This window comes from Primulina eburnea, chromosome 8 (assembly GCF_022965805.1).
Source record: "Primulina eburnea isolate SZY01 chromosome 8, ASM2296580v1, whole genome shotgun sequence".
Lineage (NCBI taxonomy): Eukaryota > Viridiplantae > Streptophyta > Magnoliopsida > Lamiales > Gesneriaceae > Primulina > Primulina eburnea.
Genome location: NC_133108.1, coordinates 43,803,474 through 43,919,067, shown reverse-complemented (window position 1 = coordinate 43,919,067; position 115,594 = coordinate 43,803,474). Strand labels below are relative to the sequence as shown.

At 33.5% G+C, this 115,594-nt stretch overlaps 16 protein-coding genes and 1 pseudogene across 28 annotated transcripts; 6 read left to right on the top strand and 11 right to left on the bottom strand.

Annotated features, from left to right (window-relative positions):
• Window positions 1-10,464: 10,464 nt before the first annotated feature.
• LOC140840133 (protein TRANSPORT INHIBITOR RESPONSE 1-like) lies at window positions 10,465-13,820 on the top strand. Its single transcript, XM_073207272.1, has 3 exons — window positions 10,465-11,007; window positions 11,983-12,483; window positions 12,760-13,820. The coding sequence occupies exons 1-3, from the start codon at window positions 10,561-10,563 to the stop codon at window positions 13,546-13,548; spliced, it is 1,737 nt and encodes a 578-aa protein (XP_073063373.1). The 5' UTR covers window positions 10,465-10,560; the 3' UTR covers window positions 13,549-13,820.
• A 3,154-nt stretch (window positions 13,821-16,974) lies between these two features.
• LOC140840132 (uncharacterized) lies at window positions 16,975-19,258 on the bottom strand. Of its 2 annotated transcripts, XM_073207271.1 has the most exons (4): window positions 18,924-19,064; window positions 18,462-18,546; window positions 17,667-17,776; window positions 16,975-17,426 (listed from the first exon to the last, which is right to left on the bottom strand). In XM_073207271.1, the coding sequence occupies exons 2-4, from the start codon at window positions 18,478-18,480 to the stop codon at window positions 17,142-17,144; spliced, it is 414 nt and encodes a 137-aa protein (XP_073063372.1). In that variant the 5' UTR covers window positions 18,481-18,546; window positions 18,924-19,064; the 3' UTR covers window positions 16,975-17,141. The 2 variants fall into 2 exon arrangements, with proteins under 2 accessions (XP_073063372.1, XP_073063371.1); XM_073207270.1 differs by lacking the exon at window positions 18,462-18,546 and having other exon boundaries at window positions 18,924-19,258.
• Window positions 19,259-22,052: 2,794 nt separating this feature from the next.
• LOC140839317 (uncharacterized) lies at window positions 22,053-22,664 on the bottom strand. Its single transcript, XM_073205954.1, has one exon. It carries the CDS (start codon window positions 22,662-22,664, stop codon window positions 22,053-22,055), a length of 612 nt encoding a protein of 203 aa, XP_073062055.1.
• Window positions 22,665-23,591: 927 nt separating this feature from the next.
• LOC140838062 (bidirectional sugar transporter NEC1-like) lies at window positions 23,592-25,102 on the bottom strand. The gene is made up of 6 exons (XM_073204152.1): window positions 24,972-25,102; window positions 24,830-24,866; window positions 24,514-24,724; window positions 24,256-24,417; window positions 24,035-24,154; window positions 23,592-23,917 (listed from the first exon to the last, which is right to left on the bottom strand). The coding sequence occupies exons 1-6, from the start codon at window positions 25,018-25,020 to the stop codon at window positions 23,657-23,659; spliced, it is 840 nt and encodes a 279-aa protein (XP_073060253.1). The 5' UTR covers window positions 25,021-25,102; the 3' UTR covers window positions 23,592-23,656.
• Window positions 25,103-30,330: 5,228 nt separating this feature from the next.
• On the bottom strand, window positions 30,331-33,511 carry LOC140840130 (BTB/POZ domain-containing protein At1g03010-like). Its single transcript, XM_073207269.1, has 4 exons — window positions 33,213-33,511; window positions 32,490-32,556; window positions 31,197-32,387; window positions 30,331-31,095 (listed from the first exon to the last, which is right to left on the bottom strand). The coding sequence occupies exons 1-4, from the start codon at window positions 33,302-33,304 to the stop codon at window positions 30,559-30,561; spliced, it is 1,887 nt and encodes a 628-aa protein (XP_073063370.1). The 5' UTR covers window positions 33,305-33,511; the 3' UTR covers window positions 30,331-30,558.
• Window positions 33,512-38,016: 4,505 nt separating this feature from the next.
• On the top strand, window positions 38,017-46,297 carry LOC140840129 (cysteine-tryptophan domain-containing zinc finger protein 3-like). 9 transcript variants are annotated; one of them, XM_073207265.1, is made up of 15 exons: window positions 38,017-38,592; window positions 39,043-39,115; window positions 39,218-39,348; window positions 39,477-39,845; window positions 39,929-41,061; window positions 41,356-41,771; window positions 41,861-43,329; window positions 43,408-43,565; window positions 43,772-43,932; window positions 44,265-44,425; window positions 44,604-44,793; window positions 44,974-45,090; window positions 45,173-45,251; window positions 45,488-45,640; window positions 46,074-46,297. In XM_073207265.1, the coding sequence occupies exons 1-11, from the start codon at window positions 38,497-38,499 to the stop codon at window positions 44,784-44,786; spliced, it is 4,350 nt and encodes a 1,449-aa protein (XP_073063366.1). In that variant the 5' UTR covers window positions 38,017-38,496; the 3' UTR covers window positions 44,787-44,793; window positions 44,974-45,090; window positions 45,173-45,251; window positions 45,488-45,640; window positions 46,074-46,297. The 9 variants fall into 9 exon arrangements, with proteins under 9 accessions (XP_073063366.1, XP_073063364.1, XP_073063362.1 ...); XM_073207263.1 differs by having other exon boundaries at window positions 45,350-45,640; XM_073207261.1 differs by having other exon boundaries at window positions 45,344-45,640.
• Window positions 46,298-47,105: 808 nt separating this feature from the next.
• Window positions 47,106-53,213, bottom strand: LOC140840125 (cullin-1-like). 2 transcript variants are annotated; one of them, XM_073207256.1, is made up of 20 exons: window positions 53,066-53,210; window positions 52,534-52,696; window positions 52,142-52,241; window positions 51,600-51,785; window positions 51,405-51,452; window positions 51,125-51,328; window positions 50,965-51,042; window positions 50,238-50,327; window positions 50,058-50,138; window positions 49,908-49,967; window positions 49,547-49,576; window positions 49,384-49,470; window positions 49,135-49,284; window positions 48,999-49,054; window positions 48,779-48,899; window positions 48,545-48,706; window positions 48,291-48,434; window positions 47,932-48,150; window positions 47,672-47,839; window positions 47,106-47,479 (listed from the first exon to the last, which is right to left on the bottom strand). In XM_073207256.1, exons 2-20 carry the CDS (start codon window positions 52,665-52,667, stop codon window positions 47,378-47,380), a joined length of 2,220 nt encoding a protein of 739 aa, XP_073063357.1. In that variant the 5' UTR covers window positions 52,668-52,696; window positions 53,066-53,210; the 3' UTR covers window positions 47,106-47,377. The 2 variants fall into 2 exon arrangements, 1 of the variants encoding a protein (XP_073063357.1); XR_012119862.1 differs by lacking the exon at window positions 47,106-47,479 and having other exon boundaries at window positions 48,334-48,434; window positions 53,066-53,213.
• Window positions 53,214-55,922: 2,709 nt separating this feature from the next.
• On the bottom strand, window positions 55,923-61,175 carry LOC140840128 (zinc finger protein GAI-ASSOCIATED FACTOR 1-like). The gene is made up of 3 exons (XM_073207258.1): window positions 60,793-61,175; window positions 57,563-57,959; window positions 55,923-57,142 (listed from the first exon to the last, which is right to left on the bottom strand). Exons 1-3 carry the CDS (start codon window positions 60,959-60,961, stop codon window positions 56,107-56,109), a joined length of 1,602 nt encoding a protein of 533 aa, XP_073063359.1. The 5' UTR covers window positions 60,962-61,175; the 3' UTR covers window positions 55,923-56,106.
• Window positions 61,176-66,099: 4,924 nt separating this feature from the next.
• Window positions 66,100-70,064, bottom strand: LOC140840127 (wee1-like protein kinase). The gene is made up of 10 exons (XM_073207257.1): window positions 69,736-70,064; window positions 69,457-69,517; window positions 69,296-69,362; window positions 68,218-68,478; window positions 67,991-68,058; window positions 67,758-67,867; window positions 67,647-67,687; window positions 67,415-67,563; window positions 66,859-67,212; window positions 66,100-66,531 (listed from the first exon to the last, which is right to left on the bottom strand). Exons 1-10 carry the CDS (start codon window positions 70,002-70,004, stop codon window positions 66,433-66,435), a joined length of 1,479 nt encoding a protein of 492 aa, XP_073063358.1. The 5' UTR covers window positions 70,005-70,064; the 3' UTR covers window positions 66,100-66,432.
• Window positions 70,065-72,691: 2,627 nt separating this feature from the next.
• Window positions 72,692-74,239, top strand: LOC140840124 (glutathione S-transferase-like). Its single transcript, XM_073207255.1, has 3 exons — window positions 72,692-72,949; window positions 73,046-73,094; window positions 73,615-74,239. The coding sequence occupies exons 1-3, from the start codon at window positions 72,803-72,805 to the stop codon at window positions 74,058-74,060; spliced, it is 642 nt and encodes a 213-aa protein (XP_073063356.1). The 5' UTR covers window positions 72,692-72,802; the 3' UTR covers window positions 74,061-74,239.
• A 2,287-nt stretch (window positions 74,240-76,526) lies between these two features.
• On the top strand, window positions 76,527-77,935 carry LOC140838061 (uncharacterized). Of its 2 annotated transcripts, none has more exons than XM_073204151.1 (3): window positions 76,527-76,715; window positions 76,809-76,886; window positions 76,999-77,935. In XM_073204151.1, exons 1-3 carry the CDS (start codon window positions 76,658-76,660, stop codon window positions 77,514-77,516), a joined length of 654 nt encoding a protein of 217 aa, XP_073060252.1. In that variant the 5' UTR covers window positions 76,527-76,657; the 3' UTR covers window positions 77,517-77,935. The 2 variants fall into 2 exon arrangements, with proteins under 2 accessions (XP_073060252.1, XP_073060251.1); XM_073204150.1 differs by having other exon boundaries at window positions 76,527-76,720; window positions 76,811-76,886.
• Window positions 77,936-81,643: 3,708 nt separating this feature from the next.
• On the top strand, window positions 81,644-82,268 carry LOC140838060 (rapid alkalinization factor-like). The gene has a single exon (XM_073204148.1). The coding sequence runs from the start codon at window positions 81,685-81,687 to the stop codon at window positions 82,030-82,032; it is 348 nt and encodes a 115-aa protein (XP_073060249.1). The 5' UTR covers window positions 81,644-81,684; the 3' UTR covers window positions 82,033-82,268.
• Window positions 82,269-83,296: 1,028 nt separating this feature from the next.
• LOC140840122 (dol-P-Man:Man(5)GlcNAc(2)-PP-Dol alpha-1,3-mannosyltransferase) lies at window positions 83,297-87,936 on the bottom strand. Its single transcript, XM_073207253.1, has 13 exons — window positions 87,618-87,936; window positions 87,501-87,535; window positions 87,237-87,374; window positions 86,821-86,889; window positions 86,162-86,319; window positions 85,955-86,021; window positions 85,802-85,855; window positions 85,442-85,530; window positions 84,823-84,939; window positions 84,353-84,483; window positions 84,178-84,256; window positions 83,696-83,752; window positions 83,297-83,614 (listed from the first exon to the last, which is right to left on the bottom strand). The coding sequence occupies exons 1-13, from the start codon at window positions 87,784-87,786 to the stop codon at window positions 83,431-83,433; spliced, it is 1,347 nt and encodes a 448-aa protein (XP_073063354.1). The 5' UTR covers window positions 87,787-87,936; the 3' UTR covers window positions 83,297-83,430.
• A 194-nt stretch (window positions 87,937-88,130) lies between these two features.
• Window positions 88,131-90,470, bottom strand: LOC140840123 (alkylated DNA repair protein ALKBH8 homolog). The gene is made up of 4 exons (XM_073207254.1): window positions 90,147-90,470; window positions 90,026-90,057; window positions 88,901-89,107; window positions 88,131-88,765 (listed from the first exon to the last, which is right to left on the bottom strand). Exons 1-4 carry the CDS (start codon window positions 90,397-90,399, stop codon window positions 88,445-88,447), a joined length of 813 nt encoding a protein of 270 aa, XP_073063355.1. The 5' UTR covers window positions 90,400-90,470; the 3' UTR covers window positions 88,131-88,444.
• A 686-nt stretch (window positions 90,471-91,156) lies between these two features.
• Window positions 91,157-94,239, bottom strand: LOC140840121 (WD repeat-containing protein GTS1). The gene is made up of 8 exons (XM_073207252.1): window positions 94,028-94,239; window positions 93,728-93,935; window positions 93,345-93,440; window positions 92,959-93,033; window positions 92,594-92,704; window positions 92,041-92,132; window positions 91,859-91,943; window positions 91,157-91,727 (listed from the first exon to the last, which is right to left on the bottom strand). Exons 1-8 carry the CDS (start codon window positions 94,165-94,167, stop codon window positions 91,362-91,364), a joined length of 1,173 nt encoding a protein of 390 aa, XP_073063353.1. The 5' UTR covers window positions 94,168-94,239; the 3' UTR covers window positions 91,157-91,361.
• Window positions 94,240-94,807: 568 nt separating this feature from the next.
• LOC140839316 (uncharacterized protein OsI_027940-like) lies at window positions 94,808-96,550 on the bottom strand (annotated as a pseudogene).
• A 10,223-nt stretch (window positions 96,551-106,773) lies between these two features.
• On the top strand, window positions 106,774-114,136 carry LOC140840120 (ABC transporter C family member 14). 2 transcript variants are annotated; one of them, XM_073207250.1, is made up of 12 exons: window positions 106,774-106,970; window positions 107,759-109,948; window positions 110,487-110,807; window positions 110,891-110,977; window positions 111,077-111,691; window positions 111,792-111,956; window positions 112,050-112,344; window positions 112,427-112,641; window positions 112,749-113,054; window positions 113,372-113,435; window positions 113,532-113,771; window positions 113,859-114,136. In XM_073207250.1, exons 2-12 carry the CDS (start codon window positions 107,849-107,851, stop codon window positions 113,957-113,959), a joined length of 4,509 nt encoding a protein of 1,502 aa, XP_073063351.1. In that variant the 5' UTR covers window positions 106,774-106,970; window positions 107,759-107,848; the 3' UTR covers window positions 113,960-114,136. The 2 variants fall into 2 exon arrangements, with proteins under 2 accessions (XP_073063351.1, XP_073063352.1); XM_073207251.1 differs by lacking the exon at window positions 106,774-106,970 and adding an exon at window positions 107,585-107,608.
• The last annotated feature ends 1,458 nt before the right edge of the window (window positions 114,137-115,594 follow it).

Sequence of the window (115,594 nt, the reverse complement as noted above, 5' to 3'; positions counted from 1 at the left end):
AGGTAAAGACACCACCAATTTATTTTCATGATACAGGAGCTGACATATTGTTAGGAAATAATTTCCTACAAATGTTCAAGTCCTATACACAAGAAAATGAGACTAGAAGATTAGTGTTCACAACACCATGTGCTCACAAAATCATAGTCCAGAGACTTAGGGAGGCATTTTACAGAAAATTGCCAATCCAGTTTCGCAGCAAGCGTGGTGATTCAGGAAAACTTCTGAACCCAAAAATGAAGGATTCAAGACGGTTTGGAGAAACAATGCTCCAGTTAAGAGCAGATAAGGAACTCCAACCAGAAGATATAGAATGCCTTAAGATAACTCTACATACAAATGAAGTAGAGTTTGAATCTAAGGTATCACTGGAAGATGTCAAGAAAAGGATCAAAGAAAATTACAATGAAGATCCCTTGGCATGGTGGGACAGAAATCAACTCAGAGCTTGTCTTAAGATTAAGGAAGGCAAAGAGTATGAATTTGTCCGTTGTAAACCCATCCCAATGAACATCATTGATCAGAGGGATATGCAGATTATAATCAAGGAATATTTGGACCTTGGATTAATCAAAGCAGGTATGTCACCATATAGCAGTCCAGGTTTTCTGGTAAGAAATCATGGTGAGATTAAACGAGGAAAACCCAGATTGGTTATTAATTATCAAGAAATTAATAAGATTCTGGAGTTTGATGGGTATTTTATACCTAGTAGAGAACACTTGATTAGTTGCATTCGCAATGCCAAGATATTCTCTAAATTTGATTGCAAGTCTGGATTCTATCAAATACGGATGCAGGAAGAAAGCAAGAAATTCACAGCTTTCTCCACACCTCAAGGACATTATATTTGGGAAGTATTACCAATGGGTTTGGCTAACTCACCCCAAATATTTCAAAGAAAGATGGATAATCTTTTCAAAGATTATTTCAAGTTTATGTTCGTTTACATCAACGATGTTTTAATAGCATCCAAAGATATGAATGAACATGTTAAACATTTGGAGATTTTCTCTAATGTTTGCAAGAAAGAAGGACTGGTTTTATCTGAAAAGAAAGCAGTCATTGCTACAAGAAAGATTGAATTCCTCGGAATTGAAATCGATGAGTCAGGAATAATTCTGCAAGAACACATAGTAGAAAAGGTGCAGAATTTTCCAGAAAATCTCAAAGACAAGAAGCAACTTCAAAGTTTTTTAGGGGTTGTTAATTTTGCTGGGATGTTTATTAAAAACCTAGCAAAACACAGGAGGGTGTTCAGTCCATTATTGAAAAAGGATGCTAGATTTATATGGACAGACGAACACACAAAAGGACTTATCCATTTAAAGAAGGTTTGCAAAAATCTTCCAAAGATGGTTATTCCTCACGACGAGGATGATCTGGTATTATATACCGATGCCAGTGATCATTGGTGGGCTGCAGTACTAACAAAGCTCACACCAGATGGAGAACAACCATGCAGATATTGTAGTGGGTTATTCTCAGATGCAGAAGCCATAAGATGGCATATCAACGAAAAGGAATTTTATGCAGTAAAGAGGGCTTTTGAAAAATGGCCGTTATTTTTACTTGCAAAGAAATTCACTTTGAAAGTTGATAACACTCAAGTTAAAGCTTTTTTGAGGAATAGAATTGAATCTAAACCGGAGAAGGCTAGATTATTACAATGGCAAGCTTTATGTCAAAATTATATTTTTGATATTACGATAATAAAATCTCATGAAAATATTCTTGCAGATTTTTCAACAAGAGATGGACAGCATTGACATTGATGCTATTATCAAGATGCAGAGGCATTTGAGGGAACACCTTGAAATGCTTCAAACCGAGTTCAACAAGTTAGCTGTTAACGCAGAAGTTGCGGGAAGGCTACAACAAGCTGATAAGAGAATTGTCTCTGATCGAATTACAGGATGTTTACAGGCATATACTCAGTTATGGTCTGTAACGCAAAGGCCTATCCTCCAGGGCATTGAGAGACCACTGGTTTCTCAAATGGAGAGTTTTCGAGTACAGGGCTCTATACCTGTAGCGGGGGATTCAAATACCCCTTGCACAAGTGTTAAGTCGGGATCATCACGAGATGAGTCGGCTGAAACAAAAATTGAGACTCCCGATCCTTATCTTGAGTCCTCAAGTCAACCCTTCACCTCGGGGATTGAAGAGGGAGAGATCAACCTTAGGCCTCGTATTGACAAAGGCAAAGCTAAGGTTGGTACTAATGAAGGTGTAATTTCTCCAATTCAGGATTATCAACAGAATTGGGAGAAATTAAAAACACGAATTGGCATTAACCCAGCTACAAATAGGGTTGATGTTTCAGGAAAATATCCAAGGGTATGGATGAAACCTAATTCATATCCCAAGGAGGTTAAAGCTTGGTATGAATTTGGGGCTCTTGCCTCAGTTTATACTACATCACCCAGCTTTCCGGAGATTTCATGTTTACCAAAATGGATCAAGGAAGCTGTTTACGAAACTTGGGCGAATAATGATTATTTGTCCAGAGGAGATATTCTGGAGTTGTATTTTTTCAGTGCAGCACCAGAACCAGCAGGGAAAGGCACACATGAAGCCTTTCATTTCATCAAGCTAAGGAGGCCAGATTTAAACGTCCAGAAATTCATCAAGGACCCTCCGACAGAAGAAACACCCCTGGTGTCTTCAATTAACGAAGATGATATTTCTACCAGAAGAGCTTGGGGTATTTGGGTCTGTCTCACTGAGATGGACAAAGTTAAGTTTCCGTTCAAATTCTACAATCATTCAGTGAACGGATCATTCCTGTTAAATACCATGACAGGAAAGACAACAAGTTTTGCAGAAGATCTATTTGAGAAGAAAAGAAATCTTTTGTGGAACAGCAAGCTACCGGCAAGCAAAGAGACTCGCCGAAAGTTCTGCAATATGGCACACATAGGAAGATGGTCGGAGAACATCTGTCCTGAATGCCAAATTCAGAAAGAGCCAGAGTTCGGTAAAGGTTTCAAACCGAGATCTGATCGGAAACATTTTACCGAAGCAAGAACAAGTGGGGAAAAACCATATGCACATTTTCCTCGGGGAAACAAAAAGCCTAAGATTCCTCGACAAAATTGATAGAGGACATGTGACTCACCCACTAACCAAAAGCAGGACCACTACCATGTGAGTGGCAGAAACAAGACAACCACTAATTAGTGGAAAAGGACAAATGAACCACCAATAACAAATGGTGGATGACTCAGAAAGCATTGGATACCAATCTAAAAGGAATCCAATGAATAAAAAGTAAATTAACTGGTCCCGAAAATTCATCTATAAATAAGGACAAGATGAAAACCAGTTAAACACACCAGAATCAAAACTTAAAAATGTATCGAGTATATTTAAAAGTTTTGAAAAGGAGGATAACATACAAGAGGAAAGAGGCAGAAGCTCTTAAATGGTTAGTAAATCATTTCAAAGAGTATAAAAAAGATGAAATTACTGCCGATATCCTGGAAACTCATCGTCATTGGTATCTAAAAGAGATAAAGGAGGATGAGAAGTTGATGTCCAGATTAATAATCTAGACAGGGACCCTTCAACCACTACATGGTCCCCTAGCAAGCTGTAAAGGCTAATGAAGATTTGAAATCCGAGTTTCAAATCCGAAGAAGCCTTCTATAAATAAAGACGGAAGAAGGAAGTGAAGATCATCAAATATTTTCTCCATTTCTTTCATATAAGGTTGTAATATTTTCTTTCAAGTTTTATGTGTGTTAAGAGTTCAGCTACGATAAGTAGCTAAACAAGTTTCTCCTCCTCTACAGGAGGTTACTATGTAATAAATAAATGTTTGTGTTTGAATAAAAGAGATCTTTGCTCTTAGTCCCTCTCATGTATTATTTTCAAAATTTGATCTTTTGCTGTACGCTCTAAGGTAGGAAACGAATTAGAGCTGTGCCAAGTATTGCTGAAGGAATCTGCTTAGTAACCATCGGTTGCGATCGTGTGGTTGGACTGTGAGGAGCAGTTCGTAAAATACGGCGGATATAACCCGGTGATACGCTGGTCAAAAAGGTTAAAGATTTAATTTATTTTACGGAAACATGATGGACCGTTATATTCAAAAAGAAAAGTCAATTATTTTAAATAATGATTTAAGGGTATTGTGGGAAATGGGGAGTTAAAAGAAAGATGGTGGGGCTCTAGGTACTGATTTACAATTTCCCCTTATGATATTCTCACTTGAGTATGTTTTTTGTGAGTCTGTCTCACGGATCTTTATCTGTGAAACGGGCTAATCTTACCGAAATTCACAATAAAAAGTAATACTTTTTCATTTATGACTCAAACAAGAAATTCGACTCACGATATTGATCCGTGAGACCGATTTACAAGAGTTTTTGTGTTAACATATATTTTATTAAATGATTTCGAATAATAAACACATAGATTTCATATTTATTTATCACATCGAATGATCTTAATGAGTTGATTTATGAAATAATTATTATTATATTCTAATATCATCATATCACGTATATTTCTCACATTTTAATAGAAATAGACACCATGTATCCACGATCAAAATGTTAAAATTTCGTCACGTTATAAGGAGTACATAAGTCATAACCACTCCAAATAAAGACAAAGAAGATCGTGTCTATCATGTATGAAAAAATCGAACTATCTTATTTGTCCGATGTTTTTATCGATAAATCTGGTCTATTCATTGTGAGATCTGTTTACTAAAGTTGAATTTAGGTTTTTTAGGTTGATGAAAAGTGTGAAAAGACAACGGCCCAGGAATCTCTCAAGTTAAAGCAAATTTTTTTTTGGTAAAAATTTGTGTGATATGGTCTCACAGATCATATTTTGTGAAACGTTATGTTTAATGTGTAAAAGAGATATATCCGAGTCATTGGAGATTAATATTAAGTTATTGTTTCAAATATGGGATTCAATTATATTTTATTATTTCGACAAATTTAATTAGAAATATATAATCTAATTACGATATATAAATATACTAGATATTGATATCATCTTAAATCCATATTTCGAAATAAACGGTATTGAAAATAATTAGCAACTGATAGAATATTTACATTACGGTATTTTTTTCTTACAAATTTTATATATTTTCCTATATACTTTGAGAAAAATTACAATAAAATAATGTGAAGATGTAATAAAAAACACCATCAATTTGATAAATAAATCTTTTTCAATATCAAATCAAGACCAGCCAATTAGACGGTCGAGAGAGGCAAGCTTTTGAAAAGTTGGGCACTATAAATGTGAAAACTGCAGGATTAAGTGAGAAAAATAGGGATGGTTAGGCAAAAAGTTTTCGGGTCCAAGGCCGGCAGTGAGCGGATTCAAGGCCAGGGCCCATTTCTCTTTCCATTTCTACTATTGGGCCCCCACTGAATTTTGAATTTTTGACTTTCGTATGCATATTTATATCTTCCACCTTTTTTGCAGAAGCACTTATTGGATTTATTATGTGCATGCTATAGTGTGTACTTCCCTTTTTTACTCTTGCAAACTTTTTCCTTTTATTATTATTTTTAAATTTTTTTAATTGAATTGGATTTCTAATGATAATTAGGCTGATAATGAAATTGATCATATAATAGTTTTGTTCTAACTGCTTATTGGTATGAAGATTTACTATTCATATAACCTAAATGTTCATCAAGTGAACTTTAATTAAATACAGAGTTTCTCGGGATTTTAATCCTCATTAACTTCAACTTTACTAATTTTTACATCGGTTTAGACCTACATGATTCGAGAGTTTTTGAGAAGATGGAAAACTCATCACTTCATATGTACGAATAGTTGATATTCTGTGAACCAGTCTTCGTATCAGAGGAAGAACCCACATAAAGAACCAGCTTTCTTTTTTGATGGTGGACTCAAACGTAACTAACATGTTCACCAACTCCTCAAGGGTAGGCTCTAGCTTGTTCTTGTTGAAATTCACCACAAAAGGATCAAATGAGCTAGGAAGTGACAAGAGCAACATGTAGAACCCGATAAATCAGACTACGTATAAGCCATGCATAATTGTTATTATTTAAAATAAAAACTAATTTTATGGAGTGTTTAAATTCATTTCTTAAAATTGTTGAGTCATGCTTATTTATTTTACGCAGAAGTTTAGTTTTATCTTTTTTGATAAATAAGCGAGGCCGGACTGGAGTTGGAGTATTGAGATAAAATTTAATAACAAGAAAGCATTCTTAAATTAAATTTAAGTCAAAGAATAATTTATTTTAAGGTAAAAGTATGTTTAAGGATTTATTTAATTAATTAGAGTTAAGTAGTAAATAAGTTCTTCATCTGGTACGAAGACTGGTACGAGACAACTCGATCATGTTCATATAAATAATATTTTTTATAGATCGGGTTGGATATAAGATTCGTCTCATAAAATTGATCTGTCAGACGATTTTTTTTGGCATAAAAATTAATATTTTGTATAGATTGGGTTGGATATAAGATTCATATAATAAAATTAATATGTTAAATGATCCCATAAGATTTTAAGTAGATCTCTTGTGAGACAGTCTCACGAATCTTTATCGGTAAGACGGATCATTTCTACCGATATTCACACTAAAAAGTAAGGCAAAAACTTGTGTGAGACGGTCTTACGGGTGATATTTGTGAGACGGATATCTTATTTGGGTCATCCATGAAAAAGTATTACTTTTTATGCTAAGAGTATTACTTTATATTGTGAATATGAGTAGGGTTGACCCGTCTCACGGATTAAGATCCGTGAGACGGTCTCACATGAGACCTACACAAAAAGTAATACTTTTAACATAAAAAACAATAATTTTTAATGGATGTCCCAAATAAGAGATCCGTCTCACAAAATATGATCCGTGAGATCGTCTCACACAAAGTTTTGCCTAAGATTTTTTTGTAAAATGTGATAATTGACATGGCATAGTATATTACTAAAGAGATAAAATGTATAATTAAACGTTTGTGGTATACATGTTAACAATTGACTCAACAAAATCATAGAAAATGTTATGACAAATTTAAACTTGCCACAAGCTATTGTTGCATAAAATATTGGTATATATGAATATAAAAAAAAGGTTATTTGGAAAAATTCTCACATTTAATTTTTCATCGTAATTTACATATTTTAATTCCTTGCAAAATCCCCCAAAGCAAGCAAAATTACTACTATTATTAAAAGAAGAAGCCTTTCAAAATTATTGAAGGCTAAAATTAGAGTGGGTCTAATGTGAGACCGTCTCACGGATCTTAATCTGTCAAACAGGTCAACCCTACCCATATTTACAATAACAAGTAATACTCTTAGCATAAAAAGTAATATTTTTCATGGATGACCCAAATAAGAGATCCGTCTCACAAATACGACCTGTGAGACCGTCTCACACAAGTTTTTGCCCTAAAATTAATTGCCAAGTAGTTTATGCAGGGATTGTTTGATAATATTATTTAATTAATAAACATATATCTACATTATCGAGTCATCGACTCTTCTACACAAGTAGTTACCATGGATGTTGTTTTTACTTAACCAAAAAAAATTATTTAAAAAAAAATCATAAAAATAACCTTTGTTTAATGTACGTGCAATATTATTTTCATATGTAAATCGAAAATTAATTTTAAATAAATATATTTATAACGAGGACCCCATCATTAAGGTTGAGCAAGTTTAGTCGAAGTCCACTTTTTGAGCAGTTATTACGAGGTAATTAATTAACGTTAATAATTAATATAATTACATTTAACTTTTCAATCACGTGTTCGGGTTTTCTTTTTCCTATCAAAATGAGTGGCTGGGATTAATAGTCGCATAATTGGGACTATAATGTTAATTAAGTGATGATTATACATTTCAGTTTAAAGTGAGCCACCACCTTTTATTTGTCGTTTACTGGAATATCACGTACAATAAAATAAAATAAAGAAATGCACTTATTTGCATGTAAAATTAAATATTTTTTTTTATAATCTCAGTAAATAATTATATATCATGGTTGAAATTGGTAATTATCCTAATAATTTCAATATAATAAATATATTAATATTAAGGATCTCAAGAGAGATTCCCGGAGAGCCATGCGTGGGCAGATCAATCAAATCTAATTATTTTATTAATGATGATTCTCAAATAATTATCGGAAAAAAAATTTGTGAGATGGTTTCACGGGTCGTATTTTGTGAAACAAATATCTTATTTAGGTCATTCATGAAAAATATTACTTTTTATTGTGAATATCGGTATGTTTGACTTGTCTCACAAATAAAGATTCGTGAGATCGTTTTACGAATAAAGATTCGTGAGACCGTTTCACAAGAAAGATACTCATATTTCTCATTGTTAAAATAAAATAATAAATTCTAAATTTTTTTGAATCCTCAATTTCATAAACAATCAACTATCGTGCAATACAACTCTGCGTGGTGTAACATAAACTCTAGCTGCTGTTGGTTGGTTGAGTCACCATAATTTACCTCCTCTCACAATCTTGTCGAGACGGGGATGAGAGACGTATAAAGTGAGCGATCTCATTTTTTGGAGCAATATATATACGTGTGTGTATAAATTGATTATTTAAATAATTTTAATATATTTTGTAAAACATTCGAAGATTTTTCTTTCAGAGAAATGTAAAAGGGACAGGTCCATGCTGTGACTGTGCCAACCCATGATACCATGTCCCTTTCATTGTTCTGACAATACTAACCTTGCTTTACTTCGATGAGACCTTATTAGGTTAAGGGTGATTTCGTCATTAAGAACTCTGTACTTAATTATACAACTCCAGTGGTTGCATCTGCTGCAGTGTCGATCTGTTCCAGTTCAACCCGAGTACGTAGGGACACGCCTTTTATTTTATTTATATATATATATTTAAAAAACAAATTTTAATTAAAAAATATCTATATTATATTATAATATTTTATTTTACGTGTGACATCCTACAATAACTATTTGCGGTAAATCATCTCATATAAGTACATATATATATATATATATATATATATATATATATATATTATAACTCACATAAGAAATCAGTAGTTTTGCTTAAATTTGAACTAGTCGAATAATCAATATAAAGATATGTCTTTTTTGGGTGACACAAAATATTTTAAAGTATTTCGCTCGGAATCTATAATTGTATCTATGAGTGAAGTGATTGATATGTGGTGTTTGATATATTCTACTATTTTAAAAATTAAAATTGTATTGTTATCACTAATTATAAATTTTGATAATATGACAAATATTCGATAATGTATATTTGGCTCGAGATAAAAAACTGATGCTACCCTAACACATAAGTTAGAATTGAAAAACATATTTAAAATAGAGGATGTTTTTGTAAGACGGTCTCACGAATATTTATATGTGAAATGGGTCAATCCTATCGATATTCACCATAAAAATAATACTTTTTTAATACAAAAATTAAATTTTTTATGAGTTGAGTTTTTAATACAGTATTAAAAGAGTTTGTTGTGTTTTAATAAATAGTAAAAAAATGTATATTCTTCATATTTCAATAAACTTATTATTCACGAGTTCTAGCTATCATTTTTAGATATATATTTTAATTTAAAAATAATTAAAGTTTTTTAGATATAATATAAATTATTTATTCATATCATACATATTAAATATTACATCAACTCATTCTTCTTAGCCACAAGTAGTAGTTTATAATTTTGTATTGCCTGAGGGACCTCCATCCCAACACCCTCCTTGTTAAATCGCTTCTCGACTTTCATATTTTACCAACTAAATTTGGACTATATAAAATCTAATGTCCTATTGATTAAAATTTTGTAACAGGGTATAATCGAAAACTTATAATAAGATTTTAAATAAAAAGTGAGTATACGGTTTCACGAATCTTTATACATGTCAATCATACTTATATTCACAATAAAAAACAATACTCTTAAAATAAATAGTAATACTTTTTCATTGATTACTCAAATAAGAGATCCGTCATACAAAATACGACACTTAAGATCGTCTCACACAAGTTTTTACCATAAAAAATAAATTTTTTTTAATTTTTTATAAGTTATTTTTATTTTTGAATTAACAAATACTTTTTCAAATACTCTAAATATGTAAAAAATGCAATCAATCAACCTCTTACTTTTTTTTACCTTCAAAAAGACAATTTAATTATAAAGAAGAATATACAAATATCTGAATCTAAATCAAATTATTTTCTAAAAGGAAATTAATTTTAATTAAATAAGTGGAAGTTATAATTGAAAATATAATTATCAGTACATAAAATAAAATCCAGGTAATAACAAAATTTATGGGGCAAGCTCCCAGTAAATCCAACGGTTAAAAAACGATTCAGCACACACATGTGAACTCCCACGCCTCAAATGAACCCTAGTTAAATGCAAACCTCACCCGCAGGTTAAGTACTTTTTTAACGAAATCCTTATCTTCTACAATTGGCCTCCCAATCCATTTCCACCTCACAGTAGACCCTCTCGTCTCTCTCTCTAGCTTTCCAGACACGGAAAAATTACCATTGTACCCCTCCCATGGCGTACTCTTTCCCGGAGGAGGTCCTGGAGCACGTCTTCTCGTTCCTCAACACGGACAGAGATCGGAACGCGGTTTCGCTGGTGTGCAAGTCTTGGTACGAGATCGAGCGGTGGTGCCGCAGCCGTATCTTCTTAGGAAATTGCTACGCCGTCTCGCCGGAGGTGGTGATCCGGAGGTTTCCGGAGGTGAAAGCTCTGGAGATGAAGGGGAAGCCGCATTTTGCGGATTTCAACCTCGTTCCGGACGGTTGGGGTGCGTACTTCTATCCGTGGGTGGCGGCGATGTCCGTGGCTTACCCGTTACTCGAGGAGATCAAGCTGAAGCGTATGGTGGTGACGGATGAGTGTTTGGAGCTGATTTCCAAATCGTTTAAGAATTTCAAAGTCTTGGTGCTCTCGTCGTGTGAGGGGTTTTCGACCGAAGGTCTCGCTTCGATTGCATGCTAGTTGCAGGTGAATATTTGGGAAATGAAGTGCTATTTTTTTTTTTGTTTTGTTGTACTTTGTTTTTTTTCTTTCCTGATGGAACAGCGAGTTATTTGTTGTTTTTGAGCTGAAATGGAGACTGAAGTTTGGATTTTGATCTCCGTTGAACTTAAGATTATGATTTTCTGCTGTGTCGTTGAGTTGAATCTGAGATTTGTGTACTTTTCACTGAGTTCAGAGTGCATTTTTTGCCCCTTCTTTTGCTAAGCATGGTTGTGGACTTACTGTTGATTTTACTGTTCGCTCTACTTTATTTTAGACCGTGGTATTGATTTTGGAATTTTTTTCCCCTTTTTTACTCGGTGAATGTGTCAGAAATAACTGAATCTCTCTGTATGGTTTTGTTCTCTGGCTTTACATTAGCAGTTTTTTGATAGGATCCCATCTTGATCGGTGTTCTCTGCTGGAAGTCCACCGCTCTGTTATAAGAAACTTGTTACACTTGTGGATCTTGCAACCATTTTTGTGTTTCGTGTTTGATTTTCTACTCCGGTGGATCTTTTCCTCTGAAATATTGTGACTTGTATTGTTCTTTGGCAGACCGTGTTCTTTTCATCATTGAGCAGACTGTCTTTTCCTGCAATGTTTGAGTGCTGCTGGATAAAAAAGTATATATTTTTTTCTCTATAAGTTTACTCGCTATGTTGAGTTTATTCGGCTAAAACTCTGTGGTTGTATAATTATGATGATGGGGTAGAAAAACTGAGTCTGCACTTGGATCTTAGATCCCACAGAAGGAAAGAAGAAGTAGAATACTTATTTTCTTGGTTTTTTGTTGCAGGTAATGGTGAAGGAAATACTTCTGTGAGAAATGTGATTTTTGTCGTATTTTTGCTAATTTGTCTCTTGTTAATTTCTTTATTTCCGTGTGTTCATCGAGTCTAACAATTTATTATACTTGTGGCCTCCCTATTTTGATTCCTTGTGTTCTTACAATGCAGGTATCTCAGAGAACTTGACTTGAGGGAAAGCGAAGTAGAGGACCTGAGTGGGCTTTGGCTTAGTCAGTTTCCAAAAAACTACACCTCATTGGTGTCTCTTAACATGTCTTGCTTGCACTCTGAGGTGAATTTCTCGACCTTGGAGCGTTTGGTTGAACGGTCTCCTAATCTTAAGACACTACGGCTGAATCGTGCTGTACCCCTTGAGAAGCTTCCTAATCTACTTCGCCGTGCACCTCAGTTGGTTGAATTGGGCACTGGCATCTATTCAGCTGAAATACGCTCTGATGTCTTTTGTAACATGAGAGAAGCATTCTCTGCATGTAAGAATATTAAAGCCTTGTCTGGTTTTTGGGATGTGGCTCCAGCGTATCTTCCAGCTATATATTCTACCTGCTTAGGAATAACATCTCTGAATTTAAGCTATGCAACAGTTCAAAGTTCTGATCTTCTCAAGCTTGTTAGCCATTGTCGAAATTTACAGCGTCTATGGGTATGTAATTCTACCTGCTTCATGTCGTGCTATTCTGTTCGTAAGCTTTAATTTCCCGATTGTGAAATCTTCAATGATTACATTTTTACTTGTGTTGGTAGAAAGTGATACACAAATGAAACTACTTCTTTAGTTGCAATAATTTGCATGAGTAACTGAATATAAATATTTCGAAGGTTACGTAATTCTCAACTGCCAGAGGCCATTAGTTTTGTACAATTTGAAATTTTATTCCCATTGCGAATATCAAATCTTGAGTGTATTTGTCATGCTTAGGTTCTGGATTACATTGAAGACAGTGGTCTTGAAGCCCTTGCTTCATCTTGCAAGGATTTGCAGGAACTTCGGGTGTTCCCTTCAGACCCTTTTGGGGGAGAACCTAATGTTTCTTTGACAGAACAGGGGCTCGTCTATGTTTCAGAGGGCTGCCCAAAGCTTCAATCTGTTCTTTACTTCTGTCGCCAGATGTCTAATACTGCATTAGTTTCTATAGCAAGAAATTGTCCCAAGATGATACGCTTCCGATTGTGCATAATTGAGCCCCGAGCTCCTGATTACTTAACCCACGAACCCCTGGATACTGGTTTTGGAGCCATCGTGGGGAGATGTAAGGAATTGCGACGCCTATCCCTGTCGGGCCTCCTTACGGATCGAGTTTTTGAATATATTGGAACCCATGCCAAGAAATTAGAGATGCTCTCTATAGCTTTTGCTGGGGATAGTGACTTGGGCCTCCATCATATATTGTCAGGGTGCGATAGCCTCCGGAAACTGGAGATTCGAGACTGTCCGTTTGGGGACAAGGCACTTTTGGCTAATGCCTCCAAGCTGGAGACAATGCGATCCCTTTGGATGTCTTCTTGCTTGGTAAGTTTTGGAGCATGCAAACTTCTCGGTAAAAAGATGCCGAAGCTCAATGTTGAAGTTATAGATGAAAGAGGTCCCCCTGATTCAAGGCCCGAAACCTGCCCTGTAGAGAAACTCTACGTATACCGGACTGTTACCGGACGAAGATTCGACATGCCAGGTTTTATTTGGACGATGAAAGAAGATTCAGTGTCTTAATCAGCGCTAGTGGAAAAAGGAAATTCTTGGGTAAGAATGAAGCAGGTACATGCAAAATCATCTGCTATTGACCCGCATCCTCAAGTTTACTAATAAAAACTGAGAAGTTTACTCGATTTGTCTACCAACTTCATCAATGTACACTGAGGGCAGACTTGTGCAATCTTTTGGTACACTGATTTACATTTGTTTAGAACCAAAAAAGTTGTAATTTTTTACTGGGTTTTCATTGATTTCCCTTTTTAATTTCATAAGGTTTACTTTTATTTGTAGATGATATCACACGATAATTCTAGTGAAATCCAACATTTTTCAACTTGGAATTTCGAAGAATTAGAGAAAATAGCATCCTATTTGCGTTGTGCTTATGTGGACTGATGCTGAATAGGAGAGAGAGTTGGGTGGGTAAATGTGGACAGGTTTTTTTTATCTTATTCACGCACATATTTATATATAATATAATATAATTAATTATAATATTTCTACAACACCTGAAGACCACTTTGATCCATACCACACTACCAGCGAGTGATGGCGCACTCGAACTGGCATGTTTTTACATTTTAAATAAGAATAATGTCCATTGAATGACTATCTATAATAATTATGTTAATAATAACCACACAATTATTCAATCTATTGTCTGTCAAAAAAAATTATTCAATCTATTGCATAATTTTGATCTTTTCCTCCTTTTGACAGTGAATCAAATAGAGAAAAAGTCAGATACGGACGAATTGACAGTAACATAACAATACCCCACACACGTGTTATATGTCTCTACATACATATATATATATATATCTCTGTGTGTGTGTGTGTGTGTGTGTGTGAGAGAGAGAGTTAGAGAAAAGGAAAAGCTGACCTCTGCCTATTCGATACAGACGTTTCGTTGGCTCGTGATTTCTTCTAACATACAACTTTAATAAATCGTATGGCAGAGCCAATTCAGTTCTCTTTTTGACAAAAAAGGACTAATCTAACGCGGATTTTGTTATTATTTATTTATTTATACTTGTAAATTTGATAAACTGAATTAGCTTATGAAAGAAAACGAAACAGAATTTAAGAAATGTTTGGGTTTTTTTTTGTACATAATTTTATTACGGTTCCATTTTTAAAGGAAAATACTGTCATGGTTGTGACAGAGGGTATGACTTAGGTAGATAGGAGCAATACTAAATCCAGTTATCCTCGAAACGTAAACTGCACACCCTCCCCTATCTGAAGATTTTCCTAAGATTTTTGCTGTTTACTCATGAATAATGTTAAATGGTTTATTAAAAATCAATTTTATTTCTGGTTTTAAAATTATAATAGCTTTCTTTATTTTGGGAAATTGGGTGAACAAGAGCGAGTAGTCTTGTCAAGAACTGGTTTTTGTAGACCATATTTCAACTATGCTGTTTTTCTTGTTCAAACTTGGAAGACTTTCTCCGACTACATTTGTTTTCATTCGAATTAATCGATTGTAGTCTTGTTGCATTATTTTATTACAGTTCCATGTCCGAATGCGGTAGCAGCAACAATAAATGTGGAATTTTATTTCAATGCTTTTCAAAGTACGATTCAACGATGACTTATCGAATCATTTACATTATTGGGTGATTTTTAAATTTAAAAATCGAGTATGACTCTCCTTTCAATTCATGGAAATTTTTCGAGGAAGATTGATATATATATATATATATATATATATATATATATATATATATATATATATATTTGTGATATTTGGTATACAAATAAATTTTAAATTTTTTAGATTAAGTATAAATAGTTTATTTAATATATAAGCTCAGTCAAGTATTCTTTTTATTCATGCCATTCTTTTATTTTATTATTCATTTTTACAAACCAACCTTCAAACACCTAATAAAAACAAAAATAAAATAATAAACGTTGCAAATTGCGGATGTTATATATGCATCTCGTCAAACAAAGTGGAGTCTTAATTTTGTCCTATACGTCAAATCTTAAATTTTTACATTATTTATACAAAATAAAATGGATCTCAAAGAAAAATTATTGGGTGAATTTGAAATCATCATAATTAATATCAAATAATGTATAAACATGTAATAGATGAATTTTGAATGTTACAGTCTTATTACTCTAAACAACAAAAATATATTTGAAATTTGTGAATCGTGACACAACCTAACTTTCAAGAGTAGGTCTCATGTGAGACCGTCTCACGGATATCAATCTATGAGACGGGTCAACCCCACCCATATTCACCATAAAAAGTAATATCCTTAGCATAAAAAATAATACTTTTTCATTGATTACCCAAATATACCAAATATAGATCCGTCTCACAAAATATGACCCGTGAGACCGTCTCACACAAGTTTTTGCCAACTTTCAAATGATAAACACAGCTAATTATCATCTTATCCATCGCAATAATATGTGGACGGAATCTAAACTCGACAGGGTTTCGGTCTAATTGAACAGTAAAAACATGAAAATAAAAAAATATATATTTCCTTTCGCTTAACATTAAATTTGAAATACAATGTAGAAAGAAATAGATATGGTCGAGGAAGAAAGGAAGGGTCACAGATAAATAAAAAGCGGTGAAATTTGCGAGATTTGATTCTGACAACACGCGAGGCTTTTGGTTTGTAATAATGTTTCTGAAAGAAGCCAACAACAGGTTGAGTCTTTGTTGGAATTAGATTCTCTGTCTCATTTAAAAGCAAAAAATACGAAATTCATCAATATGTGTGAATATATTTTTTGAAACGAGATGATCGGTTGATCACTTTATAGAAATACATAGAGAATAGAAGTCCAGTGATAACATAAACTCACCTACCAACGACATTTTCGAGAATATATACATAGCTTGAAGTAGTAGTTGCACTGCATCTATATATGGTCTTTGAGTTATTAATGTCGAATCACACTTTGCACCAATTTGGGGACAATGAAATCTAAGGGCCCCAAAAGTAACACAGACTTTTTACTTAGACAGCAAGGCCAAATCTATGTCAGGCTTTGGGGAGCCGAGCGGGAGCTTGAGGGAAAAAGCGCAAATAGAATTAAAAATGTATTCATTTCTACTATAAAGCTACAAATACAATCGACTGCTCCCAGAGGCATAGGCCGTGTGGTAAGGTCCTGGAAAGAAGGACTGTTACTTCATATTGGTGAGGGATCGAGTCTCGTCTCCCCCTCGATGGAGAATTTCTCCAGCCAACCTCTCCTCTGGGTACCTGCTGTCGGTGCATAACCCTGGTTTATCTCTTTCACGCCGAGACTTGGAACGGCTCTGTGTGGGACCTTCGGGGGTGGTGTTCACCCTTTTTTTACAAATACAATCGACTAAAACAAGGGAAATTTATTTATAGTAGTTAGGTTTGATGAACGATATGTTATATTTTAGAAAAAAATTACATGCAAATGCTGGTTTATCAATTAGAATCCAAATTCCCTTGTATTGAACACAACATTTCCAGTGGAGGGATTCATCATTGCAGACATAAAATATCATGTTTGAGCAATAAAACTACAACATTTTGACTGCTTAAGTGAAATTCATATAGAAAATAAATAAGAGATAAAAAGACTTCAAAGTTCAAATACTAGCTTGTGGAACCTTGAATTGTTTCCAGAAGATGCTCGATTCGATATTTCATTACGGGTTGGCCTGACTTCGTTTTCTTATACATTTTCTCCTTTAGAGCTCTTCTTCGTGCTTCAACTTGCTGTATCTCTTGCTTCCTTACCTGAATCACTGCATCCCGCTCTGCCTTGGCTTTCTCGTCCTCCCCACGCTTCTGTTCATACAGTTGTTGAAGACTTTGTGCACGAGTGTTTTTCTTCTTCTGCCGGTTAACATTATTACCTTCCTCGGCTTCATTTCCTCCCTGTGAGGAAAATCATAAATATTGACGAGAGCAGATGGACTACGAACAAAATATGTTTGGGTCTGAGTAGCAAAAGCAACAACAAATATGAAGTATTCTAGTTCTCTTGCCCACTAGGATTCCGCAGTTTACATTTCGACACTGGCTTAGAAAAATTGAAGCATTCCCGATGGCTCAACCCTGGAACATCACACAGACTCCAAAAGAAAAAGGAGATGTATGAATAAACCAAATTCATACCTCAAATGGTTTTATGGTGGTGGAAGGAACATTCTCCTGCTCTAGCTGCTTTAAGGACTTCTTGAATTTTCTCAAGTGTTTAGCATTCTTATAGAATTCTCTTTGTTTTTCTGATAAAAGAAAAGGCAGAAGAAGAAATTGGATAATCAAGATACAGAGACAAGCTAATAATCAAACACAAAATTTTCAGTACTTGAATAATCAAGACCCGACTACCGAAAGTTCAACAAATACCCATATCATGAATCAACAAAAAAGTAGTGTCAAAGTAATGGAGATGAATATTTCATTGCTTCAAAAGTCTTTGGATTCAACTCTTCCCTCCCGTTGAATAAAGACCTCCAAGCCCATATTTTTTTATAGTTCTTAGCTACTTATTTTGTCCTAAACAATCGCCTTAGCCAGCCACTCTGCCGCCAATTAAATCTCAGGTTACGATTGGATCGATGTATTTGATTTGAAAGAGAAACAATTTGAACAATGAATTTCAAATGACACCCGTCTTAGGTGTATTTTAAATCAACCACAACTACTACTGAAAATGCTTACATCAAGTATGGTGGATTTGAAATTCATTTGAATTTTGTCCACCAAAACAAGTGGAATTTGAAATCAAAATACGTCAATCAAAGAAAAACCTCACAGAATTTTGCCGCCAAGCTTCAGCACTTCACGGAACTAATTTACTTGCACATATCACATAACTTATTCTAAAAGATTTGACCACCACAACTGTACAACAATCTAATTGTGCCAATACACACTGTTCATGATGATTTAATAACTAGATCGTACCCAATCGTTGATGTGACATTATGGATGGAATGATCGGATGCTTCCATTAAGAGGTTTCACTCGAACTGGCTTTCAGACCTCAGCACTTGAAAAGAAAGAGTTTTCATTTGTACACACTTCAAATCGAACTATATTCTATAACAACTTGTTTGGACTAATATGATTTACTAAACCATTAATCAACAAGAACTAGCCCAGTTCCTAGACCCAGATACTCACCGAACAAATCAAGGAGAAGAATAATCGCACAAACAACTCTGCCCCAAAAAAATGAGTTCAATATGCATCAACGATAAAGATTTCAGCCACAATAAAAATTCATCAACCCGAGTGAGAATCTGAGCACAAAATTATTCAATGCGAGGACGCACTAGCACTCCATAGTTATCATGACATTCACATAATATCACGACAGAAAAAAAGAAATTAATAGCCATAAGGGAAGAGAAAAGCGCAGCATACTGATCAAGGAAGGATTATAGCTGCCGCTTCTAGTTTTAGCATTCGCGAATGATTCCAACGACAGACCGCCCCCATTGCCACCCAATCTCTGCATATTCTTCTTCATCTTCTTGTTTTTTATCGACTCATGACCGCCAAATTTCCTGCTTCTATTATCACTGCGCTCCGAATTACCTCCACCTTTCTTCATCAAGATAGCCAAACCAGAGATTAGTGCAATTCGGATCGAAAACCTAATTCAGATGAGCCCAAATAGGTTTTGGTTAGCCACAATTTAGTTTCTAAATCGAGGATCCCCCCGTTTCTTCCAGGGTTCACTGACTAGGGAATACGAATAAGAACGCAGATTTCATTTTCTTCGAATTACGGTTTTGAGCCTCTGCAAAATAGGCCCAACTAATATTGGGCCGAAATTTTTATTTGCAAGCACCTACCCGTTTCATTAACGTTTAAGTCAGGTGCCTTGTATAAAATTCCATGGCGGAAAAAAAATAAAGTATTAGGTATAATTAAAATTTTGATCAAACAGAAAGACGAGTCAAACAATTTTGGCAAAAATTTGTGTGAAACGGTCTCACGGGTCGTATTTGTGAGATGAATATCTTATTTGAGTTATCTATAAAAAAATATTATTTTTTATTGTGAATATCGGTAGAGTTGACTCGTCTCACAGATTAAAATCCGTGAGACGGTCACAAATGAGACACACTTAATATTTTTTTGTCGTTCATTTTTTTTATATAAATATGAACAATTTTACAAGAGATAAGAATAATGGGTTGGTCAAATATTTGATCATTTATGTTATTTTAGTAGACAAAAAATACACACGCCTAAGTATTGAATAAAATTTAAAGCTCAAAGTTTTCCAAAGAATGATAGTTCTGTTGCCCTCCCACTCCAATAGCGTATCGATCGTTACTATAAAAGATACAAGATAGTTAAGGATTCGACTCTCCGCATATTTTGATTTGTAAGATAAGAAAATCATTCTATTTGAAAGAAAGAGTACCAAAAATAAACATTTGATGATAATTAACTACATAAAGCAGAAACCTTAGCCTTTGAACAGATTTGAGACAAAAAGGAAAAATGATTGAAAGATGGATCTCTAATTATTGAATTCGGTTAAGTACTATTTTCACCTTTCCTCTAGACAGGATGTTCATGCTTAAGACGGAACTCGCTCCCAAATCCCAATTTATGCAACTTTCCTGATCTCTCTCTCTCTATATTCTTGTAACTCGTGAGAGTGAGTCACATATTTATTTGGACAAAAACTTGTGTGAGACGATCTCATGGATCATATTTTGTTAGACAGATCTCTTATTTGGGTCATTCATGAAAAAATATTATTTTTCATGTTAAGAGTATTACTTTTTATGGTGAATATCCTATGATTGACCCATCTCACAGATAAAGATTCGTGCGACCGTCTCACAAGAGACCTACTTATTTATTTTTTATTCATAAGATAAATAAATATATTCATTCAATTATGATCGTTTTTACATTATCTTTAAGTATCTTTACTAACTGATTTGGTACGTTTTTACATTATCTTCAAGTATTTTTACAAACTATTTTCCCCACCTCTTTGGCGCAACCTATAGGAAGTGGAGAAATGACCCAACAAATTGAATTGTTTTTCTTTAATATATCCTATGGTGGTTTAATTTCCTAAACTCGAAAACTTTAATTCAATCCCTACTTCCTATCAGCCACTTTTTAGGGACATATGCTCCTAAAGTAGCAATTTCACTATCTCCCTCAATTTCCTATACGCGAGAACATGGGAACCGCGTACGGCAGCCACTAAGTTAGATATCCATGTTTCCTTTCATGTAAAACACATATATTGTTAATCTTTCTTCCTACCTTTTTTTTCCCTCTGTTTTTCATTATTGTTTCTTTCATATAGGAGAAAAAATATTGTAATTGTTGAATCATAATCTATACTATATTATTAAACTTATTATCTCATACTAACTAATTTTGATACGTCTGTGATACCCTTATCTCACATATTAAAAATTAAAAAATTAAAATAAGTTTATAATGAGTTTATAATAGATTTCTATAACAACTTGGGTTAATCATTTTCGTAAAGCGATGACGAATACGAATTAGTTGTTATATGGGCCAATTGTGCAGTCACGCAGGCATGTGCCCGGGCTCGGTGTGTGACAGAATGTTATCAGAGCCAGTCACCAGCAAGAAACACCGTGAAATAAGTGCTATGCGGGGCAAAGTGTCACGTGCATGAGAGACACATCTTGAACATGCAGGGCAAAGCGCTACATGACGGGAGCCACCTATAGAACCTGTAGGAGCAATATCTAGATTCTTGACGCTTGTGGATCGAGTGGTCAGGCCACGACGAGGACTTCACGTTCTAAAAGAAAGGTAATTGTGATACTCTTATCCCACATCTTAAAAATTAAAAATTTAAAATGAGTTTATAATGAGCTTACGATAGATTTATATAGCAACTTGAGTTAATCATTTTCGTAAAGTGAGGAAAAATATGAAGTAATTGATATAGAGGTCTATTGTGCACTCACGCAAGTGCGGATCCGGGCTCGAGATGTGACAACGTCAATATGACACGAAAATTTCTTTACAGTTTTACCTTTCATAATATTTGTTAACTAACTTTGGTTTATTAGTAATTTTGCACATCTCTATGTCTTTTTTCGATTTTTTATTTAGCTTATCTATAATTTATCTAAAAGTACAAACTATCTCAGTAAATCTTATCTAATTTACAAGGGTCATATTATAGTAAAATAATTATATTTTCTAATTTACAAGTGTCATATTATAGTAACATAATTATATTTTCGTACACAAAAATTATCTAACACAAAAAAGTTTAATATGACATGAATGGCGTACCATGGAACACTAGTGTTAATTAGGGCTTAGTGATTAGGGGGAAATACCTAATTCCAAACTAATCGAGCATCACACAAATATAACTATAGCTAGTGATTTTTGGCGCCGGATGTATGCATGCATGTATATTAAATTTCAATACAAAACATGGTTATTTGAAACATTTTGTGTAAAACAAATTTTTGTATAAAGTATAATTTTTTTTTTTTTTTGAAATGAACTATAATAACATTAATTCGGAAAATCCCGAGATACAATGTTTACCAACCACAAAGGTAGGTCGTCATTAACACAATTAATGGATCTATTACAAGATAAAGCTTTGCGAGCTAAAATGTGAGCGACTTCGACAGCCCTTCGTCGCACATGTTTGATGGAATGAAAGTTTGGAAGCTCTAACATTGATTGGATTTCCATAGCAAGAACCCCAGCAGATCCAAGATCTTCTACGTGTGAAAGGACCATCCTAACAGCTTCCAATGAATCAGAAAATATACAAACATTTGTTAGCCCAACCCGGAGACATAAGTCCATTCCATTTCTGATTGCTAACAACTCCGCACAAGCAACTGAACCTGGATATCTGATAGGGCTAGCATGCGCACCACAAACCTGTCCCAATGTATTACGCACCACCGCCCCCACACTAAATTTGTTGTTTCTAATATCAAAGCCTGCATCAACATCCAATCTAAAATAGTTTGGTAGTGGTGGAACCCACTTATCTTCCAAAGAAATTTGAGCATCATTATTCCCAGAAGAAACAGCCAAACTGTATTTTCGAAAATTTTCCATCATAGCATAAGCCCAGTCCACATTTATCGTAAATTTCTTCCTGGCCATTTTATTATTCTAAGTTTTTTTTTTTCAGGATTTTTTTGTTATATTTTTTCTACGGTAATATAATATATATAAATAATAATTAAATATTTTATTAATTTCAAATATTAGAAACTATTTTGATATATTATTAATTGAATGAGGAGTTAGTCTTATGTGAGACCGTCTCACGGATCCTATGTTGTGAGACGGGTCAACCCTATCAATATTCACAATAAAAAATAATACTCTCAGCATAAAAAGTAATACTTTTTCATGGATGACCCAAATAAAGATCCGTCTTACAAAATATGACTCGTGAGACCGTCTCATACAAGTTTTTGCCTTGAATGAGATAGGTGTTCTAGAAAATTGGTAAAAAAAAAAAGATAAAAGTATTTAATATGGTTATTTATGTAGGGGTATTTTAGGAAAAATGATAAAAAAATAAAAGATAAATGTTTTTTTTTGTGAGACAGTCTCATAAATTAGTTTTGTAAGACATAATTTTATTTGGTCCACCCAAAAAAATATTACTTTCTATGCCAAAAATATTACTTATTATTGTAAATATGTGTATGGTTGACTTGTCTCACAGAGATCGTCTTACAAAAGACCTACTCATATATTATTTTATTTTAAAAGTAAGATAGTTTGACATATCTCTGTTTTCTAAAAAAATATATATAATGACGATTTAGGAGCACTTGTTCTTGGAGAAATAATAAATCAAAACATAAAACAAGCTGAAACAATGAAAATTGTTCTAATATATACGTAAATACTAAATTATTATTTTACCGGCGTTTATGAATTTGTTCGTGCATATATTTTACTTTCACTATTTTAAAACTTAAATTTATTATAAATTTAAGCAGGTCTTAGGTATTAGAGAATTTTAAACTTGCATTATTTAAATAATAATTAACCAATCAACATATCACACTAATATAACTATAGTTATAATAATTATAATAATCTCTAGATCTTATATAATTAAGATTCATTACATTATATTACGGCATTGGTTCTTTAGATTGGACTACAATTATCCCAGGGACTTGTTCATGATAATCAATAACGACGATCTCGAGTTCTTGAACGTTGGATTCGGATTTCGAATCCTGTTGAAGTTGATCAAGCTGTTTAAATTCCATGGTTATGTTCAAATCTTGAAGCTTAGGCTCGTGAGGTAAAATCTGCTGTTTGGGATTCTTGTACACCATGTACAAAATCATCTGAGTGATTCCAAATGTAAACCCTAAAATGTTTGGTGCCTGTTTATGAAATCATACAAAAAAATAAAATAAATATATAGCTAGCTTAATAAGTAATAAAGATGTGAAGTATATATGAAGGTATTTTATGCAAGGAATTTTAATTTCTCCACTTACAGCAATGTAGTAATCCTTGATTAAAAGACCATAAAAGAACCACATCACGGCGCATAGCGTGAGGAAAAAAGAGAGCGAAAATGGCATGAACTCCACGCTTTTGGTTCTTATAACTTGTCTCTGCATGAAAAATATGAAACGGATCCTCAGAAACTTTTCGGGGAAGATCGAATCGAAAAAGTCGAACTTTTTTAGGAGTTACTATAGATGTTTATAATTACCATGATGCCAAGAGGAGCAGCAAAAACACTAACAGAGAATGTAGCACAGATCCAACCAACAACCGCCACTCTATGTTTCCCATGAGAAAATAGATGTGTGCATGCAATGATCAATCCCAATACCATTGTATTGAACAGAAGGAGAAGTTTTGTGGTGAAAATCTGCAAGAATATATATGTATATATATAAGTGAAATAAACTTCAAGAACATTATATCAAGAACTAGGGGTGAAGGGAAATTTATTTAGATGAATTACTTTGGATTCCTTTGTTGCATATATCATGAAGATCGTGAGATACGAAAGTTCGAAAACGCATCCGACACTGTTTATGGTGACGAGAATGATCACATTTTTCTTGAGAAACGCGTAGTATAAATACAGCATGGCACTGAATAATGCCACTGCATAAGGGATTGATTGGAATCCCTCCGTCGATTTCTTCTTATATATTCTGTAAAACGTCGAGCTGCAAATAAACAGCTAAGAATTAAATCTCATGTATATAGTCTCATGCCAAGAAACACGAAAACAAATGATCGAACAAGGATTATGCATGTGTTTGGGTTCTTACATCGGTGCCAAGTAAACCAAGAACGACACAACGTTGCCTCGAAAAATCGAAAAAAAAAAGAGTCATTAAGTCAGTTTAAATTTGTTTTAGACACAACATAATTTGATAAACCAACCAAAAGAAGAAAAAAAAAACTCGATACCAAGAATGCCAAAAGCGCAGGCCAGATGATCGGCAGATACAACTGCCATTCTTGGATGTGAAGTTCTTGGTTCTTGGCTCCTTAATTAATTGGTTTTTAGCTTCTGAGCAAAATGATTCATCCTGTTGAGCATTATATAGGCGTAAAATAGTGGGAATTGGTGTGTGCGCGTGTTATATTTTGGCTTTGAGCTGTCTCAATGATATTTGTAGTTAGAAAATTAAGGGAAAATAAATTATTTTTTTCTATTTTTCAATTTTTAGTTTTAGTCCATTAAATTTTGTAAATATGATTTTGATACATTAATTTTTAATTTATACATATCAGAACAAGAAATTTGAAGGTTGAAGCATTTAAAACTTAGCCTCATTAATTATTTTTTTTTTTCCATTTTTGAAGAGTAAAATAATTAATGTATTTGTTATTTGAATTAGTTTCTTGGATTGAAAGAATCAATTTTGTCCGAATTTAAGAATTACATGTCTCATTTTACTTATGATACTGAAATAATATTATAAATATTTTTATTAATTCTGACATGGTTGATCCAATATTATATTTGAAAAAAAAATGGTTCTTCGTGGCATTGAGAATGGAGCCATTCAATTTCGTGAAGAAACAAACAACAAGAGGCTAATGGACGGCCAGAAATATTTGTTGAGCGGAGGATGGAGGGTTGTGATTCGGGATGTGGGACCCTGCTTCCGTTACGCTTCTTTATTTTATCTTTAGAACTGACTCCGCTTTTCACACGGCTCGCCTTTTGCTTTTAATATGGCCTTTTCCTTTCTTCATGCAAACCAAAGCCATGAAACCCTCATTTGCTCACATTTATTTTCATATCACCCCGTTATTAACTAGCGGATCGTGGAACACGCGATGTGTATGTTTTATATAAGGCAAAAACTTATGTGAGACGGTCTTACGGGTTATATTTGTGAGACGGATCTCTTATTTGGGTCATACATGAAAAAGTATTACTTTTTATGTTAAAAGTATTACTTTTTATTGTGAATATGGGTAGGGTTGACCCGTCTCACAGATTAGTATCCGTGAGACGGTCTCACATGAGTCCTACTCTTTATATAAATATTATAAAACGAAATAATTATCAGCACACTGTTCTAAAAATTAATTATTTTTTAAATCTTGTCAAACATAAAATAAGTCTAACACGATAATTGTAAAATCAAACTCTAATTTTAAACAAAAAATCATTGATGTATAGTTTTTATCGGTAAAAATTTTATTTTTTGTTTCATATGTACGTCTCTTGAGATTTTGAACATCTATGTTATTAAATTCAGTTTTTGTATCTTCCGAGTTTTTGCAATTTCAATAAAATTTCACCAGGAGTGCTGATATGACACCACATATGTCAATTCCATCTTGGAAAAAGGATTTTACCAAAAAATAACAAAGATAACCGATTAAAATTTAAATTTGATAACATATAAAACCAAAATCGCAAAAATACAAATATATAAGACCAAAAATACAATTTTTTTGGTAAATGTAAATTATAAAAAAATGACTCTTAAAATATAAAATGATTGTAATAAAATATGATTTTGAATTTTATATATGACTTTGATACCAAACTTTTAAACACTCATTTATAAATAAATGTTAACATTTTAAAAAAATCTCCAAAATTATTAATAAAAATTGAAAATAATTGTGGAATATGATAAATTTTTTAACGATCCAAAAGTCAAATCGTAAATTTATATCATTAACGAAAAAACAGAAGCAGAAAAAAAAAATATTTCAATCTTACTTATAGTTTTTGGTTATAAATTATAGAAATTGAAACAGAAGTTCGTTTTCACAAACACGCAAAGCACTTTCACCTAACTAAAATCTAAGAAGTGATTTTCAGAAGAACATTCTCTTAGGTTATTAGGCACTCAAAAATCTTAAAACACATCTTATGTTGTGTCGAATAATCTTGATCATATAATTGCAACACCTAGTGAAAGTTGGTACAAATTAAGAATTTAGACCATCTTGCTAGGCTAGCTAAGTCCACACACAAATCATACCATAATCAATCAAGCAGCAGTGCTAATCAAGATTTTTTGGTAGTTTTGGCTCTATGAATTATATAGATATGATTACAAGGATTAACGAATAATTAGATCCAATGAATATACACCAAAAAAATAGGGGAGACTAGGATGGAACCTTCCGTGACTAAACATATTCAAATATCGATAGTAAAAAGTTTTTAAAGACGATTTTAATTATTAATTTTTAAGGAACAAAAGACTTGTTATGATGTGTTTCTGTAATGTCGATGCTTGTTGTTTTTGAATGTTTCATTGAAAAACAATGTCAATGACATCGTTTTTGTTCGAGAGATGTGACATTCTATTCTCTGTTTGGAACACACAATCACGATAATCTGAATAAGTGCAAGATATACATGAGCTATAAATATATAAATATCAAAATAACGTCTCAAATAGGCTGTATAATATATATTTATATATGGTTGTGTGTACGTTAGTCGAGTCGAGGAAAAAATGTTAGTGCCAACGTAAGAGAGAAAAGAGTCGATCAACAACTTATAGTTGTTTTCACAACTATGGTCACATTTTGTCTATACTCGTGATATAATGTGGCTTCTTTATGGACCAATTTAAAAAAATATATCCTTAATAATTTTATTGTTTTTCTCTTTAATAGATCACTTAATTATAATTCAATGCTAAATATGACTATACTATATGTCTAGAGTCTAGTTATTATTACTAAAATTGGAATATTCATACACGCACGCACGACAACGAATTTTCTTTTATTTTTCGATGGAAATTTATTCAAATTTATTTAGTTTATTTTTGTTAAACGTTATATTTTGGTATATCATGTTTTTTTTTTACGAGAGTATATCATGTTATTACTATGAAATAATTGTGGAAGGAAACTGATAATTAAAATAAAATTACTTAAAAAGGAAATTTACTATTACTAATGAGTGAGTCTCATGTGAGACCGTATCACAGATCATAATCTGTGAGACGGGTCAACAATACACATATTCACAATAAAAAATAGTAGTCTTAGCATAAAAAGTAATACTCTTTTACGGGTGACCCAAATAAGAGATCCGTCTCACAAATAATATCTATGAGACCATGGGCGGAGCCAACTAAGGCCCAGTGTAGGCAAGTGCCTACTCTGGGACCAAATAAAACTATGTATATATTATACTTTTTAGGAATAAAAGGAAGTATAGTATATATATATATATATATATATATATATATATATATATATATATATATATATATATATATATATTATAAGTTTTAAATCAAAAATTTAAAATTTTGATCTTTTAATATTGCGTAACTCCCCAAACTTAACTTATAAAACAACAAAAAAATTTCTTTAATAATTTATAGACTCAAGAGTTTAGACTCAAATTTTAAATTTTTTACTTGATACTACTATTCTGATTGACAATATGTAATATTCTATACAATTTTTTCCCACATAAAGCCTCATACTTCATATAATTTGATTAATAATCATTCCAATTCATATTACCTAATATCTCATTTTTTATATTCTAAGTAAAATCCAGAATTTTATGAATTTTAAGATCGCTTTTTTTATTCAATATTATTCAATCATTTAACTGTTTTAATTTTTTTGCAATCGAGAATGAATTCATGCATATTTTTCGTCTATAAAATTTATATTTTCTATCAGATATTGTTTTGATTGTTGATTTTGTACGCAATGTTTTTTGTCATTTTTCTGATGTTTTCCATCAACTAACAGATGTTTCTGGCTTTGTGTAGCTTGTGCTATAACCTTAGAACACATTATTTATGGTTTTTGTTTAACCGGTCTTTTTTTTTTTTTTTATTAATTGTAGTATATTATTGCCTACACTGAATAATGATTCTGACTCCGTCACTGCATGAGACCGTCTCACATAAGTTTTTGCCATTACTAATATGTATGTTAAAGGTCATTTCCAACTCATATCCTCTATTTTTCATCCTTTATCATCTAAAATAGATATTCATGATTTCAAAAACCTTCTCCAATCCATGTCCTCTAAATATTACCAAACACTCTATTTCTTTAATTTATTTCATTTTCAACTCATTTCCTTTAAATATTAAAAAATCATCTATTTCTTTAATTTATTTAATTTTCAACCCATATCTTTAAAATATTACCAAATATTTCATTTCTCTAATTTATTTTATTTTTAAACACACACACACATATATATAATTAATCAATTTCATAATGTATTATTTAACTAAACTTAATTAATTTGATAAACATAACAAAACTACATGTGTATTCGACTCGTTTATTTAAAACAATACATTTATTTTGTCATCAAATTGCAAACAAAAGACAACATTAATCAAACAGACATAAAATATAAATCAAGACAAACATAAACGACACATGATTCAAATTGACCATTAAAAATACTAATATTCCGAATTACTGTACTCCTCCTACGAATGGTCAATAAGAACATCTCGGAGTGCATAGTGAGCCGATTTATCTTTTATTTTACGATGACGTGCAAGAAACTCTTGAAATCAGACATGTTCATCACGTGCCATTTCAACATCATGCAAAAAAATAAAACAATTAAAATAAATTTTTCAGAATTATATAATTCTAAATAAAATATAAAATGGACAAAAATATTATTTAAAATTAAAAACATTTAAAAAATTCGAAATTAAAAAAAGTGGCCAGAAAATTATTTAACATTACAAATAATTAAAAAAATTCGAAATTATTAAAAAATTGGCCAAAAAATTTGATAAAACTACGAGGGTTATATTGCAATTTTCATAATGACAATTCTATAATTATTTGTATCTTTCACCCCATCCTCCATTTGAAGACATGTCCTCCATTTTTAGAGGAATACTATTTCTTCTTCTAAAATGGAGTAGACAAATAAAGATGGGTTGGAGGAGAATCCAATCTCTATAATAAAAGAATACTCTATTTTAGAGTTGGGTTGGAGATGCCCTTAACTATATTATATTAACCAGCGTCTTAGCTGATACATGGGACAAGCAGCCGGCACTAGTATGACGAAGCATACCACAAGTTCACAATTATTTTCTCACAGTTTCAACTTTTACAATAATTGATGTCAAATAATTTTGTTGTTTTATTAAAGAATGAAAGAAATAAAAACAATGAAAAAAGATATTATTAATTCGAATTTAACTATTATATTCATCAAGTTAAGCTACAACCACATTGTTTAAAGGACATAATTTTCAGAAAACTAATAGGCATAAAAAAACACATTCAGAATTGAATTTCAGATTTTCTAAATCGATTGATTAATCACAAAACCAGTATTCACGGATGGCCTGAAAAATGCTGCCAATCGTGGCAAAGCAACGAGTTTTGTTCGATGGCTCACCCAAAAAAACTATATTTTTTTGTCCAAATCCGACATCTCAAGTTTGATTTCTGCTTTCAAGTATCAAACAAACAGAGAAGCAAAAAACTTGAACCTGAAAATCACACAAACCATAGCAACCATGTACACTCGTCTATTTACAAGAAAACAAAGTTATGAAATCGAATGGCACCTTCTTTTCTGAAAAACAAACCGGCTTTCGGAACTTGCCTTGCCCTCTATGGGCTTTTCTGTAGCCCGAAACAATGAATTAATCTTGCTCATTTTTTTTGTAAAAGACTTGAATAATCTGTTGGCAGGGTGCGGTTTCACGAGCTCTTGTTTGATGGATACGTGGTCTTTTTCAAGATCAGTTAGCCTCATTCTCATTCTGGCAACTTCAAGCTTCAGCTCTCGGTTTTCCCTCCTAACCGATGCATAGTTATCTCTTGGTGATATGCATCCACTACCTGTCCCTGAACGGAGGGGGAATTGTCCGGGCATCGAGCCAAAGAGGAAATGGTTTTGCCCCCCAACCCCATTCATAGCATTCCTCAACCTCGTTTGTTCAAAGTACAGAACTTGAACCGCCATTTGCACTGGTAACCGTTCATTTTGAGCTGCATGGCTGCAGGCTTCTTGACTGAGTTTTTGACAGTCTATCCCCTTGCAAATTCGGTACCGTTCCGAGTCCTTAATGTTGGGATGAGCCTGTTGGTTCATTCAGAAAATGGTGATCATTAAAAAGGAAAATTGATTGATAATCGTACGAGATTCTTGTCAATTCTTTTTATGTTGTAAGAGTGGCTCACCTTGAGAAACATATCTGAGGCTCTGTATAGTCCATCATGCACCGTACGGGCATGGGCCGGAAGTACTTCCATGAGGGCTATGAATTTTGATGGGGTTAAGTTTGAATCTAGTGCAACTTCTGCAAGATAATTGTCCAAAAGCTTTGAGACTTTAATGATCGAGCTTTGATTCGGCGATCCAGGGCTGTCAAAGCCAAAGACCATCTCACTTTCATCCCGAAATTGCTTATCACCATCATCATCCTCATCCTCGTTGCGATTCAAGAAAATGGAGAAAATACGAAGTATCCAATCTATATCATAGGAATGACTGTGATTGTTTCCATGTGAATTTACAGGAATTAGAATATCTTCAAGAATCGCTTGGTCTAATTGCAGACCCATCCTTCTTTCAAGGTTTGTTCTGCAAGATGTGGAAGCTTCTGCTGCTGCAGCTGATTTCAACAAACTTGAAAGAAAGGCCATTGGAACTGAGCTCTTTCTTGTTTGAGTTGGTAGTAAGCCTACAGCCGTTTCAATAACCACCCTTTGTTTCTTCTGAAAATCAAAATTCGAGACGTTCCCTTTAACTGGTTGAGAATCTTTTACCACAAGGCCATGGAGTGAGTTCTGAGCATATTTTATCAAAATTCTGCATATGGTATCCTGTTTCAATCCCTTAGTTTTGACAGCAGACAGAACCCTTTGAAAGAAATCGAGATTCAGTATTGTGAGCGACTTTCCCCACCAATCTATGGTATTTTCTGGATCCGAATTTGAAGGAAAATTATACTCCAGCTTCGACAACCCTGAAGCCAGCTGCTCTTTACATGCATTATTTGAAATCGAGTCGATTATCCTGCTAACAAGATTGATCTCCTCGGATATTGGCAACAGACTTTCACAGCTATGAAGAACGGATATTGAATTCGGTATGTTCAGGAGGACTACATCCCTGAGGTACCCTTCAGTCCTGGCTTCAAGATTCTTCTCAGAAAACTCTTCAGTCATTTCAAGAAAATGCGCTGCACACCGAAGCATAGCAACATTTGATGTTGTAATCTCAAAACTCACTCCATAACTGAACTTTGCAGCAAGCTCAAATGCCTGTGATCCACCGGGAACACTTGAGAGATTGAGCCTTGATATCTTGGAATCTTTCGCCTCCACCAATAATTTTCGTATTCTTCCACTTCTAGAAACTAGAGGGAGCTGCAAAAAGATAAACACAATGCTTGATCGAGGTTTGTTTTTAATGGCTATATAAAAATCTGTCTGGTAATCAAGATCATGACATACATATGAAGTTCTTACTTTGTGAAGCGCAAAAGGCATCGTTCCAACTTCAATGGTTAGATCACTGGAAACATCAGATATTGGCCTGGAACGCGAAATATGATCAGATTTATACCTTTAATTCACGACAAAAAAAACCCATAAAAGCAAAATAAATTACATATTTTCCTACAAATCCATCCACATATTTGAATCCAATGAAGCTGGAGCACAAATATCCACCGGTTTCTTGGACTTGTGCAGAGAGAACCCCTGGACTCTGCGCACTAACTTACTCATCTTTGTCCTAAATGTCCTTCGAAATGCATATAAATTTCTGAATTGATATGCATTGAACTAAAACTACTGGTGTAACGTGAAAATTTATTGCCCCATTACATGTATCATGAGATTGAACCTGGGGTGTTTTGTCTCCCGAGGAACTGTATGTGATTTATTGGGGTTTAAACAGAGAACATGCGCTTTCTTACCACTAATTAGTAACAATTCTCATGGAAACAATGCACATGCATTTTGAAATTAATCTACATAAGTGAAAATATACAAGTCATTACCTATTCTTGGTTATTCAAGAAAAGCAGGAAACAGTCATCCGATATCAGCAACAAGAACTCTAGACAGCGAGGATACCACAAACACAACGACACACATCAATCTACTACACACACACACACACACTGCACACACACACATATATACAAATGAAATTTAGAAAGCAAGGCATTTGTTTTTTTTTTTTACCATTCATTAGCATGTTTAGAACTTGAATTGGGACGAAAGTATCTCTTTCCCGACATGCTTGGCTTCATTTCGGCAACTGTAGCAATACCCATTAACTAAACAAGCAGAAAATCCCGCACCCACTGTGAAAATGTTCTTCAACCTTATATTAATCAATCTTTCAAGAACAAATGCACAAACCCCTTCATGGCTTTTTAATTACACAGTGTGTGCAAACTCCATCTCCCGATTCGAGAACTCGTGTAAGACTAAAGATTTTCGAAAGCTAAACTTTTTAACGATCTTTTTTTTCTTGTGTGAAAAAATGTAAACTAAAGTCAAGAATATATTTGCGTTGGTGGAAACTTTTCGGTTAAAGGTGCGACCTTTTCTGCATCACTATTATTTTGGTGTGTTGTGTTATTTAAAAAAATGGCAAGAGTCCGGAAGAATGTGGTGCTTTTGGGGGTTGTAATCATGGCTGGTGAAAGATTGCCACTAACACAGGGATTAGTTTGAAAATTACATTAATTATGTGTAAAGCTATGGAAAAGATGAGTTGGGAGTATATATATAGAAACCAATAATTTCCATAACTTTTGTGTGTTGAGATGACATTATAGTTCAGATAGTTATTTCAATTATATAAGGTAAAAAACTTGTGTGAGACGGTCTCATGGGTCGTATTTGTGAGACGGATATCTTATTTGGGTGATCCATGAATAATTATTATTTTTTATGCTAAGAGTATTATTTTTTATTGTGAATATGGGTAGGGTTGACCCGTCTCACAGATTAAGATCCATGAGACGGTCTCACATGAGATCCACTCTTATATAAATATGTAACACGTGTAAAAAAAAATAATATAGATAATATGTGTATCTATATTTGAGAGAGAATTATTTTAAATACTGTCTTCTACGTTATATGTTTTATTTATGAAAGCTGGCATTAAGTTAATAGCCTAAAACTATCACGATTATGAAACATGATTAGCACCTAAATGCTCGAATTTAGAGTGCCTGAAATCATGATTAATCTAATATTAATTAATTTATTACAAAAAGACGTACGGCCTAGTGAGAACACGTAGTGTCGTATGATTCATCTTCCTTAATTAGTTGAGACTGTAAATATAACAAGAGTGAGTCTCATGTGAGACCGTCTCACGGATCATAATCTGTGAGACGGGTCAACCCTACCCATATTCACACTAAAAAGTAATACTCTTAGCATAAAAAATGATACTTTTTCATGGGTGACCCAAATAAGAGATCCGTCTCACAAATAATACCCGTGAGACCGTCTCACACAAGTTTTTGCCATATAACAATCCATATGTACGCATAATAACATTATGGTATTTTCACATAAATGTTAATAAAAATATGGTTGTAATAAATAATTTTAATATACGTATAAAAAAAATTAAATTTTAAAACTACGAATGTAAATTAAAATACCAAAAAATAGGAAAAACAACACAAGGCATAAAAAATTTCAACAATAACAGATTTCACAAAAATAGTATAGTTATATATACATATATATAATACTTAATCATTACAAGTTATATAAAAAATTCTCTATATAAAAACAATAGTGTGTATCTCGATGCTAGTATGTATATACAAGTTTTATGAAGCTTTTCACTGCACCAATTAATATCGGAACAATCATGATTCGAGTCACCTAAAATTGAAGACATGAGTGTTAATAATGTTTCATGATTGTTATTTCCTTAGGTTCATGAGTACGAAGAGGAAAAGTGGTGCAAGACAAACTTTTAGTATATGTATATAATCCTTTAGTATATGTATATAATCCATGAGAAAATTGTATAGTCTTCTCTCAAATATAATTTTTTAGAATCGTATATTTTTCTCCTAGAAATATATAATCCGTCGCATAATGAGTTTTTTTTTAATCTCTCCTATTACAATTCTTTTTTTAAATATATATTAAAGATTGAGGAGGGCTTCTTGTAATTAAACGTGTGAGAGGAAAATGACAAATAGCACAATAGGAATATTTTTCGCGCACACACCAGACAAAATTTGTGAAAGCATACCCCACGAATCGAAGTTTATTGTCCTAACGAAGATTGCAAGAAAACATATGTACCCACTTCCTAAATATTTCATAAACAAATGTTGCATATGATTAGGGACATCGCCAGAAAATTTCAAAATTGGATGACTTTTGTTATGATGACTCATCGTCTCATAAATTTTAACCCGAATTAATAAACGACAACATTTTCACATATTTTATGTGTTAGCAATGAATTTTTCTATGTTACATTGAAGCATTCTTCTCTCTATAATATGTTGAAATTTTAGTTTTTTATCATCTCATTAAGGGTGTGTTTGGTTGAGTGGATTAAATAAGGATAGATTAATAGTCAAATATTTATCGTTAAAATTTTAAGATGTTTTAATAATCATTTTGACCCGGTTGAAGATCCAATTTTATTAATCAAATAGTTATCCATAAAATTGGATCTTAAACCGGGTCAAAATGATTATTAAAACAACTTAAAATTTTAACGATAAATATTTGACTGTTAATCTATTCTTATTTAATCCACTCAACCAAACACACCCTAAATGTAAGAGACTCGTATGTTCTGATAATTATAAGATATGAGATGAAGCATATAATAACTTGTTAACTATATGCGTTTTTAATCATTAAAATTATTTTATTGTAATAATATTTAGTAAGTTGATAGGATTAATGGCAGTGAAGTTAAAGAGGTTATGAAATATTAGTGTGAAATATCATGGGAGGTAAAATGTGTAGAGAATAGAAAATTATAATATAACTAAACTATTTTTAAGTGTGTACTTAAAAAATGTAAAAATCGAGGAAAAATATAGAAAATTGGAAACATCTTGAAATTTCATGTAAGATTAATGATTTCGAAATAAAATAATATTTTAATCGATTATAATTTTTCTATAAATAAAAAAACTCAATTTCAGTCTCCAAATAATTTTTTTTTCAGGCTTTTAGTTGTGCACGGTTTAAGAAAAATTCAAGGCTCTTCGATTTTTTTCCCCATGGTGGTTAAGGTTAGGAAGTTAGGATGCTATACTCTACAATATGCATACCATGTATATTTGCAATGGTTTACACGGGCTTTTTGTAGCCCAAACTCGAAGTTCTGCTAGACAAGGCAGTGGCTTTACACTCTAAACCCAAGGCCTGAGATTAAAAACCGGGCTTGATTTAACACCAATATGCACACCCAAAAGCCCGCAAACCGAGTCGAGTCCCATGTATTTGAGTCTGGCAGGGAAATTTCGATCAAAAATAATTTTGTAATATCCGGCAACTAAATATTAGGCTCCACCCGTTGTGATGCTGTCCAATGGCCTATCATCTTTTCTTGAAGCTTTCAGCCCAAAGTCTCACTTACAAGAGCGGGTTTTCTCTTCTATTATAACTTAGGAGACATCGAATTAACCCGTAACACATCCCATACCGATAAAGGTGTTCTATTACAAAACCAACATTATGTTTCCAGTTTTTGTATTCATCTTGTTGATTTTCTTTGTTTCATGCCTAATGTCCCACAGTCGACCATTCTTACTTCTTGAGCTAACTTTTATTGTTGAATTAGATCTAAATATCAATCTTAACATGATATCAAAATCAAGACTCGGCATTATGTGTTGGACTATCATAGATATTGACTAGTTAGTCAACGAAGTTTCCAGAACATGTATATACACATTGTACATATGGGTCTTTTTGACAAGCTGAAGTCAATAACAAGATCAAACGGTTATAATGAAATTTTATCTGTTTGAGTTAGATTTTTATTTGAGTTAACTTCGAATGTATATCTTTAACACAATCTCTTATGTGATTAATTTGTTTTGAGTTCTTAATAATAAATATAATCTCAACAAAATATATTTATATTATGATCAAATATTACGTACTATGTCTTATTCGTAATGGGATGGTCGATTATTCCGTTAATGGGCATATGCAAGCTTCCAAAGGTACAATTTGACGCATATTCTTTGCCAATTGAATATTTTACCAAAAAGTTTGGCTTCCCTCGTTAACCCACTTCTCGTACATTTATTTTATATAATATAATATTTACGAACTAGTTAATTAATAAATGTATACATATAAACAAATAGTTTTCTTCCAAAAAATAAATTATTTTAAATATTATTATGTCTGCATAATGGATTTTATTTAAATAGCTAAGAAATAAGTTGAACATGATATTATTTGAAATGCAAAAACTACTAAAATCAGTAAATATTTGGTGTCAAGACTCAAGTGTATAGGCATGACTTTCATATTGCACAAATGATTGTAAGTGTGATTTAATCACATGAATATGTTTTAAATTCTCAGATTATTTCTAATTCAACTCAATTCAATCGCAAATCCATTAATGTATGTATAGTAACACTCGAGATAGTTCGTTTTTTTTTTAATAAAAAAGTGTGATCAAAATTATTTTGTTAACTATTCTTGAAATTCACCGGATCGAGGATCGCAAATTGTGTACGTGACAATTTGATAAAAAAAATTTAAAATGAAATAATAACCGGTATTAAAAGAATTATTAAAGAAAACGAACAATAACTGAAGAAGATAGAAATCTAGCTCTTAATGGGGAAACATTTATTTCCGAATATTTATTCAAATAGCTGCCTTAATTCAGAATATTCCTATAATTTAATTTTTATTTTTCAATTTTATTATATAGTTGAATATTTTCTGAGTAAATATATTTTTAAATTCCTAGTTAAATCAAATAAAATATTAAATAAAAGAAAAAGAGAATTCGAGGCCGCTGGGCACCATAACCGGAGTCTTTCCTCTTTCTCGTCTCTTTCTCTCTCCATAAATTTTATCTCTCTTCCTTTCTTCTGCTCATCGGATTGAGCTTCAGAGATCGCGTGGCACGATCCATTTCCACGATCCTAAATTAATTAGAGCTCTCGAATTTTGAGACGATTCCCAGTGTCGTGAATTTTTTTTCTTGAGTGTTATAATAATCTTTTGATATACGCTTCTGTGAATTATTGGAAGCTTCTCCTGATAGGTGAGGATATCTCGGAGTATACATCTGATCAGGAAGATCACTTGGTGGGTTTTTCTGGGTCTTCGATTTTGTGAAATGGGTGGTTGAAAGTTTCAGAGAAAAGTAAAAGGAGAGAAAAAGATTTCTTTTTTGGGTATATTTAATATTTAATTAATACTTCTTTCGATATTTGTGTCGGAAGCAGAGATGGGAGGAAGGGGTTAGCGTTAGGGGTTTGAGATGGAAGAGACTGAGGTTGAAGAAGGTGAAGCTCTTTCTTACCATGGACAGGATGAAGATTCCACCATTGACCCTGATATTACTCTCTCTTACATTGTAAGCATATTGAATTGCCTTCTCTTTAAATCTTTATTTCGTGTTGTAGTGTAATTATTCTGTTTGCAGTGTTTCGTTGAATTGCAATTAAGTAGTAAGGTTGAATTGTACCTTGTTTTTTGTTGTAAGAAATCTCTATTGCACTCTGATTGCTGATACGTGGTGTATTGGTGTTTTTTCTTCCTGGTGTGTAATTATTTTGTTTTCAATCGCATTTTAAAAGTGAATTTGTTGCTAGTTTATATAGTTTAAGATGGTGGTTAGTGTTCTTTATCTTGAATTGATGCATGTTCTGCTATTTTGCTCAGAGACTAACATGGGTGTTGATGCATGAAGGTGTCTCGTTTCCATCTTTTTGTCGCGGATCGATAGAATGAATTTGTTCCTGGGATTATAACACAGTGTAGTTGAATGTAACTCTAATATTTCTTAATTTGCACTCTTTTGAAGGGAGAGAAACTTGAAAGTGTTTTGGGTCATTTCCAGAAAGACTTTGAGGGTGGTGTTTCAGCTGAGAATTTGGGTAAGTTCGATAAAGAATATGGCTGATCACATAAAGTTAGTGCAAGGTTAGTGTGGGCTCAGAATGTGATGTTTTTGATCAGAAATTCAAATTCTTAAACAGGGGCAAAATTTGGAGGATATGGTTCATTTTTACCTACTTATCAGCGGTCTCCATCTTGGTCTCGTACGAAGAGTCCACCGAAAGTTAATAACTATGATACTCCAGCATCTCCAAGAAAGCTGTGGACAGAGGTAGATACTTGTATATCTAAATCTACGTACTTTTCAATTTGCTATCTTCCACTCCAAAATAGAACTAGAATTCTGTTCAACATGATATCCAGGTTCACTTGAGCTATTTGAATTGTTCTCTGATTTAGGATCAGAGACAAAACTCATTAGCTTCATCAAGCGCTTCACCAACAGCAAGATTACCTGATGCTTCAGGAAAGACTCTGTCAGTTGAAAATTTGTTGAAGAGCTTACCATCTAGACGTGTTGATGAATCAGGTTTTAAACGTGGAGTCATCAAGAAATCTGTCAATCCTTCTGAACAGAAAACTCTGAAGGTTCGAATCAAAGTTGGCTCTGATAATTTGTCGACACAAAAGAACACTGAAATCTATGGTGGACTCGGTCTGATGGTCTCTCCATCCTCTTCATTGGATGACAGTCAGGAAGCAACTGTTGAAAAGCTGAGTGGTAACCGTTTGGATGTGCCAGAGAAATCTCCAACAAGTATTCTTCAGGTATTTGTAAATCGTGTCTGATTTTTTGGGATCATACGGCCTTTAGCTTTCTTAAACTTCACATTTCTACTCTGTTGGATCAGATAATGAATTCCTTCGCCACGGTTCACCTTTTATCCCCTCTATCAGAAGATCTAATTTGTTTGATCGAAAAAAGAAAGATTGGTGGTGATAATGAATCTAAACTCATGGACAAGGCACACATAGAAACATCTGGGATGTTAGAAAATGGATCTCTTCCTGCTAGGAGTGATCAGAAAGTTGTAGAACAAAGTAAATGGAAGTCTTCTGAAAAATCTTTGGTCTCCACTGAATTAACAGATCGGAAGAACATTGCTGGTCAGAGTAATTCTGCTTCAGCTATAACGAAGGAAAAAGAAATTGATATTGACACATTACACTGTGACGAAATGGTTTCTAATATTTTGAAACTCCAACTTATATCTGGGGTGAAGGGAGAAGCGGGCGGAGTTGTTATTAAGAAAATTTTGGACAGTGAATCTTCCCTAGAAATTGGCAGGACTGAGAAGTTGGGTGAAAGGCTGGGTTCATCAGGCAAGGATTCAGAAAATAAAAAAGAAAATTGTAGCAGCGCTGCAGCTTTCTCTCTGAAGAATGTTATCAAGGAAGAAAAATTTCATGCTTCGGATCAATCTGATTCAAATGTCTCCAAAGCAAGAAATGAGCCTAGTATTGGACCTTCAGATCTTCGGAAGAAATTTGTGGGAGTGCGCATACAAAAAGTTGATTCTTCTTTGATTTCTAAAAGTGGAAAGAACTCTCATATATCTAAAAATGATTCACGGGATCATCAAAAGGACACTGAAAAATCCCGGGAGATGCATCTTAAGGACTTTTTTGGAGACTTTGGATTTGAAGAAGAAGATGACGAATCAACTTCAAGGGAAATGCCTTCCTTTGGAAGGCCAAAGGATCCGCAACTTTTGAAGAAAAGAAATTCAAGTGAATATATCAACACATCAAAAGAAAAATCTAATGATAAAAATGCCGGAAAGCCTAATCCATCAGAAAGTTATCCTAGATTAGCTTCACACGTGGCGCCGCCTCCGACATCTGAAGCTCAAACAGGAGTGGCTCCTATTGTTAAGGAAGACTGGGTCTTTTGTGATAAGTGTAAAAAATGGAGACTTCTTCCCCTGGGTACAAATCCTAAGAGTCTTCCTGAGAAATGGCTTTGTAGGATGCTTACATGGCTGTAAGTTTTATCGATGTTACAGTTTATGCTGTTACCTTGAATCTTATTCACATGATTTCTGATTGTCAGCGTTACTGGTTTAGACGAGTGAAAAATTTATATTTTGTATCCAAATTATCTGTCTAATGACTAATCAACTAACAAAAGGTCGATTGAAAACCATGGGCCTAATGCCTTTGATGGTTACTTTTGTATGATTCCTTGTTAGCCCAAGTGTGCTACTTCATAGACCTCTGTTTCTACTCGTAATAGTTCTTCAATCCAAAACATCTTATTGTTCTGCCATTACCACAGGCCTGGAATGAACCGTTGTAGTATACCTGAGGAGGAAACTACCAGTGCTTTAAGAGCCCTATACCAACCTGCTGCTGACTCAATTCTGGTCCCTTATTCCGAGAGGCAGCATAACCAGCTTCACAATTCTGTTTCTGCTACTGTGGGGGTACCATTGCTTGATGCTGGGTGTCCTGTTCGAGAGCACCAAAATATTGCTGACCTCAATGAAACAACGGGACAGAAGAAAAAACACAGGGCAGATCATTCATCAAGTTTATTTGATATTGATGGGTCCACTCACTCTGAAAACTCAAGGAAGACCGTCCCAACATCTTCCAAAAATGGTACATTAAACATAGGAAATCACTCTCCTCTAGATACCCGCGGATTTCAGAGTAATAGAAAAGAATCACTTGTCTATTGTTCTAAAACAGGTACTGTGATACGACGCTTTCCTTAATTGCTATTAAATTTAATATATTAGCTCCATTATTTAGCTTCTTGGGTTTATTTACCCGCACAGGTACAAATCTGAAGATAAATAACAAGCTAGAGTCCGATGCAGATGATTCTAGGGCATCTAAAAGAATGAAGGTGGAATCTCATTTTGATAATGGAAAGTGGAGTTCTGAAAATGGCGGGCCTTCCTTAAATGCAGGCACTGTATTGGTCAAAGGTTTGTCAGATAAATCATCGAGGCACAAGGATACAAGGGGCAACATGAAGAAGGATACTGGTTTTAACCAAGAAATAATAGTTCCAGATGATGGTTTGATGCACGAGAGAAAATTTGATATCAAGGACCCCGTTCAAAAAAGGAAAGGGAAAGATTGCCATGGTTCTCGAAGTTGCCATCAAAATTCTGGTGATTTTGTTGATGGATGGAACAGTGACCAGCTGGAAAGGAAAAAAGCTAGAGTTTCCAAGTCTGGGGGAAAAGGTTCTGGTGGAAGCAAATCCAGAACCGGAACCGATGAGAAGGGCAGGGGTATAGATAAGCCGAATAACAATCAGTGTTTGAGCAATACTCAGGTAGAAGATTGTTTGAAAAATGATAGGGATTTAGCACATCCATCTGTTGCTGCCAATTCAAGCTCTTCCAAGGTATCTGGCTCACATAAAAACAAAAGCAATGCCCAGGAAGTTAAAGGTTCCCCGGTCGAATCAGTTTCTTCATCTCCATTGAGACCTTATAATGCTGATAAGGTCCCTTCAACGAGAGCGAAGCTCTTTGAAAAAGATGATTTGAAGGATCCTTACTCTTCCACAGCTGTGAGTCCAAAGAGGATTTCAGGTGGTGAAATTGGAGGAAATGTTCGAAAAGAGATGATGAAAAAAGATGTCAGTCGCACTATCGATGATAGTTTATCGAACATGAAGTCGGAAAAGGTGTCTTCACATTCGAAAGACAAAACTCGTACTTCTGTACCTGAAATGGATAAAGATAAAATCAAGGAAAAGACCAAGAGTAGAAAAAACAAGTTTGACCATAGGTCTGGCACTCCTGCTAAGACTGACAAGTTTGTTTGCAAGAACGATACTGGTGGAGGAACATTAAGCGAGAGAAGTAAAGTATTGGATCAGTCAAAGTTTGGAGGTCATAATGGCCAAGTTGTCATCAAAAGCCAAGATAATAAGCGTAATCTGGAGAAGAAATTACTCAAGAGAAGTAACCTGCTTGAAGCAAATGGAAATTGGATATCACATTCACTTCCACCTGTAGGGAGAGGTGAGACTGAAACAGTTGGTAGTCTTCATCCTGTCACTGGATCTCAGAAAGAAAATGTTGTGAAACTTTTGTCATCAAATCAGAGTAAGAAATCTGAACAGGAAAATGGTCGACCTATTAATATTAGACATCCCACCCCAAATTCCCACAAGGGTCAGGATGTTGAAGCCTCTAGTCCTGTCCGAAGGGAGTCCTCCAGTCATGGTGCTAACAATGCTTTAAAAGAGGCCAAGGACCTCAAACACTTGGCTGATCGCCTTAAGGTTTGTTCATCTCATATCGATCCTGACATGGATATTAAGTTGTTTCTAGCTCTTCGTAACATGGGTTCGTTCTTACAGAATTCTGGATCACCTGAAAGCAATGGACTTTACTTCCAAGCCGCCCTCAAATTTCTCCATGGAGCTTCTCTGTTGGAAACTGGAAGCACTGAAGGCTCTAAGCATAATGAGATGATGCAGTCAATGCATATATACAGTAGCACTGCGAAGCTCTGCGAGTGAGTTTTTACTACATTGTGGTTAGACCTTTATGGTGTCCTAACGTGTGATTATTAAAAAGCGTTAATAAATTATGGTCTCTAAGCCAGTAACTTGGTCTAAAGCATGTACATGTCATTCTTTTGATAATGACTAATTTGTTGTAGGGAAAGTGTGGTTCTTACATAGCATTTCTTCTTGGTATTAACTAAATAATTATTGGTAGGTTTTGTGCCCATGAATTTGAAAAGTCAAAAGACATGGCTGCTGCCGCATTGGCTTATAAATGCATGGAGGTTGCTTATATGCGAGTTGTTTATTATTCACATTCCAGTGCAAATAGGGACAGAAATGAGTTGCAAACTGCTCTGCAAATTGTTGCTCCAGGTATTTATCCATATTAATGGTAAAAAAACTCACAATTAGTGATGGAGGCCATTTGCAATTCAACCTGTAATACTTTGGAAAGTGCCTCTTTAATTTTTGTTATTTCCTTCTCAGTAATCAGTAATATTATCTCCTCCTTGTATCCAAGCCAAATTCGGACAGTGACAATTATTATTGCTCTCTGGCTCCTCTAATCTTTTCTTAATGAATGGATGTGATATAAGCACGTTTCACTGAGCAGATATAAAGTTGACTGTTGTTGGCTGATATAATCGAGCAGAACTTTTACCTTCCTGATTGCAGTTTTTGTCTGTTTCATAATTACCATTCAGGTGAATCTCCTTTCTCTTCCACCTCTGATGTTGACAACTTGAACCAAGTAACTACAGATAAGGGCAATGTGGTAGCCAAAGTTGTAGGTTCTCCTCAAGTTTCTGGAAACCATTCTATCACTTCTCAGAATCGTTCTGGTTTCATCAGGCTTCTAAACTTTGTAAGTGCAGTTACATTTTCTACGAGTAACATAATTGGAGCACTGGATAGTGTTAATCTATTTAGTTTCTCATCTGTGTACTTGCAAATTGTTGGCTATTGCACTATGACATCATTCAATCTGTTACTCGATTTCTACATTATAGTTTGTGTAAGTTATCGTGTTTGTATTCCTTTAGGCACAAGATGTTAACTTTGCAATGGAAGCCTCAAGGAAATCAAGAAGTGCTTTCACAGCTGCTATATCAAAACTTGGAGAATCAAACATCTGTTCTCTCAAAACAGCACTCGATTTCAACTTCCAAGATGTAGAGGGTTTATTGCGCCTTGTTCGAGTTTCAATGGAAGCGATCAATCGTTGAACTACCTGTAATGTTTCTAAAGCACTCATCTTGAATCATTCCCTTTCATAGTTTTCTCCTGGTATATGAGGAAGAAAACTGGAGAGGCCTCTCGCTTTTCAAATTCAATGTTGAATCTTTCCCTTGTACCAGTTTCTTTTATCTTTTTATGAAGAAGACTAAAGGCAGAAATTTTTTATCAAGTCAGGTTAATGATATTGATAAAGCCTTGAATGGTTCATACTGGGTGACGCGAGAACCATAGAAAGATAATCCTGAGATGGTAAAAGTCAGCAAGTTTAGGCTCCAATGGTCATTACCAGCGGTTGGTGATTCTGTCCCCTCGTTTGTCTACAAACTCAATCTTAAGAGGACTTATGGTTGAGGCTTCTGTAAATCCATTGCAGGCACATAATAAGATAAGTTGATTCTGCTGACCGCACCAGATTCAGCAGATTTATTCAAGAAAAGTGGATTATATCACAGGTTAATTGAATTTTGATATTATGTTCTTGTGCGATTAGAATTTGTACTCTTTTCTTTTGGCTCTTGTACCATTGTTTTTAAATGTTCTGCAGGTGCAGGTCTGCTCATAACGGTTCCACTCTAACTCTTCACAGATTTTACCTTGTATTTCATCTGGACATATGGAATAAATTATGGAAACGTGCATAGTTAAATTTAAGAAATAAAATATTAATAGCGGTTTCTGCTGCCCTTAGCGAAAGGATCAAGAATGATCCCTCCAGAAGGTGTACGGATAAATTTGATATCATCTTGATTTTTCAAGCAATAAAGGCTGTCTAAAGCAACTAGTCTTGATGTCAATGTCTCATTATTCACCGATCTTGATCTTGACGTGCTGCAATTGGCAGGTATTCTATAATATTCATATTTTCAAGTAGCAGACAGCTTAAAGATTGCTTACATTTTGGATTATTTCTGTGTACCATATTTGGTGTCGAGTTTTTTTTATCTTCCTCTCGCGCAAACGTTTGTCAAGTCCATCAAAGTAAGAAATAGTGGCGGTCGCATGCGGAGGGAAAAAATTCAAAACTTATGATTTTTCTAAATTTTTGTTGCTCGTGTGTTCAATCCCATTCCCTGTAGAAGGCGGATTTGATCTTTTCACTAGATTTGATTTTATTCATATTTCATGCATATAGATGATGATTTTTGAGTTCTAAATATATTCAAGGCATGCCACTTGTTATATAATTGGAAAAAATTAGTTAAGCTACTCTTTTGACTGCAATCTGCTCTCTCCCATATCCTTTTGGTGCTAATTAGATGACTATATGTGTGCAGGTGAATCTGTGAGTGGAGCATATCCCAAGAAGAAAACGCGACCAAATTATTGCAGCCCTGTTTAAAGTTCAGAGAATGTCTTGTCTCGTGTTCATTAATTGTTTGTAGTATATATGTACGCACACTACTTCCCTTTGATATCTCTCGTATCTAGTGAAGTTGTATGAATAATTTTCACAAGAAGGGTAGGAACTAAAAATGTCTATATCTTGAAATTGTGCAAATATATATATATATATATATATTTGAGAAGATAATTATTTTATTTGTGTGCTAAATTGAAAAAAAGGTGATAGTTTAATTTAGATGAAAACTTAAATGAGAGAAGATTTAATTACATTTGTAATATATTTTGTTTTAAAAATAAAGAGAATAGCCTAAACATACCAAAATTCAGTTACTTTAGTTTTACTTTAATTAATAGGGTTTTTACGTACACATTGTATACTTCTGCATTCTTTTTTATAATTAATTTGATTTATATTCAAACAACATAATATCATAATAATAAAAATAACGAAAACTCATACTGTAATTTGAAAATATTATATTTAAATGACATCATACTATAATTGTAATTATTAACGAGAGATTAAATTACATTTGAAATAATACATAAAAAAGGAAAATGACCGAACTAAACTGCAATTTTAAATAATGAAATTAAATTTAATCCTTATTTTCATTCTTTCTTAATAAAAATTAAATATAAATATTATAATATAATTATTACATAGTTAATTATAATTAGTTCGATGACCAAAATTTTAAAACATAAAGTTCTATTTAAGTCGGCTCAAACAGTAGCCAAAACCGGAATCATATCGACGTGGATCAGTTTCAGTTTCACCTTTTATTGAAACCGGAACCAAGTTTCAGATTTGTAGTCAGGTTTATCTACAAGTGCCTAAACCCAATTAAAGCAGAATAAGTAGCATAAGTTTTCATGGCAATTTTAACAAAATCAAGATTCACATGTATTACTTGGTGGTTTATCAATATTATCAAAGATCGGACCAAACACTGAGTCACTGGCTAAAAAGATTGTGAATATATTGCACGGTCTAAGAATCATGATGATCACTTTTCACTCTGCCTAAGGTTGTTTGCAAAATCTATACACAAAGCTACTCCCAGAGCAGAGTTCAAAGTAGATATGCCTACTCTGTTCTGGTCTACTAATATATGACAATTCTGAATTGGCGATGAGATGTGCCCGAAAGAAAACGACCAAATCAACTTCAGACCCAAGCCAAGCACAGTTAAAATAGCAGTTCCACTGTATCTGTCCCTCTAAATCGAGATTAGGCCAAGTACTTGAACAAGTTTGGGTTCTCTTTGTCCCTCTCCAGGTAGTCTCGAGTTATGAGATCTTCAATTCGCTTCTTAATCGCCTTAAAATCAGGCTGCATCAATAAACATTGTTGATACTAAATCCAAATTCTTCACAAGGAATCAGGAGGTCAATAGCAAAGAAAGAATCAGCGAGATTTAGAAGAATATATAAAAATCCAGCCTATAAATCATTTCACATGTTCCAAAGATAACCTAGGAGTCAAGGTCAAGCTAAGGTGGAAAAAGAACTTCTAAGAACACACCTTAAACATGCGGCTCAACTGTTCGACACACTCCAGGACTAGCTGTTGATGGCCCAAAACTTTACGACTTTTCATTATGCGCACAATTGAGGCATCGATTGCATAGCGCCTATCCTTGTCAACATCTTCAACCACCTTTTTTCTTTCATCCACAGGGGGAAGAGGAATCTGAAACACCAAAAAGGAAATAAAGGGTTCGAAGTGACAGATAAAAATATTGTGATAAGACTAAAAGAGAAGACAAGAAACAAACTGCTAACCCTGATCCTTCTCATCCTGTCAGTGAACTTCGAATTGAATGTGAAATAATCATTAGAAGAAACGGTTTTATTATTTGGTTCCTTGTTTAAGATCTTGTATTTTGCACATGAAAGTGATTGGAGCAATCTAACCAAATCATCATCAGCCAAATTTAACTGAGCTGAGATGTCGCCATAACTCAGCCTATCTGCAGAATTGAACAGCAGTAGTACAGCAGCCTGATAAAAAAAGAAAGAAAAATAGCATTCAAGATCAACTATCCAGCTTTGTTACTCCATAAGCCCCTTCTTTTGAGGGCCGTTTTTCAGAGAGGGGATGGGTTGGTGATTTGTGCATAATATTTTATAAATAATTAAACCTGATATGTTCCCACGATTAGTTCAATTGGTTTCTGCTCAAACCTTGCATTTATGTTACAGGTTCCCAAAGAATAAATCCATGTCAATTTCCTGTGTTTTGTTTTGGTTTGATAAAACTCCTTGAAAACCTCAACACACTTTACCTGAAACAAAAGTTGTTCAAAAAAAGATCATTCATGAGTTATCCAAACCAAAACATCACGGCTAAATAGGTAGGAAGAAAGGGAATCTGTTAACAGATAAAGGATCACACCATCTCTGCAGGAAGACTCAGATCTGAAGATTTGTAACTTGGCCAAAATCCAGTCGTGAGAACAGTGACAGTCAAATCTATCCCAGGATTGGTACATTGGTTGTTGCCGAGATATTCTTGAAAGTGGTTCTGGTTTTCCTTTGCAAGTGTCAAATCAGTAACCTGAAAGTAAAAACTCTAAACTTTAAGTCTCAGTTGTATGCATGATACTTGAAGTAACAAAGCTTGATTTACCATTCCCTCCATCTTTGAAGTGAACTGACCACCACACTGCTGCTTTAACTTTGTTAAAATAAGCCTCTCATGATCATCATTAGCACTCTTGTCAAAAAGCAGCCGACGAGACAGCTTCTTCCTACAAAAAGGCAATGCAATGCACATAAATAAGAACGTTAAACTATTAAATGATAAAAACTCGAGTAATGTGAAAAATGCAAGTACAACATGGTATCACCTGTAGAACTCAGCAAAGAGGTCCTTATCACTAATATAGGCCAGGAGCTTGACCACCTACAAAAACGTGCGATAAGGCATTTTTTCTTAAGAGAAAGTTTCCATAAGATGTCTAACATGAAGGGAAATAATGTTACCTTGTCTAGTGTTTCCTCAATGGCTTCATCACTTAGTTTTTCACTCCCACCTTTCTTAAGAATATTGTCACAGTATGACGCCAATAGCTCAGCACTTGAGACACCAGTGACAACTTTATTGCAGAAGACCTCAAAAGCTTCCTTGAGAGACTGTATAATCAACAACAAATTCAGTAGTAAATCATAGAAATAAATGTAATTGATTCCACATTGAATACAAAATTATAATTCTACACTTCCGACTTAAACCTTGTGAAACAGGGTGTTATTGGAGAAACAATCCTTTACATATGCAAAATACTTGTCATGAAGCTCGATTACTTTCCTCACAAATGCCTGCAAAGGTAAATAAAAGTTATACCTTCCTGAAACAAATAGACTGCCGAATGATAGCCACGGACGAAACATTTACCTGCTCTTGCGTTCCACCAGCATTCTCTGACTATAAAAAGCAGGTATTGGTTCCCATTACAACATTAATATGATAAACAAAGAAATAGATTAGTTTGAAAATACTACCGAATCAAATTGTTAACATTAAGTAAGAAGCAAGATATGACAGATTATTAAACCAACAAGCATGGTGAACTCAATTGTGGAGCATAGAACAACAACTTATATAATAATCTTGATGTTACCACATTATGTAGGGTAAATAGGTACAAAACCACGCACAGAACCTTGATAGTCCAAATGTGCTTACTTCACCTTAAATTACAAATACGATTCCAAAGAGACTTTGAACGTCAAATATAAACAATCAATATACCGACCTTATTACTAGCAGCTTCTTCAGCCTGCTGAACCAAAACCATGCCTTCAGAGGTAACATGCTACACCAAGCAAACATCATACATATTAGGGGATTAGGAACTGATGATAAATACCAACAGATAATTCAGAACTATCTAAATATCACATACCTGCTTGAACATATTGCCAACAGGTTCCAGTCCCTTTGGAATTTTGTGAAAGAGCCTATACATCCTAGAAAGATCATCTACCTGTTACCCATCAAGAAGGAAAAGAGTGCAACAGTCAAATTTCTCTTAAAGTCGGTCAAATGGAGAATTTCTTCAAATAATTGGCAAAAGCTTAAACACCTTGTCATCTCTGAGTAAAGCACGGCATCCAGAATGTTCTTTTTCCAATAACTGATTGGTGTATACAACCAACAATTCATTTTGTACTTTCTGCATCATATAGCGAGCATATATGAGAATCAGTATGAAATGGATTTGACAAATTTCTAAACCATCAACAATTACGTATCACTTCCACAAACTTGTTCAGCTAAAAACTAAGATGTAAAGCTAAATTGATCATAGCAACATCGAACTTGGAGTTGATTAAACATCACAAACGAGACTCCATATCCAGTTTTCAGCCAACTAACTCTCATCAGAATCCTTTTTAACCACAGATTAGAACAAACATCCGGTCCATACAAGTCGACTATGCCAACCTCACCCCAATGCAGACCACAGAAATGTGAACAACTGAAAACAACATAGTTGAAGTAGAAACAAACTTGGGTAGTCTGGAATGGATTTTCAGAAACCCATCCAACTTATAGCAGACCAAAATCAGCTCAATTATTTTAATTTCAAGTCCAAGTTCAATTTTTTGAGCACTAGGTACTATTCATTATTTTGCTCATTTGAGTAGTAAAAAACCATATCAAACATAAATTCCTCAGATTAACTATTCTCAAATACAACTTAGAGGAAGATTGCAGGTTTGTGGACTTTTGAGAGCATGAGTCCAGTTTACTATGCTTTACATGCTAGAACTAGAAATTTTAACTATAAAATTGAATAAAACACCAACCTCCAAAAGTTTTGTCTCACTGCTTGAATGCAAATAATGAGAAACCCGGTCCTTTTCCTTTCTCAAGCACTCCTCTGCCTGTTATTTATCCATTGAAATAGGTCTTATAAACTAAAACAGAAATTTACCCCACTAAGGTAAAGTTGCAAATGATATTTACCTTCAACATGTAATCAGGACAAGAATCTTGCACGATCCAGTTTGATGCTTTCCGAGAATAGTAAGCAGCAGTGTCATTAAGCATGGCATCTTCAAAGTCTTTCTCATAGTAATCCATCTGCCCCATCCCAATCTCCACAAATATATCTAGTATATTCTTCAGTAAAGCCCTGTCAATCTGTTCTCCTTCACGTTCTTGATCAATCTGCCATTTAACCAAAATTATAAATCTTGAACAGCACTCAGAGCAAGATATATTGATTGTTAAAGAAAACCCTTGCCAAGGTAATGACTGCATCTCTGGCTTTGTATCTCAACTCAAGGTACACCTATCATTGATATTCAAACAGTGAATCAGCAAAAATATTGATAAAAATTTCAGGTCAGGCAGAAGAATTGTGTATGTGGTTGAACAATGAAAAAGAAATCCATAGATCACTTAATAAAAGGAGGCGAGACAACAGATTGCAACCAACCAGATCTCGAAAACAGGCCAGCCCAACTTCTTTCAGAGGAGGAAGTGACCTCCGAGCAATAAAATATCGATCAAGATAGTAAAAGAAGCGTGACAGCCACCTGACCATGACTTTATGATTAGCCCATCTGTTTACAAGCTCCCTCAGCATGAACTCATCGTGCTTTTCTCTCAAAGATGGCAGGACCTGGTAGAGAAGAGTGATTCATAAACATATCAATGATATCAGTTCCAAAAAATGGAATGACATCTTAATGGGAGGAAGATATTTAAGATATTCCACGTTTCCACTCGTGAATCAAACAACAGGGTAGGTAAAATCAAAGGTGAAAAAATGTTGTCGAATTCATCCATATGCTGAACGATGGAACATAATTATTCTCAAATATAATCAGGCTCAAGTTGGCATCAAAATTTTTATATCTGAATATATTCCAGTCTAGAGCTCTAAAAAGCAGAAGGGTAAACTCTAAAAATCATGTACTAAATGTATATCATCCAGAAGTCTTTCTGATGAAGTAATATGAACTTCAGATTCCTTACTGATGAAGCAATATATGCATCAAAAGATTCTTTGTACTTCTCGTAGAGCTGCTGAGAATAATCATGAGGAGGCTTCTGGGTGCACATATTGTATATGGTACTGCGCTTCGTGTCAAGAATAGTAACTAAAGTTGAAATAAATAACTCTGTTTTTCACTTGGAACACACAGAAGCACAAAGAACACCACGTAAACTGTGTTAACTAAAAAAATTCAATAGATAGATAATATCGCGGTAAATTTTCTCTTTTTGAAAGTAATCGAATTTATCTCGCGAATTCAGTGTAGTAGGAACCATGAATATATGGTTATACCGTTATAATTAACTTTGTGGAAAAGGAAAAAAGAAAGACCGAATCAAAACATTGTTCCTATCACAGAAAAATAGGATACGTGTAATGCATCATGTATTCTTCTGAACTGAACTGTGTTTCAGGATGGCCCTCCAAAATCTTCTTCAGTTTTGTAATGCCTTCTTGCATGAAATTCCATCCTTCATCCAACTCGATAATTTTCATCTGATTCATTCTGTCTTTATCAAAAAACTTACCGCAATCTACAGCCATAGATATCACAGTCACGTCCACAATAACAAAGAAAAAAAAAATTAGAAACAGGTGGGAAGCCAAGCGCAACACACACAACGTTGATGACGAAAAGATAATCAAGACCCTAATTTAAACAATGGCCCCCCAAATTCGAACTCTAAGTTCGATCGAGTCCACCGATAATCAAGCTAGATATCAACGAATCTCCAGCCATAAGAAAATCCTCCCAAGTCAAACGATTGCAACCACATAAAGTTCCACAAAACCTTAACCATCTTGCTTCCATTAAATACCAGAATCGCATAAATTCTTTAAGGAAAAAAAATCTAAAAAAACACATAATTACACGCACATACTAAACAGTGATTCAAACATACCTAGTATGCCCACGAAAGTGAAGGAACTAGTAGGTTTATACAAGGAATCGGGACGAGGCGCTCGAAGACGATGAGTAAATTGTGGGACTTTAGCCTTTACAGTTCCCAGAAATAGCTTTTTATACCCAAACCTGACTGCACAGAGAATCGATTAAGGTTGACTTCGTAGATTTTATAAACTTTATTTATATTTGGTAAATAATTTATTACATTAGTCTCCTCTTATAACATGAGGTCTCGAGTTATCATAATATTCAAAAATAAAATAATTTATCTCTATATATTTCATACTAATTTATTTTTGTATTATCATAATCATCTCTCTGTTTAAATATATAAAAATATAAATAAAAAAGAGAAATCACTAACAATAATATCTATATATCTATATAAAAACAAAGTTATCCGATATATTTAGTAAGTTCCCGTCAAAAATTTTATTAAATAAGGAAATAAAAAAAAATTATTTCCTGATATATTTAATAATATTACAATTTTCAATAACAATAAAATAAGTTGTTTTTCAAAGTTTTTTTTGAAGTTATCACATTTATTGAATAACACAATTTGAAATATTTGATAATTGATAATTAATATGTAATTAATTAAAGTATGAAAATTAATAAAATTTTCATAAAAACATATCAAATTCTTTTTCAAATTTCAGTTTTAAAATTGAATTTTTTGAAAATATAAATTTCACTTTTAATTTCAAATTTAATCTAAATATCTTCAAAAAATAAATAGAATTCAAAGATTTGACATGGTTCCATCACATGATTTAATATCGAGTGAGTCTCATGTGAGACCGTCTCACGGATCTTAATCCGTGAGACGGGTCAACCCTACCCATATTCACAATAAAAAGTAATACTCTTAGCATAAAAAGTGATACTTTTGTATGTGTGACCCAAATAAGAGATCTGTCTCACAAATAAGACCCGTGAGACCGTCTCACACAAATTTTTACCTTTAATATCTAGGTTCCATAAAACGATTCATACCAACGAGGTTGTGCGGAATATAATTAGATTGAAAACAATTAATTTAAAAAATGATAATTCTAAAAAAAATATCATTAATCTCGAAATAGGTGAAATGCGATAAATGATTGAAAATAATTAGTTTTATGCGATTTTTATTGATTTTTTTGTAATAAAGAATGATATATTTTCTTTTAAAAAAAATTTCAAAGGTGAATTGGAGACATTTGAAAATATAAACTTCAATTATTGTTTGAATTGATTATATCAATTCCTTTATTAGTTTAAATCTAAATTTAATTCATTCTTATATCAATTTAAATGTAATATATGAATTATATGTTTTTTATTCAAATTAAAACTGAACTCAATTGAAAATATAAAATATTTTTAAATCATTCAAAAATACATTTAGCGCTTAGACTCTGATTAATTCATTGATATGATCTACCGCATATGAAAATTACGTAACTTCAAGTTTAAAATGTATTTTTCATTATCAAAATTTTATTACTGTTTTTTCCATACATTTTATTTTTTGATTTAAGAGTATTATTTATATATTTTTTATTTTATAGGGTTCACAAGCACACACATATATGTAAACAAAGTTTTTTCATATCTAGAAAGTTTTTCGTCAAAAATAATATGTTATAAAAAAATATCATTATTAATGTATTAACATACCGTATTAATATTTGAAACAAATAGGAAATAAATACGTAATTAAATGTGAATTGTTTGCAAATTATTTTTTAAAATTTGAATTTAAATTTGATGTTTTTTTTGAAATTATAAACTACATTTAAGTATCTGCATTGATTCTATCATTCTATTTAATTTCAATTATGATTTTAGGTTGTGTTATCCTACTAAATAAAATATAAAAGCTTTTATATAATATTATGTTTTTCAATTTTTTTAAAAGAGTGTCACTAAATTATTGTTATTTATAGAACTTTAAAATATGTATTTTTATAGAAATTTAATATAAATATTTTTAATATGTCCAAAAAATAATTATTTTTTAATCAAAATTTATTCATACAATGAATGACAAAAAATTTTAATTTTTAAAATATGTTTATTTATTTTTTAAAATTTTGATAAACACTATAATATAATTTTTTAAAAATATTTTTATATTTATAACAACTCCACTTAACTAAGATAATAAGTTAATTTAACGACAAAATATTGTTATCATCATTTGAGCGTTATTTCAAATGACATTAATATTATGATAAAATAATTTTGGATAATAATATTTAAAATTTAAATATATTCATTATATTAAATCATTATTCAAACACTAATACTTACTAATTTTATTCATTAATTATATAAAATAACGCTACGTGTGGGTGAAATACTAGTTTATTTGTAATAGTCAAGAAAGCATTGCACCCCATTTATACGGTGCATACAATGTGATAACTATTAATACGCTAGAACAGATAGAGTTCTACTTATGCATACAATGTGTAAAGATAAATACAGTTTTAATTGTTTTTGTTCAATTTTTTGTTACATTATGGAGACAAATCTAAGGTTTTAAATTCAATAAATTTTAGTTCGATGATATTATGATATCTTTTGGAAAATCATCTGACTATTTCTTTACTTTTTTTACGTTGAAGTTTATCGTTATTTCACTTACGACTTCAAAAAATATTATTTTTATGATCAAAACTTATATCATGAAAGGTAACAAATTGAGTTTGACAGATTTATTTAATTTTCGCAATCAATTGCTTTTCATGATTCACGTACAAAATGTTTCGGTGTCATGTTGTTGTAATATCATGAATTTTTAATATATTAACTCAATATATTCATGTCACACGCAACGCGTGTGCCTCCGTCGCTAGTAGTCAAGAAAGCATTGCACCCCATTTATAAATCGCATGCAAAAATGGAACGGCTACCGACTACCGTGCATTAACCCAAAATCCTCCCGCTATTTTCAAGAGTGGCAATCTTTTTCCATTTTCCTTTACCGGATTATACGATTCGAATTTGAGATCTAAATGTAATTAAATCAACTGACTGCGTCCATCAGAATGTGCTGTACAATGGCTTTTCTACATCAGAATCTCCATGTTGATGGAAAGGGTTATGCATAGCTTGAATTCTCTGCTGATTCATGGCTTCCACGTGATCCAAACTCTGGTCATGCAGATTATTCTGTGCCCTTGATCCCCCAACCCCCAAGAAATCGACGGTTGTCATATCATTTCCCCCTCCCAATCTTGTGAGATTTCTCGCCATAACATTATTGTTATTATTATGTCTTCCGTGTTGGATACCTGCAGAGCTTTGATCGCTCTGATCCTCTTGTATTTCTGCTAAATTTTTCAGGAATCCGGAGGCCGCCACTGAGTTTTGATCGTTTCCAATAAGCATCCCCCCGTACATCACCATATCATTCACGGCGGAGCCACCACCTCCGCCACCGCCTCCGCCGTTCTCAAATAGTTGACTGGCGAATCCACCATCCATAAATGCTGAGGGTGGTTGTTCGTTTTGAGGTTGGAAGTTGTCGTAATGGATATTAGTAATGGCTCTGGCCCCGGATATCTGGTCGGGATCCGCCATGCTGCTGACAAAGCTCTTCTGCATCATAGGGGAGTTGATACTACTACTTGCCGTGGCGCCCATTTGGGCTGCTTTCTGCAGCAGAGCCGTGGCCGACATATGGGGGGCAGATCCCGGAATTTGGCCTAGGTTCTTGTTATCTTGGTGATAGTTGTAGCCTGATGGGGTCGAGTTTGAGCTGAGTTGAAGGCCGGATGAAGTCGAAGGCATGCTTCTTGGGCTGCCGAAGAGATTACCCAAACTGTTAGAGAACATGGCGCCTGCGGCACCGACATTCATCGGCTGGAAAGCGATCGGGACTAGCTCTTGTTGAAGTGATTTTAAAGGGTTGTTGAATTCCATAGATGTGTTTGAGTTGGAATTTATAGGCATAGTGGACAATAACCCAGGCATTTGGGATTGAAAACTCGGGCTGATCAAGCCATGGGTCATTACTTTGCTGTTTTCTTCAGCCAATGCATCACAAAATGCCCGGTGAGTTATGAAGCTGTCTCTCCTGAATGAAGCAAATCATTCTATAATTCACAAAAGATTCATTGAAATATATATATAACTTGACACCAAAATTAGTTTTGAGGAAATTTCAGTTAAAAAATTCAGGGAAAAAAGAAAATTGGTTTATATAGAATTTTAGTCCTCCGGTCTTCGTTCACTATCTGATTAAATTTGACCCCATAAGATCAATGACCCATGTTTAGCCTTGCATGTGGGGAATGAACTCCACATGAAGATACAACCTGACTAAATATGGATAATTGATCTACTCTATCGAAGTTCCCATTGGTGTGTGTATATAAATATATATTTCACTGAGCATTACTGACCTGATGATGAACATAGCTGATATGAATGACACTTGAAATACCAATATATAGGATCAACGCACTTTATCCTGATGACTAAAAGCAAAGATTACCTTGAGAAAATGGTTCCACAATCACACTTATACTCCCTAGTGCCACAAGTCTTTTGATGAGCTTTCCAATCAGATTGAACTGCATATTTCTTGGAGCATTTGTCACATTTCCATTTCTTCTCTCCATGTTTCCTGCTATAGTGTTTCTTGATCCCGGTGAGATCGCCTAAGGCTCGAGCGGGATTATTGTGTACGCACGACGGTTCGGGGCAGATGTAAACGCGTTTTCGAGGTTCAGTGGTGGTTCTCTGCTTAAGCTTCCATGGAAGATTGTGACCTCTTCTGTGTAATTGCAGATTTTGATCCCTTTGGAACCCTTTGTTACAGATTTCACACACAAATCTGTTCGTTGCCATTAGGGCTGTTGGTGATAAAGCAACAATTTCAGCTGTGGGATCTGATTCATAATAAAAAGGAGATTAAGGTACATTTTTAGTATTTTTAAACTTCTAAAAAATGAAAAAAAAAAATTCAAATATTGGCAGCCTAAAATACAATTTTATCCCATATTTATATAAGACTGGTTTATATGAAAATCTAAGGTTTTATATATAGAAACATAATATTACTTTTTTTGGCCTAGAGATATGTTCAATCCATGCATTACCTTGTGTACACAAATGTATGTGCGTGGGGAACTATATTAATAATAAAATATTGTCTTTCACTTTACTTTGCTACGTACCATATATGCTACAGTGAACAAATATTTTGGGTGATTATTTTTTTACGTCACAATTATTTGGATATAAAACCAGGGGCGGATTTAATGTAGGGCGAACGGGGGCCACGGCCCCCCCAAAAAATTTTAGTATATAGCGACGGGTTTAACCAAACCGTCGCCGATCTAGATCGGCGACGGTTATTGTCAAAACCGTCGCTATATTGCGACGGTTATTGTCAAAACCATACGTTGTTAAGAAACGTACGGTTGATGTTTTGTTCAATGTAACCCGTAGAATTTTTGTCTTTTCCCTTTTAAATTTTAGTTTGTCTTTTGTAAGCGGCCCTCCAGTGTCGAAATCCTAGATCCGCCCCTGTATAAAACTATTTTATATATATATATATATATACATATATATATATATATATATATATATATATATATATGTGTGTGTGTGTGTGTGTGTGATGATTCAAAAACATTGTTTAAGACATGAACTTAACATTTCTTTTTAATTCTCGACATTAATTTATTGTTAAAAAATAAGGGAACACTATGTGAAAAATGACATTTTACTTCGCCAGGCGTTACTTCGGCAAAAATAAATTACGAAGTAATATATTACCAATAACTTCATTAATAACACAAGCGAAGTAAAATAATATATTTTACTTCGGATGTTTAAAAACACGGGCTTCACTGCATTTTTTTTATATATTTTACTTCGGCATATCAATTTTGATGAAGTAAAAAATAATGAAAATACGATGTAGTGAAGTAAAAAGATTAAAACATGCGACGGATTTTTTAAACCGTCGCCAAATTTTAAATCGGCGACGGTTTAATTTAACCCGTCGCTAATTTTAGCGACGGTCAAATAAAAACCGTCGCATATTTAAAACTAGCGACTGTTTTTTAAAAATTGTCGCTATATTTAGCGACGGTTGTTATTTGACCGTCGCTAAAAGTAGCGACAGGTTAAAGTCAATCGTCGCCGATTAAAAATTTGGCGACGGTTAAAAGAACACCGTCGTCATTTTCAAAAAAATTCCACCCCGGATATATTTCCCTACATTTTAACCGTCGCCGATTTAAAATGTTACGACGGTTTTTACTAAAACCGTCGCCATTTTCAAAAAAATTCAATCCCGCCTATTTTTCCCTCTATTTTCTTCCACCACTCTCTATAAATACATACAAATTCTCTCCAATTTCTTCCACTTCACTTCACAACAATTAAAATTTTTTCTCACTTACACAATTTTACAACTTCACAACACTTAAATTTTTATCACTTACACGATTTTACAATTTCACAACACTTAAAATTTTTATTTCTTACACGATTTTACCACTTTACGATACTTAAAATTTTTATCTTTTACACGATTGTACCAATTCATAACACAGATTTATTAAATTTTTTATATTTTACCGCACCAATTCATAACACAGATTTATTAAATTTTTTTTTAATTTACCTAACATATTAGCGACGGAACTCATATGAACCCCGTCGCTAAGTAGCGACGGTTTTTGATATAAATTCCGTCGCGCACTAGCGACGGTATTTAACATTACTTCCGTCGCAAAATAGCGACGGTTTTAAACATGAATTCCGTCGCAAAATAGCGACGGTTTTGAACATGAATTCCGTCGCTAAATAATAATTAAGAGGAAGTTATATGATATACTACTTCATTATTCACTATAATCGATGAAGTAATACACATTTATTACTTCGACACCGGTTCAATTCTGGACCGGTTTTTCTCCCAAAACCGGCCAAAAGACTTCGGTATTTTCAATACTACAACTTCGGGTATTATGCGAAGTAAAAGGTACATCTATTACTTCACGTCCATATACTTCGGCACTTAAGTACCCTATTACTTCATATATTATCTGAAGTAAAAAGTGATTTTTGGCATAGTGGAAAGTGGTGCATGCATCCCCTCCAAAATTGGATACATATATTAACAGATAAACCCTTTTGGTTCACCAGAATTTTTTGGTCTTTCCTTCTTTAATTAGTTTTTAACGATGAATAAAATGAACCGAAACAGTATAATATTATATATATAAAATAAATAAGATATATTATATCATATAAGATATATATTCCATACGAGAATTAAATGTAGGGGATCGGAAGAGCTAAAACCATGTACATGCATATGTGCAATAAGCACAATATATGGCAAATAATTATTGCAGTTTTCAAGCAATTATTGGAAATTTCACAAAAAAAAAGAGGCAATTATTGGACCCTTTTTAAATAAATATATCTCTTTCTTAAGTATGACTTAAGGCAACAATAAAAGTATATTAAATTATTATTTCTTGGAGCTGTCATCATTTTGAGCAACAAATTAAATTTAGAAACATCCCACAAAGTTACATTTTTCTTCTTATTAACTTGGTGATCAATACTCCATCGATCTGCTTCAACTGTAACTCACCATTCTGTGTATGAAGTCATATAGTAACACAAAATCCATTACTTATTTCCAAGCACGCAAAATAGAATGGGACAAGAAAAAGATATAAGAGTTACACGACTTGCCTGGCGTTCCCGGTAAATTTCGTTTCTTCTTAGCAGTTGAGATGGAGTCATTGCTGCTGTTCGCGGTCACCTGCGTGAGCAACTGGTTGTGCTGCTGCAGCTTCTGTTCTTGTCTCTGCTGAACTTCTCCAGAAGAGAAACTCCCTTCATCACCTGTGATATTTGACATTTAAATTTATAAAAAAAAATATAATATTAATCAGTAATTATACAATAAGTTTCTTTTTAGTGCTATTTTTGGGCCCAAGATTGGATTTTCTGGTTTCTCGATGTTGGTGCAAGTGTAATCCAAAAAAGGGATTTGTTTTTTGGGAGAGCCTAAAATGAGGAATTTGGTTGAAGTGGAGGAGGACAAGAGGGCAGCGAAATCTCCTCAAGTCTTGCTAGCTTGCTCTTTGTTGGCTTAGGATGTCAACATATGAATACGGCCTACTTTGGCTTTTGTGGTATATATATAGTTGTGATAGGAGACAGCTGATGGAGAAAACCCCCTAGTTTAATTCCTTTATTCACAAAGGACAATAACTTAAACTTCCATACAAATGGCCATGTTTGAAGAATGTGGTCGAATGATACAAAAGTGTGCGTAAAAAATGAAATGGAGAATATAGAAAAAAGGTGCTCATTTGGATGAAAAAACCCTAGGAAAATAACATATGATCTCTAATATTCTTAGATAAATATTTTATTGCAGATGAACTATTACTGCTCTTATTTGATTTAAGTTGAAAGAGAATAAAACCAAATACATTGGGATTGTTTCTTTCGATAAAGGATTTGAGAAAAAGAACATAAAGTTTAAGGACTTCATTATAAAGACTACGTACTTTTGCGCATGTATACTTTTTTGTAGATAGCTAATTAAACTAATTGATAATATTTAAATGCAGTATAATAAATAGATATTTGAATAATACCAAGTAAAATGATAAATAATGGAATTTTCAAGCTACTATGAATTACAAAAATATCAAACAAACCATTAAAATGTAATGGTTTGTTTTTTATTACAAATTAACAAAAGTAAAAAAACCTTTTTTTCTTCCATTAAGAAGCCTGTAATGAACAAGAAGAAAACATGAATTGGAATGTGAAAAGTGCACCAACTTCTAACAAAGAGGTCAAATTAAGTACCCACAACATTACAAAAATAAGAATTTCTAGTTACCAAACAAGTCACATACATGGGATTCATCGATACAATTAATGGATCCCAATAGCAGTAAGTACATACAAGAAATGACAATAATAACCCAACAAGAATTTAAATTTAATTACTCTGATTAGTTCATAATATATAGCTATGCCAACAATAGACATTTAGCTAATTGACATAAACTAAGATACCTTATTTTCTAAGTTCAAAAAATTTAAGATTAACGGTAAGGTCCAAAATACGATGACGTTATCCAACTATATGCAAATTTAGGGAAAATGAAAAATGACTAATTAAATGTTTTGAATGACATTAATTAATTATGGTGTGTATGTTTACAAGTTTAAATAAATAGGGCTTTTTGTTAGAATATATAAAATTGCGTTTTAAAGGTTATTCGATATGCGACCGAGGAAAAAAAACCGGGGAACCATATGGGGAAAAATATTTTTATTAAATAATTATTTTTAATTGTTTAATGTGTGGTGTATTTTAAATGAATTTTAAAAAATGGAGTGTTTTATACGCTAAGTCGTATTTTAAACCGGTAATCGATTTTCGATAAAAATAAGGACTTTTTGAAAATTCGGATAATATTTTCACAACATTAATCCTAAACAAAATTAATGGGCCTAAGGCACCATGTATTTTATATCAAATAATCAAGGCTTCCAAGTCTTTTATTTCTTTCAACCTCACGCCCCGTCGCCTAGAAAACTAGGATTCTCACATCAGCACACACCACACGAAAATTTTGAAAGGAATCCACGCAAGTTTGAAGAAAAATTCAACAAGCTTTTCGAGCGTAATATACGCAAAGGCACGCATTAATCTTTTTTCAAACATGTTTTACATCATATTATGTGTATTTAATTATGTTTGCATGAAAAATATGATGCACTACTTGTATTTTAATTTTTATGGCTAAACTTGCATAAAACTAGAGTTTTTTTTTTTTAAAAAAAAAAAACTCTTGTTAATGATGCATGAAGGGACTACCATGGTAGGGGTACTTGAAAGAACGTTTTTACGACACGTTAAGGGTCGATAGATGCATAAATAAGGATTGCACATGTAAGGTTGATGGCTTGAACAGAAATTCAGTTATTGGTAAGTTAGTGTTCGGCTAGGGCGCGGTTTGCTTCCTAGGTGCTTCCGGCTAGTACCCGCGGTTAGGGCATGTCTAGGGTCTTAAAAGGGCTGAGCCATGGTCCTAATAGCTACGATGGATGGTTCAAGGGCGAAGGGCAAGTCGCGCACGAGTCTTGTCACGGCTTGAGGGCTGTGGCTTCTAGGCTGGTTAGATTATGTCCATTAGGGTCCCTAAGGTTCGGTCATTTCTCCAAGGGGGTTTGTTATGGTCTAGATGGGTTGGCTAAGTCTAGGGCCGAATGTTACATGGCAATATAAACTAGGGTTTTCGAAAATTGCGGCTAAATTCAGTAAGTGTCCTAGGATGGTTCAAGGGTTTTAATTGGTTTGATTTGGGTTGTATATGATATAGTTAGGAGTTAGTGAGCTTTGGTTCAAGTTTGGTTAAGTTTCGAGTCAATACGAGTCAAACCGGGATGTACGTCTAAGTTTAAATACGATTTGGGAAATTAGACGAGGAGCTTAAGTTTGCGTTTAAGAAATATTTATGAGTATATTTTTAAGGTGTTATGTTATGTTTGGAATGGTTTGGGTCGTCGTTTTAAGGTCTAAAGATAAATTGGAAAAGTTAGGGTTTCGGGGCAAAACGGTCATTTTACACCTGAAAAAATGTTAGACGTCATGGCAATGCCCTGAATGCTGTAATAAATGTTAAAATATTTATTTTAAATGTTTATAGAATTTTATCATGAAGCGTTAATGCTAAAAGACATGTTGCATTCTTGGTTTAAAAGAAACATATTTTATATGTGCATGAATTTTTATAAGTCGTGGAAATATGAAAAGTTGAAGGAGGTGAAAAAAGTATATTTTAAAAAATAACGAGTACCTTAAAGTTACACGTTATTTGGATTTAAAAAAAGCGAAATAATTCCAAGATTTCGCTCTCTATTCCTTTCAAGAACGGATTTTATCATTTAGAAGGAAAAATTGACGTTTGATTTATCGTATAATCGACTTGTTTAAGTACCTGTTTAATTTAAACATTATTTTCCTTAAACGATATAATTTAAAGGTGAAAGAGCTATTTGTATTTAACTTTGTTCGGCAGTATTGCATCGAGTAATTGCTTAGTCAATTTGATGCCAACGGTTATTCTTCCAATTTATTTGTTTATTTATATATTTATTTTCATTTGTTTGCTTATTTGTTTGGTATTGCATTGTTTGTATTCAATTTGATTGCAACCTTTTGATCCCACCTTGAAAGTGACACAAATCAAAGAAATTTAATTTATTAATTATATATATAAATAAAAATATCAAAATATGTCTTGTGCTTTGATCTAAATTAGATTTTAGTTATTTAATTTGTCAAAATTCGGTCTTACGATAGTAATTTGGCTTCTTTTGCAATTACACTCATTTTTTCCATTGTAATGTTGATTTTTCATTAGATATTACTGACATAACTAAAAAATAACGTTAGACATTACTGATATATTCATTGTCATGTCAGTGTTCTAGTTAAAATAACGATTAAATAAAAAGAAAAAGAAAAAAGAAGTACCAAATTTTGGACCAAGGCTTGTTTTTTAATTAATTGGAGGACCGGAAAAACACGAAAAAATGTTGTTTCCTTGTATAATAATTTGTACCAGTTATCCACGTAATTGACAGTGATTAATATATAGAAAACTTAAATTTAAATGTTAAAATCATTAATAGAGCAAACTAGAAAGACTTGGGTATTCTAATCAATCACCGGCCTTTTTGTAACATGGGTCATGCATGTTACATAATAATACAAAAATATTAAGTTAAAATATTTAAAAATTTATTGATTAATGTTTTTTTTTTTTTTTGCAATCTTAGAATGTTTATTGGATTCAAATACTTCAGGCTAACTAAATTCTTAGGCAAAAATTTGTGTGAGACGATCTCACGGGTCGTATTGTGTGAGACGAGTCTCTTATTTGGGTCATCCATGAAAAAGTGTTACTTTTTATTGTGAATATCGGTAGGGTTGACTCGTCTCGCAGATAAAGATTTGTAAGACCGTCTCACAAGAGACATTCAAATTCGTAATGCAAAATTTTAAACATAATTAATACTCTTAGATTTTGCAAGTGTTATGTTTTCATATTTATAAATTATCATGAGAATAAAATTTTGTCAGATGAAATTGTAAGATTAATTTCTTATGTTGTATTTGAATGTAAGGATTTCAAATTTTAGAAAAAGATACCAGATTACTTCATTTTGTATGAATTTGAAATCTATTACGTGAATATAATATTGAAAACAAATGAATTCCGGAACTCGTTTTAAATTATATTTTCATTATTATTTCGTTTGAATGATAACATAAATGAGATATTTTTTTAAAAAAAATTAAATATAGTACATATTTAGTGATGGGTGACATTCAGACTGATGAAAGCCCAATAAATGAAGATTTGGCCCAAGTCATTTTATGCCCAATTTTACTTCCGGGTGGCCCATTAATATGGGAGTTTCTTCACTAAAACAAAATTAATATACCTCAAGCCATTTAGGGAAAATATTTGTCCACTTTTTTAAATAATTTATTTTTGTAGAATTGATATATTTTTACTTACTTTTGCAAACTCTCACAGATTTTTATATAAGTCTTTAGATTTTGTAATTTAAGATTTTGATTTTTTAAAAAAAAAATTAAACTAACAATTGAACGTGATTATCTTTTATTATTCTCAATTTATGGGTTGATAAAATATTATAATTATTTTTGTTATGAAATGTACTAAACTTTTATTAGAATTTCAAATAATTATAATTTCAAATGTGCATAATTCTTAGGAAAAAATGTTATGTTGCACCGGATGATCTCCAACCAATATATCTATTACCACATAACCGAGGCACAGCTACACAAAACTTGGGGCCGCCACCACAAGATTTGTTGATTCAAGTATATGTCTGATATACAGCTACGGCAAGGGTAACAGAAAAAGGTTGCATTCGTTGAACGTCGTGCCTTTCTTGTAGAGAAGACCAGTGATTATCGATTAGGCCATATCCAACAATCAACTCTATTTCAGCACAGGTTTTACATCAAAATTGCACAATTTATGTGCCAAAATGTGTTGAGACGCTTCGTCATCGATTGAATTATCATAATACAACAGAAGTACAAGCATTAAGAATACAACAGTTTCTCCTCATCTAGAGCATGCAAAATAGCACCATTATACTTGAAACTATTGGTGCTTACAATGAAGAAAACAGTGTTGAGTGATTCCTTGTTTAAATCTTGTACGATTCTCTTAGAATAGGTCATATTCTGCAATCACACGATTCAAACACAAGTGAAACAGCAACTCTAGAAGCTATCATAAAAACTGAACTTGGTTACTTGCATTTGCCATTTCGTTGGTGCCTGACAAAAATTGGATTCTCGACTAGATCTTTAGCAGAAGGTCGTCGTGTTGGATCAGGGTCCATCATGAGCTGGACAAATCAGGAAATGACAAAACATTAGTGGTTTATTTGCATGGATGGGTAAATTAATTCCCCAACAAAACTAATTTGCTCATACCTGAGATCATGTGTTTTACACAGTTCAAGATTAGGATAACGTAAAGCAATAGAATAAACACAAAACGAATTCACAACATTTAGAGCTCCCAAAAGAGAATTTCATCCAATAACATATAAATGTTCCGCAACTTTTCAATATGGCAACGGTAACAGAGAAAAAAAAGGAAGAAAAAGAAAAAAACGATAGTAACATCAGTTCAAGCATTTCCATCATCATCATGCAGGAAGTTAAAGCACCTTGAGTAAACTCTGAAATTGCATGGAATGTCCAGGAAGAAGAGGCAATTTTCCTTCTCTAAGATTTTGAAACTGAGGCCCTGATTCGAGCAAAGTTGACCCTCTGACGAGCTCATAGATTGAAACTCCTAAGGAAAAGATATCAACTTTATCCAGATGATCGTAATCCTCATTTAGGATTTCTTGGGGCATATAGCGTGCATCACCTTCTTCAACTGGTAGGCTTCTATCGAGCAGAGTAGCACAGCCAAAATCACCAAGTTTACAAACTCCGTTTTTAACATATATGTTATCTGGCTTTACATCTAAATGAGCAATTCCTCTCTCATGTATGTGCATCAATGCCTTGGCAATCTGTTAAAAAACAAAAAATTTGAATTCAGAAGTATCCTGAGAACAGATGTTCATGTAATAAAGCAACTTAAATGAAATAGGATGTGAATTATGTTTGGTTGATACTTTGCAAAGTAGATATTATTGCATAAGTTAATGACTTAATATAGTTTGGAATGACTGAATATAGTTTGGAATGACAGACACTCCCAAAATCATTCACCTGATGCATTGCTTCTAAAACTTCACCCTCCGTGAATAATTTAGATGGCTTAATCATTGAAAGGCTGTGTTCACATAGCTCCAGTTGGATATAAAGTCGCTCATTTTCAAACCAAGAAGAATAGTATCCAACTATGTTTTCATGGAACCCTGAGAAAATAAACAGAAAAATGATAGTCTTTAATCAACCTTGAAGTGGCAAAATAATATAAGAGTATTTGTATGCAACAAACCTAAGGCGGCCAAAGATTGAACCTCCATTAAAGCCTTGCGCCTGATAAAATGAATCATAATCAGCAGCAAAAGAAAGTATTGTCACAAACAGCTGGGAAACAATAAAATACCTTTCCGTGTCCTGATGCAACTGCCTCATGCTCTGTTTCATAGCATACATGCAGCCATCAATTCTCTTCAAGACTTTGAAAACATGGTTGAAATTTCCATTACCAATTTTCTGGAAAACAGACAAATAGCTATGAGATTAGACCTGCATAATCAAAATATAGCAAAGCTGTCTTCTTCTTATTTTTTCCCCTTTTTTGAAGGACAGCAAAGCTGTCTCGATTCTCCAAGATACCTCAATTTCATGGAAATCTGTCATATAACGGGAAAGCCCATCACCGCCAATTCCAGCAGGGTAAAAACCTGCAGACACCAAAAGGGCATGTTAATGAGGATATAATGCTGAGGAACATATTAATGAAGATACAAAGAAGAGGTGAAGGACTAGCATAACCAATATTTAGAATCAAATGATCATTTTCCAAAAAAAAAAAATCTAAGCATTCTTCGAGTAAAGCAAACCTGCACATTTAGATCTTTGATTGGCAAAGGGATCAGAATTTGATTCTGATCCATCCTTTAGGTATGGGTTCCTTAGACACGGAGGAGGCATGACCCTGCACCTTAATGCTACAGCAGACTTAGAAACAAAGCCGTGATTCTTTTGCAATTTAACTGGTATTTCTGTATTTATCTCATCTGTTTCTTCACTGTGGTCAGTATGATCTTCCCACTCTTGATGGATAGCAACTGTTGATATAGGGGATGATGTGGATTTAACATCTGGATGACAAACAAAAATAGAATCAGACAAGTGGAGAAGCAAAGTAACTGAAATGTGAAAATCACCCCGCGAAATGGAAAAAGTTAGAAAAAATTTTAGCATCTGAGTGAAAAAATAAGCATACTTACCATATGAAAATGGGTTATTGTTAGGCAAACAATTGCCATGTATAAATGTGACAAAAATTGTGCAAGGTACAAACTTTAATTTACACGTCTTTAATTTACACGTGACTATTTATAGGTTTAAGGACCAGGAACTACTAAAATTTAATTAGGCAATGCTCCGGGACAAATATGTGACAATTGCATGGAAAACACAATTATAGCTGTTGGATTTGTTAAATACGAGAGTCCATTATTAACAAGCAACGAGTAATTTCTCAAACCAGTACCACATATCTATCTTGTTTTCAACTGCTAAGACATCTCTTGATGTTTGGTTTTCCGTTTTCCACAATGTGAACAAACAGAGTGCTTGTCGCTTGCTCTAGTCACCAGGATACTGTCCACATTCAATGACAAAGCTAGCCTTCCAATTATCTAGTATTTCTTTCTGGAGTTAAATTGCAGCAGAGTGGCATATACTATTAATAGTTGAGGAAGCTGCTGACACATAAAGTTGAGCTTTATGGAAAAATTATGGAAGAATGAACTAACTTGAAGATACATTAGCTCTGTGTTTATTTTATGATGATAGCAAAACAGACAGTGTCGTTAATATGAGACATAAAAGGCTTAAGGACCTCTTGGAGAGCTATAATTTTCAGCAAATGATAATCGTGGATCATGATGCAGGATATGCAGCTTTTCGTACCTAGTTTCTGCCTTTTGCGTTTCACGGTTTTAATTTTCTCCGGTGACTTGGGACATGGGATGCTTTCCTGCGAAAAAATTTCAAGTAACTCAGCATGGCAGGATTACTTGAAAACACAAACATTAACTCAAACAGCCCCTATTAACATTCTTTGCGATTACCTTATTCCAGTCTAAATTGTTTGGCATTGCAGGCATTTCGGGAGTGATATAGTCGGGTGTACTGCAATAAATAAAATAAATAAATCATCGACAACCCTCGTATGACTGATTCTAGCATCGGAAAAAAGTTTTATCCTTTTCGTTGCAATATTCGTGCTTTGTAAGAGTTTGCATACGCATTACAAAGCCTGCAATTTTAAAAGTAGGTAAACGAGAGAAATCACAAATCAAGAAAACGCAGCTAAAACCGTGGTCCAAAACAAGTTTATATTTAGTTACCAGAAGAAATCTTGACTGAGGATGAATCCTTTTTCATCCGCGCACTCTTCAAAATCCATCAGCAAAGCCTCAGCCGATGGATTCGCTTCCGCAACTAGAAGCTTCTGGAATCGCGAAGAATTGTCCGATTCAACAGGTAAACCGAGTGAATATCGCTCCATAGGCACCGTCAGATGTTGCGCCAGTGACCCTTTCACGATCACGCCAGAGTGCTTTATCTGTCTCTTTAATTCGCTATTGGTATTTCCCCTCAGGGTTTTTCTCTTCATTAATCGAAATCCCCCAATTTTTCCCTCCGGCTTTGTTTAGCATGCTCAGAAGCTAGTGGGGTATTCTGGGAAATCGAGCACGTGTTTAAAATTTTATTAAAATTCAAATTTTTGGCGCGGATTATTGGGGGAAGATAAAAATAAATAGATGGTGGGCCTAGATTGGGCTTAAGCCCATACCATGTTATTCTGGCTTGTACAATCTTGGCTATCTTGGCCCATGCCTAAATTAAATTTTTAAAATTTTGTGATAATTTAATTCATTGCCATCAATGATAATCAGACTCATGACTTTAGTTCTGATATTAATTATAGGAATGAGTTATCGTCGCTTTACGAAGAGCTATAGATGATGGTAATGATACATATCTAATCTTTTAAACTATATAGCATGCAGTTTAAGCATCACAGTTCGACCACTATTTACACTTAAACATAAAACATGCATGTGGCACCAAACAAATTAATTAAACCAATAAAAGTTGATACATAAATATTAGATTTGATGTTATAAATTATTGGTTTCGTCTACTTGAATTGGTTTAACGCAGATATATTTACTCAAGTTTACATGGGCTCGTCTTTGGTCCTTACATTTGTTCTGTTTGCGTTGAATTGTTTGATCGAATAATTCCCAACCAAGAATCATCTAATCGATCGATTTTATGTTTGAATTGTAATATAAATTTTGCCAAATCCTCTCACCCAAACGAACGGTTAATGAGACAATTACATTATAATTCGATCGTATAATTAAATCGATTTATATTCGAATAAAAGAAATATCATAATCGTAAAAATTAGTAACATGTCTTACTATAATCTGAAATGATATAATGAAATCGTAAAAATTTTATTAATGAAGGGTTAACAACAACTTGAAATAACAGAAGGACGGAAAAGAAAAGGGAAAAAAAAACTAAAGACATTAAACTTGTCTCTAATATCCAGAATTTAATTAGAGTACATGCATGCATAAATAGATACGTACATAGTTTAAAAGGGATTATTCCTTCCTACCGCAGGGGTACATCTAAGGGCTATAAAATTTTTCTGGCCCAATTTTTTTTTTTTAAAAAAAAATTTTTCCTCATGTGATTGAATCCCAGTCATTGATCCTGGGCAGGATCGAACTTACCGTTTAAAAGTTCTACTTTTAATTTCATAGCATAATACTAGGGAGGACATTCAATACAGTTATTTGAGACACGGCTAATTCATCGGATCGATTTGTTTTTTTTTTAAAAAAGTTCAGGTAATATTTGTCCTCGAAATTATATATATCGAGCTGATTTTACCCTCAATCATTTATAAATGAAAAAAAAAAAAACCCCCCTCAATCATTTTGATTTATCTCGTCTATTTTTCCCTTTGTATTGAATCAAATACTTATTATTATACTAAAAATTAAAATAACTCATCATTATATATAATCACTTGTTCTATTTATAAAAAATGATATAAATTATATATATAATTGTCGTATATCGGTGGTGTTTTTACTAAAACTTCCCAATTTTCTTGTCTAATGATGCTTGTAATTGTCTTCAGCATCGTAGAGATCTCTCACAATTGAGAGTCATTTGAGTGTAGAACTTAAAGTTTAGGGTCCATCCATATTAATTTAAAATAAAACGAATATTTTTGACATAAACAAATAATATTTTCTCATTAAATATTAACACATAAACGAAGATATATCTCATGAAATTTATCACAAGAGACTTATATTGTAGTGGACATGGGAATAAATATCGGTGGGTGAATTAACTCAGAGTGCTCGGAGCTTGTGGATTGTTGGATGCTAGGGTTGGGGGACCTGTGGGTGATTATTAATGCGAAGAAATAATTGAGGATGGTTGAAATAAAAATAAATAAATAAAAACTTGGATTAAATTAAGAAAAGTGGGAGAAGAAAGAAAAAGTAGAAATGGATGAAAAATAAAAAGAAACAAAATCTCTAACACAAAATCACTCGATTCATTAGGATGATTTTGAAATAAATGGATTGGAAATTCTTTAACTTTTATTTTTAGCTATTGTTAATTCATGATATTAGATTTCAAATATTTAATTTAATGGCCTCATTTTAATTTCAATAATCAAATCATTTCTTAAATCAGATGTTAATAGCAAAATTTGTCATGTATAATCTAACTTTTTTTTTAATCTAATTATTCAAATTATATTTTTTGCGTAAGTTTTATATCTGCCAAGAAAATATTTAAGGTGCGACCATAAATATAGCTAAATAGTTGTTGGATATTATTAATTCAAATCACTATTTTTTTTCCCAATCCGACTCATCTTACAGTTAGATTGGGTGAGATTACGAGTTGTGAAATACTTTAAGTCAAATCCAAACCGTATATTTTATGTAGATATTATTAATAATTCAAATTAATATATTTTTTTTTCAATCCGACTCAACTCATCATTAGATTGTTTGAAATTATGAGTCGTGAAATATTTTCAATGGAATGTAAACCACATATTTTATGTATATATTATTAATTCAAATCAATATTTTTCTTCTAATTCAACTCACCATTAGATTATGTGGCGAGTTGTGAAGTATTTTCTATCGAATCAAAACGGCATATTTTATGTTGCTTAAATTTATCAAATTAGCTTTCACTTTTCAGTCTCGAAATCAGTGGTGTAGACACAATCAACGTGCGTACGTGACACTCGCAATTGATCAAAATAAATACCTCACACATCACCTTGTCTCAAACGAAACCAACCTAAACCGCTGATAATTTTCTCAAAGTTTCGTCTCAATTACGAGCGTAGCAATGGCGATCAAGCTTTACGGACACCCTCTTTCTCCAGCCGCACAAAGAGTCCGAGTCTGCCTGGAAGAGAAAGAGCTCGAGTACGAATTTGAGTTTGTGGATTTATCTTCAGGCCAGCAGAAGAAGGAGCCTTTCATATCACTCAATGTAGGAAGATAGTACTCAATTCTTCTGTTTGATTTCATTTTTTGTTTGTGGATTCCGAGTTTCTTGACGAGTTTTTGTGGGTTCTTCTTGATTCAGCCATTTGGGGTTGTGCCAGTCCTTCAAGATGGAGATCTGACTCTATTTGGTATGTTTCCCTTCTTAATTTATACCTTAAAGCTTTCTCGTTTTGAATCTAGTATTTTCTTTTGATCTTGGATTTATCGTGGACATTGTTTTATCTTATCTCTGTGTTTCGATTCACTCGTGTTTAAAAAAGGCGGAAAATAACAATTTCTGTCTCCGACTCTTGTTTAAAATGGATTTTAGTCATCTGATTGGTTAAAATATTATCAAATATGCAATATCGATCTTAGCTTCTTTTCAGTCTCCAGTCCAGTCCTTTTTCATCGAAGTGACGTCATATCTAAGCTAATATCTAATTTCATGTCAATGGTCCGGCAAAAAAATCAAGGACTAAAAGTGTAATACATGATTTTGACTAATTAGACATCAAAATCCAAATATGAAATAACGTGATCAATTTTACTATTTTCGGGGGAAAATGTTTGTTTCGTGTTTAGGGGCAAGGGGCTTCAGGTCATAATCCATTCTTAGTTTCTGTTTTGATCCTTTTTTTTTCCCTTTTTGAACATGAAATATATTAGAATCAAGGGCAGTGACTCAATACATAACGCACAACTATGCTGATAAGGGAACTCCGCTTGTACCCAAAGATCCCAAGAAAATGGCTATGGTCTCAGTATGGGTCGAAGTTGAATCCCAGTCATTCGACGCCGCCGCATCAAAAATATCATTTGAACTCGTGGTAAAACCCATGCTAGGCATGGCTATCGACGAAAGTGTTGTGGCAGCTAACGAAGGAAAGCTAGCCTCTATTCTGGATATTTACGAGTCACGTTTGGCTGCATCAAAATACATTGGAGGAGATGCTTATAGCTTGGCAGATCTGCACCATCTCCCAATTATCAACAACTTGTTCCGCACCAAGATCAAGGCCCTGTTCGAGGCGAGGCCGCATGTGAGTGCTTGGTGTGCAGATATCTTGGGCCGGGCAGCGTGGCAGAAGGTCGTAGCAACAATGAAGCATTGATCAATGATCTTCCGTAGGGTGACGAGCTGGCTGTGTTTATGTTCGTCCCCTTGTTTTCTAATGTTTTGCGTCTTTTAACGTTTGTTAATGGACGGATAAATAAGATAAGTTAAGCTTGTTTAATGTTGTGTTCTCTTCTTTTGCTTTCTGAATAAAGAGTGGTTTCTGCTGTTGGAATATATCTTCTTGTTTGACCATTTGGAAGATTTGGTGTGACATTTTCCTCTGCATCAACATTTCTTTCTCGAGATTAATGATGGATTTTCCAAATGAACAGACTGATATTCGGCAAAGAGTTTTAAAATTCGACAATCATTTTCTCACATGAGGACGAGATGAAGTTCTTCTTAGAGCATGTTTAAGGACGAGATAAAGTTTTTATGTTCATGTCAGTGTTGATAATTTCATCTCATGTTCTTGCAGCAGTGAAACTAAGTTACAAAAATGATATTGAAATATAAGTTTTTTTATTTCATTTAATAACTTTGTAATTTAAAACAGAATAATTAAAACAAAACTTAAAAGTACACATAATTAAAAAAAAATACAATTACATATAATTAATTAAAATTTAGAACATAATTTAAAATTACACAAAATTAAAAAATACACATATTTAAAAATTATTCATAATTTTAAAAGAGAACGAATTCCACTGCACATCCCTACGTAAACTTCAAATATGTTCGATCAAGTCATCTTGAAACTTGTGATAATTAAAAAATACTCATAATTAAAAAAACTACATGTAATTATAAATAGGATATTTGTTATAATTTTTCTGATTTATTATTATTTTTTCTGATTTTTAAATATATATTTTTAAATTAGTGGACCAGGAAGCACACGCTTCACCGCTAGCTAGGTGTGATCAAAATTTTTTATTAACCGCCCGAACCGTCCGAACCGAATTGCACCGCACCGTTTTTCATAATATTTTATAAAAACCGAGATTAAAAATATTATTCATAAACCGCACCGCATACACGGTTCGGTTATTTTTTTTTTGCCAAGAACAGCACCAAACCGCACCGCCTAAACCGCTTGCCATAATATTTGACCTAGAATTATAATAATTTGTAAAAAAAATATTCAAATAAAGAATTCATCATTCATTATATCCTAACTCTCTTTAAAAATTTTATTCTTACAAATAAAACTTATCTTTTCTTAATTATTCTTCATATTAGTCTTTTATTAAAGTATTTATTTTTCTTGCTACAATATTTTGTTTGTAGTCTCAAAATAAAAAAATGATAAAATAGTGTAAATGTCATTTTTGTTGTGAATGTGTTGTGTTGTTAAATTATTAACTTAGTTTTGAATCTTGATTATTGTTTAATCTATTTTGATCTTTATATGCTTTGAACTATATTTTATATTTGAAAACAATATATTGTCGTTGTTTTCAAATAAATTAGAATATATATTCTAATATTTTCATTAAAAAAACCGTAAAACCGATCGCAACCGCTTGAAACCGCTCAAAACAGCAAGGCTGATTTTATACGTAAAACCGCGATTAATTTTTCAAAATACTAACCGACCGCATATGGCAATTCGGTTTGATTTTTTTTAAAAAAAACCGCAAAACCGCACCGTATTCACCCCGATCGCTAGCTCGTCTTCTTTGTTTCCGAGGCACCCCTAATTATTAACACGTCAGATAATTATTTACTCTGTAAAGTATTAATTGTATGCACACGGGTTTTTGTTAAATAAATTATATAAAAAAAATAAAAAATTATCAAAATGTTAAAAAACCAAAAACATTAAACATTTGTCATGAAGCGGGATTTTTGTGGAGGCGGATATATAACGTATTTTCAAATATAAAAATATTTGACGAAAGTATTTTACTAAAACCATTAGAAATGGTGCAAGCTTAGTCATGGCCTAAAATCGTAAAATGGTGCAAGATTTCTTCACTTTTAAGGAGTTGGAAGACAAACACCATACCATTAATTTATGGCTAATCTATTTTAAATGATACTAATCTTTTCTCTTTCTCAAAATTTAAAGTAAAATCATACACTCTATGCAAGAGTAGCTTATTCTACTATAACCTGCATTAAAATCAGAAAATTAGTTATATTAGAGAAGAAATTCCTCCAACCCTTTGTATAAAAAAAAGTCCAAAGAAAGACTACAGAAGAATATTGTGTGGGTGGCGGTCTCTGTCAACTAAAAGTAGTCACTGTACAAATTTTGATTATTTTTTCTTTATCAAAAAGTAAAAAAGATAGCTCAGTGATATGTTATTATCCCAGACTGGAAGTCATTGTAAAAGCAGTATTGCAAGTGACTAAAGTAAGAAAATAACTTCTTCTTTTTTTAATTCATTTGAAGTGCGAGAGCACCAAAATATGAAAATTTTGATGACATGTAATACCCATACAGCATGGCCTGTTGCTTGAGATGGGCAAATCGGTCTTTTTTGTTGTTTGCTGCTGCTTTATATCTTCCTAAGAGGTGGTGAGTATCAGCGAGTACTTCAAATTTATCACTAGCAAAAGATTACACAAGAGACCTAGAGAGCCCTTAATTAACTTGTTTTCTTCTTCCACTCAAGTACTCTCCTTTAAACACGCAAGAGAATGGAGAAGTCGTCTGCTGGTGCCGATGAAAAGTCCTCCGAAAACCTGATCAAGTACATGAAGGTAGTCGTTGGATGCTTATGTACAAATGTTTGTATCTGTATAATTCATTATGATTATTTTCAATTATTTATACTTAATAATTATATGCAGACATGGAGTTTAAGAGTGTCTATCCACTGTGAAGGCTGCAAGAAGAAAGTAAAGAAAGTCCTTCAAAATATTGAAGGTTAATGTGTGACGAAATAGTGTATTTCTTTATGTGGTTGATTTCAAATGCTTTAATTTATGTTTAGATTTAGCTATATTAAGTTTTTTTATTATGTCCTTTTTTTCATCAGGGGTGTATAAGATTGAGATTGACTGCAAGCAACAAAGAGTTTTAGTAACAGGGAATGTGGATTCCGAAGCATTGATCAAGAAACTTGTCAAGGCGGGAAAACATGCCGAGATTTGGCCGGGAGCCCCCGATAAAGAAGGGAAGAAGTCCGGAAAGTCCAAGAAAAGTAAGAGCGAAAAGGACTCTGAAGATTGCAAAGATGGTGAAAGTGGCAATGATCAGAAAAAACCAGCCAAGAAAGATGAAATTAGTTATAATAAAGATAATGAAGAGGACGATGACGCCTCTGCTGATGATTGTGCACTAGTGGCATCGGCAATCGAGGAAAATGGCAGCGGCAGACTGAAGGAGTCAGTTTCGGCTGGTGGCGGAGGAACAAAGAAGAAAAAGAAAGGGAAAAAGGGGAAAACAGATCAACAAATGGAGGGGATGACAATGGTGGCGGTGTTGCAGCCGCACCTGCAAGCAGTGGATCCCCTCCGCCTACAGATATTCCCGAGCCGGCCATTGCCCGCATGAATCCGAACCCTTCATGTCAGCAAATCTTCTCATTTCCACAATATCACTATGCTGCTCCAGAATGTGGGATGAGTTACAGTACTGCACCGCCTGGTCTCACTACGTACAATTCATATTATTCCATGCCTTTCCCCATGCAGTCTTATGTGTACTCGAACCCGTGCTACTATGTGTCGCCTCCACCGGCCTATCCAATGTTTGATGTTAATGTTCAAGATGATGATCATTACAATGACTATGGCGACGACGAATTTGCATGCTCAATAATGTGACTGAATCTTGTGGGAATCGAAATCCAAATATGTGCCATGCATTATGATGTTAGTATGTAATTTAACGTAAAGTTAGAGTGTTTGAACCACTTTAATTGTGTAATAGAATAGAAAGATAAAGAACATGCATTACTTGATATTATAAGTTTAATGTAATTTGCTGCTTGTCATGTTCTTAATCCGGTTGGACCCGCATTTTAATTAGGCTTTGCCATCAATATAATATACGTGTATAATTAGGTAAGTATATGAACAAGCTGCAAACCTAACACAGAAAAAACAAGTGATGTGGTGCAAAAGTCTCTTTGTATACCCTCTCTTTTTTCTTTTTCTTTTTCTTTTTCTTTCTCTATCCATGTGTGTAAAAGAGAGTTTTGTTAATGAAAGTGAATCACCTGACAAACCATATGATGAAAGAAAGGGTGGTTTTCCTTTTAGAAAAGAGAGAAGTATTTAACTTGTTTGGTAAAATACTTCATTTTAATGGCTTTAATCACGTTAATGGTAAAAGAATGTGATGGTAGACATATACTTTATGTTGAATTAAAGTTTGTGTGGCCAATTTAAAGTAAATAAATTTGGTGCAATTCTTGAATGGGTATTTGCTTACATGTAAGAGTTGTTATTGTTGACATATCAAGATCTTTCTTTGATAAGGTAGGAGGTTGCATTTTTATTATGGTGATGCTAACTTATTATAACCCAACTTTTGTCATTTTTTCTCGAGATTCAACACAAATTGCTAATGGCAAATATGATTTTCAACATTTTATTTTGAAAAACTGTGAATATCGGTAGAGTTGATCCGTCTCATAGATAAAAATTTGTGAGACCGTCTCACAAAAGAACTACACTAAAAGGAAACATTTATTAAATTATAAGTCATTTAATTAAGAATTTAAGATGTATAGATGATCATATATATAGAAAATATTTAATATACCTGAGTCTCAGTATCATAACGTCCCGGACATGGGAATTATTCCACCAATCCATTCTCTCACAAATTGCAAAGAATATGCCTAAACTTGGCCAACGACTCTCTCCATATTCACCACTCCACTAACTGAGCAATGCTCCTTTTTGTTTATCACACTGCTATAAATTTGCCTCTAAGGCTACGTTATTTGAAGCTACAATCAATATATTTTACTTGTACCAAAGAAGTCTTGAACATGAAGTCTCCATGGAACTCCGGGGTTCATTCGCAGCAAAAACCGGAGCACGAAATGGGTAAAAAGAAGTCAGTGCAAAAATGCGAGAACGTCTCATATGTATGTGGTACTAACTATATTGAAAAAAGAAGAAAAATATATCATGTAGAAGATCCCATGAGAATTATAATGTTCTTGAGTTCTTTGAACCACACTTGAATTCTTGTATCTTCTTAATTATCTTTTTTAATTATCAAAGATTTACTAGAACTTATTTTAGCTATAAAACCAGCTCCTTCAATATTAAGAGGGTTTACCTAAGCACCAACATGTAACATGTTCATAATAAAAGAGTTTTGGTTTTAGCCACCACTTCTGTCCCATTGTGTTTCACATAATTATTTCAACAATATCCAGAGGCGTCGTCTTATTATACTAGATGCGAGAGAAAACAATTTATATAGACTCATAAAGATTTATGGATGATTATGGGTGTTTGATCAAGTAACTCCTGAATTAGAGTAGGTCTCTTGTGAGACGATCTCACGAATTTTTATCTGTGAGACGAGTCAATCCTACCGGTATTCTGGATCGTCGATCGCGGAACCAAGTTTTCCGGTGCGGATATGGCGGTATTCTGAATTAGCAATTGTACTTCACACAAACTCGATCGCTAGTTGATGACCTTTCGACCTTATCCACAGATGAAAAATTATCCCCGTCGTCATTCGTTATAATCTAATTTTTCAACAAGTTACGATTCATCTTCGATCAAACGAATCTTACAGCATCCTTAATTCTGCCTCACATACTAGTTATTTTAAATTCTTTACATTATTAGTTAACTTCTTTTATTGATAATTAAAGAGTGTGAAGGCACTTGTGGTAAGTCTATAAAAGATCGGTAAAGGGAATTAACTCTATAATTTCAAGGTGCTGCACGTTTTCTCACAACTAGCAAATATCTAAACCATTGACGACAACAAATATACTAATTATGATACAACTCAACAGCCTAGTTAAATTTTAAAGAATTCAATTTAACAATTACAACTTAATATGATTAAGTTATCAAACTTATAAAACAAGTGTAATATTCACTCAATGAATGTAATCGGACTATTAGGAACTGTTGGTGCTAGCTACATGTTATACATCTTGTTTCATATGGTAAAAATTAAATATTCAAAATGAGTTATAGTGGACATCTATAGCAACTTGGGTTAATCAATTTCGTAAAACGGTGACAAATACAAATTAGTTGTTATATGGTCATATTGTGCTGTCACACACATATGCGAGTCCGAGCTCAGGGCGTGACAATACCCCAACCAAGAAAGAATACGAGGCAAAAGAAAAATGAAAATGAAGCAACTGTGTAATCCCCTACTTTTTTTTTTCTTTTTTTGGGTTTCTTGAATTAAACTTTTTAATTATCAATCAAATAAATTATAAATTTGATTTTTGAAAATATTGTTGATTTATAATAATTAAATTAATCAAATTAACCTTGATTGTAAAAAAGGAATAAACTAAGAGTAGGTCCACGTCTCATCTCATCTAATCAACCTACCATATCCCATAAAAAAATTCTTAGCATAACAAAAACTAATGGTACCCAAAAAAGTCCGCTCCAAAATTGCCCGTGAGACCGTACACGGGCTAAACTAAAGTAAAAATATGATGTAAATAAATAAACAATAAAATTATAAACACAACTACGGCATTAAAATTAACAACGTAATAAATCTAAAAAATTTTAATAAATTATCTATTTAAGTTGGTATTTCGCTATTATTTCCACAACTCTTCCTAAAATTCATTTTTGTTGCGTGACTCTGTTAACCCAAGCATCCGCCAAAGACAACGACGGGCATTGCGCGCAGTGGGATATAATATTTTTCATATTGTTGGATCGACAGACCATGAAAAATGAAATTAATGCATCGTAATTTTTTTCTTTTAAAATAAAATTTGACAATAAAAAGATTTTGATTTCTGGGACTTTCATCTACGATTTTCATCGTTTTCTCCTCGAGTTCGAATAGTTTAAAAATTACAAAGCTCGAAAATAGCTCGATATCGGTTCATTAATAGCTTGTTTATCATATTTAATAAGTCTAGTTCGAGCTCGACTCGTTTTTTTAGCAAGTCAAATGTGCTCATTTTCGAACTATTTGATTATTTTTAGTTAAAATGTCAACTGATATATGAAAATTTGAAATGAGAATTTCTCATTCTATAGTATTCATATGTCATCTCTTTCAGTAAAACGTCCGTGTGTAATAAATAAACAACGCATGTTGCTAAATTCATGGCCAATGAACTAGCCCAACAAATTTCTCGAGTTCGAGCTGCAAGCTTACGATCCGAATATTATTAAGTTCGAACTTGATTCGATAAAATGTTCAAATTCGATAAATTTAACGAACGATATTGAATAATTTGTTTATAGAACCAAACTCCAAAAAACTCGGAAGCAACTGTTCGTTGTCATTTTTATCACTCTCCTCATTTGGTCATTTGACTTCACAAGAGAAGCTCCTCATTTAACTAGGTTTTTTCATTATTTAATTAAAAACACGCAATTATTACATTAAAAAAATTTAAATGATGAAGGGCAATTTGGTGAATCACGACAATATTAGGGGCAGTTTTTAACGCCCAAACTACTTAAAACGAGCTTCCATAGCTCGTTTCCCAAAGTAATATACATTTGTTAATAATTAGAAGAAAAAATCAATGGCGCGATTTCCACTTATCCCTCTCCTCCTCTCCGCCGTGCTGGTGGCGGCTCTGATTCTCCGATCCGCGGAAGCCAGCAGCGACTTCAGCTTGATACCGATTTCCAAGCCTGAAAACTGCCGAGGATCGATAGCTGAGTGCATGGCCGAAGGTGGAGAGTTCGAAATGGATTCCGAAGTCAACCGGCGCATATTAGCGACCACGAAGTACATTAGCTACGCCGCGCTTCAGGCAAACTCTGTGCCGTGCTCAAGGAGAGGCGCGTCGTACTACAACTGCCGCCCAGGTGCCCAAGCCAATCCGTATTCTCGGTCGTGCACCGCCGCCACACGGTGCAGGAGTTGAACAATTTCCGGTTTTTATTCTTTTACGTACCATATATACAATACACCTGTATGTATGAATCTGATAACAGTATGATTGTGGGAATAATTGTGATTTTTCGCATTTGAAAGATCTGATATACGTACACTTGTCTCATGTGAATGTGATGTGTTAATCGTCAGTTCCATTGATAGATTCGTTTCTGACTGAGTACATTCAACCAGAAAATCCAAAATTGTGTATTATTGTTGCTATTAGTAAGTTTTTTTGTTTCGGCCTTTTATAATATTTTTTTTCACAAATCCATTGGACGATTGACAAATTTGCTGTGAAATTACAAAATTTCAGGAGGTAGTTTGTTTGTATATTTTATCCATTTTTTTGTGAATTGTGTTGATTTTCCTGAAGTGTCAAATCAATTTGTCAACGAATGCACTGGCAAAACTCATGTCAATTTTTTCCCCAGGATCTGATCAAAGTAGTGGTAAGGTTGCCATCTGCTTTATGCTCTATATCTCTTGGCAATTGGGATCTTAGAGTATACCCATAAAAAAATAAAATAAAATTGGGAGCTTGGATTATGGGGCAAAAAACCAGGATATGCTCTGCTAGCTTTCATTTGGAAAAGATGCATGATGGACGTGAAGGTAAATTCAGAATTCGGTAAGGATCCCAGGGTTTATCTAGAACTCTTGACTCAGTCTCTACTTTTAGATATGATAAGAATCCTTTATTTCGGAGTCAGATAATCTTAGAACGATCTTAGGGAGATCTTCTCTGGAAGACCTAAAATTTGGAGGGAGGTAAGATAGATGAGGTAACCAAGCTTTTGACTTTTAGGCCTAGGACTTTGATGAAGCCAAATGTGGATTAGATAGGCTGAAAATGATGGGGAGAGTGAGACAGACCACATTTCATGTTTGGTAGGAAGTGAAAAGGGGTGGGTGTGAAGAGCTTGAATACTATGGACTGATCAATGCTACTTTGAATTTTCATATTGGTTACTCTATACGGATGTGATATTTAAACATAGATGGTAGTTGCGACGACTTGTGTTTCCCTCTTCCCAGTAAATGCAATAGCAAATAGGTAATATTCAGAATACAGGCGTAGGATATATGGCTCGAAGTTAGCCTAAAACTACAACATACATATGTCAATTAAAGCAACCCTTTCGTGGCGCGTATCTTAAAATTCCTACGGGGCAAGCATACCTCATACAAACATTCTTCCAAGTTTTGAAATTGGGTTCACACGGATGAACGGTAGTCAAGATTTTTAGTACAATAATAAAACATTTTAGCTAAAATCTCATTTTTCCCCCCTTAAATTAAACATCGAGAAAAATTCCAAAACAAAACCAGACATACCATTTCTTTTGCATAAAAACGAAATTGAAATAAGTTGAACTCGTAGTTTTCAGCTAGCCTTGTTTTCAAGATCTGCTAATCTATGTTTTGCATTAGCCATGTAAGGGTGTTCAGGTGATGCCTTCCATAGGCCTCCTAATATAGTCAGATGGGCACAGAGCAGCAACAACGATGAGTAAACATTAGACGGGTAGATGTTCCAACAGAACTCCACTGCCATGAACAATATTAAACTGCGGCAAAAGAGTATTTTCCTGAGTCAGTATCAAAACACCATAAAAATAAGGAACAAGTTTAATGGCCAAGTTACCAACCGTAACCATGTGGGAAATGTCGTTCGCCACAATAAATATGGTAAGCTGTAGAAATACCTGCATTAAGAGAGAGCGCATAAATCATAATAGTTGGATCTAAAATTATGCCTCTTTTACATTAAAAAAAAAAAAAACTATGCCACTTTTGAAGCAGATACTAACAATACACAACATCCATGCATGAAATTATGGAATCACATGAAAATAATCAAAATTCTAAAAAATGTGAAGCGTGACGAAGCTCTATGTACAAGTTTCATGTTTAAGCAGGTTTAGTATGAGATTAGGCATGGAAAAACATTTTTAGTTTTTATTATAATTTAATTATATTAAGAAAATTAATAGATTAAATAACATATAAATATACAAATTTTAAGAATAAATGCATAAATTTTCAAGTTATTAAAAACATTAGCCTCAAAATCACAAATTGACATCATAACATGCCAATACTGAAAGGAAAAAAGAACTGGAGAACTTACCAAGAGTAGAACTGATAATGAAGAGACCGTGCACATACAATCCCAATGAAATTTCCAACGAACATAGTTGTTACAATATCTGGAGGACCAGTAAAATTGCAGATACATACTAAGGTATAAAAGTGAACTCTGAAAGAAGGGAATGAAATATTTAACTGACTTAGCTATTGCTTACGTTCAGTTTTAAGAGGCAAGACAGTTGAACAATTATTGAATTGCTGGAGTGAAAAAGAACTCAAACAAGCAGTTCTAAGCTTCAGTTGAACAATTCTAGAATGAATGAGAGAAGACAAACCTCCTTCATGCCTGCACCAAATGAGAACAGCAAAGAAAAGAAACACAATTTAAAAGAACGGTTAAAATACATGCTGACACCAAGTTAGAGTATAACAGACTGGTCAAGTTTATTCTCCATCATAATCTAGGTAAATATCAGCATAATCAGTCTCTTTCGCTTTAATGGAAGTTTTCAGTTGATACCCCTGTGGACTATGGACTTCATGAACTTCTTTACTAGGGCGTTCTAGTGATGCAGGAAACGGTAGTGGTGATGATAGCTCTATTAACCATGATCAAAGCAGCAAGCACAATTGATTCTAAATCTATTAAACTCCAAGTATTAGACCGGTGGGCATAAGTACGTACCTACACCATCTATACTGTGCAAAGATTGCAAGCAGAATGAGATGAGCAGCCAATAGAAACAGCGCAAATCCTCTGCTAACAAAAATAGGTTCTGGAACAAACTTAAAATTAACAGACCTGTAAAATACAGATAAATATAGTCATATGTCTTTCAGAATTACAAGATAGATTGAAGACAATCATATAAACTTATAGTCTTTAATCAATCATCTGTAAAAAGCTCGGGCAAGGTCGTTGATAGACGTATGCAGCATTTTTTCAGATCCATTGAGGCTATTTTCATATACAACATCATTGGAAAGTAAAACCACAACGATACACATCAGCAGTTTGTTTCATACTCTGTCCTCTCTTCTCCTTGTTTGACTAGGGGGAGGAAGACGGCAACTGTGGGAAACTACATCTCTGTTTAATGCTGGTCCATTCTACATGTACACCATGACTCAAAACGATACTATAATTGTTACTAAAGTCCTTTGATCTGTATAGTTTAAACAAATAACTTTGAATAATTTAACCATGAATGGAAAATTTTACAATATATTACACATCTGAAGCTGGATAACTTAAAATAATCAGGTATCACATATGTAAGATTGTCAAGATTCAATTGAAGTACCAAAAATGGATGAAGATGCGACCAAGATTAAAGGCTCTCGAGATGTATGCAACTGGATATGACAAAATGAAAGGTAGTCCTAGGAGAATCTGCAGATCATCCACCAGGGGTGGTAGAAGTAGATAAAAAATTTGATCAGATCATCACTGTCAAGTAGCCCTTCGTTCAATAATATTGACTTACAATAAATACAGTTGAAGGGGCAAAAATAAATAATTTAAGAACTTCAAAAGGATGAATCAAGAATATAATATCCCACAAGTATAGTACAACCAAAAAATATTTTAAGCTGACTAAAAGCCTTCAAGTCAGTATTAAACAATTAACAGTTACTGAACTAAATAATTAAATAACAAGCACCTGCACCAGTGCCGCACCGGATAAAGCAGATACCACCCCAAATATATCCATAGCCTGCAGTTCAAGGTTTTCCAGGCAAGGGTTAAGAGTTTCTTTAGATGTAAACTCTCATACTAGAACTTCGTGAGAAATGTAAAATCAAAAGCTAAACACCTTCAGCAAGAGTACTAATAAGGGAGGAGCATAAAGGAGCACATTCATCTTCACTGAGACAGCTCCACTGTGCTAACAGAAGGAATGCTTGCAACAGTTTTAGTTAAGCAATATCACCATGATAACTTATGCTCAAAACAAATATGACCATGCAACTGACAATACTGCCACCATAAATACTGGCAAAAAATTGATTAAATATGTTACCTGAAAATAATTAAACCAAGATGCCACTTTCGGCAAATAAATGAAACCAGCGCAGTATGGAGAAGTGTTGTGGCAAAACAGTCATTGAACAATCGAAGTACAAATATGGAGTGTACTCTCTTAGACAGAGAAATCAAGCAAAGAGCCCACCAAGGAAGCTGCAAGCAATTATCTGAAATCAAGATCTGATACACTGCTTAAATTTTGCAAATCAGGATTAAGATAACAGCACCCATCGAGTCAGGGACAAAGTACACTACTACTTTAGACTATGGATAGCTTTAGTTCAGCATTCTTGAAATTTCGAAGATATAAATCATAAGTCCTCCACCCCACACCAGTAATCATAGTAAAATCTATTCATTGATTCCACAGGGAAGGACCTAAGATTAATCTACTCTAAATCAGACACATTTTTTCCAATTCCATTCTCCATTAAAAATTGGTCACTAGTAATGAACCGAAAATTCTAAATTGCGTAACTTCACAAATTTGTGTAATGCCTAGCATGAGATTCTCTTTTAAATTCCCTTTGCTTTTAGATTTTTCACTTCAACCAAACAAAGACAAAAAAATAAATAGTTTATTTTATGATAAAAGTAGTACACAGACGAATGTAGTAAGTAAAATATCAGAAATCGAGGAGAAATTTACTGTACCACGTTGGTCTTCAAATAAATGAATAAGACCAGTCCAAGATTCACAACATACATAAAGCCAAATAAAATCTGCAATCACAAGATTGTATGAGATTCGAAACTATAAAAGTTAAGTGCGACAACTGAAATAAATAAACGGGTGGCAGTGTGGCACTAATCACCTTAGTCAGACGAGTGGAATTTCTCATTCAACATAAAGACAACAAACTAAAAGGGCTTGCATGCCACTTCAGTACACACTCCGGATTCACGCAAATTTTTACTGAGCGTATGTACTGACTCATCAAATGACACTCAGAGAAACAATCGTTTGGATTTCTAAATACAATTCAACAGTCATATTAAACCGAAAATGACTGATTTAAAAACAGACAATTTTATCAGCAGATATAAAACAAGAAAAAAAAAATATATACCTGCGCTGGATAGACTTCCCCTCCAGTAAGAAAACGAATAGCGGAATATACATAAAGAAATCCAGCAGGATACACCAGGGGTCCAGTATCCCCTTCCAGCTTGCCGTAATCTCTTTCTCCTCCAAGAAATCCACTGACCTATCAGCATTAATTTGCAAAAAAATCTAAATTTGTCAGGCTTTTCTTTTGCTTCCAAAATTACAAGTCCTAAAATAATATAGAAGTAAATTTAAAAAAAAAATTAAATATCCAAGATTAGTTAACCTGAGACATGTACGCGTCCCAATCAATCTTTGTGTCTGAAACCCATATAGCATAAAAATGTCAAAAAATGAAAAATATAATGTATGTAAGTCAGAAAAGTGCCCGAATTGTAGTTACATGGAACATAGGTGATTATGAGAGAAACGAGGATTGCATCGGTGATTAATAAGACCAAAGCGAACGGTATTTCAGGGTTTTTCAAAAGATTTTGGATGTAGGACTCCGGCCATATCGCTGGCCTTCTCACGGCGGCGGTCGATCGGATTGCTGTGGCTTGTCTAGGCATCAGAGTTGGGAGCAAAATGCCGGCACGTATTTGCAAACAGTTGCTCTTTTAAACAGAGGCGAGCGTGTGACGTAAAACGCAGCGTTTTATTGCCCAAATCAGAGTCAACTTTCGGAAGTGGGAATGACACACACATTCTTCAAATTCCTCAAGAATTATGGCATAAAAAGTCCAGCAAAGTTTGTTTTATTCTCAAATAAAAACTTTCCCTTTCCAATTTAATTCATTCTAAAGTAGCTAATAGAGAATTTTCGGTATTCGTTTTGGTTTAAAATGGATATAAGTTGAAAAACCTCCAAAGATTTTGGACTAATGTACGTAAGCGTGAAAAATTATGTCTTATAGAAAGAAAACCTTTTTGAAGAATGTGTAGCATCAAACATACTCTTACTCGGACTACATTCAATGTGCAAATATAACATTTAAACTTCAAGCGCCTTTCAATTCAAAATGATCACGAAATCCCAAAAAATTACAGCAAAAAAAAAAAAAAATCCCAAAAAATTACAGCAAAAAAAAAAAGATAAATGAACTTTACAACCCAATATATTATGTTCCACTTCGAGATTGAGCACTCTATCAGAAACATGGAGGACCTCCATTTCTGATTCTTGTGTTGTGAGGGGATCCATTTATCCAGCGACGGCTTAGCTTATATCTATCCGGTTCGACAGAGTCTCCTCAGGGTTACCGATGTCCTCCTCTTCTGCTCAATCTCCTGCCCCTCCCACAGTTGAAATCCAGGCTTGCGATTTATTTGATGCTTCCATAAATAACGTGCCTCTCCCCACATCAAGACTAGAGATCCTGGTACCAAAAGTACAGGAATCCTTGACAAAGATGTGCACCCTTCATTCATCTCTTCAATATGACTGGTTTCACATTCAACTCGAGTAAAATGCATCACGCATGATGACTCCAAGGATATAACCGCAATCCCATCCTCAAACCGCATAAGGTCAATATGTGCACAAATTCCCTACAGGCCAATAAGTCAACGTACTTTGAAACAAAAAATAAAGCAACATCATCTTCAGGAACTGAGAATTTTTATGTGAAAAGATGGCATTCTACTGCAATGGCTCGACTATAGCATGCAAGAGGCAAGACACACCTCACCTGGTTGGTATATGTTCACTATAAGTTGATTAAAAAGTGGTTCCCGCCATAACATATCCAGTGGGAAGGGACATATTTTTTCATTCTCGTCAACAGTAAGTGAATCCGTATATTCAGGAACACAACCACTAAATCGAACATTCTCACGGATGTTATATGAAAGTTCAATGGCCCAACAGGGGAGATCTCCAAACCTCATCGCCTGCAGGAAAAGAGATGTAAGTAGATTAAACGTTTTAAAGCATATCATTCTCAGGATAACCAGATGTAGTTTGATGAATAAAAGCCTTCAGAAACACAAGAAATAAAAAGAAAAGATTCAAATACTACAGAACCAAGAACGATTGATAGATGGAACAACAAATATTTCCACATTTGAACAGCACGCACCTTGTATCATGAACGGGGCGATGATATCTAAACATATTTAAATGCCTCGGGATATTAGTTTTTGGGATAGTCTTTACAGGGCAAATATAACAAATTCCAAGACCACATAAGACATCTTTGCCTGGGAGAAAAATCGCAAGCAGATAGGGGAAAAAGATAACTTGCTAGCTGTTTTTAACTTGAACACATGCCTAGTGCATAACAAGTAATATTATCATTAGAAGCAGTTCTACAAGATAAGAGAGCATCACTCCGGACATATCAGTCCTGGTAGCTTACAGTTAGGGTAAATTGTAAATGGACCCCTGTATTGATGTAAAAATGGTCAAACCCGTGTAAAAAAATCAATTATCTGGATTCTCTGTTTTTCTAAATTGATAGCTCAAACCTCTTGTTGACATTTTTTGTGGTATATGCTTCTCATAGACACATCACACAAGCATGAATAATCCCAAAGTTTTAGTTCTTGAATATAAAAAATGCCCTCTTGAACGTAATAAAAAAACATTAAGATATTATCTTTTGAATTAGATATTGTGCTATGAAAAATTAAACGCCTTTATACTTTTATTACATTCAGAAGTTCCTCTTCATTTTTGAAAACTCCAATTCCGACATAATTTCATGCATATGTTAATCAGAAACACTTGTCCCACAACAATTCAGATCACCATAGCAAAATCGCAAACACGGAAAAGGATAAATGTTGAGAAGTAAACAAATCCAGCACCTGATTGTGGGAAGCTTCAGCGAAATATCCTTCTGCAGCCACAAAAAATCCAAGCAGTTATACTTCTCGCCACAAAATCTAATCACCATTTCAAGACGCAGGAAACTAATCATCGAAGCACCTTTTTCAAGAGCAGATAACAGAGAAGACTGCTGATCGGGAGATAAAAAGCCTCTGCAAATCCAGAGGCCGTTGATTCCGGTAATCGGCTCCCAACAACAGCTTTCCCCGAAGATCGACTGAGTTTTCGCGATTTCATCGATCGGATCGCGGAACTGAAGTCGTTCTCGCCTTTCATACGATGAATCGGATTCAACGTCCGACGAAGAATCGCCGAAGGCTTCTCTGAGAATCTCTTTCAGCTCCTCGTCCATTTCTTCATCATCGGCTTACATCATTTTACTTTTTGGATTATATTACTTGCTTGACTTATTCAATACGATCGTTCGATACATTATCGATTCTAATTTTATACTATAACAAAATTATTAATTACATTATTTCTTTAAATTTATCGCTTACATAAATTTAATAGAAAAAAAAAATTCACAAGAATAAAAAAACATTGAGAATTATAATTTCTTTACATAGTCATTAATCTAGTACTAAATGAATTTGGATTTTGTATTTAATATAACTTCAATACGATATCCAATTCATTCAAATTTTAATAAAGAGTAGGTCTAATGTGAGACCTCTCTCACGGATCTTAATTCGTGAGACGGGTCAACCCTACGGATATTTACAACAAAAAGTAATACTCTTAGCATAGAAAGTAATAATTTTTTATGGATGACCCAAATAAGAGATCCATCTCACAAATATGACCCGTGAGACCGTCTCACACAAGTTTTTGTATTTAATAAATCAAAACAACTCCTGTATGATTAAAATTAAATGTCCATCTTTGTTTAATTTAACTGAAAAACATCATACATAGAGACTTATTTTAATGAATCCATAACTTACCTTTAACTGATATATCTTAATAACATATTTTTTTATTTGTATTTATATTTTGAATTTTTAAATGATCGATAGTATAAAATTTTATTATAAAATAAATATTTTGACATTTTAAATTTTAATATAATCTAGAAACATTTCACGTAAAAATAATAATATGCATGTATCTCGCATTCGAAGGATTGTGGACAAACACCCTAAATAATTTCTCAAACTTTATAAGAAAATTACACAGCTATGAATAAACGGTACATTACCTGAAAAAAGAAGGAAAAAAAAAGGACAATAACGGTACATTCGACTATGAGAAGAAACTACGCAACTATAAATTATGGTACATTCTAAGAGGTTAACAAATGAAAACCAGCTGCTAGTAAGGACTATGCCGGCTTTTTCTTCTGTTGGTCGGTGATTTTGCCACCAAAGTATTTGATATCCACGAACAATTTTTATCTGTCGACTCATCAGACAACCAGCAACATAGCCGGCCATCTTCACCACCTGTCCAACCAAAAATACCGCTGTTTTTTGAAGTTCGACCAGGAATGCCGGACATGGGCAATACGCTCCTTACAATCCCTGTATGGCCACCTTGAAAAACAGCTTCTGCAGCTTCAATCCCGTGTGTTGTGCCATAATTTACAGGAAAATATCCGAAAGTGCCATTATCTGTGCCTCCAATCACCCAAAGGTGATCAACCTCAGCCGAGTAGTGACAATCAACAAAATAATCAACCTATAGCACAAGTGTTCATAAGAGACTCAATTTTCCTTGCAATACGCGTGTATTGTAAGTGAGATGCAAAACACAAGTGTAATATATGTTGATATAACTCTAATACTTGTTCATAATTAAAATCCTCATACATGATCATTAGTCCAGCTATTAGAGGCCAGCGTACGAGCATCCTCAAAGTTGGCTTCAGTTCGAGTGTCATTCAAATCCCAAACACTAAAAGAAGCAATTTAGAATGTAAGCATTAAATTCCTGTTCAAATTCACAGGGTGCAGGAAACTAATAAATTCACATACGCAATTCTTTGACATACCTTAAGGTCTCAATATGTGTTAAACACCACAATTTCTGATCTGCCTCACCGATAAATCCCACTTTTCCGATTGAAGTTCCGACATTAAACACCTTTATGTTACGGGAAAAATGGAGAAGAGAATCAGAGGAAAATTTCAACAAGCTTTTCAAACTTGTTAAAGATAACAACTGAGAAAGTGAATTGAGATGCAACGAAATAATTTATTCATCAAAAGAAACAGGTTATAAACCTGAATAATATAAGGAAAAACAAGTTTTATTTTGAAATCAATCAGAACCAAGTGAAATAGAAAAGGAAATAAACAGTAATCATTCCTGCACACAATGTTATTTAGCTATAGAAAAAATATTCATGAAACAGACAATAACTTGTCAAATTCTGGGAATGGTGACAAATATCATTATTTGAAACAATTCTCTCTTTAAATTCTGAAAATGCTCATCATTATAAATTATTTAGTACAAAATATATGGAATCACACCAGAAACTTGATGGTGGTGTGCATATATCAGACGATGGTAAGAACCCAAGGAAAAGATGTTTCACTTACCGACACCAAGTGATCGTCGTCGTTTATGTTTCCACTGGTATCAAAAAGGCACATCAACCCATCAACTGAAGCAGAAACAAGTTTGCTTTGATTACCGGGAACAAAGTGAACCTGTGAACAATTTGCATAATCAAGCATTAAAGTCCAACATATTCACCAACTCTATCTATTTGTACACTGACATTCACTTCCAAAACAAATTATGCTGTCAGCTACAAATGCAGCAAGTAAAAATAAAATGATTTTGGACATTTAAGATCCATCCAGCGACTGTCCAAGGCAAGAGCACCAGCCTTCTTCCTTTGTCGATCTCTTACTTCTGCACTTTTTTTGTTATCAAAAGGAAAAAAGGCATCTCCACAGACCTGAGTAACATCATCCATGTGAGATTCTTCCAGGCATGCACTCCGCTTCATGGTTCTCCAATCCCAGAAACTTATCTGTATGTTTCCAAATCATGAGCAGCGAAGAGCATGGGTTGATGAATCAATTGAAATAATAATGTATCTGAATTCCCAAACTCGACATAAAAAAAGCCATTTAGACCTTCTCAATCTAATGAAGTAATTAGTGCATATAGATGAATTGATATTTTCTCAATCTTATGAAGTACCTAGTACATGCATCTAAAATTGGACTGGCAGTGTCATCGTGCACTAACAACATTCATATCAATGTGTCAAAATAATAAAAACGATCCCAATTTTGTCAAGGGTAATAACCTTTTGGAACTGTCAGAAAATGATAATACCTGAGATTTACACCCCGCAGCAAGAAGATTAGCGCCTGATCCACCAAATGAGAAGCAGAAAATCTCATTTGATGGACCTGCACTTATACAAGTCACCTATAGGGCAAAGCCAAAATCAGAGTAAGTTTGGATCCTCTGTATAGAAAACACAAATAGAACATATATTCAAATTATCAGACCTTGTGTTCAATTTCATAAATTTGGGCAAAGAGGCAACAATATGTTAAAGAGTGTTTAGAACCTGCTGTATCAACTATATCCAATTTCAAGATTTTTTCAATCGTCGGAATCAGTATTTAAAATTTTCACACGCCAAATCAGTAAAAATAAACAAAGGAATCACAAAATAAGCAATGCAAACGAACAAGTGGAAAAAATAGAACCTGCTGGCAAGACCTGGAATCCCAAACTCTGATGGTGCTGTCACTAGAACAAGAGTACAACACATGCGGAGACGATGGCCCGACGAATGAAATTTGATTGATAGTCGCGGAATGTCCTTCACATTGGCCAAGGTACTGCCCGGTCGCAGGTGAGTACAACTTCACCTCATTGGTTGAAAGTGATACCGCCATTGACGTCCAATCGTCCCTAAAACAATCAAATCACGACAGCTCCTCGGTATCAGATAAAGACTATGCAATTCGACGAAAAAGAAGAAGAAATTGAGAGTGAAAACATACTTGGCAGCAATTTGGAATACGTAATCATCGCCGAAGTTAGTTTGAATCGAGTTCTTGAGCCCGTGCCGTTTGAAAAGTGTTGATTCAGTAGCAGATGTTTCTTCTTCTACTTCCATCACATCCTCAATTTCCATTGACATTGCTCCTGTGGCCTGTTTTGAGCGTGAATATAATAAATACTAGGGTTTTGGACCTTGTTATTGGATCAAGCTTAGTTTTTTAAAACAAAAAAATTAACAAAAACCAAGCTTACTATTTTTAATGCTTAGTTTTTCATTTAAAAAAAATTCAAAAAAAACCAAGCTTACTATTTTTAATTAGAGTATAACCAAGCTCCAATTTGGCTCCAAAAAAAATTAATATATTCAAATTTAGCTCGAGTCATATAAATCAAATATTTTTCAATTTGATTTGAAATATCGACAAATCGTTTTGATACATTTACATCTCTGGTCACCATCTCAGACCACCAATTTTAATTTGATTCCCTTTATTCGATTTTAAGAAAAATTCAACCAACTCGACTAACTAGAAAAAATTAGGTAAATTCAGTTTTGTGTAATTAGTTCGGTCATACATCTGTCCAATGCAAGTTGGCAATGCTGAAAGCAATACCGAACTTTTTTACAAATTTCATTTTCTTTAGAGTCCCACTCCCTCTTGGCACAATTGTCCATCATGCGCGCCAAACATATATCCCACACGATACATGATCATTTTGGGGTATAAAAAGGGAAAGTTTATCATTCCATGAATTCAAAATACAAGCTACGCCACATGTAAAATAAAACGTTTTTTTTTCCTCTCAAAGTTCAAAAAAGGTATTTAACCGGTGCAGGGTAAAAAGATGGATAGTCGTGTCAACAAAAGCATGTTTTGCAACGTAACACTCTAAAGGTCAACTGACCCAACAACAAAGGCCAGGGTCCTCTAAACTAAATATTCAGATAATTACAAACTCTGCAACTTCAACTTTAGCCTCCCGCAGCTACTCTCTCTCCCACGACTTTATCATCAGCTTTGTCTTCGGGTTTATCTACCTCTGCATTAGACATAAGATGCACATAGGAACGAGGACAAATCAAGAGCTAGAGCACAACCAGAAGACTGAAACCATATGAAAGATCTCATAGTATTGACACACTACACGTGAATATGCTGATCAACAAGATGGAAGATCACATAGTATAAACAAAGTGAACCAGCCCGACAAAGTGACACATTTTAATCACCAGAAGCTTAGGTAAAAGGGTCGATAACACAACTAGATACTACCTTCATCCAGTTCATCGTCACTATCATCAAATTCATCACTTCCTCCCATGCCACCCATATCACCAAATTTCTGTAAAATTTGTAAAAAAATAAAACCATTAAAATAATAACAATAACAAAGAAAAACCAAGTATAATGCCAGGCAACAGATGCACAAACTCACAGAGAAATCCATGCCACCCAAATCCAAACCAGCAGGCCCTCCTGATCAATTGTTAAGAGATTCAAAATCTCTTTTCACTGGAGAAACTTGACAAAATTTGTACAAAGCATTAAAAGAAAACATAAAACAAACCAGTATTATCATCTTCGTCCGCCCATTTATCCCAATCTACTTTCACATAATGAGGAGTCTTTGCATCTCCACGTAACAGTTTGCTCCACCATTTTTTCTCTGATTTCTCCAAAACACAGAATATATTTCTCACGCCAACATTTATCTTGCTCTCCTGATAAATAAAACTTGTGAGTTGTAGAAGAATGGAAAAGCAGGTAGAAAAACTTAAGATGAAATGCGCATATAAAAATTAGAGAAAGCAGGCAGATGAGCCCTTGATTTAAAAAGACAAAAGATCAACCTTCATAACAAAATATACATCAATATGTTCCTCCCAATGGAAAATAAACAAACTGATTAATCTAACTAGTTGGGTCACATAACAATTTTTTACGCATATTTTTCTACAATCCATGATGACGTTCTCAGAAAAATAACTGATAATTTTATTCACATAAATCCCAATAACAGCGGGCTGATAAATACAGATCCACAAGCATATCTTTTCAACCCAAAAATTAACAAGGGGTCATTTTTTATCATCAAGAAAGGGAGTGTGTTTTCCAACCCAGTAAAATAAACAGACAGGACAAGTACATCAGAGAAGCAGCAATGGGTTACAGACCTCAAATTCTAGAATGTGCATTAATTTGAAAAAATATTTTAATAATGGGTAAAAAAGTTCATCATCTAGAAACTTCTAGTCATCAAAGCACCATTGAAATATTGTGCCAGCGCAACTCACCTCAACATTAACTTTATCGTGAAGATCTAATTTGAGTTCGTAAAGATTGTCTGACCCGGCAGTGGCTGAAAAGGTGAATACTCCTTCTGGATCAAGGTTGACCTTAGAATTCTTGGCATCCGGAAAGCACCACTGTCAGATAAACCTTATCGTCTCTTTCGGCCCATTTAACCTCAGGGTGTCGACTACAGAATAGAAATTCTTTTAGCCAACGGCTAAATGGCATAAACTACATTAACGCAACTCTAATGGATAACAATTAATATAAATTGCAGAAATCATAGATTTTCACAAGTATACAATCAAGTACTGTTAAGTTGATGGGAAAATACCCAATAGAAATGACATTTCTTTTGATATGTTTCAAACGGAGTTTTAGCATGCACATGTTGGTTCTTAGATGGTTTCAGAGTAGCTTTACAGAAAATTAAAGGAATGTTTGCAACATCGGAAAAAAGATTCTTCGGTACTCACTAGTGAAACTTTCGTGTGTTTCTTAATCGAAATTTTGCGTTAGCTTTACTTAATTTAATCAAAATCTCAAAACCGATCCCATGGTGATTATAAATAAATGAAAATCTATTTGATAATATCAGAGAGGTGTGTTATCCAATTAATGATATTTTATTAAAAATAATATTTAAAATATAATATTATAATTAATTATATACATCGCTCTAACTTACAAAATTTCAGTTTCTTACCTTTATTTTCAAGCACTTTCCACTTATAATTTTTTCCACTTCATCGCAATATATAAATTTAATCACTTTTTCAAAGCATAATCTTTTGCAAATACTCCTTAACACGCATAAGTTGATTATGAAATATCTATAAATTCCAAAACATAAAAACTAAAATACAGCTATCAATATGATATTTCAACCTAATTTACAAGTAGATAGCAATCAAGTCAACAACTTGAAGCAAAAATACTTGACAAGCAGAAAACAAACAACTTACAAGAACTTTCGATAAAAAAAAAAAACAAAGATTAACAAGATGAAATCAAAGTCGTAATATTGATTTCTCTGTCATTGAAGACAAAATTACCTCATTTTTTTCTAGAACGCTAGAAGAGTCCAGTGTTGAAAACCCTAGAAGCAGCGGTTTATGGCTGGAAGTTGTACTTACAGTTACTGAGCACAAATTAAATGGCTCAGTTTTAATTTTAACACTATCCGAACCCGCTTTTTACTTTGAAATAGTAAAATCGCATTTCGTGATTACTCACATTGATCAGCCCAGACCGCTTTGATCTGCTCTGGGCTTGAAATTTTTCATGGGCCAATTGTTTGTTTCAAAAGCCCGTGAATACTTAAGATATAATTGTAATTTCATTACAAATTTCGCCAACTAATTAGAAATAAATAAAGATAATAATCTAATATAATAAGTTTTAAAAAATTCATTAATATATTATTAATAAATAATAATTTGATTTGATTGATTAAATTTAAAATATGATGATAAATTATTATTTTGTATTTTAATATTTAATAAAATATTAATAACATTATTTATTAAAGATAATTTTTTTAATGATTGATATAAAAAATAATTAATAATTTAATTTATATAAAATAAATAATTTATAAGAAATATAAATAATATGAGTAAACATACATAAAACTGAATAAGACAAAGTGTCAATTAATTAATAATAATTTAATTTATATAAAATAAATAATTGATAAGATATATAAATAATATGAGTAAACATACATAAAACTGAATAAGACAAAATGTCAATTAATTAATAACGTGTAACTTACGTACACAATGATTTCTAATATAATCATTATAAATTATAGAAAGCAGTGACTAGCAAAAGTCAAAACAGTAAAGAAATCTAGCAAAATCCAGGAGATGACACGTGAAAAGAGGCGGCATAATTTATAATTAACTATTTGCTATTTTAATTTTGAATGAACGAGTTTTATTATTATAGTATAATATATCAATATTTAAATTAATGTTTCATTTAGTTATGTATTAATTACATAAATTATAATAGATTTTAAACGATAATATTATTGGATGAATTTGAAATTCATCTTGATTAACATGAAATACTATATAAACTTACAAGATATTGATTTGAAGTTTGAGTGAATCTTGTGTGAGACCGTCTCACGGATCATAATCAGTGATACGGGTCAACCCTACCTATATTCACAATAAAAAGTAATACTCTTAGCATAAAAAGTGATACTTTTTCAAATAAGATATTCGTCTCACAAATACGACCCGTGAGACCGTCTCACACAAGTTTTTGCCTTGAAGTTTTTTATCTTATTTATCTAAATAGAAAAAATACAGCTGAATATATTTGAAATACATGAATTTTGAAATATATCAATCCAAATGAAACTTAGGTTGCGTTTTGATGGATGGATTTAAACCTAAAGATTTCAAATCTATAACTTGTTTTGACAAATCCAATTGACAATGAATTTTAAATAATAAAAAAAAAATTGTATTTTTGTGTCGTTACCGTGAATTTAAAAAATAATGTCGACATGAAGTCATTTCAAACTTTTTCCTCATATACTTATTCAAATCCAAATTCTTCGATGCAAACGCAACTTTAAAGATTGAGATTTGATCAAGTATTGTTGCGACATGTGAAATGACTTTATGCTGATATTGATTTGAAATTTACCACGATAATTCAAAAAATAACTATTTAAAAACTGAAAATTATTACAAATTAAATTAATCTAAAGAAATAAATGAATCTGTTTTTATGAATTTGAAGTGCTTCGTAAACAAAATTTGAAATTCAATTTGAATTGAAGGACTTCGTATCAAAAGGATCGTTCTCCTTCCCACCTTAAACAAGTGTTCAGATTTGGATAGACAAGCTTTACTTATGTGTACGGAAGTAATCGAGATAAAATTGAGACTTACTTTTTTCGATTGAGATATTATTTATTTTGTAATTAAAGTCATTTTAAATACAACTGTCATTGCTCACGTGTGCGTCATATTTGGACACACACATATTTGGTAAATCTTGGGTAAATTTCGGTTAGCTTGTTTTGTATATTGTGGTTTGGTGTTGTCGAAAAAGTTGTTGAGAGAGGATTTTGAATTATTTGTGATGATGTTATGGGCCATCTAGTATGAGGTATGTAAAATTAATAACTCTGCTATTGAATTACAAAAAAAAAAATTGAGAATTGATTGGACAGTTGTATCGTTGGATGCATATCAATGTGTAAATATATTGAATAGATATTCACAGGTGGATGGATTTTTGGCTCCAGACCACGTGTGTCATCCATCGTGACCGAATCAGCGTCGGATGGATGTTGATGCAGCTTGTTGTGAAATCAAGAATAAATTCAGTGTTAAGTTCATTTTACGGAATTCGGTTGGGGGTAGTGGGAGGAAAGGCTTGCTTTATTAGTCCTTCGAGTTCAATGAAGGGGGCAGAATTGATGGATGTTCGAGAAGGAATTGACTTTTGTCGACATGATAGTTTCAGGAATGTTTGCATTTTTTCATCTTCAATCCAGACGGTTCAGGCAGCAACCAAACCTGGTGAAGATCGTGGCCCAGATGGGTGGATCATTAAAGAAATCAGATCTTGCTTGGAATCTTTGGAATTTATTTCACTTCGACATGCGAAAAGAACGTCGAACAGATCAGTTCATCATCTAGCGAATGAAGCTATTAAGAATGATGTTATTGGGGAATGGTTTAATTGTATGTTTTCATCAACCAAACACTTTATTTCAAATCCAAATTATTTGATTTTGGATTGAATTTATATCGAGCAAAATTTAAACCTATCAATTTACCAAGATGGTTATCGTTTATTAAATACCTCAATCCAAATACAATGTTCGGACAAATTAAATTCTGGCGAATTATAAATCATCACTTTGAGTACGCCCGTTGTCAATATAGGTTGATTTAATATACACCCAGATTAAATAATACTTAGACCCACCATATAAATTCAATATATAGGTATATATAAGTTTCGTATGTGGGAAATGAAAGATTTCGACCTAAAAGATTTGTTGTGGCCAGAAAATAAAAGATTCCCAAATTACGACCCATTTTGTCTGACCAGCCATTAAATATAATAATATTTTGGACCATAGTCGTTAATTTGATCATAGATTTTTTTATGAGATTATATCATAGATTAACTTTATTATAGATTCGAATTATATATATGAATCGAGTCGATCTGTTTGAGATTATCTCACAAAATATATATATATGAGTGAGTCTCATGTGAGACCGTCTCACGGATCATAATCTGTGAGACGGGTCAATCCTACTCATATTCACAATAAAAAGTAATATTTTTAGCATAAAAAGTAATACTTTTTCATGGGTGACCCAAATAAGAGATCCGTCTCACAATTACGACCTGTGAGACCGTCTCACACAAGTTTTTGTCTATATATATATATATATATATATATATAACCAACTTTATTTAATGCACCGTGTCTCACACATGGAAAAGACGAGTACATGGCATGTGGTAATCAATATAGGACGACACGAGTCCGAAACATGATTTGTGTAGATTGATCTAGTTTTTCACTTTCTGAATAAAATATATTCGTGATTGATAAAATCCCTACTGACAAAATTTGCAAAACAAAATAATGTGTTTAAAAAGATGAATTAATTTAAGTTGTATTTGGAATAAGTAATTTGAAATCCGTGATTTTAAATTTATTTTAATTGATATATAATTTAAATAGAAGAAATTCGAATTCATTTCTACTAATTTACATGATAAATATAATAATCACAATTTATTTAAAATGGCTCCAATATTTTTGTTTACTCTGACACTTGACAAAACTCTACCATTAAAAACTAAATGATAGAAGATTGTCTAAGTAATATATGGATAAAGTTGAGGATTGTTTAAGTCGAAATATACATCTCTAAAAACTTAATTCAAGCGGTAGAACATCTAACACACTCAGAAAGCTAATTTTACAGGGATGATTATCAAAAAATATATATACAATTCAAAATAACTTAATTAAAATGACTATTATTAACAATTATATATGTTTAACGTGTAGGGATGTATAAAATATGACTTTTGTTCATTTATGTCTCTATTTTATGAATTGGGGACACTGAATTGATTAGTCATTATTTTTTGTAGGGTCGTGGAGTAACTAGTCTCGAATGCACGCACTGCGATGAAACACGAGCCGTTCAAAATATACGATCTGAATCATGCCAAAGGGCCATACGACCAATTCTCAAGCTAACTTCCGTAAATTTGACGTCATGAATGACGAACTTTTTTATTTCATTTAATTTTTTAATTAATTTTGCATAGAATATTGAATATTGTGTGTTGTTTCGAAAGGAGTCGACGATGTGTAATTACGAGTCAACATCAATTGCTTCAAACTTGTGATGCAGTCATGTTCATATACCGTCCACAAAACGGAACCAAAAAATAGAAGTTGGTAGGACAAAAATTTTTTTAGGGAAACAAGGTATATATTAAGGGAAAAATAATAATAATAAAAAATAATTATTTTAGACCCATGATCAATAAATTAAAAAATCGACAAGGAAGGTCGCACCCATCCACCCCTATTGGCTCCATCACTGCACTCGACTACTCAAGTGCGTACACCCGTGCTCCTTTTAAAGGGCAAGTCAGGTTTGAGATTTTTGAACCTCGTCTTCGTATAAAAAAAAAGAGTGTTTATATGTTAGAAAAATGAGTTTTGTATTCATTTAAAATCGATAAATAATTCGAACAAGTTACGTAACGAATGTAATTATTTTTTCATTAATTCCTCACATTTATTAAACATCTATTCGTGGATATTGTGCATTTTATTAGTTTGCTCAAACGTTTTTGATATATTCTTATCATCTTAACTAGTAAGATACCATCACTTAAAAAAAAAAAAAAACTAGTAAGATACCATTTGTTTTACAGGATGCGATAAAGGAATAATGCATAATCCAAATGATGAAAAATGGAAGGTATATATATTTATTTAATGTTGTGTTATAAAATATATATTATTAATATATATTATTTAATAAGATTTTAATACGCATTATTAATATTTTATTCTATGATACAATTACTAAAACATCCCTGCTTGAAAAATATCTGCACCCACCACTTCACCCACAATGACAGCCACCAGTAGCGCTTATTAATGTCCATCACAGTCCAATCATCACAAGAAAAAAAGAAAAAAAGTAACACTTATTAATGTCCATCACAGTCATTTCAATTATCGCGTATTCTTTTTATAATATCAATCATGAAACATATTGTTATTAATTTTTAATTTTTTATCCAAAATAAAACATGAGTAAATATGTGAAAAATCCCTAAACATGTCTTTGAATTAAAATTCAACACCACGTCATAATTTTTTAAGATTTAATATCTGACAATGATGTAATTTTAGTTTTAACTCCGTAACAACCTAAAGTTACAATTTTACTCTTTTATTAATTAAAAAAAATATATAATTTTATCCACAAAAATTACACATGTCTTTTTTATCCAAAATATAATTTTAAAAAAAAATTATTTTTCAATTATCATGAAATAAGATTAAATACTTATTTTGACATATAGATTATCTATTTTGGGGTTTCCGATACTTCATTTCGCTCTTCGAATACTCAAAATGTATAAGAAAATACTATATTTTCGAGTAACCACCACAAATTCGGTTATTGTTGGTCTTTTTATGAAAGATGTATTATTATAACTTATTCATGTCATTTTAATTTTTTTAAAAAAACATGGTTCACCATTCATCATGAAATAAGATTAAATATTTATTTTGACAAACAAAATATATATTTTGGAGTTCCAAATACTTAATTTGGCTCTTCAAATACTGTAAATGTGTAAGAAATTACTGGATCTTCGAGCAATAACCATAAATTCAGTAATTGTTAGTCTTTTCATTGAAATTGCATTATGATTACTTATTCATTTTATCTAATTTTTGAAAAAAACACAGTTTCTCATTAATCATGTAATTAGAAAAAATAGTTATTTTAACCAATAAAGTACCTATTTTGGTGTTCCAAATATTTGATTTGGCTATTTGAATATTTCAAATGTGTAAGAAAAATACTTGAGTTTCAAATAATATTAAGTGACTGTTGATGGCGTCATTTGTGAAGTTAAAATGTGATACCTGGATTGGTGCGAAGAATATATAATTAGAGTCTACAAATACATTATTGTACTCCCTAAATGACATTAATGAAGTAAAAATTTGATATCTAAATTAATACAAATAAGACATAATTCGAGTCCACATGCTTGATTTTATTCTTTAAATATTTAAATTCGATTATTTGATGATGTTCAAATAATATAGTTTGAAGTGAATATTTTTCATTGTGTCATTCGTGTAGTAAAAATGTGATACATGAATTGGTATAAAGAAAACCTAATTTGAGTTACAAATAGTTTATTTTACCCTTAAATACGCATATCCGACTATTTGAGGATTTCAAAATGAATAGTTTGAAGTAAATATGGAATGACATTTGATAATGACATTCGTGAAGTTAAAAATGTGATGCTTAATTTAATAATGACACTTGATAATGACATTCGTGAAGTAAAAATGTGATGTTTAATTTAATAATAATAGTATCTAATTCGACTCCATGGATATTAATTTTTAATATCAATCATTAAATATATTGTTATTAATTTTTAAGTTTTTATCCAAAATAAATCATGAGTAAATATGTGAAAAATCCCTATGCATATCTTTGAATTAAAATTCAGTACTTTACCATAATTTTTTAGATTTAATACCTGACAAATATAAGTTTAGTTTTAACTCCTTAAAAAACCCAAAGTTACAATTTTTCCTTTTTATTATTTAAAAAAATATATAATTTTGTCCACAAAAAGTACACATGTCTTCCTCATTCAAAATATAAATTTAAAATGTCACTCAACAATTTTGTCCACAAAAATCACACATTCACAAATCTCATTATCAAATATCACTCAATACTAACTTCAAACTATATATTTTGACATCCTTAAATAATCGAATGTGAGTATTTAAAGGATAAAAACATCAAGTATTTGTGGACCCAAATTATGTCTTATTTATTAATTTAGGTATAAATTTTTTTACTTCATGAATGTCATCATTAGTGTCACTCAATATTAACTTCGAACTATATTTTGACAACTCCAAATAATTGGATATGAGTATTTAGCGAGTAAAATCATGTATTTACAAACTCTAATTAGATACTCTTTGTACCAATTTAGGTATAACATTTTAACTTCACAAATGACGCTATCAAAAGTTACTTAATATTATTTATACTCATATATTTTCTTACACATTTGAAGTATCCAGATAGTCAAATCAAAAATCTGGAGCCCAAAATATGTACTTTATCGGTAAAAATAAGTATTTTTTATAATTCCATAATTAGTGAGAAACTGTGATTTTTCAAAAATGAGATGATATGAATAATTCATCCTAACACAGTTTCATTGAAAATACTAACAATTGTTGAATTTATTGTGATTGTTCGAAGATCCAGCATTTCTTACATATTTGGAGTATTCAAAGAGCCAAATTAAGCATTTGGAACTCTAAAATATTTACTTTGTAGGTCAAATAAATATATAATCTTATTTCATGATAAGTGGTAAACTATGTTTTTTAAAAAAAAAAAAATTAAAATGACATAAATAAGTGATCATAATGTATTTTTAAATTAAAGACTAACAATGACCGAATTTGTGGTGATTACTCGGAAATATAGTAATTTCTTATATATTTAGAGTATTGAAAGAGCGAAATCAAGTATCCAAAATCCTATAATAAGTACTCTGTATGTCAAAATAAGTATTTACTTTTATTCTATGATAATCGAGAAATAATTTTTTTTTAAAATTATATTTGAGTGAGTCTTATGTGAGACCGTCTCACGGATCATAATCTGTGAGACGGGTCAACCCTACCCATATTCACAATAAAAAGTAATACTCTTAGCATAAAAAGTAATACTTTTTCATGGGTGACCCAAATAAGAGATCCGTCTCACAAATATGACCCGTGAGACCGTCTCATACAAGTTTTTGCCATTATATTTTAGATGAAGAAGACGTGTAATTTTTGTGGGAAAAAAATATATTTTAAAATATTCTTTAACTTTGAGTTTATATGGAGTTAAAACTAAAATTATATCACTGTCAAATACTAAATCTTAAAAAATTACAATGATGTACTGAATTTTAATTCAAAGATTTGCAGAAAGATTTTTCACAAATTTACCCATAAATCATCTACAAAATCGATTCCTATTTATTTATTTTTCTGTAAAATAATTTTTTTTGAATTAAGTTGTAAACGAGAAACAATTATACCTGTCAGTATAAGTACATCTCATTAATTTTGTAATTATCGTATTGTATTTTATTTGAATAGAAATCAAATTATTATATAAAAAAAATGTACAAGTATATATATATATATATATATATATATCAAAATGATATATATATATATATCAAAATGATATATATATATATCAAAATGATATATATATATGTCAAAATTACACGTACATTTTTGTATATATATATATATATATATATCAAAATGATATATATATATGTCAAAATTACACGTACATTTTTGTATATAATAATTTGATTTCTATTTATTTAATAATTTGATTTCTATATATATATATATATATATATATATATATATAAGATTTGACCGAATCAAGATTTCGATTTCGATTGATTTAGTCGTTTAATCGAGAATGTAGTAATTGATAAAAATTTATATGAGACAGTTTATGAGTCATATTTTGTGAGTAGTATCTTATTTGAGTCATTCATAAAAAAATATTTACTTTTTATGCTAAAAATATTACTTTTTATTGTGAATATATGTAGAGTTGATTCGTTTTATAGATAAAAATTCGTGAAATCATTTCAAAAAAACCTATCAGTAATAATTGAAGATTTCATTAAATTTTTTGAGGGAAATTACACCTGTCAAAATATAACCGAAAAAACATTACAACAATAATTGCAATATGAGTACCTAGTATTCAATCTGTCCACGTATAGAAGATTAAGAAAGAAGAAAGGAGGACCGTCTACACACTGCCAGCATGCGCATTCAATGCTAAAATTCCACGTGACAGTCCCGCATACTCGCCGAGCTGGTTATGGTTAACACTTAACACCACCATATAATATAATTTCAAATTTTGGAATCTTCTCATTCATTTCAAGCAATCCGACGTATGCATATGGTTCAACCCATCGATGATCGATTCATATTCACGTATTTTTTGCGAATTAAAAACCACAGAAAAGAAATATATACGTGTTCGTCCTTTTCTGGATTGTCTTTTTTTATAATATATATTTCTCGACGTTTGTTTGAATAGTTGTCATCTCCGGGTCGCGGTCGTTTACTTGTCCAAAATTTCGATTCTTCCACCAAAAGTCCTTTTTTCCTTTTTGTCCTCCACGTCTCTATTTTTCCACACGGAAATGGTGCAATTTGTGTTTATTAGCCCTTTCTAATTCTATTCCCTCCTCCATTCTTGATTCTGCGCTGGAGACCAAGCGCCGATGCTTTTAGCAGGTAATAGCTGTTTATCACACGTATCGCTGGAACCCATTGAGTAATTTGACTTGCACTTTCGCTTTTAATTGCTTCCCATGTTTTTTTTCCTTCTTCTCCGCTTCAAAAGTTAATAATTTTAGTCCTGGTGATCACCTATTTGTAGCATCATTTTTGTAACTTTCCATGTTTATTTAATCGGTTCCATTTTAATGGGCTTTGAACTGTTCAACGATGGTTTTGACGCTTTTACGCTATGGCCGAAAATGCACTAGTTCTCTTTTGTGGAAAAAGTTCGATCTAGCCTTTTTCTTTTCACTAGTTCGTCTCATGATTAACGTTTTGTCGTCGTTTTTTTTTTTTTGGGCTGTAAAGACTGGAGCGATTCCTAAAAGTCTGGTTCCTGTATTTCTTTTGACTGATAATGCGATTTAAAAGATGTGGAATTGTTCATGTTAATTTAAAAGCTAATCTTATTCATACAATATGTTGATTGTATAATCACCATCATCATTATTATATTAAAGAGAGTTTGTTAACTTTCTCTGATGGTGTAATAATTTATCTTGCAATAAAGAAAAAAAAAAGGAGACCAAAGAAAGAGAAAAAATCAACTTAAACCCAGTGGAAGGAACATTGTTCCCGAACTGAACTCATACGTACTCAATCTATATTTAATTCTATGATATCTAGGATAATAATTGTCTTATTATATTACATGATCATCGATATTTACCAGGCACGAACACGTCTAGGCGGTCTGCCCACAATTCAAGAATTACTCATTAAATGCTTTGTCTACTTTGCAGGTCGGCAAGAGATGAAAGTTGGAGTTAATACTGCAAACTAAAACAAGTAGTCCCAAAAGTTCGTGATTTGGGATTTCATTTGTGGGCAGTATGGCATCATCTTCTTGGATCACCTCCCTTTCTTGCTCCGGAACTGCGATGCCATCTTCAAATAGCAGCTTTTTTTCTCAGTTCGTTCAGTGGCTAAGATTTATCTTCCTCTCACCATGTCCTCAGAGAGCCCTTTTATCTTCTGTGGACATTATTTTCTTGGTTATTTTGGTTGGATTTTCAGTTCATAAGCTGTGTTCAAGATTTACTTCCAATGGGAATTCGGAGTCTGAATCAAATAAGCCTCTAATTGGTAACAAGAGGGTTCATGTCAAAACTGATTCTTGGTTCAAGATTTGCCTCGTAGCTACTGCAGTTATTGCAGCTTGTTCAATTGTTATATGCATTTTTGCTTTTACGAGTAGTGCCCCGAGAGCATGGAAAACTTTAGATGGTTTATTTTGGTTGATTCAAGCGATCATTCATGGAGTCATTGCTGTTCTGATTGTTCATGAGAAGAGATTTAAAGCTGTTACTCATCCGGTCACGCTACGAATATACTGGATTTTGGAGTCTGTTATCTTTGCTCTTTTCTTTGCTTCTGGGCTTTTGCGTATGATTTCTTATAATGAAGCTAGTTCTGACTTGAGAGTTGATGACATTGGTTCAATAGTTGTGTTCCTTTTGTCTGTTGTTCTTCTTGGTGTAGCAGTTAAAGGGTCCACCGGGGTCACGGTAGTAGAGGACTCCGATCCAGTTATGGACGGAGATGAGAAATTGTATGAACCCCTTGCGGACAAATCAAATGTTACTAGATTTGCTTCGGCTTCTATTGTTTCTAAAGCCTTTTGGCTTTGGTTGAATCCCCTTCTAAAGAAAGGTTACGAATCACCTCTCAAGGTTGAGGACATACCTTCCCTTTCGCCTGAAGACAGAGCGGAACGAATGTCGGAGCTTTTTGCGAGAAATTGGCCTAAACCTGAGGATAATTCGAAGCACCCTGTTGTGAGAACACTGATTCGATGCTTTTGGAAACAATTCCTTTTCACTGCTTTTCTGGCAGTTGTTAGGCTTTGTGTCATGTATGTTGGGCCCGTACTCATCCAGCAGTTTGTTAGTTTCACATCGGGGGAGAGGAGTTCTCTTCTTGAAGGATATTACCTTGTGGCTATCCTACTGGTTGCGAAGTTCTTGGAAGTTTTGAGTTCTCACCAATTTAACTTCAATACCCAGAAACTCGGCATGCTTATTCGATCCACACTTATTACTTCTTTATACAAGAAGGGATTAAGGCTATCCTGTTCGGCAAGACAAGATCATGGGGTTGGTCAAATTGTAAACTACATGGCCGTTGATGCCCAACAACTCTCGGATATGATGCTGCAGCTTCACTTCTTGTGGTTAATGCCATTACAGATCATTGTGGCTTTAGTTATACTTTATCGATACTTAGGTCCTGCCACGTTTGCTGCGCTCTTTGGACTGGCATTGGTCATGTTGTTTGTTTTATTTCGTACAAAGAAGAACAACGGCTACCAGTTTAATATAATGAAGAATCGTGATTCGAGAATGAAAGCAACAAATGAGATGCTTAACTATATGCGGGTGATCAAATTCCAAGCATGGGAAGAGCACTTTAACAAGAGAATCCAATCCATTCGTGAAGCAGAATACGGTTGGCTATCTAAATTCATGTATTCTATAGCGGCAAATATCATTGTCATGTGGAGTGTACCACCTTTTATTGCGGCAATTACATTTGGGGTTGCAATTCTTTTCGGGGTTCCACTATCTGTTAGCACTGTTTTTACTACAACTTCGCTTTTGAAGATGTTGCAGGAGCCAATTAGGACTTTTCCGCAGTCTTTGATTTCACTTTCACAGGCTGTTATCTCTCTTGAAAGGTTGGATAGGTTCATGATTAGTAAGGAGTTGGTAGAAAAATCGGTGGAGAGGGTCGAAAATTGTGATGGAGATGTGGCAGTGGAAGTGGAAAATGGGGCGTTTAGCTGGGACGATGAAGGTGGAGAAGAAGTGGTGAAAAATTTAAATTTAGTGATAAAGAAGGGGGAGCTTGCAGCAATTGTTGGAACCGTGGGATCTGGAAAGTCTTCTCTCTTGGCAGTAATTCTTGGTGAGATGAATAGATTGTCAGGAAAGGTACAATCTAGTTTTCAGTTTACTGCATTCTTTGTGTTAGATTAGTCCATTTATCATCTAGTCAATTACCTAGTACCCACTAAGATTGATTACTGATATTAGCTTTGCAGGATTAGAAACTAAGTCGTAAACTTTCCATGAAGAATATGAATTCTTGTTATATTATGATTTTTGATTATTTTATTTTGATCAACGATATAAGCTGCAATTTTATAATCCTACTTCTATGCCCGAACTTTTGCTGCCGTTATTACTTCCAAATCAAGGCTATCATTACACATCTACTCCCAGACATTTAAATTAGCTGTGGCGCTTTTTTCTCTTTCAGCACAAGTAGTTACGAGATTGCTACTGGTCCACCCTCTTCTCATTTAAATCCAGATGAATGGTTCCTAGCTTTACTTGTTATTCCATAATTTTGATGATACAACTCAACCCTATTTTCAATTGGTGCAATCATTTAAATATACAATTTCTTGCACATGAATAACATGACTCACTGTTTTAAACAGAATGCTTTTTTCCCCATGAATAACAGATCAGAGTATGTGGCACTACTGCCTATGTTTCCCAAACATCATGGATTCAGAATGGGACAATACAAGAAAATATACTATTTGGTTTGCCTATGAACAAGAAGAGATACCAGGAAGCTATCAGGGTTTGCTGCTTGGAAAAAGACTTGGAAATGATGGAGTTTGGAGATGAAACTGAAATCGGGGAACGAGGGATCAATCTAAGTGGTGGCCAGAAGCAGCGAATCCAACTTGCAAGAGCGGTTTATCAAGATTGTGATATCTATCTACTTGACGATATATTTAGTGCTGTTGATGCTCACACAGGAACCGAAATTTTCAAGGTTACTATGCGGAACTATTCATAAAAATCCGTTTCTTTGCGATGACACGTGACACTTCTAATAACTCGATAACATTTTTACAGGAATGTGTCAGAGGAGCTCTTAGAGGCAAGACCATCATACTTGTTACCCACCAAGTAGACTTCCTCCATAACGTTGATCAGATCCTAGTAAGTAAAAACATCCATTTTGAAAACCCATAAATATATTTAGAATTTTTGACTGGCATTTATTAAAATCTTACACTTGACTATGGTTCTTAAAACCAGGTTATGAGAGAAGGGTCGATTGTTCAATCTGGAAAGTATGATAAGCTACTAGAATCGGACATGGATTTTAAAGTTTTAGTAACAGCACATGAAGCTTCTATGGAACTTGTTGATGTGGAAACAAATGAAGATAACAAAACTTCCCCAAAGCTATCTACTCAGAGATCTTCTAGACACGGAGAAGTAAATGGCACTGAAGAACGATCCACGCAAAATCTTGGAAGTTCTAAACTTATCAAAGAAGAAGAAAGGGAAACAGGACGAGTTGGTTTACATGTCTACAAGTTATATTGCACTGAATATTCTGGATGGTTTGGTGTTGTTATTGTGTTGTTTTTATCTTTTGTATGGCAAGGTTCATTGATGGCATCTGACTATTGGCTGGCCTATGAAACTTCGGAAAAACATGCAGCGTCTTTCAACCCTTCTGTGTTCATTGAAGTTTACATTATGATTGCTGCCTTAGCGTTTTTATTGATTATTGTGAGAAGTATTCTAGTCACAGTAATGGGATTAAAAACCTCTCAGATTTTCTTCAAGCAGATCCTTCACAGTATTCTGCATGCTCCTATGTCGTTCTTTGATACTACACCTTCTGGAAGAGTGCTGACTCGGGTACAGATTACCAAATTTATCGAGTAAACGAAAGCTGTTTAATTAAATGAAGATTAATTTAGCGAAGATGCATCATAACTTACCTTTTCTACTTGTGCAGGCATCAACTGATCAGACGAACGTTGATATATTGATTCCTTTCTTTATGAGTATGACTGTCGCAATGTACTTTACTCTTCTTAGTATCATCATCATCACATGCCAGTATGCTTGGCCAACTATAATCCTTTTGATTCCACTTGCTTGGCTAAATATCTGGTATCGGGTAAAGCCCTTTTTCTGACAGTTGAACTTTTTGCCAAATACGTACTTTCATCATTGAAATGACTGCAAAATTAAAATTTTATTTTACTTTCAGGGGTATTTTCTTTCTACATCCCGGGAATTGACTCGATTAGATTCCATTACTAAGGCACCTGTGATTCATCATTTCTCAGAGAGCATTACAGGGGTTATGACAATTCGCTGTTTCAGAAAGCAGGAAAGATTTTGCCAGGAGAATGTGAATCGTGTCAATGCAAATATACGTATGGATTTTCACAATAATGGATCCAACGAGTGGTTGGGATTTCGTTTAGAACTAATGGGAAGCTTCATCCTATGTGTGTCTGCAATGTTTCTGATTGTTTTACCTAGCACTATCATCAAGCCAGGTCCGTTGACGTAGAAATTCAACAAAAGTTTTTGACGTTCCAAATTTTCTCTCTTTGGGATTTAACTTGCTTAAAATTTCAGAGAATGTTGGCTTATCTCTCTCATACGGTCTGTCCCTGAACTCCGTGCTATACTGGGCTGTGTACGCGAGTTGCTATTTGGAAAATAGGATGGTCTCAGTGGAAAGGATTAAACAATTCACTGTCATACCATCAGAGGCAGAATGGAAGAACACGAGCTTTCTTCCTCCGATCAGTTGGCCAACAAATGGCAATGTTGATCTCAAAGACTTGCAGGTAAATGCGTGAGCTGATTTTCGTCGATTCTGTCTTTTAGTTTCAAACACGTGATTTCATTATTGATACTCCAATGCGTGTATGTGTTGGAATCGTTGATAAAACAGGTGAGATACCGGCCAGATACACCCTTAGTTCTGAAAGGAATAACTCTAAGCATATTTGGGGGTGAGAAGATAGGTGTTGTTGGTCGTACAGGAGGCGGGAAATCAACTCTGATCCAGGTTTTATTTCGATTGGTGGAACCATCGGGAGGACAAATAGTCATTGATGGCATTGACATATCGGCATTGGGGCTTCATGATCTCAGGTCCCGATTTGGAATCATTCCTCAAGAACCTGTTCTTTTTGAAGGAACCGTGAGAAGCAATATTGATCCAACTGGAATATACTCAGACGATGATATATGGAAGGTACTAGTCAAGCCATTTTGCTGGCGATATCATTCTTTTGACACTAAAAATGCTGATATTAGAAACTTGTGTCGAGGAGCAACCATTACCTCATCATCCCATATGGTTACCTAACGCTTGAAACATGGCTCTTGATTTGCAATGTAATTACATTTGTTTATATTATCTTTTTACTATGGGCTAAAGGTTTATTATTCATGGGTTTTGGTAGCGCGACACATGCTCATTTGTACAATTTTGTTATTGAGTGTCCAATAGGAGACAAGTTGGTAGCTGTCTTAGTATTGTTTCTAATCTCCTAACTGTTGTTTACGCAGAGTCTTGATCGTTGCCAACTTAAAGATGTGGTGTCTGCAAAACCAGGAAAACTTGATTCAGCTGGTATATTTGAATTTTTTTCTTATTACACAGTGAAATTTACAACTGATATAGTGAATATATATTGGTTTCATTGACCCTTTCCCTCGACTTTTTTAGTGGCGGACAGCGGCGACAACTGGAGCGTCGGGCAGAGGCAACTACTGTGCTTAGGACGAGTGATGCTAAAAAGAAGCAGACTTCTGTTCATGGACGAAGCAACCGCATCAGTGGATTCACATACAGATGGGGTGATACAGAAAATCATTCGGGAGGACTTTGCAGCATGCACTATCATAAGCATTGCTCACAGAATACCGACAGTAATGGATTGTGACAGAGTTTTGGTCATTGATGCAGGTTCATATAATTGATCTCTTGTTAGATTATAAGCGTCTTTCGATTTTTGTAATGTTTGACCGATGTTTCCTTTTTCTTGTTTGATAGGTAGGGCGAAGGAGTTTGATTCACCATCTCATTTACTGGAGAGACAATCTTTGTTTGGAGCATTGGTTCAGGAGTATGCTAACCGTTCTTCGGAACTTTGAGCAAAACTTTCAATTTTCCTTTTTCTCTCTAATAAATTGAGTTGCCTTCTTAATTTGTTCTGTTTTGTAATTTAATGAATAAACCATTAGTATTGTAGTTGAAACCTTTTTTGTTTGTTTTAAACTTTTGATCGGAGATTTTCTTCTCATCGATATACGATACTTTTGTTTTATTCACCGTGCAAAACTAATTTTATATAAAGTAAGTAGTGTTGTGAAAAAGTAAAAATTTACGGTAAAAAGTAAAAATCTCAAACTCTCAAAATTATTAAACTACACACTTTATAATATTTTTCTCTCAACTCAATTGTTATTTCATTCACAAATGAGTGCTCTATTTATAGAGTTTCATATACAAATATTCTAAAATAAATTACCTCATTACATACATCATCACACACTAATTTTCAATATTCAACACCTAATTTTACCTAATTTTCAACATTCAACATTCAACATACATATTTTAATATTATATTTTCAACACTCCCCCTTGTGATGATGATCATAATGATTGTCTTCATTACGTGTTTTTATACTGCCTCGTTAAAAACCTTACTTGGAAAAACCCATTGGGATAAAAACCATAGTAAGGGAAAAAGAGTGCAGTCACGTAAACTCCCCCTGATGTTGACATGAACAGTTCTTCACAAATTTCGTAGATTGCGCATCCCAATATTATATATGTGCTTTCTGAATATTGACGTAGGAAGTGCCTTTGTGAAGAGATCTGATGAGTTTTCACTTGATCGAATGTGACGAACATCAATACATTTATTCTTCTCAAGCTCCTTGGTGAATGCGAAGAACTTAGGAGGAATATGTTTAGTTCTGTCGCTTTTTATGTATCCTTCTTTCATTTGAGCAACACATGCAGCATTATCTTCATATAGTATCACAGGTTTCTCGTCGAATGATAATCCGCATGAGATTTGGATATGTTGGGTCATTGATTTTAACCACACACATTCACGGCTTGCTTCATGTAGTGCAATAATCTCGGCATGATTTGATGAAGTTGTTACTAGTGTTTGTTTCTGTGAACGCCAAGAAATTGCAGTGCCTCCACGAGTAAATACATATCCAGTTTGGGAACGTGCCTTGTGTGGATCAGATAAGTATCCAGCATCAGCATAACCAATTATACTTGGATTAGCATCTTTTGAATACAAAAGTCCCAAGTCTGTCGTTCCTCGTAGATAACGGAATATATGTTTAATTCCGTTCCAGTGTCTCTTTGTTGGATATGTGCTAAATCTTGCCAACAGATTCACGGCAAAAGATATATCAGGCCTTGTACAATTTGTAAGGTACATAAGGGCACCGATGGCACTTAGATATGGTACTTCTGGACCAAGAATATCTTCATCATCTTCACATGGACGGAATGGATCTTTTTCTATGTTTAATGATCTAACAACCATTGGAGTACTTAAAGGATTTGCTTTATCCATATTAAAACGTTTAAGAATCTTTTCTGTATAATTTGTCTGGTGAACAAACATTCCACATTCTTTTTGTTCGATTTGCAAACCCAGACAATACTTGGTTTTTCCAAGATCCTTCATTTCAAATTCTTCCTTCAAGTATGACACAACTTCTTGAATTTCCTTACTCGTTCCAATGATGTTTAAA

Coding starts and splice junctions, on each gene's coding strand:
- LOC140840133 (XM_073207272.1), top strand. CDS start 10,561: ATGGCGTACTCTTTCCCGGAGGAGGTCCTGGAGCACGTCTTCTCGTTC. Junction 11,008..11,982: donor GTCTCGCTTCGATTGCATGC/TAGTTGCAGGTG, acceptor CTTGTGTTCTTA/CAATGCAGGTATCTCAGAGA. Junction 12,484..12,759: donor GAAATTTACAGCGTCTATGG/GTATGTAATTCT, acceptor TGTCATGCTTAG/GTTCTGGATTACATTGAAGA.
- LOC140840132 (XM_073207270.1), bottom strand. CDS start 19,113: ATGAAGAAAGGTGGAGGTAATTCGGAGCGCAGTGATAATAGAAGCAGG. Junction 17,777..18,923: donor CTATAATCCTTCCTTGATCA/GTATGCTGCGCT, acceptor TTCTTTTATCAG/AAAAACAAAGAGAATTCTAT. Junction 17,427..17,666: donor CCACCATAAAACCATTTGAG/GTATGAATTTGG, acceptor TTTTCCTCACAG/GGAGGAAATGAAGCCGAGGA.
- LOC140839317 (XM_073205954.1), bottom strand. CDS start 22,664: ATGGCCAGGAAGAAATTTACGATAAATGTGGACTGGGCTTATGCTATG.
- LOC140838062 (XM_073204152.1), bottom strand. CDS start 25,020: ATGGCAGTTGTATCTGCCGATCATCTGGCCTGCGCTTTTGGCATTCTT. Junction 24,725..24,829: donor TTGGTTTACTTGGCACCGAT/GTAAGAACCCAA, acceptor GTTTATTTGCAG/CTCGACGTTTTACAGAATAT. Junction 24,155..24,255: donor CTGCTCCTCTTGGCATCATG/GTAATTATAAAC, acceptor TTTTTCATGCAG/AGACAAGTTATAAGAACCAA.
- LOC140840130 (XM_073207269.1), bottom strand. CDS start 33,304: ATGGGTATTGCTACAGTTGCCGAAATGAAGCCAAGCATGTCGGGAAAG. Junction 32,557..33,212: donor TCTAAACATGCTAATGAATG/GTAAAAAAAAAA, acceptor TTCGCGTTCCAG/GCCAATATCTGATGTTTCCA. Junction 32,388..32,489: donor TGCCTTTTGCGCTTCACAAA/GTAAGAACTTCA, acceptor ATCTTTTTGCAG/CTCCCTCTAGTTTCTAGAAG.
- LOC140840129 (XM_073207265.1), top strand. CDS start 38,497: ATGGAAGAGACTGAGGTTGAAGAAGGTGAAGCTCTTTCTTACCATGGA. Junction 38,593..39,042: donor ATATTACTCTCTCTTACATT/GTAAGCATATTG, acceptor ACTCTTTTGAAG/GGAGAGAAACTTGAAAGTGT. Junction 43,330..43,407: donor ACTTGGCTGATCGCCTTAAG/GTTTGTTCATCT, acceptor TCGTTCTTACAG/AATTCTGGATCACCTGAAAG.
- LOC140840125 (XM_073207256.1), bottom strand. CDS start 52,667: ATGAATCAGATGAAAATTATCGAGTTGGATGAAGGATGGAATTTCATG. Junction 51,786..52,141: donor ATGCATATATTGCTTCATCA/GTAAGGAATCTG, acceptor CTTCTCTACCAG/GTCCTGCCATCTTTGAGAGA. Junction 49,055..49,134: donor TTGAGGAAACACTAGACAAG/GTAACATTATTT, acceptor ACGTTTTTGTAG/GTGGTCAAGCTCCTGGCCTA.
- LOC140840128 (XM_073207258.1), bottom strand. CDS start 60,961: ATGTCAAATATCACAGGTGATGAAGGGAGTTTCTCTTCTGGAGAAGTT. Junction 57,960..60,792: donor AAATTTACCGGGAACGCCAG/GCAAGTCGTGTA, acceptor ATTATGAATCAG/ATCCCACAGCTGAAATTGTT. Junction 57,143..57,562: donor TGTGGAACCATTTTCTCAAG/GTAATCTTTGCT, acceptor TGCTTCATTCAG/GAGAGACAGCTTCATAACTC.
- LOC140840127 (XM_073207257.1), bottom strand. CDS start 70,004: ATGAAGAGAAAAACCCTGAGGGGAAATACCAATAGCGAATTAAAGAGA. Junction 68,059..68,217: donor TCAAAGATCTAAATGTGCAG/GTTTGCTTTACT, acceptor TGGTGTCTGCAG/GTTTTTACCCTGCTGGAATT. Junction 67,564..67,646: donor TCAATCTTTGGCCGCCTTAG/GTTTGTTGCATA, acceptor TTATTTTCTCAG/GGTTCCATGAAAACATAGTT.
- LOC140840124 (XM_073207255.1), top strand. CDS start 72,803: ATGGCGATCAAGCTTTACGGACACCCTCTTTCTCCAGCCGCACAAAGA. Junction 72,950..73,045: donor AGCCTTTCATATCACTCAAT/GTAGGAAGATAG, acceptor TTCTTGATTCAG/CCATTTGGGGTTGTGCCAGT. Junction 73,095..73,614: donor TGGAGATCTGACTCTATTTG/GTATGTTTCCCT, acceptor GAAATATATTAG/AATCAAGGGCAGTGACTCAA.
- LOC140838061 (XM_073204150.1), top strand. CDS start 76,658: ATGGAGAAGTCGTCTGCTGGTGCCGATGAAAAGTCCTCCGAAAACCTG. Junction 76,721..76,810: donor ACCTGATCAAGTACATGAAG/GTAGTCGTTGGA, acceptor AATTATATGCAG/ACATGGAGTTTAAGAGTGTC. Junction 76,887..76,998: donor AGTCCTTCAAAATATTGAAG/GTTAATGTGTGA, acceptor TTTTTTCATCAG/GGGTGTATAAGATTGAGATT.
- LOC140838060 (XM_073204148.1), top strand. CDS start 81,685: ATGGCGCGATTTCCACTTATCCCTCTCCTCCTCTCCGCCGTGCTGGTG.
- LOC140840122 (XM_073207253.1), bottom strand. CDS start 87,786: ATGCCTAGACAAGCCACAGCAATCCGATCGACCGCCGCCGTGAGAAGG. Junction 87,536..87,617: donor CATAATCACCTATGTTCCAT/GTAACTACAATT, acceptor TATGGGTTTCAG/ACACAAAGATTGATTGGGAC. Junction 84,484..84,822: donor GCACAGTATAGATGGTGTAG/GTACGTACTTAT, acceptor CATTTGGTGCAG/GCATGAAGGAGGTTTGTCTT.
- LOC140840123 (XM_073207254.1), bottom strand. CDS start 90,399: ATGGACGAGGAGCTGAAAGAGATTCTCAGAGAAGCCTTCGGCGATTCT. Junction 90,058..90,146: donor GTTATCTGCTCTTGAAAAAG/GTGCTTCGATGA, acceptor TTGTGGCTGCAG/AAGGATATTTCGCTGAAGCT. Junction 89,108..90,025: donor CTGAAGCTTCCCACAATCAG/GTGCTGGATTTG, acceptor CTTTTCCTGCAG/GCGATGAGGTTTGGAGATCT.
- LOC140840121 (XM_073207252.1), bottom strand. CDS start 94,167: ATGTCAATGGAAATTGAGGATGTGATGGAAGTAGAAGAAGAAACATCT. Junction 93,936..94,027: donor GTATTCCAAATTGCTGCCAA/GTATGTTTTCAC, acceptor TGATTGTTTTAG/GGACGATTGGACGTCAATGG. Junction 92,705..92,958: donor ACATGGATGATGTTACTCAG/GTCTGTGGAGAT, acceptor AATTGTTCACAG/GTTCACTTTGTTCCCGGTAA.
- LOC140840120 (XM_073207250.1), top strand. CDS start 107,849: ATGGCATCATCTTCTTGGATCACCTCCCTTTCTTGCTCCGGAACTGCG. Junction 111,957..112,049: donor GGCTAAATATCTGGTATCGG/GTAAAGCCCTTT, acceptor TTTTACTTTCAG/GGGTATTTTCTTTCTACATC. Junction 113,055..113,371: donor CAGACGATGATATATGGAAG/GTACTAGTCAAG, acceptor TTGTTTACGCAG/AGTCTTGATCGTTGCCAACT.